The 121,896-nt window shown below is 40.6% G+C and overlaps 1 protein-coding gene across 2 annotated transcripts; it reads right to left on the bottom strand.

The window, feature by feature from the left end:
- Nucleotides 1-1,661: 1,661 nt before the first annotated feature.
- Nucleotides 1,662-77,772, bottom strand: RAB2A (RAB2A, member RAS oncogene family). 2 transcript variants are annotated; one of them, XM_008143309.3, is made up of 8 exons: nt 77,440-77,768; nt 45,100-45,171; nt 44,034-44,101; nt 34,822-34,904; nt 34,299-34,391; nt 26,127-26,238; nt 4,971-5,039; nt 1,662-2,970 (listed from the first exon to the last, which is right to left on the bottom strand). In XM_008143309.3, exons 1-8 carry the CDS (start codon nt 77,483-77,485, stop codon nt 2,875-2,877), a joined length of 639 nt encoding a protein of 212 aa, XP_008141531.1. In that variant the 5' UTR covers nt 77,486-77,768; the 3' UTR covers nt 1,662-2,874. The 2 variants fall into 2 exon arrangements, with proteins under 2 accessions (XP_008141531.1, XP_054564210.1); XM_054708235.1 differs by lacking the exons at nt 1,662-2,970; nt 4,971-5,039 and adding an exon at nt 24,759-24,860 and having other exon boundaries at nt 77,440-77,772.
- Between the last annotated feature and the right edge of the window lie 44,124 nt (nt 77,773-121,896).

Below are 121,896 nucleotides of genomic sequence, written 5' to 3'. Positions count from 1 at the left end.
GCTGATCGATGTTTCTCTCTCATCGATGATGTTTCTAACTCTCTATCCCTCTTCCTTCCTCTCTGTAAAAAAATCAATAAAATAAAAAATAAAAAAATTAAAAAAAAATTTTAAAAAAACCACACACACACAAAATGTATGGAGATTCACTTTAGTTCCCATACACAAAGTGTGGCAAAAGTAGGTTTACAGTTGTATAGAAAATAACAATAAATAATAATACAGGAATAATCTGTCTTTCCCATACTCACAACTATAAACCTACATTTGCTCCACCTTGTATTGTAGAATTATATGCTACTCTTCCAAAAGTCTGCTCTCCATTCAGTTGTCTTAAATTCAGAAGAGAAACAGTAAAACTACTTTTATGAAGATTGCAATATTGGAAGGTTACATGTTGAGACTTTAAAAGTTGTATTTATCTTTTTAGTGACCGATATAAAAACTAATCCAAGATTAAAGTCTCAATTACAGTATTAAAGATTCAATTACAGGTGCCACTATTACATTACTTATGATAGGGATGATAAAACGAGCAAAGAAAGCAGACAGTAACATTACTTTGTCAACTGACTAAGTAGGTGAGATACAGAGAAAGTGGTAATGAACTAGAGGAGTCCACTCACTACTCACCCCTGCAGTCCACGCCCGAGGCAGGTTAAGGTTGCTGTGGTAGGAGCTGTATTTGAGGGCTCTATCTTTTCTTAGGGTATTAAAGCACATGTGCTGTTTCTGTTTACTTAACCATTAGTTGCTCTCCTTATACTTGATTTATAAAAAAATTAGGCTAGACAGCATGGAAAAGAAACACATTAAACTTCTGGAAAACCTCATAGCAATTTAAAAATCCAAAGAATCATCCTCTTCTTGGTGTGGAGTGGAACAATTTCTAATTGCCTTAACTTTTTCTACTCATCACTAGAGAAAATGAATGGTACAATCAATGATTCTGGGTATGACCACTTTCAGGGAAAAATAGTTTGTAATAAAAATACTCAAGATAGCCAAAACCGGTTTGGCTCAGTGGATGGAGCGTCGACCTGCGGACTGAAAGGTCCCAGGTTCGATTCCGGTCAAGGGCATGTACCTTGGTTGCGGGCACATCCCCAGTAGGGGGTGTGCAGGAGGCAGCTGATCGATGATTCTCTCTCATTGATGTTTCTAACTCTCTATCCCTCTCTCTTCCTCTCTGTAAAAATCAATAAAAATATAAAAAAAAAATACTCAAGATATTCCATTTCCTCTCCCCTTCCCCTGCCCTCCAGGAGCTGGTTAACACAAAACTAAGATAGGTGACATCCCCTAAGAGTAATACTATAGCTTTCACAGGGCATTGCAGAACATTCAGGGAAGACATAGAAAAAAGGTGAAATCATGAGCGAACTGAAGGTTAGTTTCATACTTAGAACTTGTTTTATAAAGATTTCTTGTAGTTTAAATGTGCTTTTGTGCTGGTTGAGAAGAAAATATTGCTTACATCATCAATAACCAAAAGAATTTCAATATTGTGAAGAGTTTTATAACATTTTAGCAAATTTTTTAAAAAGGGCATTAAACATTCTGACCCTTTAAAAAATATGCTTAGATACATGTAAAAGCTGTGGATGAACTAAAAAAATAGGTTTTTAAAAACTGATGTGGTCATAATAAAAAAAGAACACTTTTATACATAGGATTTTATTTTGCACTGCTATAACAATTTCATTATAGACTAGGGAAGAAAAGGGGAAAAAAAAGGATAAAACCATCACACTGAGTAAGTTACTAAAGCTTTTCTACTTTTTAACAGGATCTTCCATCTGGTAGATTTATTGTCATATCCCCTTCAAAACAGACAAGAATTACCATATTTAAAAGATTATAGATTACCACTGAAAGAAAAATTTTACACAGTCACTGTACATCAAGGTTGAAAAACTGTCCTGCATGGAAAATATACTTAGAAATCATGTGAATAAAAGAAAAGTTATTGTGTTTAAGGAAAAATTGAAGTCCTCATAATGTGCCACCTAAATGTGGACATTCATTCTTCTTGGAGTCGCTTAGGTGTATGAAGTTCTTGCTTCTGCCCATTTCACTCATTATACTGTGTTTTTACCTAACAGCATTCATTAAGGCAAACAAATCCTTTTCTGAGGAGGTCTTAAAGAAATTGTGGACAAACAGCAAACTTTTGGCATTAAAACAGGTTAACACATACATAGCCTTTATAATGTACATTAAGCATATTTTTCGTGGACTAGTGACAAGAGAAGATGAACATGCTTGCTAACAATGTCAAAAAGTTTAAAATTCAGTGTCCAAGCAATTCCTAACAATGCTTTAAGCTCTAAACAGTTTAGAATTTATGCAAATGCATTAATGAATTCAAGCTTGGCAAATTACACCCAAGCAGGTTATTAAACTATATATACAGAAAGTAACTGATAAATATAGAATTAAAAGAATCCTTCTGTTTTTCCTTGTAGCCTTGAAAGTTGACAAACTTTTTGAGGACAGTTCTATTAATATTAAACATTAGGTAACCACAGGTGTTGGGAAACCTAACTACACAAACTGATTTAAAATACTCAAGATGACTCTGTAGTGTTTAATACAATTCAGTTCGTAGGTAAGGGCACAAGACAACATTTAACAAAAATAATCACATCAATTGACCTAGAAATCAAATGCAAATAGTTATGAATACAATCTCCAAAATCTGTCTTTTTAAGTGAACATTAACCATTTATTCAAAGTTATACAAGAATTTGAAAGAGTAAAGTCTTCTGTGACATAAAGCCATTTCAAATAGTTTCATGTCGCAGCTGAGTAGGAGAGGGTGAAAGGAGCAGTGAGTAGCCCCATTTGGGCAGCGCGACGGTAAAAACAGACTCAACAGCAGCCTCCCCCAGCCTGCTGTCCTCCCTGATTGCCTGCAAGCGTGGCATTGGTAGCAGCATGCTGAGGGCCAATTTTAATGCCATTTGCCTGAAATAAAAGACAAAGAATAATACATGTAACTGTATCCAATAAAAATCCACTGCATTCTTAATGATACAATTTTACCAAACAACTCAGAAAAATATCAAGGAGATTTTTACAACAATTAAAACAATCTCTCAGGGGCTGTTTCTTCCTTTTAGGAACAATATTGTGGAAATATTTCTGAAAACAATTATTGCAAGTCATCTTTAAAAGCTAAAACTATGTAAAGCCTATGCTGCTCTAATACAATGTCAAATCTTCTCTCTAGACAGCATTTCTCTCCATGTTGAATCAGCTGCACAGGCTAGGGGCATAAGAGTGTTCTGTGTCATCAATAATTTCTATGATCCCCAAAGACATGGCAGCTTGCCAAGAACCCACACACAGAGCAGTTCTTTCATTCATCAAACTCACACTTATGTCTTAACCCTCACTCCCTCAAGTGGATTTTACCTAAAAATACAACACTTTGAGAAAAGTAATACAGTAGCTTCAGAAATTAAGCTCTTAAGGAAACTTTACGTCACAGTAAATCTCAGATTTATAGTGCTTGGCAGTTGTTCTGCAACAGTAGTAGCCTTGGGGTTTCTGGCACTAGCTCAGTATTGACAGCAGCTGATGTGGTTTCTTTTCGCTCTTTTGACTCCTCTTTAATAAAAAGCATGCCCTATGGCTCATTGGTTTTGCCCCCTCTGGGCTGGTAGCAACTTCTTGAGGAATCAAGGAGTCAGATTTGGCATTTGGCCAAATAAATCGCATGGCCTGTTGGCTCCTGACAGCACGTTACAATCAAAGCTGCACCAGGCACAGTGCAGCAGTCAGCTACTATATGAAACCAGACAGAAACAATGAACATGCACTTTTACAGAGAGGCTCAATTACTGTTCAATTTATATGGCATTAGTCTCTGAATGGTGTCGCCTTTAAATTAACACAAGATCTATTGCCATATAAACCTAGAAGATAGAATTTAGGAACCATAATACTCCAAATTAAAACAAATGAGAAAATCAAGTACTTTTTAGAAAACTTAGGCAAACTGTTTGGTTTCAGCAAAGAATACTGAGGCAAATAATAAAGAGCCTCATTTATGTATAGGCCAAGAGACACATATGCAATGGTTTTCTGATACAGTGCTTTTCTAACTGTAACTGGGTGAGGAATAAGAGTTTCGCTTTTGGAAGCAAAAAGGCTTACTAGAGAATGGCAAATATGTTTATGTAACAGTAAATAATATGCTATAACCATAAAGTGGGGATTTAGGTCAAAATGAAGACCTTTAGTAAACACTCTGAATTATATGCTTCATAGCTTTACATTTTATCCTAATCATGTTGATCAAAATGGGCTCAAAATAATTTTATAAAAAACAAACACAAAACCCCCAAGAAAAGCAAATCAGTGCCAATGGCCAATTACATATATTAATTTAATTTCCTGAAAATATGCTATGCTATACTAAAAATAATTTTCAAATTAGGTATTTCCCACTTTCATATCAGACAACAGGGAGAGCATCATCTTGCATTAGTGACATAGTACATGCATTTACACAACTAGAAAATTATTCCCCAAAGCAGATGACACCATATGGACATGTGGATGAAAGTGGATTTTCTTCTCTCTTTGGAGGATTTATATTATTTTGCATTGCTTACAACAAATGGATAGGGTCACTGGCTTTAATTCATTTGCACAGATATAGAGAGATGCTCTACTAGAACACAAACATTTAACTATTTTACAATATCCAACAATTTTCAGTTATATGATTATAAACTAATGTATTAAAGGACAACACATATCCATTTTAGGAATTAAAGAATATAAAGTCATGAATCCAAGTAGTAATTAAAATTCAGTTTTAAATTAATTAAAGTATATGATTATCTATCCACTATGCTGTACACCTGAAACTAATACAAACAGTAAATGTAAACTATACTAAAAAAAACAAACCACATACAAATAAATATTAGCCAATAATTTTTATATGTATGTACCTCATTATTAATGTCAAAGACTCCTTCTTGGATTTTTTCATAAATTTCTTTTGCTGTATTAATAAATGCCTGAAATATAAGGTAGAAAAATTGGTACAAATTATTTAAAACCACATAGAAAAAGGTTATTATATAAAACCTATATAGAATATCATAAAGTTCAACATACGAAAATCAACCAATTAGTCATACGTTATAGTAATAGAATAAAGGACAAAAATCACATAATGTCAATAGATGCAGAAAAAGCATTTGACAAAATCCAACAATCTATCATGGTAAAAGCACTCAACAAAGTAGGACTAGGAGAAAAATTACTTAACCTGATAAACAGCATCTAAGAAAAACTGATAACTAACATTGTATCCAGTGGAGAAGGCTGAAAGCTTTCTCCCTAAGATCAAGAACAGAGCAAGAGCCCAGCCAGCATGGCTCAGTGGTTGAGTGTTGACCTATGAACCAGGAGGTCACCGTTCGATTCCTGGTCAGGACACATGCCCGAGTTGTGGGCTCAATTCCCAGTTAGGGGGCATGCAGGAGACAGCCAATCAATGATTTTCTCATCATTGATGTTTCTATCTCTCTCTCCCTCTCCCTTCCTCTCTGAAATCAATAAAAACATAGTTTAAAAAAAAGAACAGAGCAAAAATGTATATGAACCTTCATTAGTATTATTAGCAGCAATAGCGAAAAGGTAAAACCACCACAAATGTTTGAGTGATGAATGAAGCCCAAAATGTGGTATAGCCATATAATGGAATTTTGTTTAGCCATAAAAAAAATGAAGTACTGCTCCATGCTAAATATGGATGAAACTTAAAAACATTATGCCAAGTAAAAGAAGCCAGACATAAAGGACCACATTTAATTTGATTCCATATATATGAAATGTTCAAAGAGGTCAATCTGTAGAGAGAGAAAGTAGATTATTGGTTGTTAGGGGTTAAGAGAAGGGGGGAATGGAGAACAACTGCTAATGAATATGGGGTTCAGGTTAGGGTGATGAAACTGTTCCAAAAATTAGTGGTGATGGTTGCATAACTTTGTGAATATGCTAAAATCCATTGCATTGTACCCTTTAACAGCACACAGGAGAAAAATATGTCAACTATATAAGCTGCATTAACATCCATGTTGAAACTAGCTTACTTCTGGAGGTTACTGTTCCACACAAAGTCCTCTTGGCCAGGACAATGTATCCTATATAATAAAGAGGTAATATGCAAATTGATCATCACTCCAACACATAAGATGGCCGCTCCCATGTGTTCAAAGATGGCCAGCAGGGGAGGGCAGTTGGGAGAAACCAGGCCTGCAGGGGAGGGCAGTTGGGTGGGGACAAGGCCTGCAGGGGAGGGCAGTTGGGGGCAACCAGGCTGGCAGGGGAGGACAGTTAGGGGTGACCAGGCTGGCAGGGAGGACAGTTAGGTGGTGATTAGGCTGGCAGGCAGAAGTGGTTAGGGGCAATCAGGCAGGCAGGCAGGCGAGCGGTTGGGAGCCAGAAGTCCTGGATTGTGAGAGGGATCCCAGACTGGAGAAGGTGCAGGCTGGGTTGAGGGACACCCCTCCCCCCACCCCTGCACGAATTTTGTGCACCGGGCCTCTAGTTACTTAATATTCAGTTAGGGACAGAAAAATCCAAGAGATGAAAAGGCAGCTCATGCCATGTTGAATAAAGTTTCACCCTTTTTTCATACAGCATACTACTAAATACCAACATTAATCCACAAACATTCTATAGTTATGCAAAATATTAAAACATTTTATGCAAGCATTGCCAATGCTATGTAAGGTGATTTTAAATTATCAGATTTGAGAGATCACAAAAAATAGTATTAAGAAGACAGGTCCTCTTTAGCATTCTATAAAAATTCATAAAGATATCTTTTCTTTACTACCACTGAGACAGACTTAATTCAAAATTTGAAAAGTAAACAGCGTTCATGGAGAGGAACAAATCACACCTTTCGTCTTTTCTACATTGGAAATATCTGACTGCTGAACTTGCCACCAGAGCTTTTGTTTCCTAATTAACAGGACTGATATGTTTTCACCTTTAAAGGCCTTACAGCTCCCCAGAGTAATCAATCTACTGCAGCTCAATTACTGCACCAAGAACACACCAGTCAGGGAAGGAGACATGAATGACTGCGGCAGGAGCAGAGAGATATGAATATGCATAAACTCTAAGTGGCTGATCGAATCATCAGAGAGGGTCATGAGAATTTGCAGCAAAATAATGAGAAGAATTAATCACTGCAGATTCATAAGGCACTTGGGAAGTGAGTGCACCTTTCATGTGTGTGCTTGAGTTAAAGGGAAGGAGAAACGGGCTTTCAGCCAGCTATGAATTGATTTACATTCCTCAAAATTGAAGTTATCCTGATAAATCAGGAAAATTTTAACTTTATTTCCAATAACATGGCAATTATGGTGATGGCCTCAGAAACTAGGCTGACTAAATACTGAAGTCAACAGATTCATAAATTCACAGGGCTGGAATTCCTTACAGGGGCACCCATATGTGTACATTTTACTAGAATGTTACACAGAGCTACAAGGTTCTATAAGTGAGTTACAACTTCATATAAACACTTACGTTATAAAAGTCAATATTAAATGTGCAATTTAATAAATTGACTATTTGCTAAGGAGTTGATAAATCACTTTAAAAACTGCCTTAATAAAAAAAATAAAACCTGCTTTAAGAAAGCTACGCTACATAAAATTTCCTAATCACTACTAATTCTATTGCCTAAATAGTACTTATTATAGACCAGATACTAGATAAGTGGATTGTTTAACTACATCATAGTGAAAAATATTTAATATTATTAAGTGATTAATTACTGATCAATTTTAATGAGTCCTCAGAGTTTAAAACCCAATGTGACAAATGTACACATTAGTGTACCTGCTTTAAAAATGTGTACCAGCTATAAACAGAAATTATCCAGTTCCTAAATAGAATGAACATTAAGGCTTATTAGAGCTCAAATGAAACTTTTAAGATAAGAGTCTTGGGTGTCACAGGCAATATCTGTCCACTAAAACGGCAAAGCATCTCAAGAAGTTGGAAAGACAAGCGATACATAATTATTGCAATAACTGGCCAACATTTTCTTCAATTTCTCATTTCACTTTGGTCACTAAAAATCAAGCCCCATATATATTTTTCAAGATAGAAATGTAACATTCTGAAATATCTCTAGAACACGGGAAAAAAATGAGGAAATTAGCAACAAGTTAAATAGATACTACAAAGACTTTACTTTAAAAGCTCATGCTTTTATCAAGATTGCCTTAACTTAAAATGTCTTCCAATTTTAGAATTTTAACCAGTTTTACCTTTTCTATTTCCCAGGCTATAAGAAGCAAATTTTGAGGCAGGGGGGAGGAGAAATAAAGAGAACGGGCATGAGGGGTGTGTCTGTGCACCTGTTAAGTGGGGATGAGCATGTGTAGCATTAGGGGGAGGGGTACTGGGGGGACTTGCACTCGACAGCAGCTGTGGCAACAACAGACTTGTGCAGACAGTTCCTGACGGCAGAGTATAAGTGTTAATGACGATGGTCCAAGTCATCCCGGAGAGGGAGGTTCAGTATTTCCCGTTTAACATAAGAAATAGAAAATACGTTTTTGAGAAGTTTTATCATTATTCTTACAAGTTTGATGTATACAAGGGTAAGATTAAAAAATCTATGTGGAACACTTATTTCCTTAATATCAGAAAAATGAGCAAGCTGATGGCATACCTACAGAAAAATTTTAACATTAGTTAACACAATGTTTGTGAAACGTGACATCTTAAAGATCATGACAGGTTTTGTGACACATAAGTTAGAACTGTAAGAATATTATGTTCATATATACATTTCATATATAGTCAATCCAAATATTAATAGGTTATGAAATAGGAAAAATATTTGCTGAGAAACTCATGTCAAAGGATTGCATTATCAACCCTGTGAAACAAACAATATCTAGGCAGATCCATGACTATGAAGTATAAACAGATGTCCTTGCAGCCAACTTAATGTGGCGAGCCTCCTGCTCTCCCACGCAGTGCTCCACTTCAGTATCAGGAGCCCGGCTCTCTTCATTTTACCATTAGCTCTCCCCCTTTGCCCTACTTTGATTAATTGCCATGTTCAGTCCTTTACCTTCATTAGCCATTAATTGCCTTCCACCTCATACACTAATCTTTCAACCCTTGGCAGTAGTTATCTGAATGGTCCTGATAATATCTAAACTTAACACATCACGGGCGGATCACGAGCATTCTCGTGTTTTCATATTACACAGTGTTTTACATAAATGTTAAAGGCACGCCTTAAAATTAAATACCCATTGTATTTTGAAGTTATTTATTACATGTTCTTGCAAGCTAATATCTTTTTATTTTTTATTTATTTATTTTAAATGTATTTTATTGATTTTTTACAGAGAGGAAGGGAAAGGGATAGAGAGTTAGAAACATCGATGAGAGAGAAACATCGATCAGCTGCCTCCTGCACACCCCCTACTGGGGATGTGCCCGCAACCAAGGTACATGCCCCTGACCAGAATTGAACCTGAGACCCTCCAGTCCGCAGGCTGATGCTCTATCCACTGAGCCAAACCAGCTAGGGCACTAATATCTTTTAAAAGTACGATACTTTGTAAAACGTTTTTTGTACTCGTTCAATAGAAACTTACCTGGCCACTGGGTAAAGCTAACAATAAAACTACTGGTGTTAAGTAAATTTTCAGGGACTTTTATAGCACAAATCAAAGTAAATGTAAGGCAAAACTATAAATGCATTATGATTCAAATACATATTCAGCAAACACTAACATCCTACCTTTATCATTTGTCATTTACCCAAGGGCATCTATTATATTGTTACCACAGGTCAACACTTCGCTAGGCACTATGGAAGATACAGGAAGAGGATGTAGTTCTTATTGTTGCTGAAATAAACAATTTAGTTGGGAGAATCTAAGCACAGGGCTGAACTCTGTTGAAGATGCAGGAAAAATAAACATTCTGTGCTGAGTGGCATAGGGAGAACATGTGCAGGGCAGGACTGAGGCAGGTTTGGCTACAGGCCGTGCACAATGTGCGAAGAGGGCCTTCACAGCTGATGAGAGAGAATAGAGGCCAAACTGTATTGTTATTATGGTTTAACAGTTTTAAAGGCAAAACACTGAAAATAAATTCTCTACAACAGAGTAACACAAATTATTTCCTTATGTAACATGCTGCCACCTGGTGGAAAGATAAAAATTACAGTGCCTGTTAGGTAAGAATTCAAAATAAATCGAAGTACCTTAGTTTTATTTAAACATCTTGAACAAATGCTAGAGACAAAGTACCCTGTAAAATAAGCGACTCTTTAGATAACTAAAATGCTGTTTACTTTTCTTCTCAATTGCTAACAATGCTATGGATATTACAGGTGTCCATTTGCCGAAGCTAATAATAACCAGTAACTAAGTACTTACTATAGGCCAGTCACTATTCTAAATGATTTACATAGGTGTCGACTACTTCTGGAAAAAAAGTCAAGGAATGTATAAAAATAAGGAAATTAATTTTCTTTCAAGAAAATCTGGTTGTGCCCTAGCTGATTTGGCTCAGTGGATAGAGCGTGGCCTGCAGACTGAAGGTTCCGGAATTCAATTCCAGTCAAGGGCACATGCCCAAGTTGTGGGCTGGGTCCTCAGGAGGGGGTGTGCAGGAGGCAGCCAATCAATGATTCTCTCTCATCATTGATGTTTCTATCTCTGTCTTCCTCTCTCTTTCTTTCTGAAATCAATAAAAATATATTTAAAAAAATCTGTTTGTGGGATGAAGGTATTTATACCTACTATAAGATTAGCAGAAAGGTTAAGGGTGGGGCTCTAGAACCAGACTGTGTAGGTTCAAACCTCATGTGTTGCTTTGGACTCACTGCTTAACCTTTCTGTAAACAGGATAATAATGGTGCCTACTTCATATTAATTGTTGGGAGGATGAATATAACACACTCATGAATATAACACAATGAAAACAGTGCTTGCCATGTAGCACTTGATGCACGCTAGCTTTTCTCATCCAAATATCTGAGTGTGGTGACACGTGGGGAATGAGAGGAGAAGAGGACACAGGTGCTAGATGTGAATGTGCCCTGAAACACTGCAGACTAAAGGAGAGAAACAGTGATCAACGCTCTTCAGTGAATTGATAGTAGTTCTTGATTAAATAAAGCTAAACACTGAAAAAGTAAATTAGCAACACGTAATGTGAGCCCTAAAGAATAAAATATATTGAGATCAGACTTAAAGAGAGGAAAGTTTTGGGAAAAGAACATTAGACTAGAATTTAAGATTGCACAATTTAAATACAAAACTCCTTCAAATTCTGCGACTTTAAAATGTTCTGATTTTATTTGATTTAGCTTCAGTGGGAGAGGACTCATACATACATCATCCAATATATTAGCTTTCAAATTGTATTTCATGGAAATCCTGCAAGGGCCACTCTTGGGGATGAGGTAGGAAGTAGGCAGTGCCCAGTGAAGGGAGACCATTTTCTCATCTCCCCCCATTTCCCACAGCATCCCACCCCCAATTCCAAAGCAAACACAGTCTACTTTTATTTCTTTCATACTGAGTTTCTTGTGTTCCATTAAAAGAAAGAGGACCACTGCTATATTTGGTTTAAAAAGCACACGTCTCACATCCTTTAAAAAGCTTCTAGTTAAAAATTATTTTGGATTTCTAGGATTATTTTGAGAAGTACTTAATATTTCTGATTATTTTCATCCTTTGTGTCCTTCTTTCCCTTTACTAAAACTAACAGCACCAGTAAATATTTATTAACGATGACAGGAGGTGGCCTAAACAAATCTTGACCAATTTTACCAGGAAAATAAAGGCGGGAAGGAACTGGAATAATTAGGTTAGAAGGGGTTGGGAGATTATAGTATTTAAGAATTTCCTGTTCCTATTTTCTGTCAGAGACAACACACAGATATGTTTAATTCCTTAGTAATTTATTTCTTCCATTAAACAAGCATTTACTGAGTACTTGATTAGTACCAAGCATGGAGCGTACTCGTAAATTATGAGTATCTTTAACCTCAAGGGTATATATAGTACAGGATAGATGTAATTCAAAACTGAAACGTAGCGTGGAAACTTCCACAATAGGGAAAATGTGGCATGAACAGCTGATGGTAAACACTGTGAAGAGAAAAAACCCTGTAAGTGAAGGCCTAAGCAATAAGCAAGCTCCTATTCATTTATTAGGAAAACTGAAGGGAGGAAAGAGCATTCTGGACAGAGGGGAGGATTTTAAGCTCAATTCGAAGCTGAGGTCAGACAGACATGTCTAGAAGTGGCCCACTAGACATTAAGGAACGCTGAAAAGGAAGGAAACAGGTGGGATACAATATGAGAGGACAGTTTAGCAGGGGTGGGGAATGTCCAACCCGTGGGCTGTATAAGGCTCTAAAGCATTTGGGCTGGCCCTGCCAAGGCATTAGGAATTAATGAAATGTTTGAACAAATATAGCAGGGTAATTAAAAAAAACACACCATTTTAATCGATTTGAGAGGAAGGAAGAGGGAGAGGGAGATAGAAACATCAATGATGAGAGAGAATCACTGATGGGCTGCCTCCTACACGTCTCCTATTGGAGATCAAGCCCCCAACATGGGCATGTGCCCTTGACCAGAATTGAAACCGGGAACCTTTAGTCCACAGGCCGAGGCTCTATCCACCGAGCCAAACTGGCTAGGGCCTAGGAGGCTAATTTTTAGGTTGATAATTTTGTATGGCCCGCGAACGATGTTATAAATATCCAAATAGCCCTGGATAGAAAAAGGTTCCCCACCCCTGGTTTAAAGGATGAATTATAAGGAGGTAAAATTGGCAAGAGGGAGACTAGTAAGGAGTCACTTAGTATCTACTTTGGAGAAATTAGCAGGACTTCTTAAGTAGGGCAAGAATGGTAAGGTGTTTAAGGAGGACTCCACTTTTAGCTTAAGTGATTAAGATGGAAGGGTATGCCATGAATTGAGATAAATAAAAAAGGAAGAAAATCAGGTTTCAAGGATGGAATGAAGAGTTATTTTATACATGGAATTCTAATGCTTATGTCATAGACAGGTGGGAAAATCTTGGTAGTTGGTGATTTATATATAAACTGTGAGCCTATTAATATATACTACAGATCAATGTGCGAATGTTTAAGTGTGTGATCTGCATACATCAGCATGATTTTCTTCAGTAAAGTTTAGCTATCCTGGTTTAAAAGTACAGAAGATGAATGTAACTTTCTTTAGTGTGCTTTGGATCATCCTTAAAGTTCTCTAGAGTGATGGCTGAATAAGGATAGAGAAGCTGATGCTAGTTAGCAAAATCTTCCAATTTGTGCAAGAGAGTAGTAAATATTTATTAAACTAAACTCTCCTCAAGCCTGATACAGAGTCACGTCAGATTTCCAGATTTCTCTGACAATACAGCCTAAGGCAAGTAGGATGTCTTCTTAATCAAATTAAGTCTGTGGATTTTCAAGTACAGGAACAGGACACAAGTCTTAGGAAGAGACCATGAAATTGGTCTTCTTAGTTACTGAAGTCTTATCAGGTCATGTGTTTCCCCCTGACATAGGAATCCACCTATCTGATGTCAGTTTAGATGGCCTGGCAGGTTTCTGCAATCTGTCTCAGGGTTAGCTGGCTGGATTTTCATCTTAGCTCTATCTTGAGTACTTTAACAGCTAAGCCAAAAATTTCTAGCGCTGACTTTTCAACAGTTTTAAGATATTTTTAATTACCAGACTTTTGCCTCAATTTTCCACACAGACACACACCACACACATATGCTGTCATAGAGGACTAAGATAAATTCATGCTCAGGATGATAAATGAATGAATGCAGAGAAAAGAGCATATAAATCCTGACTGTGTGCTTGTGTGTGGTGGTGTAGGGAACAGGGAAGTGATGCTATGTATCATTCCCATAGGAGACTCAAACTTGACTATATCTTTGAAGGGTCAAGCAGGAAAGAAGGGCATTTCAAGTACAGAGAACACTTTCTGTGGAGGGTCAAGAGCACTACCCAGCTGCTGGCTCTTAGTTTAATATGGAGAACACACTGTGGGGAGTTGGCAGAAAAAGAGACTTGTATTATAAGCAAAGGAGTTTGATTCTGAAGCTGTGGGGAACCACCAACATGATTTAATAAAATTGGGGTGTGACATTCAATTTTCATTTTTAGAAAGATCTAACAGGCAACAGCGTAGAGCAAGCACGTCAAACTCAAAGGCTAACACAGGCCAAATAAATGAGGCATGTGCCCCGCGGGCCGCGAGTTTGACATGCTTGGTGTAGAGGATTGAAAAAAATGAAGACAGGGAGTCCAAATAGGAGGCAATGAAGGAAGAGGGCAATTTGGAGAGATATTGGACAGGTAGAAAAAACAAGACACAAGTGGAAAATGATACATGGTGACTGAATAAATGACTGTAAAGCGGTTGGAGAAAGGAACTGCTCTAGAACGTAGGATACTGAAGACCTGCAGGAGAGAAGGGTTATCAGTTCAGTCTACGTATGGTAAACTGGGAAGGTCTAAGACCACTCCTGCAGAGATGTCCAGGCAGCAGTGGTCAATGTGGAGCTGAACACACACCCCAAGAAGGGTATCTGAAATCATGGATCAAGGTGACATTTTAACACGAAAGAAAAGCTGGAAAAGGGTCTGGGAAGGCTAGAATGGCACAAAGAGGAGAAAATGGTATTGGAGCTAAGGAAAAAGAAGTTTATAGAAGAGAAGTCAAAAAAACCCCCAAGGGATTAAAGAACTGAAAAGCATTTGTTAGGTGAGGCAATTAGGAGTTCCAGTGTGACCTTGGACATGCATGGTAGAGGAAGTCACTGAGATGTGAAGAAGAATGAGGAAATGGATATATATGGGTCTTACTACAAGCTAGAAGAGAACATATCCAGAACCGAAAATGACAGATTTTTATTTTTAAGATAGTTGAATGTGATTATTTAACTATACGCTGAGAGCCAAGAATAGGTAGAGAAAGAGAGGATGAAGATGATGAGACATTTTGAAGGAATGTCTCTGAGGAGATGGGAAAGGACTCTGCCAGATTCCTCAGTTTCCGTACTCCTCAGAGTGAATCCATGATCAGCAGTATCAACATCACTTGAGAACTGGATCCAAAAGCAGACTTTCAGGCCCCAGACCTACTGATCATAATCTGCATTTTAACAGGATTCCTAGGTGACTTAAGTGCATATTAATGTTTGAGAAGGACTGCTCCAAATACAACTTATTTGGGAAAAAATGTTTTTGCAATATAGTTTGAGCTTCAAAATCGTGTCCACATCCTCCACTGCAATCTGTATGTTACCATGAAGAGAATAAGCAAAATAAAAGAGACACTAATCCCTTAGATGTTGTGTGTCCCCACCCCTAATTTCATTTTTTTTGGGGGGGGTGGGGAGAGGGGAATGGCTAAATCACACTTGGAAATCTCTGGGATACATAAAAGTCAACAAGTTTCTCAACAGTGGGTTTCAAAAACTAATATGCTGTGTAAATCCTGTTTTGTCCTCTTTTTAAAAAGGAGGAGGGTATATCCAGCTCCTCCTGAACTAGTTTGACGATGTAGAAGTGATCATTTTAATGAACACTCCTCAAAGGAGAGAATAGCCTCAGTCCTGCTATTCTCCACTGTGTAACACAATATAAAGGGGAATGGATAGGGAACCGAAACTCCTGGGGTTGAGTCCTCCAGAAAAAATGGAGATAACGGACGTAAAAGAACTTTGACAATGTGCTGTACAAATATACAACAGCATTATTATTTCAGCTGCTTGACATGCTTCAATCATTTGAAAACACTTCTGAAAGAAATTTTCCTCTTCTAAAAGCTGATAACAGCGTGTGCAATTCACATCACTGGATTCCAGGGAGAGGAGAAGGAGCTGTCATCTTCATACCACCTCCTCAGTCTGTCACAGGAGAGACCATAGGGTCAGATCTCCCTGGGACCCTGCAGAGCAGGACACTAAACAAAGTTGTGGTTCTGGAATGAACTGCCAGGGGGTGAGGAGCTGTGAATCTGATGGGAAGCCAGGGCAGTTACCAGCAGACATGATATCTTGATTCCTCAGTATTGCTGGTCACACAGTCGATTCTTATTTGCTAATCAGCAAAATCTTTAGTAAAATGGAGTTCAAAATAATTTTTTTCAACCAGAGGTAAAGTGCCGAAACCTCATTTTCCTAATATAAAAAGTGATGACACTATAAATGTTCTGCACATTCAGCATAAATATTAGTTGAGTAAGTGGTAGGCAACTAAATAAAGGGTTCCCCCCCCATATGTTATGCAGTCAAATCTGTATAGCATCCAAATATTGTTTGAAAAATCAGAAGTAATGGAAATTGAAAATGTAAAAAGTCCGTTCTGATCTCCTATTATTATGGGATACCATCTAGACAAGAATATTTGGTCAAAATTGCCTTTTTAATTTCATTGACATTTAGGAGATGAACTCTAGGGTGTACTTCTATCACATATATGAGTATACTAGGGGCCCAGTGCACAAAATTCGTGCACAGAGGGAGGGGGGAGGAAATCTTCAGCCCAGCATGCAACCTCTCCAATCTGGGATCCCACTTACAATCCGGGACGACTGGCTCCTAACCACTCGCCTGCCTGCCTGCCTGATTGCCCCTAACCACTCTACCTGCCTGCCTGCCTGCCTGATTGCCCCTACCTTGCCCCCCTGCCAGCCTGATTGCCCCTACCTTGTCCCCCTGCCTGCTTGATCACCCCTAACTGCTCTCCCCTGCCGACCTGATCTCGCCCCCAACTGCCTTCCTGTGCCGGCCTGATCTTGCCCCCAACTGCCCTCCCCTGCTGGCCTGATCACCCCTAACTGCCTTTGCCTAGGCCCCCACCACCAATGGCTTTGTCCGGAAGGAAGTCGGATGTCTGGAAGATGGCTGGTCAACCCGGTCTAATTAGCATATTACCCATTTATTAGTATAGATAGATTATATAGGACTAGAGGCCTGGTGCATGAATTTCGTGCATGGGGGTGTGTGTCTCTCAGCCCAGGCTGCACCCTCTCCAATTTGGGATCCCTTTCACAATCCAGGACTGCTGGCTCCAAACTGCTCACCTGCCTGCCTTCCTGTTTGCCCCTAACCACTTCTGCCTGCCAGCCTGATCACCCCCTAACCACTCCTCTGCCAGCCTGATTGATGCCTAACTGCCCTCCCCTGCAGGCCTGGTCACCCCCAATTGCCCTTCCCTGCAGGCCTGCTCCCCCCACCAACTGCTCTACCCTGCAGACCTGGGTCCCCCCCAACTGCCCTTCCCTGCAGACCCGGTCTCCCCCAACTTCCCTCCTCTGCAGGCCTGGTCTCTCCCAACTGACCTCCCCTGCAGGCTTGATCACACCCAACTGCCCTCCCTTGCAGGCCTGGTCCCTCCCATCTACCCTCCCCTGCTGGCCATCTGTGGCAGCCATCTTGTGTCCACATGGGGGCAGCCATCTTTGACCACATGGGGGCAGCCAATTTGTGTTGGAATGATGGTCAATTTGCAAATTACTCTTTTATCAGATAGGCTAGGATTGCTTAAATGGGGAGGGGAGCCTTTTTCAGCAGGAGGAGATGCTCTTGGCAGACAAAAACACATAATCCATATATCTGGACTGATAGCCAGCCATATGCACTATACTGCCAAATGGGTGATTAAAAAATTGATTCGCTTTCTTACACCTTACACCAAACAGCTGTTGCCCTTAAAACCCCTCCTCAGCCCTCACCTTAGGTTCTGCCTTCGCAGTTCACCCAGAGTAGGTTCTGATTGGTCAATTTCTATGCTAGTCAGCATCAAAAGCTCTGCCTACTAGGCAGCCATTGGCTCCTCGCACTTCACCCAGATTTGGTTCTGATAGGTCAGTTTCTATGCCAGTCAGTGTCACAAGCTCTGCTTCCTAGGCAGCCATTGGCTCCTCGCAATTCACCCAGATTTGATTCTGATTGGTCGGTCACTATGCCAGTCAACATCTCCGGGCCTAATCAGAGAGGTGGGGCTGATCAGCAACCACCCCAGGCTGCTGGCGAGCGGGCTGAATTGCTGACCTCTGGGAGAGAGGGGCTTGGCTGCTGGTGAGGCCCAGAGAGAGAAGCTTTTTGTCATGCTGAGATATCAGCATGAAAAGGTTTTCAGGTCGAAAACCTAAGACATTTTTTTTTTATGAACAACTTGGTTGAGAACCAAGGTTTGACTGTATTTGTCTTGTAGTCTGTAACTTTGCTGAACCCACTTTTCACAGTGTGTGTGTGTGTGTGTGTGTGTGTTTGAATTCCTTGGGTTTTCCTATAGAGTCAATCATATCATACACAAACAGATACAGTTTTATCTCTTCCTTTCTGAGTTGTGTGCCTTTATTTAGTTGCTTTATTGCACTGGCTAGGACTTCCACCAATATATTACTATTTTTTTCCCCACTTTTTAATTTATTTAGGTATTATATGTGTACATATCTTACCATTATCCCCCCCACCCCACATCCATACATGCCCTCACCCCCCGAGTTTTGTGTCCATTGGTTATGCTTATATGCATGCATACAAGTCCTTCGGTTGATCTCCTATCTCCCCCACCTCTCCCTAACCTTCCCCCTGTAATTTGACAGTCTGTTTGATGCTTTACTGTCTCTGTATCTATATTTTTGTTCATCAGTTTATAATGTTCTTTATTATCCATAAATGAGTGAGCTCATGTGGTATTTTTCTTTCATTGTCTGGCTTGTTTCACTTAGCATAATGTTCTCCAATTACATCCAGGTTGCTGCAAAAAATGAGAATTCCTTCTTTTTTATGGCAGCATAGTATTCCATTGTGTAGATGTACCACAGTTTTTAAATCCACTCATCTGCTGATGGGCACCTAGGCTGTTTCCAAATCTTAGCTATTGTAAACTGTGCTGCTATGAACATAGGGGTGCATATATCCTTTCTGATTGGTGTTTCTAGTTTCTTCGGATATATTCCCAGGAGTGGGATTACTGGGTCAAATGGGAGTTCCATTTTCAGTTTTTTGAGGAAACTCCATACTGTTCTCCCACAGTGGCTGCACCAGTCTGCATTCCCACCAGCAGTGCACGAGGGTTCCTTTTTCTCCGCATCCTCGCCAACACTTGTTTGTTGATTTGTTGATGATGGCCATTCTGACAGGTGTGAGATGGTACCGCATTGTTGTTTTGATTTGCATCTCTCGGATAATTAGTGACTTTGAGCATGTTTTCATGTGTCTCTTGGCCTTGCTTCTGTCTTCTTTTGAAAAGATTCTATTTAGGTCCGTTGCCCATTTTTTTATTGGATCATTTATCTTCCTTTTATTAAGTTGCATAAGCTGCCTGTAGATGTTGGAGATTAAACCTTCCACCAATATATTAAATGAATGGTGAGAGCACACATTCTAGTCTTGTTCCTGATCTTTAGGCTAAAGCATTCAGCCTTTCGCCATTAAGTATAATGTCAGCTGTAGATGCTCTTTAAGAAGCTGAGAAAGTCCTTTTCAATCCCCCCACCCCCTTTTTGAAAATTTTAAAACATATGTGAGTGTTTAATTTTGTCAAATGCTTTTTCAGCATTGACTGCTTATAATGTGGTTTTCCTATTAAAATGGTGGATTATACAGACTGGCTTTTGAATACTAAACGAGCCTTGCATGTCTGGCACAAATTTCATTTGGCCATGATGTATATATTTTATGTACCAGTATATTATTTCATATATTGTTGAAATTCTATTTGCTTATATTTTGCTGAGAATTTTTGTTTATATATTAATAAAAGCTATCAGTCTGTACTTTCTGTTTTTTGTACTTTCTTTGGTTTTGGTATCTGGGTAATATTAGCTTCATAAAATGAATTAGTAAATGTTCTATCTCTTCTACTTTCTGGAAAAGTTAGTGTAGAATTGCTGTTCAATTTTTCTTTAAATGTTTGGTAAACTCCAGTGAAACAATCGGGGCCTAGAGATTTCTTTTGGGGAAATTTTAAAATTACTAATTCAATTTCCTTAATAGTTATAGGACTACTCCAAATAATTTGTTTCCCACTAGGCGAGTTGTGATAGTTCGTGGGTTTTTTGGTCTATTTCATCTAATTTATCATATTGATGTATTATTCCTTTGATGTCTGCAGGGTCGGTAGCTGTATCTTGTTTTCTTCATGATAGTGGTAATATGTGCCTTCTTTCTTTGCCTCTTTGTCAGTTTTGTCAAAAATCTGTCAATTTTACTGGCCTTTAAAATCTAGCTTCTGCCCTAGCTGGTTTGGCTCAGTGAACAGAGTGTCGGCCTGCAGACTGAAGGGTCCCGGGTTCAATTCTGATCAAGGGCACATGCCCAGGGTTCAGGGCTCGATCCCCAGAGTAAGGGGCTTTGCAAGAGGAAGCCAATCAATGATTCTCTCTCACCACTGATGTTCCTCTCTCTCTCTCTCTCTCTCTCTCTCCCTTCCTCTTTAAAATCAACAAAAATATATTAAGAACAAAACAAATAAAACCTAGCTTTTTTTCTTGTTTACTTTCTCTATTGCTTTCCTGTTTTCAATTTTGCCGATTTCTGCTCTTATCTTTATTATTTCCTGCCTTGTATTTGCTTTGGGTTCTTGACTTAAGAGCTAAGATTATTCATTGGAGACTTTTCTTCTTTCTAATGTATGCATTTAATGCTATAAATTTCCCTCTCTGAATTTTGTGTTTCCCACAAATTCTGATACATTGTATTTTCATTTTCATAAAGTTCAATGTTTTTAAAATTTCATTTGAGACTTCCCTTTCACACCTATATTATTTAGAAGTGTACTGTCTAGTTTCTAAGTCTCTGGAAACTTTTCCAATTATCTGTTATTAATAACTGGAACCAAGAAAGCTGAAAGGAGAAATAGACAAAATCATAATCATTAGAACTGTCTTTGATTTCTAGTTTAATTCCACAGTCTAGATTAATTCCATTGGTTCTATTGGTTCTTTTTTTTTTTAAAAAATATATTTTATTGATTTTTTACAGAGAGGAAGAGAGAGGGATAGTTAGAAACATCAATGAGAGAAACATTGATCAGCTGCCTCTTGCACACCCCCTACTGGGGATGTGCCCGCAACCAAGGTACATGCCCTTGACCGGAATCGAACCTGGGACCCTTGAGTCCGCAGGCCGACGCTCTATCCACTGAGCCAAACCGGTTTCGGCTGGTTCTATTGGTTCTTGCTTCACATATCTTTCAGCTCTTTTGTTTGGTGTATACAAATATAAGACTGCTAGATATAAGAATAAATATAAGAATCCTGATGAATTCTTCTTTTATTATATGTCTTACTGTCTCTGGCAATTTTCTTTGCTCTTAAGTCTACTTTATATTATACTACTAGAGCCACTCCTGCTTTCCTTTGATTTTTGTGTGATATGTCTTTTCCCAATCATTTTATTTTCAACTTGCCTATATTGTTTATATTTGAAGTGAGTTTCTTGCAGACACCATGTTTTTTTAATCCACTTTGCCAATCTCTGTCTTTTGATTGTTATAGTTCGATCATTTACATGTCATGTAATTATTAGGGCTTATATCTGCCATTTTATTTTTATTTGCTATTTTTTGGTTTTCCTCCCTGCCTTTCTGAGGAATAACTGAACATTTTTTAGAATTCTATATTGATTTATCTATTGTTTTTTAGTGTATCTCACTGAATATTTCAAGTTGCTCCAGGTATTAAATTGTATACATAAAACTTATCACAATCATTATTTCTTTGAGTTCTTTCTCAGAAACATCTTCTTTCTCTCCTCTTTCTAGATTTCTGATAACACAATGTTAGAGCTTTTGTTATTGTGTTATGGGTCTCTGGGGTACTGTAAATTTTTCCATCTATTTTCTCTCTGTAGTTAGACTGAGTTGTTTCTATCATCCAGTTCACTCTTTCCTCTGTTCCTTTCTTTAAAAAAATAATAATGTTTTTATTGATTTCAGAGAGAAAGGAAGAGGGAGAGAGAGATAAAAAGATCAATGATGAGAGAGAATCACTGATCAGCTGCCTCTTGCATGCCCCTTACTGGGGATTGAGCCTGCAATCCAGGCACGTGCCCTTGACCAGAATTGAACCCAGGACCCTTCATTCTGCAGGCCGACGCTCTATCTACTGAGCCAAACCAACTAGGGCTGTACCTGTCATTTTGCTGATCTCATCCATCGAGTTTTTAATTTCAATTATTATATTTTTCAGTTTTAAAATTTCTATCTGGTTCTTCTTTCTAACTTGTAATTTTTTTTTTATGTGTTTCAAGCAAGCTTCTTTTTCTTTTTTAAAATATATTTTTATTGATTGCAGAGAGAAAGGGAGAGGGAGAGAGAGATAGAAACATCCATGATGAGAGAGAATCATGGATCGGCTGCCTCCTGCAGGCCTCCCAATGGGGATCAAGTCCGCAACCTTTGCATATGCTCTTGACTGGAATCGAACCCGGGACCCTTCAGTCCACAGGCTGACGCTCTATCCACTGAGCCAAACCGGCTAACTCAAGCAAGCTTCTAATTGTTTGTTGAGACACTGTTATAATGGTTGTCTAAAAACAAAATCTTTGTCAGATAATTCTAACATCTGTCATCTTCCTGTTGGCATCTGTTTACCTTTTTTTTCTTTTTCATTTAGTTTGAGATCTTCCTGATTCTAGATGGGAAGAGTGACTTTTATTGAAAACTTGACATTTGGAGTACTGTTTCATTAGCCTCTGGGTCTTTTTAAATCTATACTTTCTATGGCTTCCTCTGACACTGCTCCCACGGGGAAATGATGAGCATGGAAGAACATCATTACAGTCAGCTGATAGTGAAAGCAGCACTCATTTTTTTCCTGTTTGGCTGTAGAACGATATTCCTGCCTCCTGCACGCCCCCTATTGGGGATCCTGGGCATGTGCCTGGTCCGGAATCAAACCTCGACCTCTTGGCTCATAGGTCGACACTCAACCACTGAGCCAGCCAGCTGGGCAGTAGACTGCTTTTCTAAAAAGCTTTCTGTCTTGCTAGGCAGTGCCTTTCCTGGTCTTTTGGCTACAGAGTAAGCTTTCCGCTCCCCTGCACCTGTTAGCCTTCCTAGATCATCAGATTCTCTGGCACCCAATCTGAGACATATGAGGCAAGAAGAAAACCAAGGGAAATCACTGCTGTCTCATTTCTCAAGCCCCAAGATCTCTAACTGATCACCTTTCAAAGTCTTCTTATAATTGTTTTGTATATAATGCTTAAAGTTTTAGTTGTACTTAGCAGGAGAAACAGGTGAAAGTAAGTCTACTCCATCTTTCCAGATGCAGAAGTCTCTGGTTACTATTTTCAAGTTCAATCAGTTCCTAAATTGTGTAAGGAGATTCAGGTTTGTTTTCACCCTTTTGTATAGTACATACAATGCCCACCATCTTAACACTTTATCATAAAATATTTTCAGCTTTTAGGTAAAATTTCAGGGATGACTTCATTATGTAATGCTTGTCTATGATTCCTTTAAAAATAAGATTTATAAAGATTATTTCTGCCCAACTGGCGTGGCTCAGTGGTTGAGCGTTGACCTATGAACCAGGAGGTCATGGTTCGATTTCCGGTGAGGGCACATACCTGGGTTGTGGGCTCCATCCCCAGTGGGGGACGTGCAGGAGGCAGCCGATCGATGATTCTCTCTCATCATTGATGTTTCTCTCTCTCCCCCTCTCCCTTCCTCTCTGAAATCAATAAAAATATACTAAAGAAAAAAATTAAAAAGATTATTTCTTAAATTCTTAGCTTCAGAGGCAAATTAATTTACATGAATAAATAAAATGCTGTTCTCTCATGAGTATGAGGAATTCCTGCCCAGATCAAATTTAAACAATTATTTTTATTATTAACCATAGATAAGGAATGTTTGTAACAAGTGCTGCCAAAACATTAATGGAATAAGCAGGTTTCCACAACTAACTGAAGTACAGTGTTCCTATGAAACCTTTCCTAAGCTGAAATAGCACAAAGTGAAGAGTATCATCCTCTACTTCCTTGAAAGTTCACATTATGTCACTTTGCTTTCACCAAAGACTTACATTAGTACAATAAAGCAAAGTGGTGTATTGGGAACTTTTGAAAGTGGAGGAGATACCTGTATTTCATTTAAATGACAACAGTAATTTGCTACTTATAAATAACCACCACCTATTACTTGTTAAGAGTAAGAGAAATGAACACAAAGGCATTAGGTATAGAACTAGAAACCTAGGATTACTTTCCAACTAGAGGCCCGGTGCATGAGATCTGTGCACTCAGGGGGGGCGGTCCCCTCTCAGCCCGCCTGCACCCTCTCACAGTCCGGGAGACCCCGCCCACCTGCTGCAGTGCCTGGGCCTCCCTCTGTGAGGCGATCATGGGGTGATGGCCGGCCCCCCACCAATCGCATCGCACCTGCCTTGGCTGGCCTGGCGCCAGTGGGTGTCATAGTGTGGTCGTCTGGCCAGCCCTTCTGCTGTTTGATTTGCATATTACGCTTTATTATAGATTGTTGACATTTTGTTATCTGACTCCATAGTATGGTACCATATTAAAATGCACACAATTTTCTGTGTGGTTTGCAAAATCAACAAGAAAATCCATTGTTAATAATCAATAAGGACATGTTTCATATTTCTTGAAACTCCCATAACATGTTGGCCCTATGATTTCAAATACAACACCTGTAATAAAGGAGTCCCTTTCTGAAGCAGGTAGGTTTACATGTTTATTATAAGTTAACAAAGTGATGGAACAGATTTCTCTCTGGATTTGCTGTATGAAGTGAGACATTGCTCTTGTACGTTATCAAGCTGAAATTATTGGCAATAACAGGTAAAGCATTAGTTGGTGCCCACGGGAAATGCAATAAGGACAATCAAGAGCATTTCATCAAGTATAGATAAGTATAATATCTTACCTAAGAAAGAATTCTTCAGTGAATACCAATGCTGTTCAATTACTATAGTCTATTTCTGGGTTCAAGGGTTAATTAGAAGAACTCCAAGTATCATTCTTAATAAATATTTACTCACTGTTTACTATGTCCAAGGCATAGTGCTAAGTGCTGCCTATGACCTCATCCTCTACTATCCTTAGAACAATGAGATTCTTTAATCATTTGTTTTCTAGAATCCCTTCTGGCAGTTGCTTTTAACACATTGGGGACGGATCACGAGAATTCTCGTGTTTTCTGTTCTAAGGCTTGTGGCCAATCATACCTTAAAAAGATATTAGCTTGTAAGAACATGTAATAAATAACTTCAAAATGCAATGGGTATTTGATTTTAAAGTATGCCTTTAACATTTATGTAAAACATTTTTTGTACTCATTCAATAGAAACTTATCTGGCCACTGGGTAAAACTAGCAATAAAACTACTGGCTCGCAATGTGTTAACAGTCTTACCCAAAAAGTAGAACTACAGCATTATTCTAGGCAAACTACTTATTTTTAGCCTCATTCCGACTTTTTCTAAAATAGAATGTAACAAAACATATATACCTTAGAGAGAGGATCAACTGTCTACTCATCTACGTACACTATATTAACACCATATTCAGACATATACAGGATAAAGGAACATAATGTGTTCAGATAACTTCCAAAAGTTCAAGATGATTAATGGAAATAATTGACATACTGCAAATTTTATCTATTCAAGATGGCAGAATTCCCATGCTTTGTATAATATTATACAGCAGTAATACTTTACCCATTTAATCTAAAGTGGCTATAAATAAGCTACAAATGTTCAGCATCTTGAAACATTTCCAAACTTCATTAGTGTCCCTTTTCCTCCCTCTCATGCAACATAAAAAAATTTTAGGGAAAATGTATATACAAAGATGTGTCAAAGCATTTTGGCTTTAAGAGAAGGCTCAGAATATAAGTCAAGAGTCTGATCTAAGATGAATGTTACAAGGCATTTCAAAGCAAAGAAATCTTCCCACTTTATGATATTCAAAGACTATCAGTGATTAAAAGCTTATGGAAGATATACTAATAAATATTAAAGTATATAAAACAAGTGTATTAAGTAAAAAGATAAGAAACATTTAAAAGGACCTCTTTTTTACCTCTTCTACATTGGAAGCAGTCTTAGCAGAAGTTTCCATGAAGATAAGTCCATGTTCTCGTGCAAAAGCTTCACCTTCTTCTTTTTTTACTTCTCTTCTAGATTCTAAATCACTAAACACAGGAAAGAAAGCACCATGTTATTAATGAACACAGGACAAATAGAGGCATCTGTAGAAAATGTACCAAGAGTTTCAAAGTTGTACTGACCATTCTTTCAATTAATTTTTATTTTTTTAAAATAGATTTTATTGACTTTTTACAGAGAGGAAGGGAGAGAGATAGTTAGAAACATCGATGAGAGAGAAACATCAATGAGAGAGAAACATCGATCAGCTGCCTCCTACACACCCCCCACTGGGGATGTGCCCGTAACCAAGGTACATGCCCTTGACCGGAATCGAACCTGGGACCTTTCAGTCCACAGGCTGACGCTCTATCCCCTGAGCCAAACCGGTTTCGGCTCTTTCAATTAATTTTTAATACATAATAAGCAACTGAATTATGCTGGGTATTATGAGGGTCAAAGTGTTTATAAACACTGCTTAGTTTCAAAGAACTAATGATCAAACAGAAGATTCTGAATTACAGCCTATAATGCCAAAACTAAGAGAAACCTCAAGGGAACATCTAGCCCAACACCCTGCCTTTGAGTATAGTGGATTCCCAAAAAGAAGGACCCATTTTACTCAAGTAATAATTTGAGAGAACAGAACTACACTAGTTTCTTCATTCTTCAGCCAGACTGACTTTCTATGAATGTGATTAAAAATAAGTCACACAATTCTCAGAAGCTAAAGAAAATTGCTTAATAAAATCCAAAGTTGGAGGGGGACAATGGTAAGATATGTACACATATAATACCTTAATAAAAAAAAAAAAGTGAAAAAAAAAAAAAATCCAAAGTACTAAGAAAATATATTAATTAGATTATTAATCCAAGTTGGCCTAATTACCAGTAAAGCTGTTAATAGAAAAAGAGAAACAAAAGTCTAAGCTAGAAATCTGGGACAAAAGCATGGTATTCATTTTTATCATCCTGGAACTGTATTAGTAAGGCAGAGAGGGAAAGTAACAGTCTACTTCAAGTGTGTTCTACTGTAAAAATTTTATAACTTCACCATTATAAAGTATTTTAAGCACAAAGAATAGTATAGAGAATAATATAATATCCATTTAGCCTTGATACAGTATTTTGATGGATTTATATCAGTTTTTCTGTTGAGAAATAAAATCAGTAGTTATACAGCTCAACTGCCTCCCGTGTGCCTGTCTGTTCCTGATCTTATTCTCTTCTCTCTTACCTCAAAGGTAACCAGCACTCTATATTTGGCATTTTCATTCTCAGGGTACTTTTATATTTATACTCATGTAAAGAAGGATTTTTTGTTTGTTTTTTCATATTTTTTAAAAATTTAGATGTAGCTATCATTCTACAACTTATTAATTTTGGTCAATATTATGTTTTTCAGATTTATATACATAATGTATATAGGTCTAGTTTCTTAATTTTTTACTGTTGTATTATATTCTATTGAATGAATGCAACAATTCATTTTTAATTCTCCATTGACATAGTTATTTAAAATTTCATTTAATTCACCTGATGATCAGGGGACTGGGGCACAAAGGGGTTAAGAAAACATCCAAGCTCACACTCTAGGAGAAGGTGGTAGAGTGATTCCATCCAGATCACTGTGCTATACTTATACTGCATCATTAAAACATTTTTTAATGATTACCTTTTCTGATAACCAATTATATTGAAGAACTTTTGTCAAATAAGGAAAAATACGAAGAAAAAAATTAGCCATAATTTACTTTCCCCAAGTAATTAACATCTTGGTGAATATAATTCTATATAACTCATTTTGTTTTTCCCTACCGGAATATATTCGTATTCACTATTCATTGTAATTATTTTTTTCCCATTGACTACATCGTGGATCATTTTCCCATGTCATTTTTGCAGTCTTTTACAATGTTATTTTTACTGAGTACACAGTCAAGATTGGCAGTATATTTTATGCAAATCTACACTGCACAAATTAGGAATAATACAAACAAAACAAAGATGTTAAAGTCTCATTCACCTAATGTTAAGCAATGTCAGTGTTTCAACTTTACAAAATTCAGCAGGAACTTCATAACCTCAAAGCTGGCTGACTGGGTAGGCTGTCAATTACGTTTACAAAGTTGCCATATCAGTCACCTCCTTTCTGTGATTGAAACTTCTGTGGGTGATTCTGGTGACTATTTTGTAACCTTCACAAGTTGTTACACTTCAGAAATATTTCATGATTTATTAAATGCCATCTAAGCATTCATTCAGTTTAACAAGTGCTGACAAAACACTCCTAAAAATCAGAAATGGAAGAAGACAATGTGTTGATGGAAGCAGAGAGGGAAGTGATGCAGCTCTAAGCCGAGGAATGTAGGCAGCCCTTAGTAGCGGAGACAACAAATGAATTTCCCGCTAGTCTCCAGAGAGGAACAGCTTTTCTGACACCTTGATTTTAGCCCCATAAAATTCATTTCAGACTTCCGACCTCCACAACTGTCAGATTATAAACTTGTGTTGTTTTAAGTCACACGCGCGCGCGCACACACACACACACACACACACACACACACACACACACACCTGAAATGTTGGAAGGCGTGATATAAGATACTATAAAGGTAACAGCAAGTATAAAAGTGTGACCGTACTATAAAATATTAATGGCAAGATGAGAACTTAAAAACAGGCAAACTAAGTTTGCAAATATTATAGCATTAAGTAGGCAAGGATAATTTATCCAACTATAATCTGAGGGCCTCCTTTGAGTCAAGACTCTTCTTGGATCCCAGAACAAATTACTCAACAAAATAGACAAAAATCCAACTCCCCCTGGACTCATGGAGCTTACACTCTAGTACAGTGGTTGCCAACCTTTCGGACCTTGCGGACCACCAGTTGGCAACCGCTGCTCTAGTAGGAATGAAAAATTTGGGGGTGGGTGGGGAAGAAGTGACAGGAGATGGGGATACATGATTCTGAATTCAGCTCATTTATCTGACAATCATTCTTAAGGGAAAATTAGCTTTGAATTACACAAAACCTTCAGAAAAATACCTTTCCCTTACTACCCCCTTCCCCATTTTATGCATATGCTATGTTTTACTGAAACAATCTCTTACAATGGGAATATTTAAAGTTATTCCCAGTTTCCCACTATCAGTATCTGATTATGTTTGCCTTTTGAAATGTTATCTTAGCAAAGAGGGTTAAGAACCTTGATGTTTGAAGAATTGTTCAAAGAGGAAGCAACACTTAGCTATTCATGGTCTTCTTCTGTTTTACCATTGTACTTTGGTCAATTCCTCAGTTTTCCAGGCATAAAATCATATTGTCGTCTTTGATTTTGCATCCCCACTAGTCCCATTTAAGTTGCTTTTCATTACTTAAATCTTTCTTTCCTAAATCATTCTCTTACTATGCCCACTTTCTGTTTAAGCTTTGTATGCTAATGCTTTAGCTATTAAAAACTTTCATCTTTGTAGATTTTACTTTCTATTTCTTGTATAACCAATTTAAAATGCCACAGTAAGAAAAATCAGTGTTATCTGTCACTATGACTAGGTCACTGCCCTTCTCAAGTCTCTTCATTGGCTCCCTAGTGCTTAATGCATCTAATTCAAAAATTGCTTATTCCCTGTTTCCATGTCTACCCCAATTCATCTCATCTAATAATAATCACCTCATTTATCTCTGCTCACTCCCATTCACTCTTTGCATGTCATACATTCTTTTTTCCTTTCTTCTAGCTTCTTCCTTAAAATGACTTTCCATAGCTACGATATCCCTAATTGTATGGGCCACCCATCCATAGTCATTAGAAACACCTCTTGTATATACTATAAGCTAATCATGGGCAGCAACCAAACTTAAGCCACCCATCATGTTTCAGACACAGGAAAACACTGGAGATAAATATATAAAAATTCCCTTTCTTCTCCAAATACTCTCCTCTTATTATTTCACACATCACTACTGAATGACAGTATAAATACTTCCATATTACAAAGACTAAAACTTCCTTCCAACAATCTTAATCTTAAATGGTTTAGTGAGGCGACTTAAATGAGTAAAGGATAAGCAAGAAAGCCCTTGAGTGAAAGCCAAGATAATACATACATCTAGTTACAAAATAAAAAATTAGCCTTTTACAATGGAAGTACTGCTTAAGTAAATATTTTAACAGCAAACCTAGATTTCTATTAAAACAATACTTTCTATAATCAAATCTATACAGTATACTGTTATTTGTTCTTTCTTTTTAACAGCATAATTGACATAAAGGAAACTGTACCTTTAATATAGTTTGACATATGTATACCTGTGAAGCCATCAGCTTCCCCAATGTTTCCTCATACCCCACTGTAATATATCCTCTCTTCCACCTGTACCCTAAGCAACTAATGATCTGCTTTCTGCCACTGTAGATTAGTCTGCATTTTCTAGAATTTATATAAATAGGATCACACACTAGGTCTTCTTTTCTGTCTGTGTTTTTCACTCAGCATAATCATTTTGAGATTCATCTACTTCGTTGTACATACCAATAGCTCATTCTTCATTACTATGTGGTATTCATTGTATGGCTTTATTCATTCACCAGTTAATTAAAATGTGGGTTGTTTCCAGTTTTGGTTACAAATAAAGCTGCTATGAAAACTTGAGTATAATTTTTTTGTGTGGACACATGAAACGTGTATATTGGGTAAAAACCTAGGAGTGAAATGGCTAGGTCAGTGGACGGCAAACTCATTAGTCAACAGAGCCAAATATCAACAGTACAACGATTGAAATTTCTTTTGAGAGCCAAATTTTTTAAACTTAAACTTCTTCTAACGCCACTTCTTCAAAATAGACTCGCCCAGGCTGTGGTATTTTGTGGAAGAGCCACACTCAAGGGGCCAAAGAGCCGCATGTAGCTCGCGAGCCACAGTTTGCCGACCACCGGGCTAGGTGTTATGGCAGATGCATGTTTACTTTGTAAGGGAACTATCCAATTGTTTAAAAAGTTATATCACTTTATACTCCCACCAGCTGTATGAGTTTCAGTGCCTTTACATCTTTGCTAACACTTATTATGTCAATCTTTTTAATTTTAGCCATTTCAGTGAGTGTGCAATAGCATATCACTGAGGTTTTCATCTGCATTTCCCTCACGATTAGTAGTGTTAAGTATTTTTCATGTGCTTACTTGCCATCATCTGTATGTCTTCTTTGGTGAAGTGCTAGTTCAGATCTTTTTAAAAACTGGGTTGTCTTTTCATTAACGAATTATAAGAATTCTACATTTATTCTAGATTCAAATCTTTTGTCAGATATATGTTCCACATATATTTTATCCTAGCTGGTAGCTTGCCTTTTCATTTTTGTAACTATCTTTGAAGAGAAATTTTAAATTTTGTTGAAGTATAATTTATTTTCCCCCCTCTTATATTTAAAAAATGTTTACATATTTTCTGTCCTATTTAAAAAATGTTTCACAATACTGGAGACACTAAAATTTTGTTTTCTTCTAGAATTTTTTTATACTTTTAGCTCTTACATTTAGGTCTATGACTTAATTTTTATATATGGTGTGAGGTAAGGGTCCAGTGTTCATTTTTGGCACATAGCTATTCAACTGTTACACCACCATTTGATGAAAAGATTAATTATCCTTTCCCCCACTGAACTGCCTTAGCACCTTAGTAAAAAAGTTATTTGACCATATATGTATGGATCTATATCTGGACCTCTCCCTCTGTTCCACTGATTTGTCTATGTATGCCATTATCACACTAAACTGATTATAGTAGCATAATAAATCTTGAAATCAGTATTAGAGAAACCAGTGAATCTTCCAAATTTTATTTTCATATAAATTTTAAAACCAGTTTGGCTTAGTGGATAGCGCATTGGCACATGGATTGAAGGGTCCTGGGTCAATTTCGGTCAAGGGCACTTATCTCAGTTGCAGGCTCGTTCCCCAACACTAGTGGGGGCATGTGCCAGAGGCAACCAATTGATGTGTGTCCCTCACATCAATGCTTCTCTCTCTCTGTCTCTCCCTCTCCCTTCCACTCTTCCTAAAAATCAATGGAAAAATATCCTCAGGTGAGGAATAACAAACAATAAAATGAAAATCAGCTTGTCTATTTCTACCTCCTAAAAAAAAGTCTGATGAATCTTGGGATTACAATGAGTCTTTAAATCAATCTTAAAAATATTTTTAGTTTTCTATCCACGAACACAGTCTCTCTCTCCATTTATTTAGTTTTTTGTTTTTTGTTGTTTTAAGAACTCTAAAGATGCAGTCATCTAATATAGGAATTTTAGGAAGACTAAAGTAATTATAGCTTTGAATTGAGGAACCAAATAACTATGAAGAAAATAGTTTTTAAATAATTATTTAGGAATCACTTATTTTTGGTTGGGATGTAACTGACACATAATCCATGTAAGTTTAAGTTGTACGATCTTATTGATTTGATACATTTACATAACAATATGATTACCAACATAACATTAACTAACACCTCCACCATGTCACACAATTATTTCATGCTGTGTTAAGAACATTTAAGATCTAGTCTCTTAGGATCTTTGAAGAATGTAATTGGTAACCACAATCACAATGCTGTGCATTACATCTCCAGAACTCATTCATTTTCTAATTATAGGTTTGTACCCTTTGACCAACATCTCCCCAATCTGTTGATTTTGTTTACAATATTCTCTTATTATCCCTATAATATCTGAAGTATCTGTAGTGATATCTGTAGAAGATAAGCAGTTCCTGATATTGGTAATGTGTCTTTTTCATGATCAATATTATTTTATTTATCTTCTCAAGAACTAACTTTTGGTTTCATTGGTTTTCTTATTACCCCCCTTTTTTTTCTTACCTTGGGTTTAATTTTCTCTTATCCTTTTAGTTTTTAGTCTTAAAGTGAAAGTTTAGGTTATTGATTTGAAACATTTTCCTAATGTAAGTATTTAGTTATAATCTCCCTTTAAGCACTGCTTTTACTGCATCCCACAAATTCTCAAAGATTGCAAAAAATAGAAAATAACTTCTGTAAAGCAGATAATATTGCAAATAATGTGGTTCGTAGAAATGCAGACTGAGCCTCTTGAAATATAATTATCATCCTATGGATATTGTTCAGTTTTTTATCCATCTGTAAATTCATGTAGGCATTCCTTATTTGATTATAAATATGGTACTGTGTTCTCTTTTAAATAAACTTTAATATCTTACTGGTTCCCTTTTAATCAATGAGATAAATAAAAGCTTTGATGTGTTCATTATCATTTGAGAATCATGATTTTACCTTTCTAAAAACATTATCTTTTAACACTATTTTATAAACCTAAAGAATGAATGAACTATGTCTAGCATTTCAGAATTACTAATTTCATTTTCTACTAAAATTAGTGGTAACTTTCCCACACTCTTGCAAATTTACAGAAACTACGGGAAAGAACATTTTCCCATGTACTACCTTTTTAAATGTAAAGCACAAGGACATTTGTTGCAGATAATGCTCCCTAGAAATATAAAGTTTGGAAGAAAAAAACATTAATATGACACCAATATAAAGCCTTAGAGGTAAGTTTAAAAGTACTAATGTAATATCTACTAAACAATTTTAAAAGTGTTTCGGGATTTTAAGAACAAAAGACTACTTGAAATAGTAATTTCCAACCAAGTTTATTTTCTGTATTTTAAAAACCAAATTATTTCACTCATATGTGGAATATAAAACTGAAATTCATACACACAGACAATAGATGGTGGTTACCAGAGGGAAGGGAGTGGGGATGGGGTAGTAAAGAGTAAAGGGGCCAAATATACGGTGACGAAAGATGACGACATTGGGTGGTGGACACACAATGCAATATCCAGATCATGTATCATAAAAACGTACACTGGAAACTTATATACTATTAAACAATGTCACCTCATTTTAATTAAAAAAAAAAATCTTAGGCTTTTCAAAATTTTATAATTTCAGAAACCACTAACTTACATTTGGACAAATGTACAAGATAAGCACTCCAACAGTGATCACATAAACAACTATCCACAATTATTAATTAATAAAAAAAAGCTTTAAATTATTCCCTTTACCTTTTATTTCCAATAAGCATAATGACCATGTTGGAATTGGAATGCTGGCGGGCATCTTCTAACCAGGTTGTCAAGTGGTTGAATGTATCTCTCCTAAACATAAATGATAATTTTATTACTATTGTCAAAGGATTTCGCCTCACAGTGTACAATGAACACTTATTAAAGATAACTATTTTTAGCCACATCCACTTATGTAATGACAACAGGTTTCAAGTATATATTTGGACTTAAAATCCAGTGATTACAGTTTAGTTTAGAAATTAAATGTAGTAGCACTTTATTAAATTTCAATATATAAATAATATTACCAAATTGATCAACCTGGGAGTAGTTTTTCATATAAGAAAATAATTTAGTTACAAATTTCTGTAGTAAATTTATATTTCTTTTAAGACATACAAGTTTAAAGGAAAATAGCCAGAGCATAAAGGCAAAGCTATACTTTTATTACTGGTAACGACATTTATTTAGAAAAATTCTTTGCATTGACCACTGAACTGAAAAATTTCTAAGTTCTCACCTTGTAATGTCATATACTAGTAAAGCCCCCGCTGCACCTCTGTAATATGACCTTGTGATGGAACGAAAGGACTCTTGCCCTGCCTGTGAGGAAAGAAAAGGTTGAGAATTTCCTTTAATAAATTGTCCTCTTCATTTCCTTATTATTCATATGTAGAATATGGGCAGGTAGGGAATGAGTGCATAAAGGAAAAGAAGGAACCCTAACTTTACCAATCTTAGGAAAAAGTCACATACTACTACTATTGCTCAAGTCAACCAGACAACCAGATGCACAGGCAACCTCCCTACCCCCAAGACCTCTAAACCTCTTTTGGCAATCCCTGACAACCCAATTTACTGAATGGCTTCACAATACATGAATCATTATTAGAGCACAGAATGGACTCCTAGCAACTAAGCTCTGAAGACAAATTTGAAAGGAAGCAAATAACCCAGAGCCTCACATTTGAATTCAATAACCCACTCCCTGGGGCAGCTGTTGACACTAGAATAAATAAAGTCCATTGTAAATAAATGATGAATGACATCTTTACGCCCACCATCTGCTGGTATAAAGGTTGTTGGAAGGCCAAGGATGCAGATTTTATCAGTTATATCACAAACTGCAGTGAGCTTTCAACAGTCATCAGATGGAATTCTTTGAGCAATCATTTTATTATGAAAAACAGAAAATGGTTCTGAATTTAATTTATATAATTTTTCTCCACACTTAATCAATTTTCTCTGTATTTGATATATAATGCTGTCAAAAGGCAACAGGATGTAAAAGTCATCTTTATATCCACTTGTGAAAACAGACTTCAGAGATTATGCAAAATTAGTTAATTTCTCTTTTACTGGTGGCACTAATGTTCTGATTTTCAAGAAAGAATGGTGAAGGATATGCCTATTTCCTTTAAGATTAAAATTGAGACAGTTCTTATAAAAATATTTTTTCATTTTTAATCACTTCTTTTCTACCTTTGAGAAAAACATATGTAAATTAAGTAAACATAAAGCCAGTTTTCACAATTTTTTGTATTCAAAACCTACTAATTTCTTGAAACATATTTATGTTTGCATGTTCTGAATTCTGATCTTCTAATGCAAATATTAAGCCCTGCTTACTCTCAGTAAGCACACAGACAGCTCAAGTTCTGCCTTGTTCTAACCCTCAATACTTTATAATTCCTTGTTCTTCTTGGCCCTCCCACCACACTCCCTCCTTCCCATGCCCCCACACCCAGTGCCCAGCCTGGATCTGGCACACAACGTTCAGACAAAGCCTGTTGAGTGAAAGAATGAATCCTGGTGTCATAGTGCATCCCACCTAAATAAGTATACATGCCAGTAAATCATAACATGCTAAGATTCAGTAAAATAACTTCTATGTGGAAACTAAAGATTAGACCCTCTCTTGGTAACTCAATTCTGGCACTTAGAATAATGTCACGCTAAATTAGATACTGAGAAAGCCACATATAAAAGGGCTGTAAAAATAGCCAACTCAATTCACATAGATTGAGGTAAAAACACTAGATGTTACTAGTTGGAAGCATGAAATTAATTACAATTATGTTACTATAATTTATTGGGATGTATCTTTCAAAAAAGACCTTTCTAATTCAAGTTCAAAATTGCAAGCATTATGGGAATTTCTCCTTTAACTGTTTAGCATAGAAAAACTAAGGCCTAGATTTTTAAGAGATTCATTTCACTGTGAATTATATATATACCAAGTCTGTGGTAAATAATACAAAAAAGATAAATATTTTATTAGTTTAAAATAAAAATCAGTTTTAGAGCTCTTGTATCTGTCACACCTAAACACTGAGTAAGGTGAAAGTCCTTTAAAACAATCTTGCTGGAACATTCTGTGGGATGAGTTAAAATAAATACGCTACTAGAGGAACACCACTACAGACCTAAAACTTCCGTGTTTACAGCCCAGATAAGAAACAGTAAAAGGGAAAATAGTTTAGGAAAAGGAGAAAAGCACACATCTACATACCATTCCCTTTCCTCTCTAGTTATTTTACCAAAAACAAACATGTTGCAATACGGAAATAACATATACACACCTTATATTGAATCCACTGAATCTGGACTTTGCCCACCATTATAAAAATCAAACAAAATGCAATTAAAACCCCCCACACATTCCAAGTGAGGACTATGAATGTCGAATGTATCTTAAAAATCTCTAATTACATAATAAGCAAAGACCAGTATTCAGGATAGTTTTCAAATTCTTGAGAGCTGACTTGTAGGAAAACACCTTACACTCTGGCCTAGTTAATGGCACTAGTAGCCGAAAAAGATTTTGCTCAAATAAGTGTTTTACTATGGCTTATCCTATATAATAAAACTCTAATATGCAAATCGACCAAACAGCGGAATGACCGGTCACTATGACGCACACTGACCACCAGGGGGCAGATGTTCAACACAGGAGCTGCCCCCTGGTGGTCAGTGCGCTCCCACAGGGGGAGCGCTGCTCAGCCAGAAGCCAGGCTCACGGCTGGTGAGCGCAGTGGTGGTGGTGGGAGCCTCTCCCACCTCTGCTGCAGGTGGGCGGTAAGAAGCAAGGGGTCCCGGACTGCGAGAGGGTGCAGGCCGGGCTGAGAGACCCTACCCCCTGAGTGCACGAATTTCGTGCACCGGTCCTTTAGTCCAACTATAAACAAACAACAGCTAACTGCATAAAGCTAGCCCAATAGTTAAGTCAGTGATGGCGAACCTATGACACGCGTGTCAGCACTGACACATGTAGCCATTTCTGATGACACGTGGCCGCTGAGGCGGCCGCATGCCGAGGATGAAACATTTGCTGGTCCTGAGGATGAAACATTTGCGAAATAATGTTTTTTCCTCAAAGTGACACACTACCCGAGTTATGCTCAGTTTTTTGGCGAAGTTTGACACACCAAGCTCAAAAGGTTGCCCATCACTGAGTTAAGTAATCTAGTTTTAAAAAAAGCACTTACATAAACTTGTCCAAACTGTGATTGACATATAGTATTTTAAATGAAAAAGAATGCCAACTTAGGAAATAGAGATTTTTTTCCCTCTGCCTCAGATTTATTTGCACAATAAATGTACACAGGGGGACAACAGCTCCCTGCAGACAGCAGCCCAGGAGTCACACCAATCCTTCTGTCCTCACATTGACAGACAGAGGCCTCTACTCTGGAGCCTTTGTGGGGGCCTGGGTACCTTTGGGAGTCTGAGCTGGAGCCTATGCTGCAGCAGCAGCCTGGTGCTCGGTTTGAGCCTTGTCTTTGGACTTTGGGTGGCAGAGCCTGAGACCCTTGGCAACGCGGGCATGCGCACCTTTTCCAAGCTTAGGGTGAGCAATGTACGTAAGCTGGCTGAGCTTGCAGCTGTTGGGATCCTGGGTTTGACCTCCTTGGGCTTTACGAGGGCCTTGATAACCTTGGCAAGTGCACTCATGGCCTTGGTGTTGTTGGCCTGCATCTTCTTCAGGCCCTTCTTATTGTACTTGTTCCTTAGGAACTTGGGGTCTACACTCGTAAGAGATTATCTTTGTGGTCAGGGTTTCTTGATACCATTTCTGTGCCATTTTCTTTCGGGACTGGTTGTGCATGGTGTGGTTTTTGGACTTGGTCATATTGACATTGAAGCCCACTAGAGATGTTATTTTTTAAAAATATTTTTATTGATTTCAGAGAGGAAGGGAGAGGAAGAGAGAGATAGAAACATCAATGATGAGAGAGAATCATTGATCATCTGCCTCCTGCACGCCCCTACTGGGGACCAAGCCTGCAACTTGGGGATGTGCCCTTGACCAGAACCGAACCCAGGACCCTTTGGTCCGCACGCACACCAGCTAGGGCGTGATGTTATTTTTTGATCCCCTTCACAATAAAGTGTTGGGTTAAAGAGATTTTAGAAGCTTGAAACAGAACAGGATATAGAATTCTCTGTAGTAAGGGATTCCTAATATAAGTTAAGGATGTAGAGAAAAATGTATATATAAGTTAAGGATGTAGAGAAAAATGTATTTAATGAGATGAGGATGACTAGGTAAGTGAATTGCATCAGAAAAACCTGGTGGTCAGAGTGGACAATACAGCTGTTGATTTCTGTAAAACATCAGCGAAGATACCCAGATTTCCACAAAGTATAATAGAGTGAATCGGCTTTGAAAGATAATGGGTAAGTTCCATTTTTAGTAATGCTTAGGATTAAAATCAGAGTCATAAAACATTTGTGAAAAAGAAGCCTTATAGACCTTCATTTTTTCATGTGAGGACTGCTAAGTCAAATAAACTTGATTAGTTTCCCCATACCTTTAAAATTTACTTCCACTGCCACATAAAGATTCCCCCAAACTGGATTCTTTCTGTTGATAACTTTTATAGTAACCAGGTTGGCAATTTAACTCTTCTTCCTCTCCTATTACCTCTATAACATACAACTTTACTCTCATTAAGCTACTGCTTAAAACTTTCTAAATACCCTGAAGCTCTTAGGAGTTGATCTCTATTTGTTTCTCCAAAATTTTATCCTGAGGATATTTTTTCCACGGATTTTTAGAGAGAGTAAAAGGGAGAGAAAGAGACAGAGAGATAGAAACATCGATACATCGATGTGAGAGAAACACATCAATTGGCTGCCTTTGCCTTTGCACATGCCCCAACTAGAACTGGGGATCCAACCTGCAATCGAGGTACATGCCCTTGAATGGAATCAAACCCAGGACTCTTCAGTCTGAAGGCTGATGCTCTTTCCACTGAGCAAATCGGGTAGAATCTTATCTTCTTAGTCAATAAAAGGCTTGCTTACAGCTATTTTTTTTGTCTGATATTTGATCTATATTCTGATTTTTTTTTGCTTTTGTATGTTTATTTTTTTGACTAAAAAAATCACTATTCAATTTCTACAACCTTTGATAACCAATTCAAGCCCCATTCTCTCACAAAGCTATCAAGCTCGTCTACCACAGCCCATAGTTATCCTTTTCTCCTCACAAATCCAAAAGCACTTTCATGTAATCATTTAGTTCTAATACTACCAAATGGATAAAACTAACACACTGCTCAAATGCTTATCTGTTTTCCTCTTTGGTTCTTGAGGGATATCCTAACAGAATAGTAAAGTATATTTATAGTAGGCACTAAAATGTTATCTTGATTGATCCCAAAGAGCAAATAAAGTTAGAAAATTAAGATATGTGAGAATCAGTATTACAGTATTAACTTTTACTTTCACTGTTAGTCACTTATCTAACAATTCCAGTTATCAAACCCTAGCCAAGAACCAAAAAGAAGAAAAAAAAAAGGATTTCTAAACAGCCAAGTAAGTTGTCTAGTGCACAAGCATGAAATCTCAGGTACTTCACTAAACAGACTCAACTTAAAAATCTAGACCAGTGATCAAGGAACTGCTATCATCGAGGAAATTGAGAATTTCATGCATTGAGATCTACATGCAGGAACAAGACTTCTGTTTTGGACAACAGTGACATTAGTAAGAATCAAAGTGACTTTTAGGCTGCCTCAGTGCCCACAGCAAGGATGTTTGAGAAAAGTCAACCAGGACTATAATTTTAGGCCCTTTAAGAGACTTTCCTATAGAAAGTCAAGTAGATCCTAAGAGAAACAGGGCTGTAAATAAGACTTAGAGGATGTGATTATCAACTTCTGATTCTTTTAATGCAGCCATTTAAGAGAAAATAGAGACCATAGGTGGGAAGTAAACAGCAGAGTAGACTGATATGTCTAATATAGGGTCCCTGCGGTTGTTCAAGAAAGAGTGGATGAACAGCTGCAGAAGGAGGCCAAGTAGTTGGGCCTCCCAAGGCCTCTCAACTCTGGGAGTTGGGGGGATGGGAGCAGACAGGAGTGACAGAGGCAGGATTGTTCCCAGTGCTTGGTTCCAGGCCCCTCCCCTATCCCCACCGAATTCTGGTCATCCATTCTTACTGCTTCATTGATACACAAAAATATTCATTTTTTGGGTGAGGCGCTGGGTATAAACAGACATATTTTATAAAGGACTGAGAAAATGTCTGTGCTGAAAAGGTATTTTTAGCATGTACAATTCACATGATTTTTTTTACATAGTTTCACTAACTCTTACTTGAGGTAAAAAATATTTGTAAATATAAAATAAAAATATTTCTAGAGAAATTGAGTAGATATACAGACTTAAAACATTCATATTACAAATTTTGGGTGAGAATAAAATTTATGTGGAAGGTGAATGAAACAGTGATAAAAAGCAAATGACTAGTAAGAATAGAAAAATGAGGTGGATAAAGGCTAGATGAGGGTCTAATAGTGAGAAGAGACTTCTTAAGCCCTCTGTCATGGGTAAATGAATAGGAACTGAGTGCAACTTACGTTCCTTCATTGACTTACTGTGACAGAGATGAAGAATATCAACATCTGACTTCTGATAAAAGATAAAAAGTGACACAGGGCCGAGGGAGAGTGCTTTAAGGGAGGCAGTGATCTGCTGTTATCACTGCTTCCAGCAAGGCCTCCAGAAGTATCTGCTGGTAGCTGGACTCAACTATTCTCAAAAGAAAGAATACATGGTAGTTGTGGATATTTTCAAGGAAAATGCCTTACTTTTATTTTTGAAACTGGAAATGAATATACAATGGATGACAAATATATTAAGATACTGAGACTTAGTCATTGGGGGAAAAATCATTTCTTTAAAGCTGATACAATTAACCATAAGATTTAGCAAAATTTTCCCTGAAGGACTCTAGAATAGTTTTGTAAATGTCTTGGGCCAGGAATAGACATGATTCTTAATTAAAGTGTACCTTGCTATCCATGGTATAGACAAACTACAAAACAACAATTTGGGAAACTGTTTCACTCAGATATAAACTAAGTGTAGAACCAACCTTAATATTTGTCAGATAACGTACATTAAAGAGTTTTGGAAGTCAGGTATGAAAGGAAGAAAACCAATGAAAAATAAGAGAAAAGCCTATAAGGCAGACACTCAGAAAACAACTTTTAAAAGCAGTTTTTTTAAAACATTCCTTAAATTCTGGAACAACCCACTGGGTCCTAGCACCCTACAGGTGAAAGCTCTGGAATTCTTTGGGGGCGGAGTCATGATGTCTTCAAAGGCACCACCCTTTTAGACACAGGAAAGAAAACTACCCCTTAATTTTTCTGATATATAGCCTTAGGCAAGGGAAACAAAAGAAAACAATAAACAAATAGAACTACATCAATCTAAAAAGTTTTTGCACAAGGAAACCATCAACAAATGAAAAGACAGTCTACTGAATGGGAGAACATATTTGCCAATCAATATCCAAAACTTATAAAGAACTTATAAAACTCAACACCAGGAAGGCAAACAATCCAATTAAAAAATGGACAAAGGACCTGAATAGACACTTCTACAAAGAGGACCTACAGATGGCCAATAGACATATGAAAAGATGCTCAATGTCACTAATCATCAGAGTTGCAAGTTAAAACCACAATGAGATATCACATCACACCTGTCAGAATGACTATCACAAAAAAATCAACAAACAACAAGTATTGGAGAGGATGTGGAGAAAAGGGAGCCTTTGTGCACTATTGGTGGGAATGCAGATTGGTGCAGCCACTATGGACAGCAGTTGGAGTTACTTCAAAAAATTAAAAATGGAACTGCCTTCTGACCCTGCGATTCCACTGCCGTAAATATACAAGAAGAAACCCAAAACACTAATTCGAAAGAATATATGCACCCTTATGTTCATTGCAGCGTTATTTACAATAACCAAGATTTGGAAAAGCCCAGTGTCCATCAGTAAATGAGTGGATAAAAAAGCTGTGGTACACTTACACAATGAAATTGGACAAAAAAAAAAAAAAAGGAAATCTTACCTTTTGTGACAGCATGGATAGACCTGGAGAGTATTATGCTAAGTGAAATAAGCCAATCAGAGAAAGACAAATACCTTAAGATTTCACTTGTGGAATCTAATGAACAAAATAAACTAACAAGCAAAATAGAAAACAGACTCATAGATACAGAGAACAACAGATAAACAGCTATCAGAGGAGAGAGGGGCTGGGTGAAAAAGGTCAAGGAGATTAAGCAAAGGAAAAAAAATTCATAGACACAGACAACAGTATGGTGATTACCAGAGGGGAAAGGGGGCTTGGGAAGGTTAGAAGAGGGTAAAGAGAAGGATAAATGGTGATGAAAGGAGATGTGACTTGGGGTGGTGAAAACAATACAATATACAGATGGTGTATTATAAAATGCACACCTGAAAATATGTAATTTTTAAAAATACATTTTTATTAATTTCAGAGAGGAAGGGAGAAGGATAGATAGAAACATCAATAATGAGAGAGAATCATTAATCAGCTGCCTCCTTCCTGCACACCCACTACTGGGGATTGAGCCCGCAACCTGGGCATGTGCTCTGACCTGGAATCGAACCATGACCTCCTGGTTCATAGGTTGATGCACAACCACTGAGCCACACTAGCTGGGCATGAAACCTATATAATTTTATTAACCAATGTCACTCCAATAAATTCAATAAAAAGATTTTTTTAAATTATATAGCAAGTAATAGGCAGTCAGTGAACGTAAATGATAGAATTAGGATTGAAAGCAACGTGGCTTCAAGTGGTTGACACTAAATCAAACTTGTAAAATTAATGCACTGTCAGATCAAGGCTCTAGTGTTGGCATTCATATTTTACCTCACATGTGTATATATGTGACATGCTGCTTGTTTTTCTTAAAAACATATTTTCTGTAGTATTTATGTTTAGATCACAGCCTGAGCATTCATGTTCACCAACATCCAATAGCTGGGGTACACCTGTTGAAAATAGTGCATAAAAAACTAATCTTGCCCTGGCTGGTGTGGCTTAGTGGGTTGAAAGGTTGAGGGTTCAATTCCTAGTCAGGGCATGTATGGGAGGCAACCGATCGATGTTTCTCTCTGACATGGATGTTTCGCTCACTCTCTCTCTTTCTCCTCTCATCCCCCCGCATCTTACCCTCTCTCTAAAATAAACAAACATATTCTCAGGTGAGGATTTAAAAAAAAAAAAGGAGAAAAACTAATCTTTCTGGTACTACATTTCATCTCATGTCTGTAGGGGTGTTTGTGTTTAACAAATCATAACAGGCATAAAATAACATGAAAACAAAACAAACACACAATGTACTTTTATAGAACTTTACTCAAGTCATACAATGTATTTTTGCTATACTTACCGTATCCCATATCTGAAGTTTTATTTGTTTCCCATCAATAGTTATCATTCGAGCACCAAACTCTACACCTGAATAGAGTAGAAAACGATTTGTTACATAATCTAATGGGAATATATTTCACATTTAAGTATTAAAAAAAAAAAAAGACGTTTAGTTGGAGGACATACTATGCCAGGTGATATACAGATGAATTTTTACAAATACAGCTCCTATCCTTAGTAAACATATGAGCTAAGGTAGAGGTGCTAATAAGATATAAGCTGCCCTGGCCGGTTTGGTTCAGTGGTTCATCATTGATGTTTCTCGCTCTCTCTCCCTCTCCCTTTCTCTCTGAAATCAATAAAAATATATTTAAAAAAAAAGATTTCTTTAATCCAATGCACAATGTTAAATTTGACCAAAAAAAACAACTACAAACTAGAAACAGGCCCTTTACTATATCAAGGGTGGGCAGACAAGGCAGGCAGATGCTGCTTTTCTGGGACTGACATTTGGGGTAGAGGGATGAAGATACTGAAACTGACCGGCTAAGACCACCTCTGCTGCAGGACCACTGTACAGGTGCTGTTTCCAGGGCTCTAAGATGCTTCTTCCCCCTATGCTATATTGTCTCTCATTTGTTTAATCATTAAACAAAATAAAAAATATTATTAATGTCTTGGGTGGGTGGGAAGAGACTAACCAAAGAACTTGTATGCATATATGCATAACCCATAGACACAGAGAATAGTGTGGGGAAAGCCTGGGATGGGGGGCAGGAGAAGGCTAGAAGGGGTCAATGGGGAAAAAAGGGGGATATATGTAATACTTTCAACAATAAAAGTTAAAAAGCAAGTATTAATGTCCTGCTGCATATCAATCACTTTTACAAAATTGGCAATATTAATTATACTTATATTTTTTAAAAGTTATGGAGACTGAACTCTGCACAGCAACAAATAGTTTCACTGATTTTTTTTGGACTCATAACTATTCAATTGGACCCTAGTTGTTCCCGACTGGAAGCATATTCCATTTCCACTACCCAAAATTTTCTAATGCTTCTCATCTCATTTATAAAACTTACCAATAGTAAGGTCATGCACTGGTTGAAACCTCTTGTCTGTAAACTGTAGCAATAAACATGATTTACCAACACCTGAAAGTTAAAAAAAAAAAAAAATTGAGACACCAAACTCACAGAAATTAAGAAATTTTACAAAAGCACAAGGAAAACAGGCAGCCAGAGTTTCCGGTGCTCTTAAGAGAGTAGAGGGCTATAGAGCGTCGGCCTGCAGACCAAAGGGTCCCAGGTTTGATTTCAGTTAAGGGCAATTACCTCGGCTGCAGGCTCCTCCCTGGCTTGGGCCCTGGTTGGGCCTCATGCAGGAGGCAACCAATCGACGTGTTTCTCTCACATTGATATTTCTCTGTCTTTCCCTCTGTCTTCCCACTCTCTCTAAAAAGCAATGGAAAAATATCCTCATGTAAGGATTAAAAAAAAAGAAGAAGAAAGAAATTAGAGGACTGAGAATTTAGACGGAAGATGTTAACCAATCCAAAACATCCTTTCATCCTTTCTTATTCATTCAACATTTCAATATGAAAGATGAAAGTGGGAATAACTCCCAGAAGATGACTGAGGTCCTCCCAGTAGCCTCTACCACAGTACTCATGCTATTAAGTGTTCACATGTTTCCTTTTTGTGTAATACTAAAAATATCTAAAAACAATTTCCTCTTTTTGTAGTTTATCTTCTTTTCTATCCTAAATAAAAACCTAATATGCAAATTGTTTGACCAGGAGTTCGACCGCTTGCTATGACATGCACTGACCACCAGGGGGTGGCATAGAACATGGCGGGCATCGGCGACGTGGTGCTCAGCAGTGGAGGCAGCAAGAGAGCGGGACCGCGGAAGGATGGTGGAGCAGGTGAGCAGGCGGTACCAGGCCACTGTGGGATGCCAAGGCTGGGGGAGAGAACTAAGGCCCAATCCCCCCACAGGCCACCCCGAGGGACCCCACCCATGTACAAATTCGTGCACCGGGCCTCTAGAAATAAATAAGCTAGCAGTGTTTGGATCAATTTTTCTGGAAAAAGCTTTTGTATCTTCTGACTAATTCATTTCAGGATGAACTATAATCTGAATTGCATTCCTTCACTCTACCTCCAAATTTCACTGCATTAAGGTTATAAATAACTTCCACATTCCTAAATTGAAGGCCTATTTCCTATATTTGTCCTACTTGCCTTCTAATCAGAATTGTATATTGAATATCAATACCACCATCTCCCTATTCATTTTCAGGCACTTATCCTCACACTAGAGTCCAAGTCTGCCTGCTTGATAGCATCCTGTAATTCTACAAAACACTAAAGGCAGACATCATTCATTCATTTCCATTCATTCATTCATTCATTTATTCAAAAAGTCTTTATTGAATGCTAACTATGCACTGCACCAGGGACTTGAAAATACAATTGTGTGGAAAACTGTTTTGCTTCCATCCTTATAGTTTAATACAGGTAGAGATGAATGCCCAAATAATTTGTATGAATTGTAATGTGAAATAATTGTAATAATCACCATTTGAAAGAAGAGAATAAAGTGTTATTAGGATGAGTAACAGAAGAGAATTTAGACTGAAGGGATAGAGAAGGTCTTTCTGAGGAAGTGACACTTAAACTAAGCTGTTCAATGTCTTCTAGATTGTAAACTCATGAGAGAAGGACAATGAACATCTTGTCACTTGCTGTCTTATGAGAGATAAGGCACTTAATTTTGCTGAATGATTGGCTCTCCCACAACAGAATATGACCACTAACAGAACACGAGCTCCATTAAGATAGAGGCCACATTCAAGAATGTATCTCCTCCAGCCCTAGCCGATTTGGCTCAGTGGATAGAGCGTTGGCCTGCGGACTGAAGGGTCCCAGGTTCGATTCCAGCCAAGGACACATGCCTGGGTTGCAGGCTCGATCCCCAGTAGGGAGTGTGCAGGAGGCAGCCGATCAATGATTCTCTCCCATCATTGATGTTTCTCTCTATTCCTCTCCCTTCCTCTCTAAAATCAATAAAAAATACATATTTTAAAAAAGAATGTATCTCCAGTACATAATGGATACAAAGCAAGTGTTATAAAGCCTCTTTCTTTCCTTCCTATCTTACTACAAAAATTGTCTTAGCTGTCTATTTAAAAAGGAGAGAAAAGCATTTGAGATCTTGCTTCCTGGACATTGTCATCAGTTTGGCCTAAATAAACGCTTATACAAAATTTTAAAAAAGAGTAAATTTGCACATATAGCTAATTCTGAATTTTTCTCACTATCTCAGGAAGATAGCTGCCTGAGAGGGATTACCAATGTGATTTGTACTATATGTACAGAGAATTGAGCCAGAAAATGTAGATAGATGATATTCCTTTCTAACTCTACCATTTAGATCATCTGATGGTTATATCACTTAAGAGTTTTAACATTTTTAATGAGTTCTCTTTTTACTATTTGCTGAGCACCTATAGACACAACAGTTAGTGGAGAAGCCTTAACTTGAGTAGTTAATTACTTAGCCTGCATTCTTTAGGAAACCTCTTTGTTTTTACCTAATGCCTTTTCTGCCACGATTCCACCCAGGATACCACATTACATTTGAATGTCATGTGTCCTTAGGTTCTTCTTGGCTGTGATAGTTTCTCACTTTCCTTGTTTTTGATGACCTTACAGTTTTATTTATTTTTACTTATTTTTAAAATATATTTTATTGATTTTTTTACAGAGAGGGAGAGGAATAGAGAGCTAGAAACATCAATGAGAGAGAACATCGACAAGCTGCCTCCTGCACACCCCCCACTGGGGACGTGCTCGCAACCAATGTACATGCCCCTGACTGGAATCGAACCCGGGACCCTTCAGTCCGCAGACCGACGCTCAATCCACTGAGCCAAACCGGTTTCGGCGACCTTAACAGTTTTAAGGGTACTAGTCAGGTATATTGTAGAATGTCCCTTAATTGGGTTTTGTCTGATTTTTTTTTTTTTTTCTCCCATGATTGACTGTAATTATGGGTGTTTGGGAGAAAGATCACAATGTACAATTTTTACCACATCAAAATAAGGGTACATACTATCAACTGACTGATTACTACTGATGTTAACCTTGATCACCTAGCTGAGGTAGCTTGCCAAGTTTCTCCACCACAAAATAACTCTTTTTTTCCTTACCTTTCTATCATATATACTCTTTGAAGGAAGTCACTGTGTAGCCTAAATCCTTACCTAAGTTTTAACCTCTCCTTTTCCCCTGAACTGTCTTTCTTTTTCTGATGTCATCTTTCAACCCCACCCACAACATCCAATCTTCTGCCCTTCCAGTGTTTTATTTTAAAAAAAAATGTTTTTATTGATTTTAGAGAGAGGAAGAGAGAGGGAGAAAGAGAAACATCAGCTACCTCCTGCATGCTGCCATCTGGGGATTGAGCCCACAACCCAGGCATGTGCCCTGGCCAGGAATCTAACTGTGACCTCGTAGTTTATAGGTAGATGCTCAACCACTGAGCCACACCATCTGGAGCCACTTTTTAAATCCCTCATAGTAGTACCTAGTCCTGTGCTTTACATTTGGTCAACTTTTACTATTGTAGCTTTCTGCATTTCAAAGTACACCACCAATTTAAGAGATAACAAATATGCTGGATTACATCTGAATGCTGTGTATGATACTGGTAGAAAAAGTTGTTTCAGGTCTCTAGGCCTTGTCTGCTTATTTATATAACTAGAGGCCCAGTGCACAAAATTCATGCACTGGGGCGGGGGGCTGTCCCCTCAGCCCAGCCTGCACCCTCTCGCAGTCCGGGACCCCTCAATTCTTATTGCCCACCTGCTTGCTGGTCCTTAGCGCTGTCGTGGAGGCCAGAGAGGCTCCTGCCACTGCCACTGTGCTCATCAGCTGTGAGCCCAGCTTCTGGCTGAGCGGGCTCCCCCTTTGGGAGTGCACTGACCAGCAGGGGGCAGCTCCTGCGTTGAACGTCTGCCCCCTGGTGGTCAGTGCGCATCTTAGTGACTGGTCATTCTGCCATAATGGTTGCTTAGGCTTTTATTATATAGACTAGAGGCCTCATGTGTGAAATTCATGCACTGGGGGAGGGGGGGGGGTATCCCTCAGGCCAGCCTACACCCTCTCCAATCTGGGACCCCTTGAGGGATGTCCAACTGCCCGTTTAGGTCCAATCCCACTAAACGGGCAGTCGGACATCCCTCTCACAATCCAGGACTGCTGGCTCCCAACTGCTCACCTGACTGCCTGATTGCCCCAACTGCTTCTGCCTGCCAGCCTGATCACCCCCTAACCACTCCCTCTGCCAGCCTGATCGACACCTAACTGCTCCCCTGCCAGCCCGATTGCCCCTAACTGCCCTCCCCTGCAGGCCTAGTTCCCCCCAACTGCCCTCCCTTGCAGGCCTGGTCCCTCTCAAATGCCCTCCCCTGCTGGGCTGATTGCCCACAACTGCCCTCCCCTGCCGGCCATCTTGTGTCCACATGGGGGTGGCCATTTTGTGTGTTGGAGTGATGGTCAATTTGCATATTACCTCTTTATTATATAGGACTAGTGGCCCGGTGCACAAAATTCATGCACTCGGTAGGGGGGAGGGTCCCCCAGCTTGGCCTGTGACCTCTCACAGTGTGAAAGCTCCGCGATCAATCACCCCAAAGAGGTAGGCCCCGCCCACCCATCTGGGGCTCCTCGATGGATTGCCCCAAAGAGGTAGGCCGGAGCGGCCACCAGGCCCCGCCTCCTCTGCACGCTCAGCCATCTTGTGACGGCATGAGGGCATTACGGCATCAGGGCTAGGCTATTAGTATAGATGGTTATCATATTACCACCTACCTTATTCATAAGACTACTAGAGGCCCAGTGCACGAAATTCGTGTACAGGGGTTGTGTCCCTCAGCCCAGCCTGCACCCTCTCCAATCTGGGACCCCGGTGCACAAAATTCATGCACTCGGTAGGGGGGAGGGTCCCCCAGCTTGGCCTGTGACCTCTCACAGTGTGAAAGCTCCGCGATCAATCACCCCAAAGAGGTAGGCCCCGCCCACCCATCTGGGGCTCCTCGATGGATTGCCCCAAAGAGGTAGGCCGGAGCGGCCACCAGGCCCAGCCTGATCACCCCCTAACCACTCCCCTACCAGCCTGATTGCCCCTAACTGCCCTCCCCTGAAGGCCTGGTCACCCCTAACTGCCCTCCCCTGCAGGCCTGGTCCCCCCTAACTGCAGTCCCCTGGTAGGATCGGGCCTAAACGGGCAGTCGGACATCCCTCTCACAATCCAGGACTGCTGGCTCCCAACTGCTCGCCTGCCTGCCTTCCTGATTGCCCCTAACCGCTTCTGCCTGCCAGCCTGATCACCCCCTAACCACTCCCCTACCAGCCTGATTGCCCCTAACTGCCCTCCCCTGAAGGCCTGGTCACCCCTAACTGCCCTCCCCTGCAGGCCTGGTCCCCCCTAACTGCAGTCCCCTGCAGGCCTGGTCCCCTCAACTACTCTTCTCTGCAGGCCTGGGTTCCCCCCCCTCCAACTGCTCTTCCCTGCAGGCCCGGCCGCCCCCAACTTCTCTCCTCTGATGGCCTGGTCACCCCTAACTGCCCTCCCCTGCAGGCTTGATCACCCCCAACTGTCCTCCCTTGCAGGCCTGGTCCCTCCCAAATGCCATCCCCTGCTGGCCTGATCGCCCACAACTGCCCTCCTGTGCAGGCCTGGTCCCTCCCAACTGCCATCCCCCACTGGCCTGATCGCCCACACCTGCCCTCCCTTGCAGGCCTGGTCATCCCAACTGCCCTCCCCTGCTGGCCTGATTGCCCCCAACTGCCCTTCCTTGCAGGCCTGATCCCTCCCAACTGCCCTCTCCTGCAGGCCATCTTGTGGTGGCCATCTTGTGTCCACATGGGGGCAGCCATCTTTGACCACATTCAGGCAGCCATCTTGTGTGTTGGAGTGATGGTCAATTTGCATGTTACTCTTTTATTAGATAGGATTGTGAGGAATACAAGAGCTAGCATGTGGAGAATAAAAAAGATACTATATCTCCTTCTTTTTTGTTCCCCAATGCCTAAAGGCTGACACTTTATCCCGTGCCAAAGCCAGAATATTCTATACATACTTTATTAAGCACTTATTAAATTATGCTTTGTCAGTTCATACATCCACCTTCCTTCTTTAAAAGCAGTAACATTCACCTTTTTGCACAGCAGTCTCCCTTATCTGGGGGGATACATTCTAAGACCCTCAGTGAATGCCTGAAACTGTAGATAGTACTGAGCCCCATTTATACTATGATTTTTCCTATATTTAAATACCTATGATAAAGTTTAATTTGTAAATTAGGCACAGTAAGAAATTAGCAATAAATAATAAATAGAAACATTGTAATAACATACTTTAATAAAGGTTATCTGAACGTGGTCACTCATTTCAGGGAACCCCTTGCTGAAATCTTCCTAAAGGCACAATGCTTTCTGGTGCAACACATTGCTGTCAATAGGAACACATTTTCTGCTCTTATCTTCCATCCACAAACTTAATGCCTTTTCCACCTTAACTAAGCACTTATGAACTGTACCTATAACTTAACAGTTTGAGGTAGAGCAAAACTAGCATGACTTTCACTTTTCACAATTTCACAGATTTGTTCTCACCATAGATCTTAGCAACCTCAGAATATGATCCCCCCCCCCCCCCCCCCCCACGTATTAAGTCCAGAACGTTCACATTTCACTTAAAGAAAACACTTTATGGCTTCTTTGTGGCATATCCAAATTGTCAGCATCACTACTCTTGCACTTTGGGGCCATCAGTAAGTAAAATAAGGTGACCTGAACATGAGCACTGCAATACCACCACAGCTGATCTGATAATCCAGATGGCTACTGAGGGACTAATTGGCGGCAAGCGTCTACAATGTGGAGACACTGGACAAAGGGATGATTCATGTCTGGGCAGGATACAGTGGGACAGCATGAGATATCATCACACTACTCAGATCTGCATACAATTTAAAATTTATGAATTGTTTACTGAATTCTCTCCAGAATTTTCCAATATAGTACTTTTGGCATCTCAGTGAAATTCTCTGCCATCCAGTGGGCCTCAACCATGCCCCTCCAAGGAGGTATGGATGCCGGATTTGTTCCTTCCTTCCATGCTCTGCCTCAGTCTCACGGGTAGTAGCTATGCCCTTTATCTGCTTACTGTATTCCTTAGTGTTCTCTTTACTTCTTAGTTGATTTTCCATTATTCTAATTCCACATTATAGTTAATGATTCTTTACATTAGACTTTCCCCTGTTCAAATTCCTGTGTGTTTTCTGTCTCCTAGTTGGACACTGACTGATACAACTAGTATGATTAATACATCCTTTATTAAGGTAAGTCAAATTTATTTTGAAGTTGAATGTTTCTGAATATAAGCTGAGCTTAGATTTTCTTAGCAAAGACCTCATTTGTCTTTTTTTGTGTGCAATATTTTCACAAATACAAAGCTAGATGCAATTTAAATTTTTAAAAATTAGAAAATAAAATGGAGCATATGCCAATTTTCACAGGGAATAAATGACAGACTATTAAAGCTAACAGCAAGACACCTGGTAGCAGAATGTGGTAAAAATAGCATCATTTTCCTTTCTTTCCTAATTCCTGACAACTTCTCCCATTACCTTATTGTAATGGTGGAGAATGGCTAGAAGTGTTTGAGAAGAATCAGAGTAGAGAAAAGTGAAGTATAACTACCTACCTTTCAGAATCTTAGAATGTCACAGTTTGTTGAAATCAGAGGTCCTTTGCGCAAAGATTTTTTTTTTAAATGTTTTTATTGATTTTTCAAGAGAGAGCAAGGGAGAGGGATGGTGAGATAGAAACATCGATGAGAAAGAAACATCATCTATCAGCTGTCTCCTACCTGGCCCTTCCTGGGGATTGAGCCCGAAAATCTGGCATGTGCCCTGACTAGGAATCAAACCAGTGACCACTTTGTTCCTGAGTAGACACTCAACCCAAACCACACCAGCCCGGCTGTGCAGTGATTTTTAAACAGTAGACTATAACCAGTTAGGTCACAACTAGCATTAAAAAATGACTAGAACAAAATAATAAATATTAGACTGTATATACTAGTACTATAGAAGGTTAGGATAGTACTGTTTGGGAACTTTTGTTTTAGAACATATACGAACACTGGGTTGTAACATAATATGTACCTATTATTGGGGCTTATAAAAAACAAACTTGGGCCCTGGTCGGTTTTGCTAAGTGGTTAGAGGTCTGCCCGCGGACTGAAGGGTCGTGGGTTCCATTCCGGTCAAGGGTATATACCTCTTTTGTGGGCTCAATCCTCGCCTGGTCAGGTACATGCAGGAGGCAACCAATCGATGTATCTCTCTCACTTAGATGTTTCTCTCTCTCCCTCCCTTTCACTCTCTTCCTTAAAAAAAAAAAAATCAACGGAAAAAAATATTCTTGGGTGAAGATTAACAAAAACAAACTTGGAAATTACTTTCTAATATCTAATCCAGCTACACATCCAATGAAAGAACTCAAGAACTCATCTACAATAATTTTGCCAGTACTCATGGCAAAATAAATCAGCTAAAGAATCTAGAATACTTCTATTATCTTTTAATTAACATTTACAAGGACAGGAATCAAGGGAGAAATCTGACTGAATCATCTGTTCGCAATTTAACATAATAAATACAACTTGGGTAGCATGAGTCATCCACCAGGTGACAATTTTATTACATAAACCTCTTTGTAAAAAAGTTTTTCCATTATGTAAAATTAGGATGACCTTATATTATCCTGGTTTACCAGGGGCAGGCTCAGTTATTCCTCTTGTTCTGATAAAGTATGGATCATCTTGGAAGATATAAATTATACGGTTTCCCTAAAACACTTACCCCAGCAGTATCAGCATTATCTGGAAACTTGTTAGAATGCAATCAGCACCATCCCAGACTTACTGAATCACAAACTTTGGGGTAGAACCCTGCAGTCTGTAGTTTACCAAGCTCTCCAGGTGATTCTAATGTGCAGTCAAGTTTGAGGACCACTACCCTAAATACATCCAACTAAAATGTTAGTAGTTTCTTCACAGTGGAAATAAATAAATCCTATCTAATAAAAGAGTAATATGCAAATTGACTGTACCTCAGCTTCACCCACAAGCCACGCCCACCATCCAATTAGGAGTATGCAAATTAACGCAACCAAGATGGCTGCGGCCATGGAGCGAGCAGGAGGCTAGGGGTGCCTCCGGCGATGGAGGAAGCCAAGCTTCCTGCACACCCTGGCCGGCCCAGGCCTCCGCTAAAGGCTACTAAGTTTCAATTATAGAAGATAAATAAAGCCCAGATACCAGGGCCTCTGCTTGGGTTGCCGAGGGGCGTGGCTGGCCTGCAAACCACCACAGGCCCCTCGCCCAGGCTGCCCCACACCCCAAGGGAACCCACACCCTGATCTGGGACACCCTTCAGGGAAAACCAGCTGGCCCCCACCCATGCACCAGGCCTCTATCCTATCTAATAAAAGAGTAATATGCAGATTGACCATCACTCCAACACACAAGATGGCTGCCCCCATGTGGACACAAGATGGCCGCCACAAGATGGCCAGCAAGGGGGGGGGGGAGTTGGGAGGGACCAAGCCAGCAGGGGAGGGCAGTTGGGAGGGACCAGGCCTGCAAGGGAGGGCAGCTGGGGGCGATCAAGCCTGCAGGGGAGGGCAGTTAGGGGTGACCAGGCCGGCAGAGGAGGAAAGTTGGGGGGGGACCAGGCCTGCAGGGGAGGGCAGTTAGGGGTGACCAGGCGTGCACGGGAGGGCAGTTAGGCATCAATTAGGCTGGCAGGGGAGTGGTTAGGGGGTGATCAGGCTGGCAGGCAGAAGTGGTTAGGGGCAATCAGGAAGGCAGGCAGGCGAGCAGTTGGGAGCCAGCAGTCCTGGATTGTGGAGGGATGTCCCAGATTGGAGAGGGTGCAGGCTGGGTTGAGGGACACACACCCCCATGCACGAATTTCGTGCACCGGGCCTCTAATAAAAAATAAAATCCTAGTAGTTTCAGTGTCCAATCCTTTTCAGTTTAAGTTTTCCAACTACAACCAATCTGAAGCTGCTACATGCTAAGTATAACAGATAAATAACTGAAAATGCTGGAGATATATTTCACCACAGTACAGATTAAGTTCAAAACATGATTTTGGTTTCGACTTACTATATTTGGCAATTACCCAGTTTAAAATAGCTGGACTACATGCTATCTGCCAAATGCTCAAAAAACCACTTCAATATGGACATTTCTTTTTTATTGTATCTAAGGAGCCCTATAAACCAAGTTTATACTAATATACTTGTGTTATTTACTAGGTGTACCAATTAATAATGCAGATTTTTTTCAATAGATGGAGTTACACATATGTTATATGCGATTTGATATGTATGCTATTTTGTTGTATTGACAGCAAGCTTTAAAACTTCATATGTCAAATTTGCTGACGGTGTTAACATCATAGATATTTTTATGCTTAAAAATGTCGAATTTCGTGCGAAAAAAGAGCATTTGTGGAAAGTTTTAACTCATTACTTTATTTTGAAGAAAAAGTTGTCGTATACTTCGGGAAGCTTATGATGAACATGTTCCATCTCAAGATACTTGTGAACGCTGGCTTAAATGCTTTAAAAGTGATGATTTCGATGTGAAAGAGAAAGAACGTCCAGGTCAACAGAAAAAGTTTGAAGACCAACAATTACAAGCATTATTGGGTGAAGATGCGTGTCAAACTCAAAAACAACTTGCAGAAAGATTAAACATTGCTCAGCAAACTATTTATGATCATTTACAAGCAATGGGAAAAATTTTAAAGGAAGGAAAATGGGTGCCACATCAACTGAATGAAAGACAAATGGAAAACCGAAAAGTCATCAGTAAAATGCTGCTTCAACAGCACGAAAGAAAGTCTTTTTTGCATCGAATTGTGACTGGTGATGAAAAGTGGATTTATTTTGAGAATCCCAAACACACAAAATCATGGGTTGATCCAGGTCAACCATCAACATCAACTGCAAGGCCAAATCGCTTCGGAAAGACAATGCTCTGTGTTTGGTGGGATCAGGAAGGTGTGGTGTATTATGAGCTTCTAAAACCAAGTGAAACTCGATTGCTAACAACAACAAATAATCAATTTGAACCATGCTTTGATGGTGAAATGACCAGAATGGGCCAGAAGACACGGCAAAGTAATTTTGCTTCATGATGACGCACCATCACACACTTCAAAACCAGTTAAAGTCACGTTAAAAGATCTTGCCTGGGAAGTATTAACCCACCCGCTGTATTCACCAGACCTTGCTCCTTCAGATTACCACTTGTTCCGATCGATGGCACACGCACTTTCTGTGCAGCACTTCAAAATATACGAAGTGGAAAATTGGGTCTCTGAATGGTTTGCCTCAAATCAAGAGAAGTTCTATTAGGACAGTATCCACAAATTACCTGAAAGATGGGGAAATGTGTACCTTGCGATGGACATTACTTTGAATAAAACACTTTTGAGGTTTCTCTTGAAATTATCGTGTTTTCTTTTATTACAAAATTCGCATTATTAACCGGTACACCTAGTAAAATATCTGCATGGCCTTTGACAATACGAAGGTGAAAACATGCTCCCTCTTCATTTACAATCTCACCATAACAGTAAGTCTATGAAATCAGTAAAGTTGGCACCCCTGGGTCCGGGGGAGGCCACGCGCCCCTGGGTCCGGGTGAAGCTGGATCCCGGGTCTGGGTGAGGCCGTGTGCCCCTGGATCCGGGTGAGGCTGGGCCCCGGGCCCGGGTGAGGCCACGCGCCCCCTGGGTCTGGGTGAGGCCGTGCCCCTGAGTCCGGCCGAGACCAAACCAGAGGGAGTCGGACCTCCGTTACCACCATTTGTCCACCATCCAGAGCTGAGGGGTCAGTGCTGACATGTACACATAAGGAAATGGTGGACATTGAAATTGGGTCTCAAAAGAACTGTTGGTCCAGAAAGAAACTCACTACAGACTGATTCATTTGCCTGTCAGCATAACTATTATTGCTCGTCTCACATTCAGTTCTTATAAGTATATCTCTAGGGACACATGATCTCGCTCATCTAGGGGAAATGATAAACAACATAGACTGATGAACAAGAACAGAACCAGAAACAAGGAGGCATCGATCGGACTAGCGGGCCTCAGAGGGAGGATAGGGGAGGGTGGGGGGAGGGGGGAGAGATCAACCAAAGGACTTGTGTGCATGCATATGAGCCTATCCAATGGTTAAGTTCAACAGGGGGTTGGGGCATCCATGGGGAGGGGTGTGGGATGGGAATGGGGGGATGAGGACAAATATGTAACACCTTAATCAATAAAGAAATTAAAAAAAAAAGAAATCAGTAAAGTTCGAATAACAACCTTATTTTAAAGATGAAGAAACTGAGATAAGTGTTATGTTTCAAGTTAATAAAATAAGAGGGAGAATTGAAAATCAAAATTGGGTGTTTTGATTCTAAATAATATTTTCCATTATACCAACCTCCTGAATTTGTTGTTCTTAGATACTTATTACTATTTGCATCCAATATCTCCCTTAACTAAAATGAATGTTATCACATTTTCCAGGTATTAGTAGCAATATTAGGAAGGAGGAGGCAATATTCATAAGCTAAATGACCCGAACAGGGCAGAAATTTAATGAAGTTTTAAAAAATGAATACTATTTTTTTGATACTGACTTTATCCTAAACAATGATCCAGTTAATAACAGGTATATTAAATGTACACTAATCTGAGCATTTGCCCAGTTTTTCATAAGCGAAGATGCCAACTAAGAAGTGCACATCTCAGGAATACATTTGAATGAAGTAGCTTGAAGAATTTTTTCAGAATGCTATGGAAAGAAAAAGCTTAAATGTACATTATAATAATTGTGAAAAAAATTTACTGTACATGATGTCTAAATAGTATGTTATGATAGAAATGGGTATCAAAGTTAAGGCTGTAAGCAAAAAGAACTATTTTATGCAGTTGCCAGATTAAACTAATAAGAGCCCAAGAAGTACTAGTACATGTTAACAGTAACTAAGTTAAACTGTTAAACTCCCAAACATACTAGTAGACGAAGCATCAGTCAACACAATGTTGAGAGTAGCCTGCTGAATTTAAGTACATGAAACATATAGCAAGCTCAAAATTAAATATTATTTCTTATATTTTTTAATGGAAGGTAATTTGGCAGTATTTATCTAATGTAAAACGTATATCCTAGTTGACCCACAAATTTTGTTAACAAATGCACAAGAATGCATACCACAGAGCCGTGTACGTATAATATTCATCAAAAAGTGTCCTGGACATTTGTGGGTTTTGGCAACCTAGCATCGGAGAACCCTTCTTTGAGCCCCCTGGCAGCTAAGGCATAGACGGGTGACCTAGGATGAGCTAATCAGATGCTATTGTCCATAATACAGATTCTTGAAGGAGTGCTCCAGTATCGGAGACTCCACGGTAGCTACAGTGGAGATGAGAGATACTGGCATGAGCCCCGCATCTTCTTCAGAAGGCTATACTGACAGCAGGAATTTGGCTGTGCCTTGTGCCTTCCTTGGTTTTGCCATTTTCAAGCTTGACAATACTGCCTTCCTATCAATTCTGTGGACTTCTAATCTTCCCAATAAAATCTTATGCTTAATTTAGCTATAGTAGGTTTCTACTATTTGGAACCACAGACCAAGACTAACAGAATCAGGAACTGATTAAACTGTGGTTCAGCTATGCAGGTGCTTAAAAACAATGAGAGGTTTTATATGTGATGATATTTTAATACACCCAAGATTCACCCTTATGTGAAAAAAAATGCATAGGACAAAACAGTACTAATTATAGGACAAAACAGTACTAATTGCATAGGACAAAACAGTACTAATTCCTACTGGTGGGATTGGAACACACATGCACTAAGACATAGATGTATAGAAAACTTCTGGAAGGATATACAAACCATTGTTTACCATATTTATGTAAAATGGTAGAGAATTTAATCTTCATTTTTTACCATGAGCACTTATCACTTTCACCATTTTATTTACACACACACACACACATATGTGTGTGTGTGTATGTGTAAATATATATATGTATATATACATATATACATAGATAGATAGATAGATAGATATAAATGGACCTATTTTAGGATCAAACACTATGTAAGCAATACTTTTAGGGCCTCATCCAACAACCTCCATAATACGTGGTATTTAAATAACTAGCAAAACTTCTAGTGTGATCAAAAATAGTTACACTAGCCGAAACCGGTTTGGCTCAGTGGATAGAGCGTCGGCCTTCGGACTCAAGGGTCCCAGGTTCGATTCCGGTCAAGGGCATGTACCTTGGTTGTGGGCACATCCCTGGTGGGGGGTGTGCAAGAGGCAGCTGATCGATGTTTCTAGCTCTCTATCCCTCTCTCTTCCTCTCTGTAAAAAATCAATAGAATATATTAAAAAAAAAATAGTTACACTAAATGTTGATGTGATAAGAAAATTACAAGGAAGCCTGTAAGTAAAATAATGAGTTGTGAAATAAAAGGCTTTGGTTTCCTTTTCAAAACCCTAAAAACCACTAAAGGATCAGTAGAACTTTTTAATAAGACTTACTCATGACTAAGGCTGAAAATTCACATATTCACACTCAAATCCAACATGATTTTTCTATTTCTTGGGTAAATTCTCCAAGAAGGAAAATGTTAAGCCAGAAAGGATTGGGGGGGGGGGGGGAGGTCAAGAAGGAAAGGGCTCATTAATTAATGTCAGAAAAATGAGTTAAGTGTAGAAAATTATCCTGTTTAGAGATGGGGAATAAGGCTATTTCTTAGAAGTTTTCCAGAGGATAAAAACCGGATTCTCTATGCCACATAATGCTCTTTACAATCCTAAGAATCCTTTAGTCTTAAGCCCCCACAAAATCCTGACAAAAACCCTATACCCCCACACTCTGTATCACATTGCTGGTATAAGGACATCCAACTTTTTTGGTGAAATAAAAGACTGTAAGCAGCTCAGCTCAATTCTCTGTTCACAACAGATAACAAATATAAAAAATAGGACCAAAAGCACAAACTGATTCTACAGGATTATTAAGTAGGGAATTATTCAAACAAATGAGACTATGTCTGATTATGTCACACCTGTATTTTTCATTTGTAAAATAGGGTCAATAGGATTACTGTAAGAACACATATGAAAGTCAGAGCACAACACTGAGCATACAGTAGGTGCTCAATAAATGCTTACCAAAAATCTGAATCTGTTCTGAGCCATTCACTCCAGTTACAATTAATCCTTTCCAGGCTCTCTTACTACTTGTACATATCTCTGTTACGTTACCTTGTAATTACTGCAGCAAACTGGTTTCCCCTTTAGCGTAGAAAAGTCTTGTTCATTTTTCTAACTCCACCATAGGGACTGCCCAAACAGTACCTTAAACTTCTTTAAAAAGAAAAAAAAAAATCCACCCTGGCCTGTATGGTTCAGTTGGTTGGAGTGTTGTCCAAGCACTGAAGGATCTTGGGTTTGATCTCCAGTCAGGGCACATACCCAGATTTTGGGTTCCATCCCCAGTCAATCCCCAGTCCGGGTGCATACAGGAGGCCAACCAATTGATGTTTCTCACAGTGATCCCCACACCCCCCTTCCTCTCTCTCTTTCTTCTCTTTCTCTCTCTCTCTCTCTCTCTCGCTCGCTCGCTCAAAACAAAAAATCAATAAAAACCCAATCCAATCATCTATTCTTTGCATATATTCCATCACCCAAGCCCCAATACAAATCAATCAAACCCCTATCAGAACAGTTCCAGTAACAAACCAACTCCCCATTTTAAAAATATATATATTTTATTGATTTTAGAGAGGAAGGGAGAGGGAGAGAGAGCTAGAAACATCAATGAGAGAGAATCATTGATTGGCTGCCACTTGCATGCCCCCTACTGGGGACCAAGCCCACAACCCAGGACTGTGCCCTTGGCTGGAATCGAACCTGGGACCCTTCAGTCTGCAGGCCGACACTCTACCCATTGAGCCAAACCAGCTAGGGCCCAACACACCATTTAACAAGCTCTTTCCATTTCATAGGGGGTCCAAATCAATCTTTCTTCTACTCATGGTCCTAGTTCTGCCAGTGAAAAGCCACAAAAGGCTGTTTAAGCCCTCTTTTATATGACAGTCACCTAAGTCATTATTATATTCTTTAAGTCTTTTTTAGGTTAAAATGTTTCCATTATTTCAACTGTTACTAAAATGTCATGGTTGATAGCGCTTTCATATACCACCCTGATCAGTCTCCTGAGCACAGACTCCAATGTGTAACAAGAGTTTCCATAACTGCCTGGCTCAGTGGATAGAGCCTCGTCCCAGGCATATGCCCGGGTGGTGGGATCTAAACCCAGTAGGGGGCATGCAGGAAGCAGCTGATCAATGTTCCTATTTCTATCTTCTCTCCCTCTCCCTTCTCTCTCTAAAAGATAAATAAAAACATTTAAAATTTTTTTTAAAGTGTTTCCATAACTAACTTATAGTTGAGTCCTGACAAGAATAGAACAATTACCTGCCTTGTCTGTATGTTTTACTTTTACTAACCCAGTAGCACAATTATTCCTTTGTTAGCTTTATCACTCAACTGACTCAAATTGAACCATGTCATGTCAAACTAAGTTTTTAGAAAATGTGCTGCTATTTAATCAGCTGACCTCTATTTGTATGGTTGTTTTAAAAAGTAAATATAGGGCCCTGGCCAGTGTGGCTCAGTTGGTTGGAGCACTGTACCATGTATCTAAAGGCTGTGGGTTTGATCCCCCATTGGGACACATACAAAAGGCAACCAATTGATGTTCTCTCTCACATAGATGTGTCTGCCTGTCTGTCTCTCTCTCCCTTGCCCTCTTTGTAAAATCAATAAGCAATATCCTTGGGTTAAGATTTGAAAAATAAAAGTAAATATAGGACTTAAACTTCATTTTATTAAATTCCATTTTGCTAAATTTAGCCAATTATTCTGCTTGTCAAGACCATTTTGGATTCTGTCTGCGAAATCAGTTGATTTTCTTTACCTCATACCAAACGTTATCCTGAAAACATGTAACAAATACCTTTACTTAAAGGACTGGTGAATCAACTCACCAGGCATACAATTATTACTGCTTCAATGTGTAACTAATAACTAATTCATTTCCCTATTTAATAATTTTTGTATCAAGTTAAATAAAACTTTGAGCCTAAGTAATTTTAGACACCTACCCTTTTACTTTGCCCTTTGAAGAAACTGGCCCTAATCGGTTTGGCTCAGTGGATAGAGCGTCGGCCTGAGCACTGAAGGGTCCCAGGTTCAATTCCGGTCAAGGCATGTACCTTGGTTGTGGGCACATCCCTAGTAGGGGGTGTGCAGGAGGCAGCTGATCGATGTTTCTCTCACATCCGATTTTTTAAAAATTTCTTTATTAAGGTATTACATATGTGTCCTTATTCCCCCAATACCCCCCACCTCCCATCATCCGATGTTTCTAACCCTCTATCCCTCTCCCTTCCTCTATGTAAAAAAATCAATAAAAATATATTTAAATAATAAAAAAATAGTAAAAACTGAACTAAAAAAACTTTGTCCAAAGAGATGATAACCTTTGATCAACAGATTCACTTACATTGAAGACTTCCACAGATCTAAACACCTGCCTCTTTCCAAAGGGGTTCAAAATTGAGAGAAATCATTCAAGATATTATCAGAAGGTACCAAAAGAAATCAAGTTATAAAACAACTACATATTGGCCTTACCACTCTTCCCTGAAGACTAATGAAAAAGAGCACCTCCTACTTGATATCTTTCTCAATCTCAAGTGGGCTACGAGAACAGTTGAAATAGAAACAGACTTTTCCTTTTATGAAATCCAGAGAGAATTTCAGGATCAAATAACTGCCATTTTGCAGAGTAATGCATGATCTTGTTTTCTTCGAGTGATTACAGTTTGAAGTCAGCATAGTGAATAGTTTTTTTTTTATAGGCAAGACCTCCCCACCTCCTCTCCCTCCCCCTGCAACTTAATTTTAGGATACTCAACAGATTAGAAACATTATCTCTAAGATACTATTATTAATAAAAGCACTTTGCAGCTTAGAAGGAACCTGCATACATTGTTTACTTCAAACTCACAAAAATCCTCTGAGTTAAGATAAGCCAGGCATTTCTACTGCTTTTTTTCTAGATGAGAAAATGAAAGTTGAAGTGATTTGAACTTTACCAAAGTAACAAGTAAGCAGAGCAGCCACCACACTAATCAAGATTTTCTAATTACAAAGAGCAGGCTGTTGGAAAATTTTCAAGTGTGCTGTCTAAGCTGCAATAACCAGAAAGAACCTAACTGATGAACAACCCTATAGAGAGCACTATATTGGTACTATAGACATTTTATAAATAAAAAACTTAGGGATTTAAATTAATTGATAATTTGCAAAAAACAAGAGTTAGGAGAAGGTATCTTTTTTCCATTACTCTTTCTACATTGTCCTACAAACAGGTGACATTATATATGCTTGGGAAACATGGCCAACATATTGCTGTGTGCCTGCCTTACCCAAAAGCCCATGGCAAATGGACGTACCTGTGATCTATGCCTTGATCCCTCCCCCATGTGATTGAACCAAGGTGGTACCTGATAGAAATAAATTCAAATTTATCTATAATTAAATTCCCCTGGTAAAAGACAGCCTTTTATATTGATTTTTTAATATCATAAAAAGTGCAGGCTTTAAAAAAAAAGAGTGATATAGGGGCTGAAAGAACAAGAATGAAAGTTAACTGATAACTACTCTGGAGAATGATTCAGATTAGCTGGTAAACTGAAGATATGTATACCTTCCACCCACAATTCCACTTCAAGATATACCTCCAGAACTCTAGCACATGTGTTCAAGTAGGCAGGCACATGAATAATCCATGCAATACTGTCTTTTACAATACAACAAACAACCCACCCTAAAATTTCCTTAAGTAAAAAGAATGGGATAACAGAAAATAGAACATAATTAAAATTAAACCAATCCAACAACTAATATCAACAAAAATGAGCAAAACATATTAATACAGATAAATCTCTGAAAATAATGTTGAAAAAGTTTCAGAGCAAGCACAATTCCATTAACATAAAGTTGAAAAAATTACATAAAATATTGTACATTGTTTACAAATACATGCATATGTAGCAATAATTTGGAAACTTTCATAGGAATAATAAATACCAAATTCAGGAGAGGATTACCTCCAGGGATGAAGAGGTGAAAGGTAAAAGAGTATATAAGGGGCTTCGAATGTATCTGTAATTTTTGTTTCCTGATTCCAAGAAAAAAGGAGAGGATGAAAATGTACATGCTAGGCACCCTGGCCAATTTGGCTCAGTTGGAGAGTCGTTCTGTACACTGAAAGGTCTCGGGTTCAATCCCCAGTAATAATGTGTATGGGAGGCAACCACTGTTTCTCTCTCTTCCTCTCCCTTCCTCTCTCTCTAAAATCAATAAAAACATATCCTTGAGTGAGGATTAAAAGAAAAAAGTACATACTATTAGGCAAATATGAACCAAAAGTTAATATTCAAAAAGTAATATTAACACCGGAATACCAAAAACTACACTACCAAATATAAAAAGTGGAAGGTAACTCAGTAACAAAAGAGTAACTTCAGCAAGATGTAAAGACCTGAGTCCATATACATCTTACAAATAAGCACTCAAATTTACTGGGGGGGCAGGGAGGGGGAGGGGGATTCAATATGACAGAACTAACAACAACAACAACAAAAAATCTATTATCATAATAGATGTTAACATCTAACCCCCAAATTCAAGACTATTAATACAGAAGACATGACACACAAATAGCAAGTCTAATCTAATGGACATGTATGGAACCCTGCATGTACACAAAACACTTTCAAGCATACATGGGATATGTATAAACACTGACCAAGTACTTGGCTACAAAATTAGTCTCAAACACTGAAGAATCAATAGACATAGTCTATGTTCTCATAACTAAATGACATAAAATCAGAAATCATTAATAAAAAGATTGTCTTTAAAAAAAGAAAACAGCCCTAGCCAGTTTTGGCTCAGTGGCTAGAACGTCAGCCTGTGGACTGAAGGGTCCCAGGTTCGATTCTGGTCAAGGGCACATGCCCGGGTTGTGGGCTCAATCCCCAGTAAGGGGAGTGCAGGAGGAAGCTGATCGATGATTCTCTCATCATTGATGTTTCTATTTCTCTCTCCCTCTACTTTTCTCTCTAAAGTAAATAAAAATAGACCAAAAAACAAAAAAAGAAAGAAGAGAATGTTTAAAACCCAAAACACACAGTCCTAATTACCTTTAGGGTTGAAAGAGAAGCTCTGAGAAGAAAACAGCCCTGACAGGTTTGGCTCAGTGGATAGAGCGTTGGCTGCGGGCACATACCCAGTGGGGAGTGTGCAGGAGGCAGCTGATCAATGTTTCTCTCTCATCGATGTTTCTAACTCTCTATCCCTCTCCCTTCCTCTCTGTAAAAAAAAATCAATAAAATGTATTTTAAAAAAAAGAAAACAAAGATTTCAGAGTGGCCAGTTCCCCAAGACTTGTTTACAGGTGTGTCTCCCCCCACCCCGGTTCCTTTGAGCACTCTTTCAAAAAAATGTATTTTTATTGATTTTAGAGAGGAAAGGAGAGGGAGAGAGAGATAGAAACATCAATGATGAGAGAGAACCACTGAATGGCTGCCTCCTGCACGCCCCCCACTGGGGATCGAGCCCGCAACCCAGGCATGTGGCCTTGACTGAAATCGAACCCGGGACCCTGCAGTCCGCAGGCTGATGCTCGATCCACCGAGCCAAACCAGCTAGGGCCCTTTGAGCACTCTTGAAATTATTATCAAAACCTCTTTTCGTGGCTGCTATGCCTGTGAAGAAGTCACTCTCTCAGTCTCAGTTTCACTAATAAACTCTCTTTCACTTAAAAACAAATAAAAAACCCACACGCAAAAAACTCTTTTTGTGAGCTAGTTGGAATAGGTTTCTGTTCCTTAAAATAAAACAGGTCCTTCCTAGAATAAATCCCGAGGCTTTGTATTTTTAATTAAAAAAAATATATATATACATATTTTTTAATATTTTTTATTGATTTCAGAGAGGAAGGGAGAGGGGGATAGAAACATCAATGATGAGAGAGAATCATTGATCGGCTGCTTCCTGCATCCCCCCCACTGGGGATGGAGCCCGCAAACCGGGCACGTGCCCTGACCAGGAATCAAACCATGACCTCCTGATTCATACATAAATCGACACAACCACTGAGCCATGCCGACTGGGCTAATTTTTTTTATCCTACAGTCTTTCTAACTCCTTAGTGTAGTTGGATGGTCATTTAGACTAAATAAAGCAATACTGCATATGTATACCTGGAATAAAAGAAAACTTGATAAATAATTTTGATTCTTGTTAAAAAATGCTGATAAACTACAGAACTTCCCATAAAACATCTAGATGCAAACAAATATGCTAAGTACAAGAAAACACCAACATAAGCTAGGAAACAATTAGAGTCAAGTATAGCAGATTCCTCAAAGTTATCAGCTGGCCCTAAATGAGCAAAGCAAGCAGGGATAAGGGGAGAGGGAGAGTGGAAATCAACATAGTAGGACACATGAAGGGCAAAGAATAATTTTTGCTATGAACAGCATTACTATACAATATTGATCAAGTATGGGTTAGTTTTTTTAAATGCATATGGAGAAAGTATAGAAACATTCAAAGAAGCAGGATGGCCCTAACGGTTTGGCTCAATGGTTGAGCTGGTTGAGCATCAACCTATGAACCAAGAGGTCACAGTTTGATTCCTAGTCAAGAGCACAAGCAGGCCCGTATTTCAGGCTTGATCCCCAGTAGGGGGTGTGCAGGAGGCAGCCAATCAATGATTCTCTCTCATTATTGACTTTCTCTCTGTCACACTTTTTCTCTGAAATCAATAAAAAATATATTTTTAAAAAGAAGGACAAAAAGATGAAATATTAACCATTCCTTATTTATGACAAGTGTTACACATTATCTCATGCATTCATTCCATTTTTATAGATGAGGACACTGAGACTCAGGGAGATTCAAGAGGTTAACTACTAAGGAGCAGAGAAAGGACTTTATCCTTGTTTTATAGGACTGTATCCCTATTTTGCATGAGTGGAGTGGAGGTGGTTATCTGTTTTAGTAAAGGGAACTGACAAAGCAGCGGTAAGCCAATAGACGAGGTCTGATGGAATTTGAGGAAATCAAGAGATATGTATGATATGGAAGAGAGAGATGGACTTTGGAGTCAGAAAGACCTGGTCTCAAATTCCAGCTTGGTCAGCTACTAGCTGTGTGATGTGATTAGTCTCCCTTTCCTCATCTGTAAAATGTAGCCTTCCTTGTGGATATTACTGTTAAGATTCAATGAGTTGGACCATTAGAAAAGGCCATTATTTGTAGTAAAAAATATACCAGTTGTATATTTACATTCTTCACTACATTACACTATGTTAAGACCCATTATCAGTTATAATTAAGTACATGAATGCACATACATAAAAAAAAAAGCAACAGATAATATAATTAGAGTAAATGAGCAGAGTTTTCTGTTTGGACTGCTTACTGCTAAATACAGAGCTTACTTCTAAAAGGTATACATATGGCACTGGCCAGGTAGCTCAGTTACACTAAGCGTTGTCCTGATACACCAAGGTTGCGGATCCGATCTCCAGTCAGGGCACATACAAGAATCAACCAATGAATGCAAATAAGTGGAACAACAAATTGATGTTTCTCTCTTTCTCAATCAATAAAAGTTAACACAAAAAATAAACAACCTAAAAGGTGTACACAACAGTCATTGTCAAGTATTAATGCTGCTTCTGACTTCAACTTACTGTTTCTATCTTATGTTTCTCCCTAGCTCTCCGTAGTAGGCAGAATAATGCTGTCCTTCCCATCCCCTACCATCACCACACAAAGATATACATGCCCTAATCCCCAGAACCTATGACTATGTTGCCCTAGGAGGCAAAGGGAACTTTGCAGATGTGATTAAGATTACAGACTTTGAGATGATATTATCCTGGATTATCCAGGCAAACCCAACTTAATCATGAGTCTTTAAAAGCAGAAACCCTTTTCCAGCTTCAATAAGAGAGATGCGATGAGTCAGACAGATTTGACACTAGAAGGACTTGAGTCCTTGTTGTTGGCTTTGAAGATGGAGAAAGGGAGTCATATGCCAAGGAATGTGGGTATACGGGTGGACTCTAGAAAGTGGGGAACAGCCCTCAGATGACAGCAAGAAAATGGAGATATCAGCCCTGCAGCTGCAAAGAACTACAATCTACCAATATCATGAATGAACAAGGACCCTCCACAAGGGAACCCAGCCCTGCTAAAACCTTGACATTAGTCTGGTGAGACACATGTCATACTTTTGATATGTACAGGAACTTATGTAGAACTTCAGAACTGTAAGATAAAGTTGTGTTGTTTGAGCTGCTAAGGGTAGTTTATGGTAGCAACACAAAACGAATACACCCTTTCTCTCATTTTCATTAAAAAGACTGTACTTTAAAAAAAATTTATGTGTCCTTAATTCTTCTTGAGCAGGGAAAATGAACTGGTCAGTGCATTTAGCCTACCCAGCATTTAGCCTACCTAGCACACACCCTCTGGTGCACTAACTCTGTGCCAGGCATGATCTTGTTTTCAAGAATTTTGCTGCAGCAAATTCAATCAATTTTCTTCATTTCTCCCTCAGGTTTGACCAGACACACAGTTAATTGTCAGCTACACCTGAAAATAGAAATATTTTGAAGAGAAAATTGGGAGAAACTTAAAGAGCTACATCACATCATAGCTATGAAAACTAAAAACTTATGATAGGTGAGGGTAAGAAGAAGGAAGAAGTAAATAATTTGTCCCAAATGACATAGCTCAATTTCTTAATCTATAAAATAGTAACTTCATATTATCTGTTGAAGGATTTTTTTTAAAAAAGCTTTTAATATTGTGTATGAACTACAAAAAATGTAGAGAATTCCTCATAAGAATCTACTACAGACACAATGCCAAAAGCTAATGTGATACAGAATTCTATATAAATTCAGCCTGGATATGTCTCAGGCATATCCATAAAATCCCAGAAAGCAGAAAATCTGGCAATAAAAAGAAAAAATCAATTTTAGAAAATTAGGCAAGCAAAAAAGGCCCAAGATTGACTAGTAGAGGGAAATGTCATAGAATGAACAATGCTTTAAAAAAGAAAAAGATAATGGGGGGATAAAGACACATGTGTAATACCTTAATCCAGTGGTCGACGAACCGCGGCTCGCGAGCCACATGCGGCTCTTTGGCCCCTTGAATGTGGCTCTTCCACAAAATACCACGGCCTGGGCAAGTCTATTTTGAAGAAGTGGCGTTAGAAGAAGTTTAAGTTTAAAAAATTTGTCTCTCAAAAGAAATTTCAATCGTTGTACTGTTGATATTTGGCTCTGTTGACTAATGAGTTTGCCGACCACTGCCGTAATCAATAAAGGGAAAAAAATTAAGACCAAAAACAAAAAAAAAAGAAAAAAGAAAAAGATGTCGAAGGCTCACTTCAGCTCTACTAAAACAGCACCTCCACGGATGAGACCCAAGTCATTTGAGTTAAAAAACACTGCAGGAATTACTAGCCAAGGAGAGGGTTGACTTGCATCTATGGTAGCAGAGGAAATCCAGCATCTTCTTGCCAGGCATCCTTTATTTACAAGTAGGATGTAGAGTATTTAAAATCTTGCAAATAAATGAGGTTGATGGAATCAAAAGGTAAAGTTTCATATAAAAAGTGAAAAGCTGGAAAGGGGGGCAAGGGAGGTCAGGATGGGGAGGTCAGGATGTGGCTGCATCTTTTGTAGCAAAGGACACAGCCTCACAGACAGAAGGATGAGCAAAATAAAATGGAACAAGCACAGCTGGGCCAGAGTGAGAGGGAAAAACAGCTGAGCTGGCAAAATCAGGATCGGCTCATATAAAACAGCAAAATTACTGGCGACAGCAAGAGGAGGAGAGCTAGCAAGATAAACTGGTGGGGGAGCAGTAGGGGATGATAAAGAAGAAAATTAATGATAAAGAAGAAAATTAATTTCATGTTGGAGCAGGAGCAGGAATGGAGAGGGGTTAAAAAAGACAAGAGCAATGAGAAAGCAGAGAAGGGTATTATTTGAGAAGAGTAGGTAAGTTCACTAGGAAAGGGAAGAAAGAAAAAAAGAATAAAAACACAGGGTCAAGGGTATTATGGTTCAATATAAAGTCTTAGGAGCAATATAAATATTAGGGGAAGCAAGTAGCAAATAAATTGGTTAGGAGAAACAGAAAAGGAAAAGACTGGTCAAAAATCTTGAAAGACTACATGTAACATGCATAAAGCAAAAATTTAAATATAACAAAAGTATACTGTTGCCCTAGCCGGTTTGAGGGTCCCAGATTCAATTCCAGTCAAGGGCACATACCTTGGTTGCAGGCTCCATCCTGGCCCTGGTCAGGGGTGGGGGGCAGGCAACCAACTGATGTCTCTCTCTCATATCAATGTGTTTCTCTCTGTCTCTCCCCCTTCCTTCCACTCTCTCTACAAATCAATAGAAAAATATCGAGTGAGGATTAACAACAAAAAAAGTATATTGTCTAAATTTTAGATGATGTTAAAAGGTATGTTTCAGACATGTTTTAGCTCTCTCCTTTAATAAAATTACTAAACACATTTAAAACAGACAAACTAAACAATATAGTTTAGAGATGCATAAGTGATACATGAAGGGAAGGTTAATACAGACTTCAGGCTAGTGGAAGCCTGGGAGAGAGAGAGATTTGTGATGAGGATCTATATTTCTTTAGCATGAGTGCTTAATTTAGTGCTATTCTTCAAAATTATTAAATTATGAAGTTATATAACTAAAATATTCATATTTCATAGCCAAAAAAACTTTAGTGGAATTTTTCTACCTCTGAATTCTGGTTTTTCTTTTTTAAAAAATTGTTATTTTATAAATTTTATTTGTTGGTTTTTAGAGAAATAGGAAGGGAGGGTGAGAGGAAGAGGGAGGGAGAACAAGGGAGGGAGGGAGGGAGGGGGGGAGAGAGAGAGAGGGAGAGAGAGAGAGAGACGGACTTATTGTACTTATTTATGCATTCATTGGTTGATTCTTGTGTGTGCCTGGACCGAAGATCAAATCTGCAATCTTAGTATGTTGGGAGGACGCTCTGACCAACTGAGCCACCTGGCCAGGCCTTAAAATTTTTTTTAGTTTTTTTTTTTTAATTTTTCATTTACAGTTGACATACACTATTATATTAGTTTCAGGTGTACAACATAGTGATTCAACATTTATGTAACTTATGAAGTGATCACCCCAACAAGTCTAGTATCCATGACACCAATGTACTTATTACAATACTAGAGGCCCACTTGTGCACTGGTGGGGTCCCTCAGCCTGGCCTACGCCCTCTCGCAACCCGGGACCCTTCAGGGGATGTTGGACTGCCAGTTTAAGCCTGATCCCCTCAGGGATGTAGCAGTGAGCAAAACAGCAGGAGGCTGGGGAGGAGCTCCAGCCAGACGGGTGCTGCTCCTGCTCATCCCGACCCAACTGCTGCCCTTCGGTAGCCCTGCTGCGGAGGTGTGAGAGGCTCGCGCTGCTGCAGCTGGGCTCGCCAGCCATGAGCCCAGCCAGCAGAGGGCAACTCCTGCATTGAGCGTCTGCCCCCTGATGGTCAGTGAGTGTCATAGCTGCTGGTCGATCTGTCATTCGGTTGCTTAGGCTTCTATATACTAGTATATAGACTAGTATATAGATTATTGACTACTATATTCCCTATGCTGTACTTTACATCCCCATGGCTGTTTTTATACAAGACAATGTGTACATCTTAATTTCTTCCTCTTTTTCACCCATTCCACCAACCCCTCCTCCCATCTGGCAACCATTAATATGTTCTCTGTATCTATGAGTTTGTTTGTTTCTTCATTTATTTTTTTTAGATTCCACACTTAAAGGAAATCATATGGTATCTGTCTTTCTCTGAATTATTTCACTTAGCATAATACTCTCTAGGTCTATTCAGGTAGTTGCCAGTTTGTTTTTTTCCACTGCTTATTTTCTGAAAATATTCTAATAAACTTTTCCAAATCTCTGAATCCTTAAAAAACAACACAAAAACACACACACCATACAACACCCTAGGTGATTCACAAGAATTTAAAGAAACTCAAATCTGAGTGTCTCACAGGAAGAGGGCTTCCTTTTATTACAGCTTTAAAGTAGGGGTGGGGAACATCCAGCCTGAGGAGGTCCGGCCCTGCCAAGGCATCAGGGGTGAGTTAATTAAATGTTTGACCAAACGTTGGTGGCTAATTTTTAAGTTGATAATTTTGTATGGCCAGCAAGTGATCTTATAAATATCCAAATAACCTTTTGCAGTAAAAAGGTTCCTCATCCCTCTAAAGTGCTGGAGAATCCTCTAGGATTTTGCTCCTGCTCTTTCTCTCTTGTATTTTCAACCTTTCAACTTCAAGTGTGCCCTATCTTACACACACACCAGTCGACCTGATATTACAACCAACTCTCATTGTTTCCTTCTCTTATACACTCAAAGTCTTCAATAAAATGGCTCTATCTTTAACGTCCCAGTATCTCTCGTTTTAAAACCACAAATGGTGAGATTGATCCACTGAGCTGAAAACAGGTATGAACTTCCAACTATCTACCATTCATTTCCACTGGCAAATCCCTACTCACCATTCCAATTTCAGTTTAAATATCACCTTCCAGGTAAAGCCTTGCTACATCTCCCCCCAAGGGCTCATCACTTATCTATTAAAAATTTCTGACACTGAAAGGCCTACCTTTACATTTAAGACAAAGTCAAAAGTTTTCCAGACAAGCAACAAAAAATAAGATTATTTAGAATGTCTGTGGAGAAGGTGGTCACAAGTACAAAACTCCAGTTATAAGAAAAGTAAGTCTTGGGAATGTAAAGAAAAGCATGCAGAATATAGTTAACAATACTATATTATATAGCAGGAAGTTGATAAGAATAAATTTTTTAAAATATATTTTAATTGATTTCAGAGAGGAAGCCAGAGGGAGAGAGATAGAAACATCAATGATGAGAGAGAATCACTGATCAGCTGCCTCCTGCACGCCCCTCACTGGAGATTGAGCCAGCAATCTGGGCATGTGCCCTTGACTGGGATCAAACCTGGGACCCTTCAGTCCACAGGCCGACACTCTATCCACTGAACAAAACTGTCTAGGGCAAGAATAAATTTTTAAAAGTTCTCATAGCACCCATGCTGTGGTTCAGCTGGTTGGAGCATCATCCTGTACACCAAAAGGTGGCAGATTTGATTCCTGGTGAAGGCACACACATATCCAGGTTGTGGGTTCAATCCCAGGTTGGGGTGCATGGGGGAGGCAACAGACTGATGTTTCTCTCTCACATCTATGTTTCTCTCTCTAAAACTTTGTCTCTAAAATCAATAAAATAAATAAAATTTCTCATGGCAAGAAAAAAATTTTGTATTTTGTGGCAATAAATGTTAGCTAAATTTACTGCGGTAATCATTTTGCAATATATACATATATCAAATCATTATGTTGTACACCAGGAACTAATACAATGTTATATGCCAATTATATCTCAATTTAAAAAATATATTCAGATGATATAATAATGTAAAACCAGGCTGGTCTTGTTTATTTTCTTATATAGCACTTATCCTCAAAAGAATGAAGAGTGAAGGGGACCAGTAAAATGCAATAAGCAGTGGGTTTGTTACCATCTTAAAAGTATGGATGTATAGGAGTTGGTCAGGTAAAAAAGTTGTGACCTAACCTTTCCTTTCCCTCTTATGGCCCCTCACCCCCTACCCACGCATTCATCGCTTAAACTCTAAGGGACTCCACGAGCCCTAACCGGTTTGACTCAATGGATAGAGCGTCGGCCTGCAGACTGAAGGGTCCCAGGTTCGATTCCGGTCAAGGGGCATGTACCTTGGTTGCAGGCACATCCCCAGTAGGGAGTGTGCAGGAGGCAGCTGATCGATGTTTCGCTCTCATCGATGTTTCTAACTCTCTATCCCTCTCCCTTCCTCTCTGTAAAAAATCAATAAAATATATTTTAAAAAACCACTTTAAGGGACCCCACAAGACTTGCAACCAGGGGAGCAATGGGCAGTGGCAGCTTGTCCTGGGCTAAACCCCTGAACCCGTTACCCGTTCCCAAGGCCCCCTTTTTCAATGTCTCTCCAGTGAGCTAACAGCAGCCCCACCTTGGCTCACGTCTTTTCAATAACGTTTCTAGGGAGCCAAAGCAGTCCCACCTAGTCTCTCGCCTGTTGTTTCTATCCTAGGCCCTTCCTTTTTCCACGGTCCCCAACTTTAATAAACGTACTCTCTAAATTAAAAACAAAAGGCAAACCACACACACATCTCTTCTATGAAAGAGGGGATTCTGAAAAAGAAAATGAGCATGTTACTTTCACATGTCCTCATTTTCTCTCACTTCTGAAAGTAGGGAAGGCTAATGACTATTTTTTAGGCTAGAGAAAGTGAAACAGGAAAAGTAGTGATTCCTTCATTCTAAGTTGTATATTTTTCACAATATGACTTAAAAAAAATCAAGATGGGTTTCACACTACTAATATAATATCATCTTCTGTGGGGAGGGCCACATTAAGTGTATCTCAAACTATGGGTGTACTTTGAATTAAGGAATTATAGTAAAGCATTTCAACCAAAATCAACAGTAAGAAAGTGACAGAATAGGGCTAAAAAAATTCTGCTGTCAAAGTTATTAATGTATAATGATAGCTACACAGTGGCCTGTTTGGCTATTCTTGCATTAAGTTAATTAAATGTATAGGGTCTACCTTCTACTAGGTTCTTCCTGAAATACAAAACCATACAAAACACCTTTTCTGCCCTCAAGAAGTACATAATCAAATATAGATGTCTACACAAGTACCTCTAAAACATTCTGGGATTAATACCAGAAAGATGAATCACTTCTCAGTCTTCTGGCTAAGATTATACATGAATCTGATAAAACAGATATCTACACTTGAGGACAATGTATTAAATGGACTTTTGGAGCAGGGAGATGGGACAGGAGCTTCCACTCCAAGCATCCACCCAGTGTTGTACCGCCTGAGGGGGGGGGGGGGCGTAACAGAAAGATGATACAAAGTGAGATAGCACCCAGATAAGGAGCAATCACTTTCAGCCAGCTACCAGGAAAAGCCTGACACATCTAAAGAGCTTAATATATGTTGACTCTGAAAGCATTATGGAAGACCCAGGTTAGGCTTTGAAAGACTAATCGAATTTCCACAGAGAAGGCACTTCAAGCAGAGGGATCTATAGGGACCAGAAAAAAAGCCACTGGGCCCCTGGCAGAAGCCAGGTCAGGAATAATGACCAGTAAACGGGGCTAAAATACGGAGTTCCTTCCAGGTCAAACAAAATGTGGGCAGAGGAACAGCCTCCTAACAGTCATGTTTCAGTGAGATTAATTGGACAATAAAGTATGCAGGCTGAACTGGTGTGGGAAGTACTGCAATAGAGCATCCGGTGTCAAATATTCAGTGCTTCAACTAGGGAACAGCAGCAACAGCAAGAACTGCCGGGGGACTGTGTTTAAATGAGAGCCAACTCCAAGAGAACAGCACCAACAGGTTAACATTTGTAGCCCTACTACTCCCAACACCATGCCTTACCCAGAGTACATGCTCAATAAATGAGCTGACAGAGGGCAACTTGCAAATGTCCACAATCACTTTTCTCTCTACTTTTCAAAACCACTCATATTACACCTAAGGTGAAGTCCCTCTCCAGTCTTGGATTTACAGCCTACATCAAAATTTGTCAGCGGGTTTTGGAACCCCACTTCATTTTCCTTCAAAACATGCCACAGCGTTTTTAACAGTATATAAATTTGCTACTAAACATTTGCAAACCACTGGCATTTTCTGTAGAAAAATCATCCAGTTTCCATACAGACACACACCAGAAAACCTAGCAGAAAAATCTTATTCATGGCAGAAAGTTTTCCTTTTAGGTAGCAATCAACATCCTCCTAGTGCTACTTATTGAATCTGCTTCATCACTAGTGCAACCACAGCTGCATCTTACATTTCCAAAGTAGTTGTGTAAAGCGTCCAAAATTGTGCAAGAGTCATCAGTGAAATCAGACTCTGGTATATTAATAGTTATAACACCTGAAGAAGCCTCAGTTGTATTATTAGATTCCACATACCAAAATCACAGGCCTTGAGGAATTATTTTGCGTGTTTGTTTACTTACCGGTGAGATATACTCGGATGTTATTTAAAGTGAGAATAACTGAATTTCTTTCTGCTTCAGACAGTCATCAGGTCAACTCGAAAATTTAGCAGTTGTGACCCAGATTTGATACATCGAAAAAAACCAATGTCCCCAACGCACAGACACACACGCACACACCCAGAGCACCGAAGGCCTTGCATTATTATCCAGTAACCCCAGTTTACACGTGGCAAAAGTCTACGGAACTATTTCGTGCTTTAACGACCCCGAAAGGGATTCCTCAGCCGTCAAGTAATGGGATCTGATTTATTCTGACTTAATAAGTGAAGGTGTTAGAAAAGGTAAACAATAAATTTTTTTTTTAATATATTTGTAGGCCTTGAAAAAAACACACACACACAATTTTTTTTTAAAGGTCTCCTCTCCTCCTCAGCTGGCTGTCCCACACCAGGGAGCGCTATGCCCAGGCCAAGGTGGATGCATGTAGGTCAGGGAAGGTGGGACTCTTCAGCAAACCCCAGACCCTCCTCCCATCCATCACCTCCTGCTCTCCTCTGCCTCCCCTGCTCTTTCTCGGGGGCGGCCAAGAGGCCCCAAAGTGAGCAGCCCTGGCGAGGGACTGCAACCAGCTGAGCCGGGCCCTGGCGGCCCTGGGCTGCGGCCGCTCCTGTCAGACACTTCCCAGACCGAGCATCGCACACGGCTGCCCCGGCCCCAGCTGCGTGCCCCGGGCCCAGCTGCACGCCCGGGCCCAGCTGCAGCGCGCTCCGGGCGGGGGCCGCGCACCGGGCCCGAGGCCGCGGCGCTCGCAGTGCCCACGTCACCAGCGCTAGCACTGCGGAAATGGGAGCGCCGCGGCCCGGAGGGAGGCGCCCGGCGGCGGCGGCGCCCGCGCCCGGGCCAGACGCCGTCAGCCCCTCTGCCCCGGCCCGCAGGCCGCCGACACCCGCCCGGGAGGCCCGGGACCCTCACCTGTGTCGCCGATGATGATGTACTTGAAGAGATACGCGTACGCCATGGCCGCGGCCGCTCGGTGCCAGGGCACACGGCTCCTCCTCCTGCTACTGCTCCTCCTCCTCCTCCGCGCCCCTCAACCTGCCGCCGCAGGGCCTCCAAGCGCCAGGCCCGCCCGTCGCAACCTCCGCCCGTGGCCGTCAGCAGCCGAGAGTGAGGAGCTGAGAAGAAGCCCGACAAACTGACACCCGAGGAGACGAGAAAGACAGCGCCCGGCCGAGCCCAGTCGAACAATAACAGCTGCCGTGGCGTCCCCGCCCCTCCTCCGCGCCGACCCGGAAGGGCTTCGGCCGCCAGCGTCGCCGGAGTAAAGGGGAGGAGCCCGCACGACGGCTGCGCCGGTCTGCCCGAGCCCCGCCCACACAGGGCCTAGCCCCGCCCACACAGGGCCTAGCCCCGCCCAGCGCCCAGCGAGCCGCGCCCCGTCCCACCCGACCCGGGCAAGGCGGGGCCCAGTGAATCCGGTGCCCTGGAGCGGGCGGTCCCTGCGGTCCGGAGAAGCTGGGGGAGGTGAGGGGAGGGTTCGGTTCTGTCGCCGCTGCGCGCGGGGGCGCGGGGCACGCGGTGGGAAGGTCGCGTTCGGAGCAGGGCCCCGCCCTGGGGTCCTGAAAAGGTGTTTGAAAATGCAGGCGTCTGCTTAAGCTGGGCTGGAGTGCGATGACCTTTCTGAATTTGGAGACCAGGGCTTGACAGTGAAAATGAACTGTTTGTATATTCGAGACCGTAAATGAGGGAATGTGAAGTATATGATGGTATGCCCCTACGTTGGAATATTACACGGCCCTCCCTTAACTAAAAAATATAAAAAGCCTGATTTATGGTAAGCGAAAACAAAGCATAAGACTCAGTGTATAAATGTATATACTAGATATATTCATAGATGATATATAACAATTACTTATAATATGTAATAAATAACACATAAGTTACATTTTATTGTTGCATTAATATAAATGCATATTTTTACCATTGTGTAAATAAAGAACAGGAATATACTTAAATACCCATATGTATATAGTCAATCTGAAAGGAAACACAGCTGGCTCCAAGAGAGGGGTGTGATTGGAGGAAAGGGCCGTGTTTCACTGAATTATTCATGTGTGGTTTGAAATTTTTTGCAGTGTTCACAGATTACCTATTGGAAAACACAGTTAAGGAACTAGACAAATAACTTTTTGTTCATTCAGCTAATACTTAGTGAGTACATCTTTTGTTTCCTGCATACCTAGGAATTGCAACTAAAGGCAGATCCTGTTGTAAAGAAGCACACATTTTGGAGGAGGGAATAGAAGACAGTGTTAGTGTCAGGATAGGTTACCCAAAACTAGAAGATGATGTCTGAACCAGGCATATGAATTATGAGTAGGAATTTGTCACAAGGATAAAACTTTAGGGAAAGGAACTGAAGTCTTAGGCACAAGAAACAAAATGTGCAAAGTTCATGGATCTGTTCTGGGAATTTAAAGTTGTGTAACGGGGAGAAGTGACTGGAATTTAGTGGCCTGGTTCCTGTTGCCTAATATTCCCTCTCTTTTGGGATCTCTCACGATGTAATTCTATTAACACCTTCATGCTGGGCTGGCTGTGCTTGGTTGCTACTCGATTTGAGTGGCCTTGCAAAGTGTGAACTCACAGGACTTTTTCTGGAATATTTGGAGGAGATTTTACTAAAGGTTCAGCATATAAGAATTTGACATGAAATGTTATCTGGGCCCTGGCCAATTTATCTCAGTGGTTAGAGCATCGGCCCTCAGACTGAATGGTCTTGGGTTTGATTCCCAGTCAAGGACACGTACCTCGATTGCAGGCTCGATCCCAGTCCCGTTCAGGGCCTGTGAGGTAGGCAACCAGTTGATGTGTCTCACATCGATTTTTTTTTTCTCTCTCTCCCTCTTTTCCCTCCCTTTCACTCTCTAAAGATCAGTGATAGAAAAATCCTATATAATAAAAGCCTAATATGCAAATTGACTGAACGGTGGAACGACTGACTGGTCACTAGGACGTGCACTGACCACCAGGGGGCAAACGCTCAATACAAGAGCTGCCCCCAGCCTGCAGGCCCCAGGCCAGCCAAGGTGGGTGTTGGCAGGGGCTCTCCCCTCTCCCCCCCCCCCCCCATTGCCCCGCTGGTTGCCCCACAGATCGGCCTTGATCACCAGCCAGGCCTAGAGACCCTACCTGTGCATGAATTTTGTGCACCGGGCCTCTAGTAAAAAATAAAAATAAAAATAATAAGATCAGTGGGAAAAATGTCCTCAGGTATAGCCTCACGTGAGGATTAAAAAAAAAAAAAGTTACCTGAAATTGTATAATCTGGTTCACTCATCCTTCCCCTGAGGGAGGGGAGGTCCCTGCCCAAGGCCTCCAGGTTGCAGAGCCCATTTGTCCCTCCCATCTGAGTGCTCCCCTCAGTCTTTTCTGGTGATACTGGTAGATATCAAGAACGTCCCCTCCTTCCAGGAGAAACCCAATTTCCTACTATTCTGAAAGCTATTGCCTTTACTCATAGCCCCAACAGGACAACCCTATCAGGGTATTACACAAAAACCTAGCATCCTTACAACTCAGGAACATTCCCATACTGTTAGAGGAGGTGAGTAGCTGGAGAAGTCACTGGTGCCAGGTCTTGCAGGGTCTTGTAGCCATGTCAGTATGCATATAGAACTTTACCCAGTGGACACAAGGGAAACTGAAGAGAAAGGTCAGAATTGGGTGTATAAGAAGTCATAGAAATGGGCATAATGCTATAGAGGCAATGGTGTGTAAAGAGAAGAACAGGGTATCACATGATCTCACTTATTTGTGGAATCTAATCCAGGCGTCCTCAAACTACGGCCCGAGGGCCACATGCAGGTGTTTTTGCCGTTCTGTTTTTTTACTTCAAAATAAGGTATGTGCAGTGTGCATAGGAATTTGTTCATAGTTTTTTTTAAACTATAGTACGGCCCTCCAATGGTCTGAGGGACAGTGAACTGGCCCCCTGTTTAAAAAGTTTGAGGACCCCTGATCTAATCAATAAAATGAATTAACTAACAAAATAAGGCCCGAAGCATGGAGGCATGGAACAGCCTGACATACCTTGATGTGGGGGTTGGGGGAATGAGAAGAGATAAACCAAAGAACTTATATACTTAGATGCATAGCCCATGGATACAGGCAATTAGGGTAGTGAAGACCTGGGGGTGGATGGGTAAGGGCTGGGAGGAGGGGGGTCATAAAAGGGGGAAATGGGAGAAACCTGTAATTCTACCAACAATAAAAAATATGTTAAAAAAATAAAATAATAAAAAGAAAAGAATGGGCTAGTGAACACATAATACAATATACAGATGATGCATTATGGAATTGTATACCTGAAGCCTATATAATTTTATTAACCACTGTCACCCAATAAATGCAATAAAAAAGTAAAGAACTTAGGAAACCTTACTTTTGATCTTGGTCCTACCACTAACATTGGATGATTGTGACAAATGATTTGGCCTCTAAGTGCACTCTTCTATAAAGTGAAGGAGTTAAGTGTTACCTAAGAGGGTTGTTCCAAGTCTGAAGTCCTTTAATTTGATGTCTATCCAACCTCCAGATCTAAAGCAGATGTAAAATAGGTCATAATCTTCTAATTTAAATGTCAGGGCCACAGGCGTCAAATGTATATTGTTTTTGCACAGAACTGAGATGCATTACTTAACTTGTGCACAGGAATTGTAAAGATCAGTTGCTGCAGAGCAGTGTAATCTCAAAAGAGCAAGGACTTGATTTTTAAGTCCTTCCCTGTGCCTTAGTTTCCTTATCTGGAAAATGTAGGTAATAACTGCCTCACAAAATCAATTTAGGATCAAATGAGAGAATGTATATGAAGATATTTTGTAAATTATGAAATAAATATGCTTAATACATAAAACTCTTAGTGCTGCAAATTTTTAAAAAATTTACAGTACCTTGAGGGAGTGAAGACCTAATCACAATATAAATTCATGTTTTAAATCAGCTCCATTCCTATCTCTATATTATGTCTAGCTTTTTCCTACATGTACTCCATAATATTTTCTCTAAGCCTATACGCTGTCTTTTTGAAACAATACAGGGTAACCACAGAAATTTCATTTAAAACATTTACCCCAAATATTCAGAAACAACTTTCAAGAAAAATTCCTCAGGCAAAATGACAGAAATAAACCTCTCTTCCCTTAAATGGTAGGGCAGTTCCTGGGATTTTCCATTCAGTTTGATTTTTAGCTATTTCACCCCCTTGGGTATGAATTCCAATAACCTCATCTCTCAGTCTTACATCATATATGGTGTGAAGGTCATCACTGAAATGTAAAAATTGTAAGACTACATTCTCCAAGGTCTCCTTATTCAAGTTCTCCATGACTTTTTTTTAAAGGATATGTTTTTTATTGATTTCAGAGAGGAAGGAAGAGGGATGGAAACATCAACGATGAGAGAGAATCATTGATCGGCTGCCTCCTGCACGGCCCACACTGGGGATCGAGCCTGCAAATCAGGGCTGATGGCCGGACCATGAATCGAACCATGACCTCTGGGTTCCTAGATCGACCCTCAACCACTGAGCCATGCCAGCCGGGTTCCATGACATTTTAAAGTACAGTAGAATATTGGAATGTTGCATTTACTGCTCAGCCAAACTTACCATATGTTTACATTTTCTCTGGTTTTGTTTGCTCTGAGATGTGGGAAGAAAGGTAGGGATGGGATGGGAGAAGAGTGACTTGGAATACTGTAATCCATAGGTTCTTACTGTGGTTTCCATAGCCAGTTCTTGAATGAACTCTGGAAACGCTGATCCTCCAGGAATGATATGTAAACTGTTGTATGTATTTGCATACATGTAATTTTATGGGAAAGATTCTTGCATGAGTCCATGCATGACCCAGAAATAATTAAGAATCACAGTGAAAGGCCCTCTTTAGCCATTTCTCAATACCATGACAGGACTAATTTTTCAGCAAATACTAATAAGCTCAATACCAAATTTGGAGGAAGATAGAACTAGTTTCAAATCCTGAATTTACCACCTATCAGTTGAGTGATCTTGAATAAATTACTAAACTCTCCAAGCCTTATTTATTTCATGAGATGACATAAGTAAAGCATCTAGCACAATGTCAAGCCTACTAAGTAGACATCAGAGTCATTTCCCCCTTCCTTTCAGACTCTGCTTGTTCTCCACCTCCAACTTGTCACTAAGAACTGTAGGAGTTAAATGAGGCCAGAAAAGACACTACCTTAAAGGAGATTAGAATCTCCTTGTGCTGAGTCATGAGAGGCTTTGACCTGGGAAGGCTACAGGAGAGGTCCTGTGTTATTTTAGAGGACAGAATTTTGTTTTGGGAAATGAGAGTAGATTTTATGGAAGGAGACCTATTCAAACTGAGCCTGTAAGAGCTTTAATCTTCCATGGTTATTGCTTTAACCTAGTCATGCCAATTGCTTCAGCCCTCTCCATTGTACATTGTTCACCTTATCCACCTGACCTGCCATTTCTATTCTAGTTGGGTAACCCACCTGGTATTCCCTGCTTTACTTTTTCTATGCGTGATCTATTTGACCACTTGTCAAAGCCAGATATGACTGTTTTCTCTATTCCATTCTGCTCATCATTCACAAGCTTACTTGAAGAGTTAAAAGTGAATGATCACATATTCATATACTTAGTCAATGTGTATGTAGATGGCTGAAGAAACTTTCTTTTATATGTAGGCTATTCTTTTTACCAATAGACTGATCTTTAGTAATACAAGGGATTAACATGAGTTCACGGACCAGAGAAACAGTGAATATTGGAATAATAATAGCTTATTTTATAAAATAGTGGATTAAAAATATGAACACATAAAATATTTTGAATTAATAATTAATAAAAAACTGAAAAGTAAAAAACCAGAGTAGTTTTCTTCAATTAACTACTCTTCTAAGTCTTTAACATTTGCATAATGCTTTCCGTGGAAAAATGGTCTGGAGAAAGGCCCAATATTGGATTCCATAAGGCCTGAGTTACAGTTTCTTCCCTGCCACTACCTCGCTGACCTTGAGAAAATTATCTTCAAACTTTTTGTCATATGTTCAATAGGTAATAATTCCGGTGGCTTATATAATAGAATTGCTGGGAGGTAGATCCGAAAGCACCCTGAAAAGTACATTATTACTAGGAGAGGGTACATATACTAAATCGTGGGTGAACGATTTTCTGCACATGTACCTAAGTATATTAAAAGGCAACCGTTTAGCATCAGTAATATTTTATTATCTGCTTTTTTTGTGTGTCAGCAGAGACTACACCATGCAATTGCTTCAAACCCTACTCTCTGTTTATCTTTGATGTGTTCTGTGTCTTGTTTTAATTGGTAGGTGTTGCTTGTTTTGAAAAAGTTGGGATTGGAATGAGAATGGGGGTGCATGGAGGAGCATTCTTAAAACTGTGCTGAAGAGAGAACCCTTTACAACTTCCGTAAGTGCTTCAATTTATTTCAATCTTTACTCTTACAGGTCTTTACATTTTAATTTTCTCTTTCTTTTTGAGGAAATGGTAAGCTAGTTCTGTCCCCTTGGGAGATATAGACAGAGAAAGCCTCCTGTCTCTATCTTTGTGGAAGACAGGATCTTAGAAAATAACTGGTGCAGCGAATTGTGAGAGCGCATTCCAACCTTCTTCTGTCCTCTCTCTCCTATCGCATTTTTACTTCTGCTTCTAACAATCTCATTATCAGAATTTTCCACATATGGAGTGAGTCAGAAGAAAATGACCACCACATAATCACATTTCACTTTTAATATGGAGAAAATAGGCGTCTGTTTTCCGAAATTTTCTTTTAAAAAATGTTTTTTAAAAAATATATTTTATTGATTTTTACAGACAGGAAGGGAGAGGGATAGAGAGTTAGAAACACCGATCAGCTGCCTCCTGCACTCCCCCGACTGGGGATGTGCCCACAACCAAGGGACATGCCCTTGACCGGAGCCGAACCCGGGACCCTTCAGTCCACAGGCCGGCGCTCTATCCACTGAGCCAAACCAGCCAGAGCTAAAAAATGTTTTTATTGATTTATTGAGACAGAGGAAGAGAGAGGAAGAGAGAGAGAAACATTGATTGGCTGCCTTCTGCATGCCCCCTATCAAGCCTGTAACCCAGGCATGTGCCCTAACCAGCGATTGAACCAGTGACCTTCCTGGTGCATTGGACTACTCAAGCAACTGAGCCATACCAGCCAGGGCTCACATTTTCTTATTTTAAAAAATTCAATTAAATTATTGCCCAGCTGGTGTGGCTCAGTGGTTGAGCACTGACCTATGAATCAGAAGGTCATGGTTCAATTCCCAGTCAGGGCACATGCCCAGGTTGCAGGCTCAATCCCCTGTGTGAGTTGTGTAGGAGGCAGCCAATCAATGATTCTCTCTCATCATTGATGTTTCTAGATCTCTTTCCCTCTCACTTCCTCTCTGAAGTCAATAAAAAATATACTTAAAAATTTATTAAAAGAATAAATCTGTTCTTCAAAAATTGAGATTATAGCCCTGGCCTGTGTGGTTCAGTTGGTTGAGCATTGTCCTGTGCACTGAAAAGTTGCCGGTTCATTTCCAGGTAAGGGAATATGCCGGGGCTGCAGGCTCCATCCCCTGTAGGGGGCCTACAGGAGGCAGCTGAAGAATGTTTCCTCTGTCTCATCAATGTTTCTGTCTCTCGCTCTCTCCCTCTCCATTCCTCTTTCTCTAAATAAATCAATAAAAAATTATTTAAAAAAAATTTAAGATTACATCTGAAGGCTCACATTTAAAAATCTGCAAGGCTAATTTAGATTTGTTTCAAGAATTGTTTCACACTTCTGCTGCTCTTTTAAATTTCTCAATTTAAGGAATCTGGCAATCAATTCTCAAGAATTTCTTCAAATAAACAGATTATGAGAAAGTATAGTACAACCTTAAAATAATCATCATTTATTCTTACATAATTTTTGTGCATCGAAAATCTAGGAGCAACTTAGCTGGGTGGTTTGGGCTTGGGGTCTCTCATGAGGTTGTAGTTAATCTTTCAGCTAGGGCTGCAGTCATGTGAAGGCTTGACTGGGGCTGGAGGATCCACTTCTAGGATGGCTCATTCACATGGCTGTTGGTGAAGGCCTTAGTTTTTTACCACGTGGGCCTCCATAGGACTGCTTGAGTATCCTGATGACATGGAAGCTGATTTCTCCAAGAGTAAGTGATATGAGAGAAAGTACAAGGCCAAACCTCGAAGTCGTTTATGATCTAGTCTTGGAAGTCATGTACCATCACTTCTGCATTCTTTTGGTTCCATAGACCCACTATGGTAAAATGTAGGAAGGGACTACTCAAGGGATCATTGGGGGTTATCTTAGAAGCTGGCTTCCGCAACCTGAAGAGATCAAGAAGTAAAAACAGAGATCTAATAAATGTTTAACCACCTGAAATTAGATACATTTTGGGTCAAATCAGGTTCACTTAACCTGTCTATAATACAAATTTACTGTAAATAGATTAGTCTATAAAGAAGCCTATTGTGCCCTAGCCAGTATAGTTCACTTGGTTGGATTGTCACCCCCTACACCAAAGAGTGGTGGGTTTGATTCCTGGTCAGAGAACATACCCAAGTTGCGAGTTCTATTCCAGGTCAGGGCCCTTGCAGGAGGCAGCCAATCCATGTTTCTCTCTCACATTTAAGTTTTTCTCTCTCTGTCTCCCTCCCTCCCAGTTCTGTCCTCTCTCTAAGATTAAAAAAAAAAAAATTGGTTGGGCATCATCCCATGCACCAAAAAGGTTCGAATTCTAGTCTGGTGCATACGGGAGGTAACTGATCAATGTCTCTCTCCCTCCTTCTCTCTCTCTTTTTCTCTCTCTCATCAATAAACATATCTTCAGGATATTTGTTTTAAAAAAAATTTTAAGATAAGTGTTTGTTTCCATCCTTAGGATTCATGTGATTCAACAGAGTAAGCAACTTATTTCTACTTTTTCATCAACTTTTAAAAATACTTTTATGGGACCTCAATATTTTCTTACCTATAAAAACTCATATCAAAATATTATAGTAGTTGGTTATGCAATATAAGTTTCAGGTTAAAAAAACTACATTAAATAGAGGTAGGGGAAGTACTGCCTTTAATTAAGCAAGTTTAAGGTACAAACAAGTAGAAGTTTGACTATCATCTTATTCGCTAGAAGTAGTCTTTTCTGGTACTACAGTGTAGTAATCTTTAGTAGAAGAACTGCAGGCTTATGCCATTTTTAGAATTTTATCTTGAAGTTTTCATTACTAGACTTAATGGAGAACATTTGTTACTCTTAGTAAATGGATATTTTAATTTTCTTGATACTGCATTTGACACAAATTATAATACAAAAGTGTCTGTTAGAAAGAGCAGATTATTCAGCATTGATATACTATACTTTTGGTTAACCTTTCCTTTAGAAAAACCAATTACAGACAAAACCCTCTTTAGAACTAGATCCTGCTTCCTCTCTTTGAATTGACTGCGTTTCTGGAAGGCTCTCCTTTCACTTCACTCCAAAAGACACTGAATGCAAACACCAAATGTGAGATGGTCTCATCTGAACCCCGAGATAAGCTATTTTGCTTACTTATAAAAGAACAGACGGAGGTTCTTGAATTACTATTTGAAACACAAAAACTGAATTATTTACCTTCTCTTTCTTGGAAACAAGCAGAGATGAGGAAACAAATATATAATACATGTTATTATAAGTGACCCATTTTTTAATTGAAAGTGGACTCACTATCTAGGCATCCCTCAATTAACATTAGTTCACTTAAGAAAATTTTGAAGTCAGCAAATCACTGAAGTAAACAACTTATACAACGATTAATTTAATGGAGTGTATAAGAAAGAATTGAGACCTACCAGTCATAGGCCAGGCGCTAAGGATTTACCATGAAGCTAATGAAGCTTAAGCTCAGGGTCCCTCACTTGCATGAATCTTTTCCAAGGCAAATGTATTCATATAGTCAATTTTCTTTCTTTTTTTTTGTGTGTGTAAAATCTGCAAAAGTTAAATATTTAAACCTTAATTTATGAGTGCTGTTCTTTCTCTCTACTCAGACTTCCTATCTGTTATACTTCCCCTTGTGTTGGGAGGTGCTAGAGTGTCCACAGATATATATATATATATATATATATATATATATATTTATTAAGGAAGAGTTGAGTTGGGGACACATTTAGCTTCATAAGAAATATTTATGCAGGCTGGCTGGTGTGGTTCAGTGGTTGAACGTCGACCTATGAACCAAGAGGTCACTGGTTCAATTCCCAGTCAGGCCATATGCCCTGATTCCGGGCTCGAGCCCCAGGATGGTGCATGCAGGAGGCAGCCAATCAATGATCCTCTCTCATTGATGTTTCTATCTCTCTCTCCCTTAAATCAATACAAATATATTTAAAATAAATAAATACAACATAAAAAAAAGAAATATTTATGCGACATGCTGCTGTTAGTCACTGCCACCTTCTCCCATGGCCACCTGTTCTGCCACCTGGGCCTTGGCCCCGAGACCCACTATTGCTCAACTGGCTTATGGGACTAGGGCCACATGGACGCTTTGAAGTGTCAAGGGTGTGTATGGAAGAGCCACATGCATAACGGACTTCTGACTCACAGAGAAAGATTTGATCCCAAAGCTGTTTCAAGTGCTGACAAAGGTCAGAATGGGGGCTACACGAGAATGCTGCAGGTCCCAAATCGGAATCAGCAGGATCAGGCCAAGAAAGCAGTGATCTAGACTAAAGGGAACTGCCTCCCACCCGCAGCAACCTTACACTCCTAAACCAGCTACTTCAGGAGTGCGGCAGGACCAGGGAGCAAGCACCCACAGTTGGCAAACTCCTCAAGCATCAGACATATAACTGGAGCCAAAGAGTGAGCTGCCCTCATCAGTGGCCATCCAGGCCTTTGGATCTCTTTCTTAATTTCTAAGAAGAACTGGAGCTAGAATTGTGAAATGGACAGTCTTAATGGAGCCCAGACCTTCTGGGGAGCCAATAATCCTCTCTTTGCACAATAGGTAAAATTCCTTGTATGGAAAAAAAGAAAAAGAAAAGTATTTATTCAGTCTCTTTTGGGTGTAGTTTGAATTATTGCAAGTTGTCCAGGGTAGAAAAGGCTCCCAGGAGTGCCACAAGCCCTTCTGTGCTGACTCACACCACATCATATAGTGTAGAGGTCATATCTCAGTGTAAGCATGTCCTACTGGATTAGTGATCTATTTGCTGCATAACAAAATATCACAGACTTAGGGGCAAACAACAACAACAACAACAACAAAAAACCCAACACAACAAAAACAAACAAACCATATTTTTAAATTGAAAACAATGTGTGTTTTTTTCTTTTTAATTAAATTTAAAAAGAAATTTTAAATTTTGGGTGTGTGGGGGCCCTGTCCAGAGTACACTGGATGTCCCAGGCCAATTTGAGCAAGGACATAGTGATTATACTGTATACACTGCTCAGGCGTATCTTTCTATAACCCAAATACTGATGTCACTATTTGGCAAGAAGCCTCTTTTGTCTAAGTTGGTATAAAGATGTGTTACTGACCAGCTGGTGCTGGACTACTTTGTGTATCGGCTCCTATGTTTACTGCGGCTACTTTATTAGCAATAGCTGCTGTGTTTGTACAGCTACTTTATGAAGAACTGTTTTGTCTGATGGCTACTTGGCAGCAATGGCTACATGGTCTGCAATAAAGTCTCTCTTCAATACCCAACTAGGGGCCCAGTGCATGAATTCGTGCACCTTGAAAGGAACTGTGGGTTTCGAGGCTGCTGTGGGTACAGGGGCGGGTCTTGGCCCATCCTCCGCTCCCCCACCCAGCCCCTCTGGCCGTGGCATCCAGTTCCCTGCCTGCTGGCAACCTCGCTCCCACTGCGGCTGCTCCCACGCGCTGATGGCTCCGGCCCCGCTCATAACCGCTGATGGCGCGGAGCGATTGGGGCTGGTGCCAGCAGCAGGTGCAAGCGGGGCTGGTCTTGTCAGTGGGTGTGAGCAGTGGCTGCTGCTCCGATTGCCCCTCAGGAGCAGGGGAGGGTGGAGAAGCCCTCAGGGGCTATTGGGGCCAGCAGCCGTGGCTTGCACCCACTGATGGTGCCGAGTGATCAGGACTGGTGCTGGGCGCTGGCAGTGGGTGTGAGCGGCAGCTCCAGCACGGGTATGTGTGGGGCCGTCTCTGGCAGCAGGTGTGAGTGGTGGCTGCCAGGCCCGATCGCCCCTCAGGAGCAGGGGGAGGTGGAGAAGCCCTGAGGGGCAATCGGGGCTGGCAGCCATCGCTTGCACCCACTGACAGCACCAAGTGATTAGAGCTGGTGCTGGGCGCTGGCAGCGGGTGCGAGCGGTGGCTCTGGTGTTGGCAGTGGGTACGAGTGGGGCCGTCGCTGGCAGCAGGTGCAAGTGCTGGGCAGGACCGTGGCGCGTGGGAGCAAAGAATTTTCAGTAACCACCAGACTCACCCTGATGACAGCGACCAGTGCCCCACCTTGGTCTGGTGCCCCTGCTCACCTGCTCCACCATCCCGCCTGCTGCCGACGCCCGCCATGTTCCATGCACGTCCCCTGGTGGTCAGCACACGTCATAGCAACCGGTTGTTTGGTTGTTCTGCCATTTGGTCTTTTTGCATATTAGCCTTTTATTATATAGGATGACGACTTCTCATATCTTCTCCGTCTAATATCCGGCATCCAGGAAGGTCCAGTTCCTGGCAGGGGAACCTGTGCTCCCACAGTTGGTATAGTTAAGCAGGATCAAGGAGGAACTTGCTCCGACAGGGTGACATTGGTTAATAAAATTATGTAGGTTTCAGGTGTACAATTCTATAATACATCATCTGTATATTGTACTGTGTGTTCACAACCCTAAGTCAAGTCTCCTTCCATCACCATTTATCCCCTCTATACCTTCTTCAACCTTCCCTCTCCTCCCCCCCTACTTTCCCTCTGGTAATTACCATACTATTGTCTGTGTCTATGAGGTTTTTGTTTTGTTATTTTGCTTAGCCCATTTTTTTTTTTTATCTCACTAACCTGCAGGGCAGAAGTCTGGCATGGTGTGAATGGGTTCTCTACTCAGCATCTCACAAGATTAAAATATGTAACAGACTACTCCAAGTCATCTAAACTTCACAACAAATCTGATACAGTTATTTTTACATTTAAAATCTTTATTTTATAGAGAAAGAATCTGAGGCTTAAAGAAATTAAATAATTTCTCATGTTATGACAGCTACGTGGCAGTGCTGGAAGCTGGATATATGGGTCTAATGAGAGTTTTGACCTCCACATACAAACTTAGAAGTCATCAGCCTGTAACACATAAGAAAAATGTAGTTATCCTCCAACAGGAAGTGATGGACACTTCATGTTCATGCAGAAAGGATGTATTGAGTCTCCCAAGGGAACTCACAGGATGGTATAGATAGTAACTCAGGCTTAGAAACCTGATTAGTCTTTACAGCAGGAGTGAACCCATCTTTCAGGAATGGACTTGCATTCACCTAGTTTATGAGTCTGATTTTTAAAAGCAGATTGCAATGAGAAATCACTGTTCAAGAGACAGGAATATGTAAAATCCATGCAATTTGCTTTTTCTTGTCCTGGACAAAAAGTAAAATGTGTGGAAATATTTAATGACTTCAAGCTAAGAGAACATGAAGCTTCCATCTCACTTTTGAGATCCTCTTTCCAGGGAAGAAAATCTGTAACTCCTAGTGCCTTTTGTCATCTCATTCACTCTCTCATTTCATCAGTCTGACCACACGCTGTTGTCTCACACTGAGCTGCATGGCATATCTGTGTGGCCTCTGAAGGCATTTCTAAGCCTGGCCCAATTGCCTTAACCAAGTACCAAATACTCTGATGAGTGAAAACCTTTGAGTAGTTTTTCCAACAGATAATGCCAGTTTTTATCTCTGAGATCTTTCAGTTTTTGAGCTTCTAAGGCTGACCAACCCTCCTTTGGATGGACAGTTGCTTCTAATACCTTGACAAATTCAAATTACCATCAAGTTCTGGCCCTGGGATCCAATCTGGATCTTTAGGTCACTCCTGTAACTTCATTTTGCAGTATATTATGCCCTCTCTCTCATTCATTTCTGACTATATGACTTAGCTAAGCCACTGATTCCATCTGCACTTCAGTTTCTTAATCTGTAAAATGGGAAGATAATATCAGAGTCATAGGGTTACCATACAGTGCCGAGGATGTATGAAACTTACAGTATATTATTATGTTATTATATCTAGTATGTTATTACTAGAGGCCTGGTACACGAAATTTCATGCATGAGGGGGGGTAGGTCCCTCAGCCCAGCCTGTGCCCTCTCACAGTCTGGGACCCCTCGGGGGATGTCTGCCTGGGAAGCGGGCCTAAGACGGCAGTCGGACATCCCTCTTGCAGTCTGGGACCCCTCGCTCCTTACCATTTGCCTGCAGCGGAGGCGGCAGGAGAGGCTCCCGCCACTGCCACTGGGCTTGCCAGCCATGAGCCTGGCTTCTGGCTGAGCGGCGCTCCCCCTGTGGGAGCGCGTTGACCATCAGGGGGCAGCTCCTGCATTGATCATTTGCCCCTCGGTGGTCAGTGCACATCATAGCGACCGGTCGTTCTGCCGTTCAGTCGATTTGCATATTAGGTTTTATTATATAGGATTACCACATGTCATTATGTATTGAATTTTAAAATAAACTTTCAGGGTAGAAACTTATTTCCAAGTCCTTAGGTGAACCCTTGCTGTAAAACCCAGTGACTGCACTGTCACATGTGGTTTTGAAGCAGTTTCCCCACCCCATCCATATCTAGGTGGTCCCAAACCCCAGATAGGTTCTCTGTGCATCAGTGGGTGGTAGTCCAGACACCAAAAGAAGAGAGAATTTTTGAAGGAAGACTTGATTAACCCACTTAACAGAAAGACTATAAATTCTAAAACTGAAAATGCCTATTGGATTTATCATTTAGGTGTTAGTGCACATTACCAGTGCAGTTTCATTAGAGAATTCCTGAGTGATAGGAGTTCTTTTGTTATTCATAAGGAGCCCCCCATTTTTTTATCACACCTGAATTTATGCTAATGAGGTGACTTAAGGTGGGGGCATAAACCAGATAACAGTAGTTTCTTGTAGAGCAAGAGAACTGGCCAGCCCAAAATGCCAGTTCTGTCTCTCTCCCTTTCCTTTCCCCTCTATGAAATTAATCTATATATATAAAAGCCTAAGCGACCGAATGACTGGTTGACCAGTTGCTATGATGTGCACTGACCACCAGGGGGCAGATGCTCAATGCAGGAGTGCTACTCAGCTGACCGATAGGCGCTAGACGCAGGGCTCATGGCTGGGACTGACTCTCCCAATCGGGACTGACTGGCCTGGCCCAGGGCTTGGATGAGCGGGAGTGGCAGGCAGGATCAGCAGGCAGGAGCAGCAGGTGGCATTGGACTGCCAGTTTAGGCCCAATCCCCACAAGCCATGCCAAGGGACCCCACCGGTGCACGAATCTGTGCACTGGGCCTCTAGTATAAACATAAAAAACAACAACAACAACAAGACTCTTGGACAATGAGAGATTTGATGAACTTCTAGATTGGTGAACACATGGAGGAGCTGGGAGGGTGGTGTGCCTGGAGACTGCTTCTCTTCCATCTGGCCGTTCCTGAGCAGTATCCTTTTATAATAAACAGGTAAATGTTAAGTAAATATTTCCCTGAGCTTTGTGAGACAGTCTAGCAAATTATCGGACCTGAGGTGAGAGTCCTGGGAACTCCAATTTATAACCAGTCAGTCAGCAAGCAGTACAGGTTGCCCCTTGGACTTGTGACTGTCGTCTAACGTGGGAGCAGTCTGGGGGACTGAGCCCTGAAGCTGTGGGATCTGATGCTGTCTCCAAGTAGATAGTGTCAGAATTGAGTTAAATTTGTAGGACACACAGTTGATGTACACTGAGAATTGGAGAATTGCTTGGAGGATTTGGGAAAAACTGAACAAAATTCTGGAAGTAAGGGATAAGTGGGTACAGGGGAGGCAGCCAACAACAGCTAGATACAGATCTTAGAAAAAGAGGGCCTGGGGTTTAAATCCTGGCTCTGCCACTTGGGAGCTGTGTGATCTTGAGCAAGTTAATGAACCTTAAAAGGCCTTACTTTGTTTGATAAGTGAACATGGAATAAAAATACCTACCTCATGAGATTACTGAGAGGATTAATGAGACAATATAAATGGCCTGGTCCACAGAAGGGTCTCAATGAGTGTTGGTGTCCTTTCTTCCTGCTCTTTTGTGCATTAGTCTACAGTGTAGCCACTTGCTAGGACCTGAAGGGATCAGTACCTTGCTATTTCCAGCAAATGTTTTTTGAGGTGCTAATATCTTCTAATGATAGCACGAGCTATCGCTCAAACCATTAGATTAGGAACATTACAGATGGTCCCCTGCACAAAGTGTTCATGTCCCAGATGGTTCATAATAGCAGGTCTGGAGTAATAACAAGAATAGGCATATCAGTTTTAGCTTTGGGCTTTCATCTCCTTTTTAAATGTACTATTTCTGTATAAAATACAAATATGTATGCACACATATGTTTGCCTTTCTATATGTTTCATAATTAGGCAGAGGTTCATAAGAAAATTACCTTCATTCTGGTTTTAAATGCATTTTCTTCCCTTCAAACACACGCTTTTGTGCATACTGTTCTCTGTTGGGAGGATAACTCCTCCTTTTTTTTTTTTTCAGAGTCCATGTAAATCATCAATTTCTCTGGAAAGGCCTCTCAATTTTCAAGCCTAGATAGGACTTTTTGTTTTTTTGTTCTCATAGCCTTGTGTTTTTGCTATCTATTGCAGTGTTACAAACCACTCCAAAATTCAGTGGTTTAAATACTAATGCTATCATTTACCGTGATTTTTTTTTTTTTTTTGGTTGATCATGTGGTTCTGCTTTACATGGTCTTCACTGAAGTGCTGAGGTAGCTGGAAGGTCACAAGGCTGGCATTCCACCTACTGGAAGCTCATCTGGGGTCGTTGGCCAGGGCCCTTTGTTATCTTCCACATGGACCACGTGGCTGGTGAGCTTCTTCACAGAATGATAACTGGATTCTAAGAAAGTGCATTCGAGGAGGTCTAGTCCCGTTGTGCAAGTGTTCACCAAGCCTTTGCTTGAGCCACATATGCAATGTCCCAGTAGTAAAAATTAATTATATGGCCAACCAGTAATCCCCAACATGGGGATTACACAAGGGCAACATATCAGGAGGCATGGTTCACTGGGCACCACCAAAGTCTACCACATCCAGTGACACTTTCCTTCATAGTACTCATCACTGTTTGCAATTCTATATTTTATGTGTTATTTTCTCTCTCTCAATAGACCCTAAGACCCATGAAAACAGAGATCTTTATTATTATTATTATTATTATTTTTTGCTAATCACTGTGGAATAGAACTTGTTCATTATATAAGCATTTCAGTTTATGGATGTACCATAATATGGTGCCATCAGTCTGATGCCATCTTCAATGAAAGTCAACAAACATTTATACAGCACATTTATGTGCTCTGTGTTGTGGAGGATATAAAGAGCCTAAGAAGTTAAGATTAATGAGGGAGAGAGGAGTCACGGACAACTGTGCGACAGTATAGCTAGGTTACAGTGTCAGAGGTACAGGCCTCTTGAAGAGTGCATGGGACTAACTGTTGCTTTTCATTTGAGGAGAGAGGGATGTGAGAGCATTCCAGACAGAAGGAACAGAGTAGAGGCATGGAGCAGGAGTTCAGGCCGTGGTTGGGAGTGCTGAGTAAACTCTTGGTGAGAACACAGAGTGTATGTGGGTGGGTACCAGGGAAAACGAAAGCATTATTCGGGGAGAGGTGAGTCATCAAGACTTCTGAGCATAATTGAGTCTTGCTCCCAACTCTGTTTTCTGGCTGTGTCTCCCAGGGAGTATCATGTCAGTGCTCGATGCCTGGGCATCTTGTTCTCACTCTTCCCAGACAGCAAAGTCTCTCTCTCTCTCTCTCTTTTTTTAATTTAAAAAAGGCAAAACAAAACAAAACAAAAATGCTTCCCTTGAGCTGAGTCTCTTTCTAATAGCTCCCTAAATAGCCAAGCCTGTCAGAACAAGTTAGAATCTTTGTGTCTGGATCCCCCACTTCTCATATGTTCTTTAAAAACCCTCAACCCCACCACCATCAACAAAAATCCACTTAAAAATTATATGTACCTATTAAAGAAAATTTAGAAAATGAATATGCCCAAAAATATAAAATTAAAATCCACCCATGAGTCTCTAAAGCAACTATAGTTGAAATACTGGTGTATGTTCTTATGTTCTTTCCTCTGTACATGAATTTATGTATTACAGATTTTTACATAAAATGCTTGATCTGTAAAAATGAATATAGATTATTTTATAATCTGCTTTCTTCCTTTAGTAATATTCCATGGTCATCATTCTATGTCATTAAATATTTTTCTAGCTCTGGCCAGGTAGCTTAGTTGGTTAGAGCATCGTCCTGATACCCCAAGGTTGTGGGTTCAATCCCCGGTCAGGGCATATACAAAAATTAACCAATGAATGCATAAATAAGTGGAACAACAAATCAATGGTTCTCTCTCTCTCTCTCTCTCTCTCTCTCTCTCTAAATCAATAAATAAAATTTAAAACAAATTTTTACAATTACTTTTTTTAGGTCAGACTTATTGAAATACAATTTACATGCAGTAAAACTTACCCCCTTTTAAGTGCTCAATTTGATGCTTTTGAAAAATATATACAGTTTTATAAAGCCAACAAAAACCAAGATATAAAACATTTTTGTCATCCCCAAATTTCCTTCCCCACTCCCAGTCCCTGGCAACTACAAATCTGATTTCTGTTCCTGTAGTTTTATCTTTTCCAGAATGTCATATAAATGAAATTATACAATATGTAGTCTTTTGTGAATGTATATCTTGGTTCTTTAGATATATATAATTGAAGTATGCTGAGAATAGAACTTAAATGTTCCCTAAAACACACAAAAACATGTATAAATATGTGAGCTGATGGATGTATTAGTTAACTAGCTGAAAGGAATCCTTTCACAATGTATACGTATATCAAATTATCATGATGTGCACTTTAAATATCTTATAACTAGAAGCCTGGTACACGAAATTCGTGCACGGGGGTGGGGTGGTGGTGTCCCTCAGCCCAGCCTGCACCCTCTCCAATCTGGGACCCCTAGAGGGATGTCCAGCTGCCCGTTTAGGCCCGATCCCGGTCCTAAACGGGCAGTTGGACATCCCTCTTACAATCCAGGACTGCTGGCTCTCAACTGCTTGCCTGCCTTCCTTCCTGATTGCCCCTAACTGCTTCTGCCTGCCAGCCTGATCACCCCCTAACCACTCCCCTGCTAGCCTGATTGATGCCTAACTGATCCCCTGCTGGCCTGTTTGCCCCCAACTTCCCTCCTCTGCTGGCCTGGTCACCCCTAACTGCCCTCCCCTCAGGCCTGGTCCCTCCCAACTGCCCTACCCTGCTGGCCATCTTGTGGCAGCAGCCATCTTGTGTCCACATGGGGGCAGGATCTTTGACCACATGGGGGCAGCCATCTTGTGTGTTGGAGTGATGGTCAATCTGCATATTACTCTTTTATTAGATAGGATAGGATAGAGGCCTGGTGCACGGGTGGGGGCCAGCTGGTTTGCCCTGAAGGATGTCCCAGATCAGGGTGGGGGTTCCCTTGGGGTGTGGGGTGGCCTGGACGAGGGGCCTGTGGTGATTTGCAGGCCAGCCACGCCCCCTGCTGACCCAAGTGGAGGCCCTGGTATTTGGGGTTTATTTATCTTCTACAATTGAAACTTTGTAGCCTGGAGTAGAGCCAAGCCTTCTGCTTGCTCCATGTCAGCAGCCATTTCTGTTGGGGTTTATTCACCTTCTATAATTGAAACTTTGTAGCCTTAAGCGGAGGCCTGGGCCGGCCAGGGTATGCAGAAAGCTTGGCTTCCTCCATTGCTGGGGGCAACCCTAGCCTCCTGCCTCCTGCTCTTTCCAGCTTCGTGGCTGCCACCATTTCTGTTTGGATTTATGTATCTGCTATCATTGCAACTTTGTAGCCTTGAGTGGAGGCCTAGGCCGGCAAGGGCAGGTGGAAAGCTCGGCTTCCTCCATTGCTGGGGAAACCCAAGCCTCCCTCCTGCTCTCTGTGGCTGTAGCCATCTTGGTTGGGTTTATTTGCATATTTGCTCCTGATTGGCTAGTGGGCGTGGCTTGTGGGTGTAGCAGAGTGATGGTTAATTTGCATATTACGCTTTTATTAGATAGGATTTTCTTTATCAGTAACATCTCAATAAAACTAGAGAAAAAGAAAGAACATTGTTCTAGGAGTTCAATTACATGAGTCCTCCTGGCTCAACCTGGAGTTAATTTACCTTGGACAAGTCATTAACCCTCTTGCAGTTCAGGTTGCTTTGGGATTTGCTGGAAAAGAAGTAGTAAAAACAGCAAATGATGACAGAATTGACATGCAGATTATATTGTGACTGTCATGAGCCCCTCCAAAAAGTATTTGTTATCAATATATATTTTATTTTTATTTTCAAAAATTTATTGATGAAAGAGAGAGAGAGAAGAGAGAGAGAGAGAGAGAGAGAGAGAGAGAGAGAGAGAGAGATTTGTGTTCCTCCTATTTATGCAATCATTGGTTGATTCTTGTATGTGCCCTGACCGGAGATTGAACCCCCAACCTTGGCATATTGGGACAATGCTCCAACCAACTGAATCACCCGCCCAGGGCATCAATATTTATTTTATTTTTAAAATGTTTTTATTGATTTTTAGAAAGAGAGGAAGGGAGAGAGAGAAACATTGATGTGAAAGAGAAACTGATCAGCTGCCTCCTGCATGCCCCCTACTGGGGATTAAGCTCACAGGTCTGGCATGTGCCCTGACCGGGAATTGAACCTGTGACCTTTTGATGCATGAAACAATGCTTAACCAAATGAACCATTCGGCCAAGGCATCACTATTTATTTTATAGTACTGTACCAATACTTCATGTGTGCTGATGTCAAAAGGTTTGGAGTCCTAAAAGAATTGAGGTGAAGAGTAACTCAGGCTGTAAAAATAATAACAGATTTCCTTCCTGCCAATCTGAAGTGTATGAAAGGAAAAACCCTGGGTAAACAGAAGTCAGTAGTGGCAGAGCTGATGTGAGCAGCAATGTAGCAGCAGCTACTGTTTAGTGAGCAGATACTGTTCCCTGGGCTCTGTGCTAACCACTTGGCCTGTGTTGTCTCATTTAATACCTGTGATAACCCTCCATGATAGGTACTCTGTTGGATCCATTTACGGATAAGTAAATTGGCTCAGACAGATTAAGGAACTTGCATAAAGCCACACGGCTAGTAAGTGGCAGAGCTTAGAAATGAACCCGGATCTGCCTGACTGCAAATAACTACAGTCTTTTCTACTTTTCCTGACTTATTAGCATACACTGAAAAATTGGTAGTTGTGAGTTTACATTTCTTGAATTCAAATCTTTGAATCAAGTGAGCACATTTATATGCACAGTCATGTGCAATTATAAGAAAACATGACAACTTGAGACTATAGATCCTTGGATTTTTCTGATGAAAAAGCAAAACAAAAGCCGAACCCACCAATATTACCAACAAAAACCTCTTACATTAGAAACATTGAAGTAAACAAAATGCATTCTAAATATTGAAGCCATAGGTTCATGGTTTTATGAGTCATCTGGTGAATTATGTTTTTACTTCTCATGTGCAATCCACTTCCAAATACCTTTTTCAGTTAGAGATTAACGCATGAACTCTGGAAGTCTTAAGCATTATTCACTGTATGTCTTACTTGCTCATCAGCTGAATATTTTCCCCACCTATGGTTCTGACCAATCACTCCTTCACATGTTATATTTCCAGTGACAATGCTGGAAATTCTCTATCCATACAAGTTCCTTCCTTCTGAGCCCTGTCTCCTACCAAGTGCTTTTAAAAATTGTTGATGTGATTAATAATCTTTCACTGCCAACTGCTGTGATTCATGGGTACTAACAAGCCTGGAAGGTGAAGGAAAGACATTCTTATTTTTCCTTGGTGAGGCTGTTCCAACACTAGACTTCCGGTATCATCCCTCCCCCCTACAGCTCCAGGCTGTGAGGATACCTGATTGTCTTCTGTTGAAATCACACGATCTGTAAATTGCAGAGAAAGATTAGGCTCATTATCTACCTAAACACGTGTCCATCTAGATAAAGACAACTCAGCTGGAAGGACCCGTATGCCCTTAGGACTGGCTATTACTCCGCAGCCTTGGGAATCATAAATACCTTCAGGCTGGCTCACCTTTATCCCCGTAGAAATGGTAGCCAGGTTCCAGATCGTTCGGGATCCCCACAGGATACAACCACAAAAATGGCCGTCAAGCAGAGCCCTTAGCCAGCTGTTTTGGCACTGGGGCTAAAAGAACAAAACTTCTCTCAAGCCAACTTCGTAATTTTAATTAGCCATGCTTACTGATTAGATATAACATTTACTAGAATAAAATCATTAATGCGGTGTACCCTCTAATGCAGGGGACCTGGCACAAAGCTTTCTGTCACCCTACCATTGCTGGTGTGCCCTGTGGTGATCTCTGACGTGCGGCCCCAGCTTGCTTGAGGGAAGAGGGATCTGTGTCCCGGCTGCTGGGAGAGCTGCCTTGCCTGTGATCTCTCCATCACAAAGCAGTATGCATCTAGCAGCTAACGAATGGACGTCTATGGGCACATTCATGTTTTACTTACTTCTTGACAACTGCATAGAAGTGCAAGGTACTATTACTACTACTACAAATATTTATTGAAAATTTACTATAACACAAGTGCCTTTGCACCTTTGTAAAAAATCAGTTGTTCATACATATGTGGGTCTATTTCTTGAATTTCTGTTCTATTTCATCGATCTGCTCATTTATCTTTATGTCAATAGCCCACTGTCTTGACTAATAGAGTTTTATTGTAAGCCTTGATAGCACATGGGATTAGCTCTCAAAATTTGTGGGTTTTTTTTTTTTCAAAGTTGCCTTTGCTATCCTAGGTGGTTTGCATTTCCATATGCATTTTAGAATCGGCTTGTTAATTTGTACCCCCCCCCCCAAATTTTTTTTTTTGATTGGCATTATTTGAATCTATAGATCAGTTTGGGGTAGAATTGCTATCTTAACATTAATTTTCCATTCATGAACAAGGTATTTCTCTCTATTTGGTTTTCTATAATCCTCACTGTAATGATTTGTAGTTTTCACTATGTAAGTCTTCCATAACTTTTGTAGATCTTCTATATCTTTTTATCCCTAAGTATTTCATATTTTTGATGCTTTGTAAATGGTATTCAATTTTAGACTGTTGCTAAAATTAAAATACCATTATATTGTGTATTGATCTTATATCTTGCAACCTTGCTCCATTCACTTATTAGTTCTAGTAGCTTTTCCTAGTAAGTTTTATTGAATTTTCTACCTAACTGATGTCATCTTTGAATAAAGACAGTTGAATTTTTTTTTTACATTGCTAGATTCAATTTGCTAAAATTTTGTTAAGAATTTTTGTACATATAGTCATGAAGAATACTGGTCTATAGTTTTCCTTATTCAAAATGTCTATGTCTGATTTTGTTATCTAGGTAATTAATACTGACCTCATGGAGTAAGCATTTCCTTCACTTAAAAAATTCTGAAGGGGCCCTAGCTGGTTTGGCTCAGTGGCTAGAGCGTCAGACTGTGGACTGAAGGGTCCCAGGTTCGATTCCGGCCAAGGGCACATGCCTGGGTTGCGGGCTTGATCCCCAGTTGGGAGCATGCAGGAGGCAGCCGTTCAATGATTCTCTCTTATCATTGATGTTTCTATCTCTCTCTCTTCTCCCTTCCTCTCTGAAATCAATAAAAATATATTTTAAAAAATTCTGAAGGGGTTTCTGTAGAATTGGCATTATTGTTTCCTTAAACGTTTAGTCGCGGCCCCGCAGAGCTCCCTAGTTCCTTTGGCTGCGTAAACACACAGTGAGAAGTCTGTGACCAGGAGAGGGCCCTCACCCGGCCATGCTGTCACTCTGATCTTGGACTTCCAGCTTCCAGAACTGTGATAAATTTCTGTTGCTTATAAGCTATGTAGTCTGTGGTATTTTGTTGTGGCAGCCCAAGTGAAATAAGACATCTGACAACCAAAATTATGTGACACATTTCTTTTTGTTTTTGTGGGTTTTGTATTTTTTTTAGCTATTTAATATTTTTTTATTTTTCAATTACAGTTGACATACAATATTATATTAGTTTCAGGTGTATAACCCCATTGATAAGACATTATTTAACTTACTATGTGATCATCCTGATCTTATACCCATCTGACACCATGCATAGTTATTAGAATATTACTGACTATATTCCCTATGCTGCACTTAACAAACCCATGACTATTCTGTAACAACCAGTTTGTACTTCTTAATCCCTTCACCTTTTTTAAAAAAATATATTTTTTTATTGATTTCAGAGAGGAAGGGAGAGGGGAGAGAGAGAAAAACATCAATGATGAGAATCATTGATTGGCTACCTCTTGTATGCCCCTACTGGGGATTGAGCCCGCAACCTGGGCATGTGCCCTTGACCAGCATCAAACCCGAGACCCTTCAGTCCACAGTCTGATGTTTTATCCACTGAGCCAAACCAGCTAGGGCCCCTTCACCTTTATTACCACCCCCCCCCTCCCCAACACTTCTCCCATCTAGCAACTGTCAATACGTTCTCTGTATCTTTTTGTTTCTTTTTTCTCTTTATTTTTTTCCATCACCATTTATCCCCCACTCTACCCTCTCCACCTCCACCTAACCCCTCTCCCTGCCACAGTCGGTGTCCATGAGTTGTTTCTCTCTCTCTCTCTCTCTCTCTCTCTCTCTCTCTCTCTCTCTCTCTCTCTCTCTTTGGCTCAATACCTCATACTTTATGCCTCACTCACAGGGCAGAATGTAGGGTGTGGATCTCCACACTAAGAGAAATAAGCCAAGAGTCTTTCACTCCTCTCCAAACCTTAAGCTAAAAGGGCATATATGTTCCAGTCCAAGTCACCAAGGTGAAAGAGTATGGGGACAAAAGTCCCAGTGGTAATAAAAATATGAGTTATTGTCCCTCAGGCTTTAGCAAACTTTCCCATATTAGTGATTTCCAAACTCTGGGTCATAACCAATTAGAGAGTTATAAAATCAATGTATTGAAGTTGACCAACATAAAAAATGAATAAAATATAAAAGTGGCAGTAAAGTACTATTCTGTGACTATCTATAATAATAAAAGTGTAATATGCTAATTAGACCAGATGCATTCCGGACGTCCTTCCAGACGACCTCCCAGACAAAGCCACGGGTGCAAGGGAAGCCTGGGTCCCAGGTGCCAGAGGGAAGCTGGTGCTGGCAGCCGGGGGAAGGAAGGCAGGCCTACTCTTGCACGAATTTCGTGCATCGGGCCTCTAGTGAATGTCTATGTCTATGTCTATGTGAGTGTACACTGTATCACAATTTAAAATGTATTTCTTATCACATTTTGTAGTAAAAAAGGGGGGATTCTCAAATTGCAGGTGATGAATATGATTTGGGAGAATGTATCAGAATGATATGCCACTAAAGGCATGTCATTTGTGTGTGTTTTTAAGTTCCTGATTGTAAGTTGCCTCCCTTGCTACTAACACACACACACACACACACACACACACACACACACATACACACACGCGCGCGCGCGCGCGCGCACACAGATACTTTCCACTGCTGTTGAGAACAACCATTTTATTAATCTGGATAGGCCCCTGTTCTTGACACAGTGTGCCTGACACTCAGAGGGCACTCAATAAATGTATGTAGCCATTCAATGGCAAATGTTTGAAGGATAAAGAGTGGAATCTGTGTAGTTTCCTTTCACCATGCCTGGCATACACATGGCACTTGATAACAAAAATACAACCATAAGAAGGTATAATAACGAAATGCACAGGTGTGACGAGCAACCACAGAGTGGGTCTGGCCTTCGCCAAACAGAAGAAAGCTCTCTTTCCCCCTCAGTGCTCTTCAACAAACCAATCCAAACCAGGAAACTCAAAGGAGTGGCTGTCGTCTCCCTAAGTAATAGAGCCTATCTCCTCTTAACCTTTGTGACCCTCAAAACCCAGTAAATTCCTTCTTTTATCTACCCTAAATCCTTTATTTTAACCCTCTAAGCCAATTTTCTGTTGTACTGTATTCAATGGGAATTGAAAACAGCTGGTCACCATCTGGAGTAGATTAATTCTTCATGTACTTGAAGCCTGTAATTAGGTCTTTCCTCAGCCTTCTCTTCTTCAGGCTAAATACCTTATTTCCTTTAGCCCTTCCCCGAAGGTTTTATTTCCCAATTATTTAATTGTCTTCCTAGTGTTACTCTCAACTTCAGGCCCTCTGTTCTCCATCCACCTCCAGCGGAGGAGGCTGGCCAGTGGGAAGGGTTATGGGTGGTTAAGGTCACCACTGCTACTTTGGAGGCGTCTTTTTCTTTTTTTTCTTTTTTCTGGGAGCTTTTTATTTTCAGAGGGCCGTTTAGAAATGAACAGCAACCTTCAACTGAGCAGGACCCTGCCACACTGAAATTGTAAACAGAGGAATCAGAATGTCACACTTTGCTTCTACCCTAACTCCAGATAGCCTTGACTTTGCACCCCCAAATCTGTGAGATGGCCAACGCAAACCTCCAGGGAATAACTGCCATTCTTCATGATGGATACATCTTTACGAAAGCGTCTGGGAGACCTGGAAGGGCAGTGACTGCTGGAGAAAGACCTTTAACTTGACTCAGGAAACAAGAGTCAGGTAGAGAGAAGTGCTCTTCCTCTTCGGTCCAGGAAATACCCTGCTGGGGGAGCAGCCTGGAGGGGAAGAGAACGTGTCCAAACACCATTCCGCAAGGCGGTTCTTTAACTTTCTCCCTCCTGGGATTATAGATACGCAACACTGTCCCGTATCCAGGTTTTTATGAAATACAGACATAGTTTCTGGATCGGTAGATTCTTGAAATGATTGAAATCACATTTTCACTTCTGTGGCCCTTTGCTCTGTCTCTCAAAACTGTGCTGGAGTTTCATAGCATGGCTTTTGGTTGGAAGAAAGTACCCCCCGGGTTGTCCTTAAGAAGACTCCATCATTACTCAGGAATAATGACCAGACGAGATGGTGTTTTTGCCCAACTCTATTCAATATCCTCTCTAGCTGCACCTTGCCTAATTCAGAAATGGCCCCAATGCACAGCTTCTCATTATTTCATGGGCACAATCCTTTTATAAGATAGATATTAACACCCTCATTTTTTTCTTGTTCAATAAACCTGTTTTTATTTATTTTTTAAAAAAAATTTTGTTGTTTACAGTATTACATATGTGTCCTTTTCCCCCCATTGACCTCTCCCCAGCCACTCCCACCTCCCAGCACATGCCCTCACCCCCCTGTTGTCTGTGACCATTGTTTATGCTTATATGCATGACTACAAGTCCTTTGGTTGATCTCTCCCCCTTACCCCACCCTCCCCTGCCTTCTCTCTGAGGTTTGACACTCTGTTCGATTCTCCTGTCTCTGGATCTGTTTTTGTTCATCGGTTTATGTTGGTCATTATATTCTACAAATGAGTGAGATGATGTGATTTTTATCTTTCTCTGACTGGTGTATTTTGCTTAGCATAATGCTCTCCAGGTCCATCCATGCTGTTGCGAATGGTAGTATTCCATTGTGTAGATGTACCACTGTTTTTTTAATCCACTCACCTGCTGATGGGCACTTAGGCTGTTTCCAAATCTTAGCTATTGATAATTGTGCTGCTATGAACACAGGGGTGTACATGTCCTTTCTGATTGGTGTTTCTGATTTCTGGGGATATATTCCTAGAAGTGGGATTACTGGGTCAAATGGCAGTTCCATTTTTAACTTTTAGAGGAAACACCGTACTGTTCTCCACAGTGGCTGCACCAGTCTGCATTCTCACCAGCGGTGCATCCTCTCCAGTACTTGTCGTTTATTGATTTGTTGATGATAGCCATTCTGACAGGTGTGAGATGGTACCTCATTGTCGTTTTGATTTGCATCTCTCGGATGATTAGTGACTTTGAGCATGTTTTCATATGTCTCTTGGCCTTCTGTACACCATCATTTTACAGATAAAACAGATACAGAGAATTTTTTTTTAATGTGTTACAGTTACCTAGGTGGTAGAGCTGGGATTTGAATCTAGATCTGGTTGGTCTCTCTAGTGTCATCACAATGGCATCACATGCTTGTTTAAAATACAGATATCTGGACCCTCAGATTCTGATTTAGGAGGCGAGGCCCAGGAATCTGCATTTTAAATCAAATATCCCAGCAAAGCTGACACAGGTAACTCAAGTCCTATGCACACAAAACATCACCTAATTATCTGAGCCTGTGGCTCCCTGAATTAGGAAATCCAGGTCACTTACCCTAAGCTCTGTTGTGCATCTACCCAGGAGCTTGTGGAAAAGAAAATGAGAATCAGGGAAGAGCAGATTCCAGCCGTTATATTGTTAACATGCAGCCTGGGGTATTCCAAGTCACACTGAAGTTTGAAAACCACTGGTATGAGTTCCTGCCAGTGATTTTCTTTTTTTAAAATTTAATTTATTGAGGTGACATTCTATATAATCCTATATAATAAAAGCATAATATGCTAAATGTCCGACTGATCGGTTGGTCATTCGGTCGACCGCTCGACCAGTCGCTATGATGTGCACTGACCACCAGGGGGCAGACACTCCCACCAGTAGGTTAGCTTGCTGCTGGGGTCTGGCCAATGGGGACTGGGTGAGAAGGCTGGACAAGCCCTGGAGCCCTTCCACGGTCCCTCCCTGGCCGGCCAGCCCTGATCAGGACTGGGCGAGATGCCCCGATCAGCCCTGATTGCCCTCCAGGCTTAGGGACCCCACCCATGTACGAATTCGTGCACCAGGCCTCTAGTTGGTTAATAAAATTACATAGGTTTCAGGTATACAATTCTATAATACATCATCTGTATATTATATTGTGTATTTACCACTCCAAGTCAAGTCTTCCATCACCATTTATCCCCCATTTACCCTCTTCTACCTCTCCCTAACCCCCTTTCCCTCTGGTAATCACCATACTGTTGTTTCTGTCTATGAGTTTTTGTTTTTGTAGTTTTGTTTTGCTTAATCCCTTCACCTTTTTTCACCCAGCCCCTTACCCCCAACACCTCTCCCTCTGACAGCTATCTGCCTGCTCTCTGTATCTATGAGTCTGTTTCTATTTTGTTTGCTAGTTTATTTTGTTCAGTACCTCCCACATGTAAGTGACATCATATGGTATTTGTCTTTCTCTGACTGGCTTCTTTCACTTAGGATAACACTCTCCAGGTCCATTCCATGCAGTTGCAAAGGGTAAGATTTCCTTCTTTTTTTTCTGGCCAAGTAGTATTCCACTGTGTGAATGAATGTACTCATCTACTGATGGACACTTGAGCTGCTTCCAAATCTTGGTTATTGTAAATAATGCTGCAACAAACATAGATAGGGGTGTATATATATTTCAAATTAGTGTTTTGGGTTTCTTTGGATATATTCCCAGAAGCGGAATTGCTGAGTCATAAGGCAGTGCCATTTTTAACATTTTGAGGAAACTCCACACAGCTTTCCATAGCGGCTGCACCAGTCTGCATTCCCACCAACAGTGCACAAGGGTTCCCTTTTCTCCACATCCTCGCCAACACCTACGGTTTGTTGTTTTCTTGATGATGGCCATTCTGACAGGTGTGAGGTGATATCTCCTTGTGTTTTTAATTTGAATTTATCTGATGATTAGTGATGTTGAGCATCTTTTCATGTCTGTTGGCCATCTGTATGTCCTCTTTGGAGAAGTGTCTGTTCAGGTCCTTTGCCCATTTTCTAATTGGATTATATGAGGTGTTTTTGGTTGTTTTTTTTTTTTTTTTTTTGCTGTTTTTATAAATTTTAACCCCTTATCAGACGTATCATTGGCAAATATGTTCTCCCATGTAGTAGGTTGTCTTCTCATTTTGTTGATGGTTTCCTTTCCACAGCATCATTTGTTTATTTTTTCTTTTGTTTCCCTCGCCCGAGGAGATACATTAGAAAAAATATTGCTACAAGAAATGACTGAGATTTTATGCCTAGGTTTGCTTCAGGACTTTTATGGTTCCGAGTCTAACATTTAAGTCTTTAATCTACTTTGAGTTTATGTGTAATAATAATAATAATAATAATAATAATAATTACTATTATTATTATTTGAGAGAACTTTTATTGAAGCCAGGGACAATGAAATAAGGACGGGTCTATGGCCATACCACCCTGAACGCGCCCGATCTTGTCTGATCTCGGAAGAAATAAGGACGGGGTTAGGACAGAAGATGCAACAGGAGAGAGCCTGGGCGGGGCTGCTCCGGCTCACTGAGAAAGAGAAGTCACAGGGAGAGAAGTGAGGCAAGGGGGCGCTGTGTCAGTTCACTGGAAAATTACAGAAGAGGCCTTGGTTCCGGGAGGTTAGCTTAGGATGAGCTGCCGCTTCCCATTGCTCCCCTGGTTGTAAGTCTTGTGGGTCCCTTAGAGTTGAGGAGATGCATGCTTGTGGGGAAAGAAGAGGAGAGGGGAAAGGCCTGGTGGGCTTGCTCCTGGGAGGGAGAACATGCCGGAGTTTATTCTTGTGGATGGTGTAAGAAGGTGGTCTAGTTCCATTTTTTTTTTTTTTTTTGCACATATCTGGCCAATTTTCCAAACACCATTTGTTGAATAGACTGTCTTTACCCCATTGAATGTTTTTGTCTTCTGTGTCAAAGATTAATGGAAAGGTGTGGATTTATTTCTGGGCTCTCTATTCTGTTCCATTGATTTATATTTCGGTTTTCATGCCAGTATCCTGTTGCTTTGGTTACTATGGCCATGTTGTATAGTTTGAGATCAGAGAGCATGATTCCTCCAACTTTGTTCTTCTTTCTCAAGATTGTTGTGGCTACTAGGGGGTCTTTTTTGGTTTGATATAAATGTTTGGATTATTTGTTCTGTGAAATATGCCATTCCTGCTAGTGGTTTGTTTTATCCCCAGCAATTCTAGATGCTTTTGTGGGTGATTGAGTCTGCTAGGGTGAAAGATGGGATGGTATTGGCTTCCTAACTGTGAAAGGAAGCTCTTGGCTAAGGAAACAGTGGGAAGATGACTCTTGACAATGCCTCCAGCCTCACTAGGCAGCTATCTCCCAGAGAGGAAACCTTAACCCTAAGGATGAAATGCCACGGTTTTGAAAGCCAGGAGTTGCATTTGGTATCAGAAGTCCAGTGAAGGGATAACCATTCGTTATGATGTCGGAGCAGGTAATGTTGCCTTGGCAACATAGCAGGGGAGTTACAGAGGAGAGAGACAGAAGAACAGATGGGCAGGGTGTCATTGTATTGAGGACTCAGGGGATACAAAAAGGTTTACTAAAATGAGCAACATAAAAAAAATACTTGGCACACTGAGAAATCCAGTCATAGATGATGAAAAGTCAGAAGACCTGATTCCATAAATATATTTTAAATCTACAAAATATGTTTTAACAGCAGGCGCAGAAGAATCCTCACAGACGTCTGAGAAATCTTCATTTGCAGACCTCCTTTGCAAGCAGGTTTTAGTAGTAAATCATGCATGGAACCATATGTTAGTAGTGTACTATGTGTGGGAAACTGAGTATAGTGTTTGCACTAAAAAAACCAAAGCTACACAAGAACAATTAAACTGTAGCTAGAGGACCTAAAGATAATTGATTGAATTCAACATAGCAATTTCTTGAGTCAGTATTTATCAGGTAAATAGATGGAAATAGCCCTACTGGCATGGCTCAGTGATTGAGCATCAACCTATGAACCAGAAGGTCACGGTTCAATTCCTAGTCAGGGCACATGCCTGGGTTGTGGGCTCTATCCCCCAGGAGCGGGGAGAAGGGATGCAGGAGAAGCCGATCGATGATTCTCTCTCATCATTGATGTTCCTATCCCTCTCTCCCTCTCCCTTCCTCTCTGGAATCAATAAAAATATATTTAAAATAAATAAATAGATGGAAATAATTTTGAAGGCCCATGCATATTTGTATTTCAATTTTAGTATTATATATTTTATAGGTGATGTTTAAAAACAAATCTAATTTTAATTTTGTAATTAATTTTGACTCATTTTTATTTATTTCATTTTTACCGTGAACCAAAAAATGGTTATTACTTAATACTTCAACATCTATACTCCATCCATTCCTCAAATTTGTGGTCACCTCCTCAAAATTATTTTTAAAATGCTCTGTACCTCAATAATTAAATGTCACTAGCTCCTTTGATATACAGTTACCAAATTAAAATTATTTTAAAAGGAAGTGTACAATAACAAATAAAATAAATAGAAAAAACAAACAAAAAAAACCACCCCAAATAAAAAGGAAACCTACAGATTCTATACAATTGTTTATCTCATCATCTGATAAAGATCAAGCAGGTTTTCCGCCATATTGAGCAGTAGACAGATGCTGACCTCATCCGACCCAGCACAGGAATTCCGCACATTTTTCTTGTTTGAATTGGTCTCTTCACTCTAAGGATGGGGGGTGGGGGGTGGGTGGGAAGAATGACACCTTACACACATGAATGAATTCCTCTTCCAGTGCTTCTCAGGTTACACCACCAAGAGGCTGAATCCTTCCTGGAGACTCCTGTCTTCCCAGATGCCAGGCAGGGGTAGTAACTTCCCGTTCAGTTGTCTCCCTTTGCTTCAGAGCCTGGTAAAATGGGACACCTTTCCAGGCAAGAAATAGGAGCATCTCTCTGCCTTCCATGTTTTTGAAGGCATCTAATTTTCCCTTCTTCACTGGCTGCCTCACGACCACTCCGGGTTTCTGTGTTCCAGGCTGCTTCAAGATTACATCTTCAGCCTCCCCAGGGTAAATTTCCCGGACTCCTTTCTCCTGTGTACCAGTGTAACTCCTAACATCCAGTTCCGAAGCAGGCGGACTTGCTCAGGTCAATGAAGAGCTTACTGAGGTGTATGGCTGCATGGCACCCAAGCTGTCCTATTCCTGGCCATCCAAATCTCACCCATTTCTTATGCCAGCACTAAGGGAGGTAGTCTGGGGGGAAATTGAGATCCACTTCCATTATCATCATGATGAACTGGTTTATTAATATCAGTAATAGGAAGAGAGCCAAGGGGAGACTAGACATTGTAAGCATGGTCCTCTGGGCAGCTTCACCAGGAAGCTACAGCTTCACGCTTCCCAGGGAACTACCAATCCATTCCCTGCAGATCCCTGGGGGAAGGGTGCACGTGCAGTGAAGTCGGGATGATGTAGGGAGGGTGCTTCCCTATCAGTCTAGACTGTGAACAATGGATTGGCTGGGGGTAGACCCCATCAGAAACTCGCAAAATCTTGGAAAGTTAAAATCCCCAGACAAAGAGTTCCCTCTCCCCTTTTCTCTCTTGCTCTGTGACCTGCATTTGCCCATGTGGTCTCCTGTGTTCTCTCTATAGCCATGAGGCTTTAAGCAGCCATGAGCCATACGGAACCCACATACAATAACCTGCAGCTGAGAACACAATCTAAGCTAGCTAGATGCTGGACTGGACTAGACTTTAACATGGAGCAGAAATTCTGGGTAGTGGCCTTCATTCTAGCCCTGGCAAAGACAAGATTGGACTTTTCCCATGGTGGGACAGACAGAGACGGGACCTTGGAGGGGAACCCCCTTAATTTTACATCATCAAATCTCCCGTGCTTGCAGTGGCCACGCCCACTCTGGCCAATGACCTGTTCCCAGGTGTGACTGACAGGCAGGTACCTTCCCTATGTCACCCAGACTTTACTGGGCACGCATCTATTCTTCCCCTGTCCAGTCCCTTCCCCCAGCAGGGGACTAAACCTGTGGTACCCTGGGGAGTGTGAAACTGCAGCTTCCTGGCAAAGCTGCACAAATGGCATGGCTATACTAGTTGGCCTTCCCTTTGTTCCTTTCCAGTTATTTCTAACTAGACTAGGGGCCCAGTGCACAAATTCATGCACCTTGAAAGGAACTGTGGGCCACAAGGCTGCAGTAGGCACAGGGGCGGGTCTTGGCCCATTCTCTGCCCCTGCCTGGCCCCTCCCACCATAGCCCCTGGTCCCCTGTCTGCTGGCAGCCCCGCTCCCACATGCTGGTGGTGCCAGCCCTGCTCACACCTGCTGACAGCACAGAGCGATTGGGGCCAGCGCCGTCAGGGTGGGGGTGGCGGTTGCTGCAGGTGTGAGCGGGGCTGGTGCTGGCAGCAGGTGCAAGCACCGGGAGGGACTGTGGCACGTGGGAACAAGGAATTTTCAGTAACCACCAGAGGCTTGCCCTGATGACAGGGACTGGTACCCTGCCTTGGTCTGGCGCCCCTGCTCACCTGCTCCACCATCCCGCCAGGGCCAGTGGCCGCCATGTTTCTCACATGTTCCCTGGCGGTCAGTGCATGTCATAGTGACCAGTTGTTCAATTGTTCCGGGTGTTTTGCCATTTGGTCTATTTGCATATTAGCCTTTTATTATATAGGATTATTACAATGGTATTAGCTCCCTTCTTCCCTCTTCAACTTGTCTTCCCTTTTAAAGATTTACTGAGTTCCTACTGAGTTCAGTGCTCTGTGCTGGAAATAGAATGAGGTACACAAAAAGATACAGTTCTTGTCTTCATAGAGTTTAAAGTCTATTTGGGGGGAGAGTCAATGACTCACGTATTATAAAGGTGGAAAGTGCTATGCCAGGGTAAGTATAGAGGGTGCTATTATAGAGCTCAGCAGAGATACCGAACCTGGACATAGGAGGGTCAGGAAGGACCTTCAGTAGCTTGAAAACTGAGATCTTGTAACAGAGTGAAGTGCTTAGCCGCTCTGACTCCCATCTTTTTCAAGCTTGCCGTGTTCTTGCATATACATAGGCGACTCCTTAGAGGAATTCTGCTGCAGCTTGAGTTTTCACAAAAACAGCCCTTCTCTGGAAGGTGCCACTCCAGGGGGGAGGGGGACATATGTACAAAAATAATGATTGTTTATCAAAGAGTTGCAGGAGCCACAAGCCCAGACTCAGATCAGCTGGAGTTAACCTACAGAGAACAAAGAGATTTAGAGATTTCTTCCTCAGGCCCCTGCTGATGCCCAGATGTCTGTGGTTGTCAATCATCTCTTGCCCCTCCCATTTTCCCTTCCCTTGACATGAAAGGAGCCCGAACTCTGTACTTTCTGAAGCTGGATTCAAGGCACCATTAGGCCTCTCATCTCCTCAGTTGGCGCCCTCTTGATCAATAAACATTTCCTTACTCCAAACTCTGACGTTCTGAGTTTTGGTCTTTCAAAGTGTCGGACACACGGACTTTGGACCAGTAACAATCAGAACAGTGCCTAGGAGCTAACCAAGGGAATTTAGAGTTGGTGGTGATGGTGATGAATGGGAATTAAAAAGAATTTAGGGAGCAAATGTCTAACAGATGTCAGCGATGTCTCCCTTCGGCTAAGATCTAGTTAGGATGAACTCCGGTGCCCATTCCACATCCTGCAGGAGTTCAAAGTCTACCTCAAGATCTCTGGGACTGTTCTTGGGTCGGTGCCTGCCGTCCCTGTCAAGCTCTGCCCTTTCCTTCATTGCTACAAAAATCTACTCACGCAAAGAATTTGTTATTGCCCTGACTGGTTTGGCTCAGTGGATAGAGCGTCGGCCTGCGGACTGAAGGGTCCCGGGTTTGATTCCAGTTAAGAGCATGTACCTTGGTTGCGGGCACATCCCCAGGAGGGGTTGGGCAGGAGGCAGCTGATTGATGTTTCTCTCTCGTTGATGTTTCTAACTCTCTGTCCCTCTCCCTTCCTCTCTGTAAAAATCAATACAATATATTAAAAAAAAAGAAAAGAAAATCTTACAAAAAAAAAAAAAAAAGAATTTGTTATGAACTTAACTTTCTTCAGCATTTAGGGGTCACCAGGAGGGATCCCACTGAGCATACTGCTTGGCCAAATTCAGCCGAAAAACAGATTAGAAATTTTGTTTTGAAATGTCCTTTGCTTGGCCCACCACAGGGGGTTTCTCCATTCGCCTTTATCCTTGAATGGCCCAGGTCTTCACCTTGTTCTTGTTCTCTCTTCCCTCCCCTTTCCTTCCTTCTCCCCACTTCCTCTCAGGAGAGTCCTCCAAATTCCTCTCATTGCTCGTGAGTTCAGGGTCTCACCTTTTGCCAGTGGTCTCCTCGATTCTGATGATTTCTGTTACTGCTACTGTTACTGCTGTATTACTACTACAATTACTATTGCTACTATTCTCTCTCCTATTTCTACTATTATTATTTATTGAGCCCTTATTGGATGAGGCATCTTGCATCTGGCTTTTAAGGTTGGAATCACAATCATGCCATTAAGGAGGTATTATCCCCATTTTACAGTTAAGGAAATTAAGGCTTAAAGAGTTGAAATAAGCTAAAGTCACTCAGCTAGGGTGACTTTTACATTTAATCACCATAATAGAATAGTCACTATTAAAAGCACCTTGCCCTGTTTTTCTTGGCTTTAATTATAAAATGGGTCAGGCTGTGTTCCTTTGTATATAGTGGTAAATAGTTCCATTCATATTGCAACACAGTCTGCAATGGAAAATATGTATATTACTTGAAAAAATGGAAAAGTATCTTTAAATTTGTAATAAAAGTCAATGAGAAACTAGATTTGAAAATTCAGCTCTCATTTAGGAAACCTATCTAGAGAGCAAGGCTCACTGGTAACAGTTGAACTGTGTTCTGTTTCAATTTCCTGAAGGATTTCACAGTTGCACTTATGGAAGTGATTTCACATTGAAATAATATTTGCATAAGAAACAGCTTGTGATTAATTGCATATTGCTTGAATGTTCATTTGTGACAGTGAAGAATAAGCTGTTTTTACTTATTCCTTGCTTCTTAGTAAAACAATTACAATCTTGGCAAATATCTAATGTAGTTTGGGACCACATGTACAAATTTCTGCATTTGTCCTCTTACTACCTGCCTCCAATCTGGTAACTCAGAATCACTCCAATGAAACTTTGCCAGCCCTGGCCAGGTAGCTCAGTTGGTTGGAGTGTCGTCCCAATACGCTAAGGCTGCAGGTTTGATCTCCTGCCAGGGCACATACAACCAACCTATATATTTAAAAAGCCAGTGTCCATGACGACCAGGACGACCAAACAACAGGTCACCATGAGGTGCATTGAGCACCTCTCAGTCCCTCCCCCTGGCCTGCGAGTAGTGGCTTGCGGCGGCAGGGTGGGGTGGTTTGCACAGCGAGCAGTGGTGGGCTACCGAGTGCGATTTTGTGCACTGGGCCTCTAGTGAATATATAAATAAGTGGAACAACAGGTTGATGTTTCTCTCTTTCTCTCTTCCTCTCTGTCTCTAAAATCAATCAATAAATGAAAAAAAAAACACCTAAATTTTTCCGAAATGTTATCTGTGATTCAAAATGCTTCACATAGTCCCATAGCATTCTGGTGTTAAGCTTCTAAAAATATGGAATTGAAATGCAAGGTTTTCATGGGTTAGTGGGAAAGTTGAGATATGTAATCAGAAAACCAGTGTTTGCATTTTCGTTCTAATATTTACCGCTCTATGACTTACCAGCATCAGGTTGCTTTTCTGTCAGATGGTGTCCTGATTGAATTCTATGAGTGCTATTTCCCAATAAAAGAAACCAGAGCTCCTCTGAGAAATTGCTGATTCCAAGCCTGGAACAAGAAATATGCAAGATATGCCTAGGACATTTTGTTATGCCAAAATGCAAGGAAACATTTAAAGACTACTGGGGTAGACCCTCGCTGGGTAGCTCAGTTAGTTAGAGCATTGTCTGGATATGCCAAGGTTGCAGATTCAATCCCAGTCATGGGACATACAAGAGTCAACCAATGAATGCATAAATAAGTGGAACAAATCAATGTTTCTCTCTCTCTCTCCTCTCTCCCTCTCTCCCTCTCCTTCCCTCCCTCCCTCCCTTTCCCTCCCCTCACCCCTTCCTTGCTCTCAAAAACAAAACAAAACAGGGCTGTTTTTAGTTTTTTGGTAATTTATTGATTGATTGATTTTAGAGAGAGAAGAAAGGAGAGAGAAACACTGATTTGTATTCCACTAATTTATGCATTCATTGGTTGATTCTTGGGTGTGCCCTGACAGGGGATTGAACCGAAACTTTGGTGTATCAGGATGACACTCTAACCAACAGAGCTACCCATCCAGGGCCAGAGTTGTTTTAAAAGCATGAGATACATCAGTGACAAAACACACAAAGATCCCTGCCTCCAGCAAGCTTGCCTTCTATGAGTGTACTAGTATATGTGTTTGTCTGTGTTAGAGGAAGACAGACAACAAACACAAGTAAGTAGATTGTATAATATGTTTGAAGGTGAGAGGGATATGGGACAAATGAAGCAGTGCTAGAAGGATCAGGAGTGCTGGTGTCAGGGGCAGGCTGTACACAGTGTTAAAGGATATGCCATGATAAGTCTCCTTGATGAGATTTTATCAAAGATTTAAGAAGACAAAGGAACTAGCAAGTGAATAACTGGAGAAGCAGGTCCCAGGTAAAGAGAACAGCTAGGCCAAAGGATATAAGGTGAAACATGTCTGGCATGTTCTAGGAACAGCGGGGAGCCTAGTGCTGGAGTGAGGTGCAGGAATGGGGAGAGCAGGAGGGCAGAAATACAGGGGCACTGATCAGACAGGCTCTGAGAGGTCATAGTAAGGACCGTGGCTTTTGCTTCTTTTTTTTTTTCTGTTCAAATGAATCTATTTTTATAAACGTTTTCTCCAGTCAGTTTACCTCTAATTGCACTTAAGAAACAGAAAAAAATCTGTATTTAATCTTGTGTCAAGTATAAAAGAATGCCCAGTAGCTTCCATTTTTAATTTTAGATTGTTATTACCATTAATGTATATTCTCTTCATATAAAAACTAGAGGCCTGGTGCACGAATTTGTGCACGGGTGGGGTCCCTAGGCCTGACGGGGGGAGGAATAAAAGGGAGGGATCGCCAGAGGTCAGCCGGCTGGGGAACAACGGGAGGTTCGCTGGCTGTGGGAGCTTGGCTGTGGGAGCGAACTGACCACCAGGGGGCAGTTCCTGCATTGAGAGTCTGCGCCCTCTTGGTCAGTGCACGTCCTAGTGACTGGTCAACTGGTCGTTCTGGTCATTTGGTCGTAACGGTCGCTTAGGCTTTTATATATATATATATTTTTTAAAAAATCCCAAACTAATGCAATACACCAGCCACAAACCTACTTATACACAAACACAGCCAGGACTGCACAGTGGCTGAGTCAGGAGTGGTGTTTCTGGGGGGTTCACCTGGGGACTGCGTTGGCACCGTAAGAGACAGTTCCTGGAACAGGATCAGCCTTTCTCTTTAGCACAGGAGAACATCCTGTTTCAGGGCACACATTTCATAATATTAAGTAATAGCCAGGCCCTGGCCGGTAGCTCCGTTGGTTGGAGCATCTTCCTCATCGGCCTGCTGTAGAAAGTCTCCCCTCGGGACAGCAGGACCAATTACCACTCGAGATGCAGTGTGATCACATGCTAATCATTCCCCCAACATTGTTGACCAGCGGCGACTCTTCAATTTAAACAGGTAGAGTATAGTTGTAGATATGTAATCTTTATTTGTCGGCGAAATTAGTCCAGTGTTTTTTCCCAACATATGGCCTATTCACTAAAATTTGTTAAAGATAACAGTGAATGAATAACAAAAACAAACACATAACCTGTTAATTTAATTACAAGAAAATCTTGGTTAAACACACTGTAAAATTGGCAGGGTGATAATTTTCACATATGACATACAGACCGAAAACGTTGCCCATTAAATCGAGGTCCGTAAAAGCAAGGGTTTGCTGTACTTTCCGTTCCGCCCTGACCTGGAATGGAACCAGCAACCTTTCGGCGCATGGGATGACGCCCAGCCGACTGGACCACACTGGCCAGGGTGAGAGAATTTTTAAAGTGTCCTTTCTCAGTTTTGTTTATTATAAAGGCTCAGGTAATCATATGATGGGAGAATAATCTAATGACTAAGGGTAATCATTTGCATAACGCATTTGTTGTGCTCTATGCAAAATACACAGTTCTCTAAGCAGTAACTCATTCGATCTGTATACTGACCTTACTAAGTAGGGATTATTTTTCTCCCCACTTTACAGACTGGAAACCCGAGGCACAGAGACAGGAAGTAACACCCCAGTGCCTTGCAGCCAGTAAGTGGTAGAGCTGGGATTCAGATACATCACAAGTGCTTCCTTGTTTCCTGTTCTCTCCCAGACTTTGGCCACGTGCTCCCATATTGCCATAGCTGTAGCTCGGACACACTTAAAATCAGATACGTAGATTTTTGTTAAGTATATTCTAACTATTTCCCCAAAGTATTATGCAGAACTAAACATTAGGATTGTAATTGGCTGTATCACACCCCACTGAGTTGTGTATCATAGACAGCTTGACTGCTTCTCACTTGTTGGCAATTTAAGTTGTTTTCCATTTTTCTATTATGTATGATTATGTTATGTTAATGCATGTAGCTTTTTCCATTAAACATTTTCCCCCCCCTTAGGATAAAACCTTTAAAATCAGACTAATTGTAAAAGAATGTAAATGATCTCATTACTCTTGATGTGTAATGAAATCAAGAAGAGTTGTATAAATATGTGCTGTTAACAGCAGCGTGTGAGAATCTATTTCCTTCCCGACTTTACTTAATTTTTGCTAGGTATTCTTGCTTACTTTTAGACAGGTACATAATAGAATTTCTCTCTTTCCATTTTCATTTATTTATTAGAAAGTTTGGATACATCAAAATCAAATGTTTACCCCCCTCTTTATTGACATATTGCTGCAAACAGCTTTCTAATCTGTTGTTTGTCTTTACAATGTAAATATTGCTAGCTATGTTCACAGAAATGTGAAACTTCTATATGGGTCAAATTTGTTACTTCCTTTAGTTATCATGTCTCCCATTTCTTGACTTTTAGGATATCACGATTCTAATACAGATACTATGGGTTATTTGTTTATGGCCAGAGTGCTATTTGATTTTTGTTACACACGATTTTAAATTGCTAAGAAATGGTAAAGTCCCAGAAGTGTCTAAGCGACGTTCTGGAGGAAATGTCGTTGGAGGGACATAGAACACTGTGCTGACCGCTGTGACTCTCCGTAGCTGAACTGTAGACATTCGCAATTTAGTGCCCAGTTTTACTGAATTGATTTACAGTTCAAAGACCTTTAGTCCTTTCCTGCAACTCAGACCTGGCCCACGGCAGTAATAGTTTTTCAGGATTCATGCTGTTTTATATTGTGCAGCATTTCAGGTGACCTGATGCATGCACACCCAATACTGCCATCTGTTTAAATTTGAATGATGGCATTTGGCAATGTTGGGATATTATTGAGGAAGGTTGGTTTTGTCGATGTCCACATGTCTCCTAAATTGGCATTTACTTTCTGTAGATCCCACACTATCAATAATAGGTCAAATTGTCACCTTGGAGCTTCAAATATTTAAAATTTTAAATACACTTGGTTTGGATCCAGATCTCAGGGGACAGACTCCCATTAACCCAGACAATAGGAGACTGATGTATAAATCAAAGTGCCAGTATTATTTTGTGATGAGAACTCAGCATCCCTTTGACTGAGATATTAAGGCCAGTATGACAAGCGTATTATCTCTACCTTGGCAGCTGTCCTTGGGCAGTAAAAGTATAATCAGGAGCTTCCCTGGTGAATATAGAATCAGAATCAGATAATAATAATCTATATATATATAAAATCCTAATATGCAAATTGTCCCCATGGGAGTCCGACTGGGATCGCTTGCTATGACGTGCGCTGACAACCAGGGGGCAGCGCGGAACAAAGCAAGGCCCAGGCCGGCAGCCGGAAGGTCCCGATCTGCCCTGATCGTCGGCCAGGCCTAGGGACCCTACCTATGCACAAATTTTGTGCACTGGGTCTCTAGTATAATATGAATACTGTGGGCTATTTGCATGTGGCAAATTCAAGTTTTGCTCTTTAGAACTTTCTGGGATTCCTGCCTCCCTCCCCACTAAATATTTTCGATCTATAATTGGTTGAACCCACAGATTCAAAACCTGTGGAGACAAAGGGCCAACTGTGCTCTTCCCAGGTTACCCTGTCTTCTGGCTTCTTCTGGGTCAGGAGAGGTCCTGGCAGGAGACTGCAGGGGTGGGAGGAGGGAAGCCAAGGCCTTTCTCCTCCTTCCCGGCTGCCTTGTGTGGCGCTTTCTCCTGCCCTGACCGTGGGTGGTCCTAGCTCGTGCTAGTCACCCTGACTCCTGTACCACCCCCTCCTTCCTCTGTCCTTTCAGCAGCAAATATCTGGACGGCCTCTTTGTTCCGTTCCGCTCCTTAGCTCTTCCGCCCCCTGTGGAACCAAATCCCCTCCCCGGATTCTGTCTATGAAGGACCTGGCGTGGTGTGTGTCATGACTGGAACATGCTGCTGCACTGTGATGTTCAGCCTTCACCACACCCCTGGGAGGAGGAACTATTATGACCTTCACGTACAGATAAGGACGTTGAGGCTCCGTGGACACAAGTGATGTGCCCAAGCCCCTGCCGTCCCTGCACAGGGGTTCTGGGACTCAAGCCCAGCAACCTCCAGGGGACAGGTGACACAGACTATGTTCCGGGCCCGGGCCCTGGGCCCGAGTGTGCCTCTGTGCACCGTCCCAGATGGCTTTCGCAGCTCGCCCCTCCATTACAGCTGAGGAAACGGAGGTCTGAGACTGTAGTTTGCAAATGTGCAGAGCTAGGGAGCAGCAGGGATGGGATTCAAACCCAGGTCTGTCTGCCCCACGCCTAGTCCCTCTACTCCTAGCGCTTCTCAAAGCCAGTGTATATCACAACCACGGTGGTGGGGTGAAGTGTCCATTTCCAGTCCCCACCCCAAGGAATGCCTGCGCAGCAGGTTGGGGGAGGGGCTCAGGAATATGCACTTTGCACCACTGCCCAAAGCGATGCTGGGGCAGGGGGTAGGGGCCATAGGGGGCGAACCTTGCTTATCTCCTTCTCCCAGGGGCACCTGTGCATCCTCTGCATGCCTCTCTCCATCAGCCTCAGTTTCCTCATCTGTGAAGTGAGGGGTTGGACTAGGTCCAAGGTCATCGCCAAGGTCATCCCAGGTGTCTGCCGAGTCCCCTGACCTGGGTGCTGCAGGACTGTGAGGGGACCGTTGCTGCCACCGAGCACTCCCAGGGCCGAGCCGAGGGCTGGGAGCCCCGGCTTTCTCATGGACTCCCCAGGCGTGAGACGCGTCGGGATCCCTGTGGCTTGAGAGTAAAGGAGAGCCCTGTTTACTGGTTTGCAGGAGTTGGCAAACTGGCATTTTAAAGAGGAAGTGAATTGTGGGGTGGGGGGTTTTAATTCAGGGAAATATTTGAAGAACTCAGTGTTTGCTCCGAGAGGTCATTAAATAAGTTTTGTTCCCACACCCTCTGGAAAAATGATGCTTCATTAAAATGGCAACATGAGGTGTAGTGGAAACGGTGAAATTGGGAACCCTGAAAAGACACATTCACCCGACTCCACTTAAAATGTAAAAGGAGTGTAAGGAAAACAAATGGACATTTTCTTGAGGCAGCTGAGCGATACGAAACACAGGCATCTTTGTTTCCTTCTTGAAAACTTCCACAATGCCTCCTCCTTTCTTCCTCTTGGCTAATCTGGGCTTCTGAGAGGTGTTGAGTTTCGGCCAAACTTTCTGCTCCTCTTGCATCAAAGCCTGCCCCCTTGTGAATAGCCAGCTCTCACCTACGATCCACTTACCCACTCCTGCCCCCGCGGCCGCAGGTCACCCCCATAATTAGCTCACAGACAGCATTCCCCGAGGGAGCATCCATCAAGGGACGGGTGGGAAGTCCCTGTGTGGGAACACGCAGGGCCCCGCTGACCTTGTCACCGCGTATCTGTCCCTGGGATGCTTCCTTAGTTCCCTCGGCTCCTGGTGGCCTGGCCTCATCTTTGGTTGACGGAACAGGTTATGCTGGTTATCACACAAGTTCAGAGGGGTCTGACGCCCCAGCCCCACCGCTGGGACAGCGTGCGAAGTTTCTGTTTCTGTTGTAACACCATCTCTCTACCTGGTTCCACTTGCGTCTTTTTAAAAATATATATTTTTTATTGATTTCAGAGAGGGAGGGAGGGGAGAGAGAGAGAGAGAGAGAGAGAGAGAGAGAGAGAGAGAGATCATTGATGAGAGAATCATTGGTCCGTTGCCTCCTGCGTGCCCCACACCGGGGATGGAGCC

Source organism: Eptesicus fuscus, chromosome 19, assembly GCF_027574615.1.
Source record: "Eptesicus fuscus isolate TK198812 chromosome 19, DD_ASM_mEF_20220401, whole genome shotgun sequence".
NCBI classification, from domain to species: Eukaryota; Metazoa; Chordata; class Mammalia; order Chiroptera; family Vespertilionidae; genus Eptesicus; species Eptesicus fuscus.
This window is presented reverse-complemented; position numbering and strand designations above follow the sequence as displayed.

What these genes read in the sequence shown, in the direction of transcription:
- RAB2A (XM_008143309.3), bottom strand. Translation starts at nt 77,485, where the DNA reads ATGGCGTACGCGTATCTCTTCAAGTACATCATCATCGGCGACACAG. An exon ending in ATGCTTATTGGAAATAAAAG is followed by an intron (nt 26,239 to 34,298) that starts GTAAAGGGAATA and finishes TCCTGTGTTTAG; the next exon opens with TGATTTAGAATCTAGAAGAG. An exon ending in CTGCTTCCAATGTAGAAGAG is followed by an intron (nt 5,040 to 26,126) that starts GTAAAAAAGAGG and finishes CTTATATTTCAG; the next exon opens with GCATTTATTAATACAGCAAA.